This window comes from Nilaparvata lugens, chromosome 1 (genome assembly GCF_014356525.2).
Source record: "Nilaparvata lugens isolate BPH chromosome 1, ASM1435652v1, whole genome shotgun sequence".
Taxonomy (NCBI): Eukaryota; Metazoa; Arthropoda; class Insecta; order Hemiptera; family Delphacidae; genus Nilaparvata; species Nilaparvata lugens.
Window position 1 is genome coordinate 69,987,682 of NC_052504.1, and position 124,663 is coordinate 70,112,344.

Below are 124,663 nucleotides of genomic sequence, written 5' to 3' on the forward strand. Positions count from 1 at the left end.
GGTTTTAAAACTAGTAGTTCTGTGAACAGTAGACCTCACGCAGTAGTCTCATCCACAAGTAGGCCTACCTGATTGAAACTAGTATAGGCTTATAGGCTAGACCTTATGGAAATACAGCAATAGATTGGCTTCTCCACACATCTGTATAATCACTTGTCAGCTAATTTATGATGAATAATTTTATATTCTGATTTTTACTTTCCTTGCCCTATTACCATAGGTAAGAAAAGTATTGCTTTCCAAAAAAAATTAAGGTACCCCAATTTATAAATTTCTATACATTTCAAGGTCCCCTGAATCCAAAAAAGTGGTTTTTGGTTATTGGTCTGTATGTGTGTGTGTGTGTGTGTGTGTGTGTGTGTGTGTGTGTGTGTGTGTGTGTGTGTGTGTGTGTGTGTGTGTGTGTGTGTGTGTGTGTGTGTGTGTGTGTGTGTGTGTGTGTGTGTGTGTGTGTGTGTGTGTGTGAGTGTATGTGCGTCTGTGTACACGATATCTCATCTCCCAATTAACGGAACGACTTATTAGTAGACTTCAGATGCGCGGGAACACTGGCGTCAGGTAATTAATTTTCGTAACGGCAAGGAAAGTTGTGTGAGTGCGCCACACCAGATTTTTACTCTAATATTGGCGTATAAAGGAGGCTCCTTTTTCCTTTTATATTATCCTTGAAATGCAAAATTTCCAAAAACCTTGTATATACGTCGACGCGCAATTAAAAAAGGAACATACCTGTCAAATTCCATGAAAATCTAGTACCGCGTTTTGCCGTAAATGCGCAACATACGAGTATAAACATTTAAACATTAAGAGAAAAGCCAAACCGTCGACTTGAATCTTAAGGGCACGCCACACCAAGCTCGCTACCGCGGCGGTAGCGAAGTTTTAAAAATCGCTAGCCATGTATTCAGGTTGATTGCGCCACACCGAGCTCGCTACCGCGGCGGTAGTACGGCGCACTACCACCTACGACCGCCTGCTAGGCGATTCAACAAAAGTTCGCTGAGAGGTAGTACGGCGGACAAAGCGAGCTCAGTGTGGCGCGCTCAACCTGAATACATGGCAGGCGATTCGAAGAGGTAGCGCATGCGCACCTCTCCTCCTTGCAACACAACGCAACTAGTACGTCTCACCCCCCACTACTAGACTCACTACTCGGAGACTACCGCTAGCGGACGTTTTTCGGTGTGGCGTGCTCAGCCGAGAAAACTACCACCAGCGGTACTACCTCGGCGGTACTGGCGAGCTTGGTGTGGCGAGTCCTTTAGACCTCATTTCGCTCGGTCAATGAAGCTAAATATCCGCCCAAATTTGATACAGAAGTTCACTTAGGGTATTTTGTCTTGAGAGGACATCAAAGATAAGCATGCTTTAACTTGAGCGTTTTTCCATCGTTCATATTTGAGTTTTCTCAGCTTTATCAAGAGCAAATGGACAGAAAATGTTCAAGTTTGATTCAGATTTTTAGCTTTGAAAAATTCAGATTTTTTTAGAAGGGCTTTTAATTTTCGCCAAAACTCCCAAAATCTGCGTTTTTCTCAGTTTTATGAGTAGTGATTGACAGAAAAGTTTGAAATTTGTTAAAATGGTTTAACTAAAGTGTACAAATGTTTTTGAAAAAAAAATGTATTGAAAGTGCTTGGGAATGACGTCAAGTATACTTGCTATATCGGCCTTTTGTCCGTTTACCAGCTTTTTCGAGAACAAATGAACAGATGCTAAACTTATGGTGTTTCTTTTGTGGGTTCCTTTTTTAAAGTTTTCCAATACATTTTCCCAGTACATTATTTGTTTCAAAGAACTAGACTGAAATACAATAATTCTCACATCTTTACTTACTTTACTTTATCCGTTTTCCCAGCAGTCCTGAGGCTGCAGGCTGCATGATTTGTAAGGATTATCTCCTGTGTATGTAAGTGTGTTTATCTACATATTCATTTATGTATGGCCGGTCTGTCAAATATACTCTGAGCTGTTATAAAAATACTCTCTTTCTTGAGTATAATCTTTATCACTTTACGTGGGAAATGGTAATCATGATCAAAATGAACAATCTTTTTTCAAGCTACATTGAGTTAAAATCAACGTTCTTGAAAACATGGATAGCAAACGTTCATATTCGGCACATAGGCTCAGCTAGGGTCTAAAAAGTTTTTATAGACAGATCTTTAATCGTTCGTCAGCGATTCAATCAAAATCGGCGTTTTCTGTGTGGTCAACGATTAGTCTTAGCGATTTAATCAGGATGATTGAATCGAGCCGAAATTCCTCTTTTTGTCGGGATAAAGCAATCTCGAATGAAGATTGCAGGCGAGCGAAGCGACTTTGCTGTTCTTCTCTCTGGGTGATTCAGCTGGGGGCCCAGGGGGCAGAGCTCCCTGGCTAGATGGATAAGGCGAGCAAAGCGAGCCTGCCGGCTAATTGAATAATAATAAAGTTTGCTTCGTTAATTAACTCACACATATTATATATAGGCTATATTGTATGCTTTGAGACATTCAACAGTATCCTCATCTTAATCGCGTGTATATGGCTTAAATTTGTTAACCATTTTTTTAATTTATTTTCTTTTTCTTTCATTATTTTTTTTAAGGCAAAAATAAAGAATGCATTGGGTTAGGTACTGGTACGGCATGAAATAAGCATGCCTTTTAATTATGTTTAAATGAACCCCTATAATTTTTGACCATATTATTCGTAAATTATAATTTTGTAGCTGGAGACTGCTCCATTATAATTGAAAAATTGAACCTCGGCCAGTCCATATATTTTTCTTGGGCTACTCCGTGCTTGGGATGTACATGCTGTTAGTTGTCGGTTCCGAATACCAAAAATCTCGGATAACCTGAACTTGATAAGATGCGAACTGAAAAGTCAGGAAACTCTGAATTTTCACAGGTGGAGTCCCGAGTCTCATTGCTTCATTAGCTAAGAGAGGGAGTCATCCATAAGTGCAATATCTCAAGAGTGCGAGTATTTCAACTTTTCCTAATTTATGTTTATTTCATAAAATTATCAACACATTTCAGATACAATAGACTATCCTACCCTCCCTAACCTCTGACCTGTGCGGGAGGTTCTGACCCCCCAATCACCCTCCCGTTCGACTACCTCCACCCAGAAAAATCTTGAAGTGTTTTTTTTTTATTATTAAAAGCAGCATTTGAGTGGTTCAAAAGTGGATCCGCACCTGATTGAAATTGAATAATAAATGCCGTGATATTTTATCCCTTACTTTCAAGTGTTTTCACATCGAATACATTCACTCAAATACGCGTGAATTCGTATGAACCCTCAATTTTACACAATATTGAACGTAGATATCTATTACACTGAAAACCCAAGTCTCAATTTATTTTTCCAGACGTAGAAAAGATTACTTATTAGTAATATAGTTCAGGTCGGATTGTTGAATATTAAACACTTATTCTTAGCTTGTGAGTAAAGTATCTGAAGACGGTGCAGTATTCAAAAATCGATCCAAAATTATTAATCAAGATCAAAAATGACAATCCCCTGGTCTCTGACTGTGGAAAAGACTGAATAAGTAACAAGTAAGTAAGAAATCCCGAAGCTTCTCCAGAATATTCGGCTCGTTATTCCAATCAAAGCGACCTTCCGTACTGCTGTATATTTTTCGACCGCCTCAGACAGTGTTAAGCCGTCGCTGTAATTTATTCGTGTGTTATTAGCTTATTACTTATGAGCTTGGGAGCATCCATCTATTGTAGTTAGTTACACCAGTCCTCCGTTAGATCTCGGGCTGTCAGTATTGTTGGTTGTCCGATGACAGTCTATACTAGTCTCGTGTTGGTTGGTGGATGTGTTGTGAGTGCGACTGTCTTCACCATGCTAAACATTATGGCTTATCAGTGCTTCACTTCAGCGCCCGTGCTTCATATAGTTACAACGTGATTCTTTTTCTTATCCGAAATCGACGTAAATTAGATTCTAGCTTAGCTTTGAATCGTGGAAATGTATCAAGTGATATAAATAATGCTTGATTGTCCAAATTGGAAAACGCTTGCTAGGCGTAACTGTTGTTTAATTGATGAGGCTAATCTTTTTGAACTTTCAATTAAATTAACTTTATATGCAATTAAATACTAAGAAAGATAACGTACTTAATCATGGTTGAATATTCCTCTATCAATCATAAGCGCCCGTGCTTCAAAAAGTTACATCGTTATTCTTTTTCTTATCCGAAATCGACGTAAATTAGATTTTCGCTCAGCTTTGAAATGTATCAAGTGATATAAATAGTGCTTGGTTGTCTAATTTGGAAAACGCTTTCTAGGCATGACTGTTGTTTAATTGATGAGGGTAATCTTTTTGAACGTTTAAATTAAATTAACTTCATTCATATGCAATTGAATTCGAGTAGAGATAACGTTCTCATTCATGGTTGAATATTCCTTTATCAATCCTATACTTATATTTTGCTGCTAATTTAAAACAATCTAAGCCCGAAATGTCTAGAATCGATAGGGGACGAGAATTAATAGAAAACAATAAGAAAAGTTGTATTACTAATGAAGAATTCTCATATCAAACAAATTTAGAATCAGTTTTAATTTTTGACGAAACCTAATTTAGAAAAAACCAAACCAATGTCATACATGAATATTTGAAGAACCAAATTATGTAATAATCTCCAAACATCTAGAAGCAACTTATCAAATTCAAGCTAGAACGTTTGAGTAATAAAAATAAATCATAGAACTATCCAGATTTATTATGAAATAATGTCGAAATAATGCTCAGAGTTTTCTTTCAAGGGAAACAAATAAGTTAATGGCGTAATATTATACTGTAGGATTGATCTTTAAGGGTAACAATAATAGGAATTATTTTTGTGTTTTCAAATATCTTATATTTCCTATCATAAATTCACATCAATTGAGCATTCAAACTTGACAATGCTGGCTCTTTTTAAATTATATGCCTTCTTCAGATGGGATTGAAATAAATCGTGGTTTTATTCAACCGCTATTTAAAGTGCAACCTCAGTTCCGGTAATAGGTTTGGTTACAGTGGAGCTAATAGTAGACTGTCAACCAACTAACTGAAATTACTGTTAGTCCAGGTATGAAAGACTCAAAAAGTTGTAAAAATAAAAATTCTGAAGGATGTTTGTAACTCGGAATAAGAGCATCATACAAATATATTAACAAAAACTTACCGCAACTATCCATTCATTAGTTGGTAAGAAATTTAAAAACTTTGCGAAAGTTTGAATTGTTTATAATTTCAAATATTCAATATTTTAAACAACTTCCATAGTACATAAAAAAATGTATTATCTCCATTGTAACAAGTAGGCCTAATATAATTTCATCTTATTGATGGAAAGAAGCGCAAGTCAACTAATTTATCAACATTGCATCATCAAGGTTGATAACGGTGATTATAAACGAATACACGTGGAACTTGAAGTTCCCAAGTCATCTTGTTTACAGCTCATATTCGCACTACCAAATTCATTGTCAAATAATCATAATCAATCATCGTAAACGAACTTGATTGTTTGTTATATGTCCGGTTAGTTCAAATATCCTTCTCATACAGAAATTATGCCTTGAACAATTTGGATTATTCACTTCCTGATCTTATTGGTATTCATGGCAAGTCTTCGGCGAGTTTGAAAGGATGTTACATCAGCTATTGGGTGCTTGCATCCTTTCTAATGCGCATTTAGTTCCCATCAATGTAAATCGCCAAAAAAATTGCTATTGAAAATGTCAAGAATATTTTGACAAGCTGAAGGGCCAAAACATACGAGACGTTTTTTCAGACGAGTTGGCACGGCACGATAGGACAGAGAGCTCTCTGATTGGCTGATTCTCGTTACGCCAACCCAATCATCAGCCAATCGGAGAGCTTCTTGTTCTGTCGTGCCGTGCCGACAGGTCTCATTTAACGTCCCGTGTGTTTCGGCCCTAACTCGTTATTTCAGAGTGTTCACTGGTTGGAAAACCGGGAATTATAAGTGAATTTCGTTTGTGCGGGAAATGTTCGGAAATTTTGTGAGATGCGGGATCTTTTGCCACTCAATAATAAAATGACTTGACTTTTTTTATTTGTTGTCGTGGTGAAGTTTGAACAATAATGTTCACTCTACCACGTAAATAATATTAATTTGTACAAAATCAAGTACTTTATTATGTAAATGATATTGGAAGAGCAGACGAACCCATTAATAATCATCTTAGAAATTTTTATTAATATCATTTCCAAATAAGTTCAGTAGCTATTATCAGAATCAGATGAAGTTGCAAATTCAGTTATAACTTTCAAAATGTATCAAGGACTTGACTAGTACACGGTACTCTGTTCATGAAAAAATCATATTCAAGATTATTAAATCGATTGTTTAAAATATTAATAAAAATTCAATTCATATAAAGCTTTCAATATTTTATAAAAAAAATAATTCAATGAGATAACTGTGAACAAATCATGATCTCTAATGTTAGTTCACCTAATAACAATAGCTGACTTGTATTGGACTTATCCGTGATGCAAGCATTTTTCATCAAACTTATGTTTAAACCTCTTCAATTATGTATTATGATCTTCAATCGATACCTAGATAATTCTAAAGTCATTAATATTTTTAGATATTAGCTGCTTATTTCTTGATACTCCTGTGCGCGTACGGAAATTTATTTTGCGCACAGTACATTTGTGACAATTATATTTTTCTATATAGCCTAATATTTTTTATTCTGAATTCTCCAAAATAATATTTTTTTAAAATATATTATCCTAGTTGCAGAATATCAGAATGCAGATTCGTTTGGCATATTTCCAGACATTTGTTTATAAAGAGTGGTCATATTCATCAGGTCATAAATGCTTCCTCTTCCTCCTAATAAAATTCATTTCTCAAGAACAGTAGGTACAGTAAACTATTTCAATGAGGGTCATTTCTTTATGTGGAAAGGATTCAACGGCAAAGCTCAGCCGAAATTATAATTTTCGTCAAAAGAACTCGACAAATAATGATGAGCTGTATAAATTGAATTCTGATGATGTTCTTGAATCACTTTAAAGATAGTTAGCCTGTCTGAAGGAATTGCCGTAATGTCCTTGGACACCTAGTAAGCATGTGATAGAAATTAGTCCAGGACAGTATTAAGGCTTACTTGTTCTTCGAAATTATTCTTGTGTCCAGAATTATCTTTTAACATATTTCTACTGTGATATTTATCTTATGAGATAACTCCATAAATAATCCTCAAAATGCATTATATAAAGAGTTGAAAATCAAATGAAATATTTGGAATTTCAGTTGTTGTTTGGAACCAAATTATTATAATTTGTAAGATAATACTGGCAATTGTATACCCCACTCCAAAAATACTTAGACGTTTAATTAATCAAACGATCTTTGTTAGAAATATTTTTAATATATTAGTATCGTTCAGAAACCCACATGAGTTCTGTTATCTAAGTAAGTGGAATATTGATGGAAGGGATGATGTTTAATGATGTACAAATCTATTTTTTTGTTGGCTCTGACCATCTAGGAAGTGATTTTAGAATTACATAAGGAAGGCATTGCTTGTTTCATTATTATGATGTTAAATGATCTTTTTTAGAACTCTCAAAACCTCTTTAATCTCATGAATATTTCTCAAAAATAACTTGTTGTTCTTTGTTTCAAGGTGAAAAATGGAATTGCATTCGAAGATGTATTGGAAACGTGATAATTTCAGTTATCTCTATTTGGTTTAGAAAGTGAGTCACAGTGTGGTGTTGCTTGTATTGATTAACATGGTAGACCATGAAATCGTTTTTTTGATTCACACATGAATCATTCAATTCAATATTAAACATTATTTGGGATTTCAAAATGATGAGCTTTTGTGTGTTTTATGGCAGGAAAGTAGTTTTATGTGATAATGAAGAAAATTTCCGATCATTCTGACTGTCCTATTTTATCTCTCATTTTGATAAAGTAATTATATTTTTGTTTCACTTCATTTGACTCTGTAGGTTCTGACCTCCTTCATAAAACGACTCCACCTTTTGAATGGGTTTTGCTAATAGAAAAAACATTTGTGATTAAAAATTTATTACAAAAAGTTTAGTGTCGAGTAGGAGAAATTTATATAAGCTTTTATTTTATGCTTTTTTAATTTTTCCGGCCCTAATATTAGTGAGTATTATACGTTGATTGGTTAACTGCCGTACTCAGTAAGTCTACCCGTTTCACTTATCTTCATCCCTTATGTTTCACATCTCCATCGATCCCATCAATATAATATGGCGTGACCTCAAAGACTGAACCACATATCATCTTGAACACTTTCTTCAAAATATTGTTGCTATTAGGGGTCGACTCTAGATTGTATCGTGCTGCTTATTTCTATTGGCTCTATTCTCAATCATTGTTTCAATAATTCCATTCACTAATAAGTATGTATTTTGTCTGCATAAAAGTATTTTTGTCGATAGAAACTCAAATTCCATTTCACTCTACAATCTCCACCAAATACACGAACAGGAATCTGTTCTAGGTCTGGAACACATTGTTCGTAATCTTTCTAATGATGATGTATTATCATGATATGCAGTGAATTGATGAAAATAATTTTTAAATCGGTTGATTCTTATGGAAGTGTTATGTTTAAGAGTGTATAATGCAATAAAAAAATCATTTTTTCAGATGTAAGAAATGCACCTTTAGTCTTATTGCGACTCTTCAGTAAACATTCAGACAGAAATGATGGATACTTTTTTCGTTTAATTGAGTTAACACATAACATAAAAATTAACTCTTATCATTGATTTATAGCTGTCTTCTCAGTAATGATTTAAATTGAGATAATTTTATTTTATGCTTTTTTAATTTTTCCGGCCCTAATATTAGTGAGTATTATACGTTGATTGGTTAACTGCCGTACTCAGTAAGTCTACCCGTTTCACTTATCTTCATCCCTTATGTTTCACATCTCCATCGATCCCATCAATATAATATGGCGTGACCTCAAAGACTGAACCACATATCATCTTGAACACTTTCTTCAAAATATATTGTTGCTATTAGGGGTCGACTCTAGATTGTATCGTGCTGCTTATTTCTATTGGCTCTATTCTCAATCATTGTTTCAATAATTCCATTCACTAATAAGTATGTATTTTGTCTGCATAAAATTATTTTTGTCGATAGAAACTCAAATTCCATTTCACTCTACAATCTCCACCAAATACACGAACAGGAATCTGTGCTAGGTCTGGAACACATTGTTCGTAATCTTTCTAATGATGGTGTATTATCATGATATGCAGTGAATTGATAATGATGGAAATAATTTTTAAATCGGTTGATTCTTATGGAAGTGTTATGTTTAAGAGTGTATAATGCAATAAAAAAATCATTTTTTCAGATGTAAGAAATGCACCTTTAGTCTTATTGCGACTCTTCAGTAAACATTCAGACAGAAATGATGGATACTTTTTTCGTTTAATTGAGTTAACACATAACATAAAAATTAACTCTTATCATTGATTTATAGCTGTCTTCTCAGTAATGATTTAAATTGAGATAATTTCAATTTCTGCGTTATAATTGCGCGATACTTTTCAAGGTGATAATTCATTTAATTGAATCCTTTACTCTTATCTTCATAAGTAATCGCTAAGAATTCAAATGCGTCAATTTCAGATCAAAGTTCAGTAATGAAATAGGCCTATTATTCAATCTGTGCTTGAACTGTTCCAATCCAATTGGCAAAGATACAAAGATTTTGTACTTATTGTTTATTAATATTGTTTAATGTATGTATTTATAAAAACACCCAGTCGTCAAAGATCATAATATTATACAATAAAGCTAGAAATCCATATATTCCCTTACATAGATATATTTTTATCTTCAAGCTGAAACGTTAGGCCGTGTCCACACTGAACAAATGTTTGACAAACATGCTTGTTGAAACTTGGGCAAATTTTATTACTTTTGACAAACAATGTTTGCCCGTGGGCAAGTGTGGACGCGTTACCAATCATTATTTGTAAGTAGGGAGAACAAGTTTTATGTTTTACAGCTGCCAGAACGGAAAATGTTTGAAAAACAGTAATATTTTGTTTGACAAACAATGATTGTGCAAACTTTTTGAAATGTTTGTCCCTGAGCTCCTCAACAAACATGTTTGCCGAACATGCATGTCAAACATTTGTTCAGTGTGGACACGGCTTTAGCTAAAATGTCGAATACATAATGCATTAATTGTATCACGGAGGAAATAAATCACTATGATCGGCTCTTAGTTGTCGAATAACTGCCTTGATTACGTTCAATAAAACTCGCTAGGATTTTATAATATTGATTATTCCCTAAAATGTATGAGTTCATTAAACTTTGACGATAACATTTCTATCCCATAATTATCAATATTTATGAAATATTACTCAGTTTTCCACTGTCAACCACTCCGTTAATGTTCTTGTCTCCTGAATAATTGCTGTGATACACATTGATTTTCTCATTAGTCCGGATGAAAATGTAAGATAGCTGTTCAAATGCACATATAACAATTGAAAAATCTAGTAAATTTAATATGATTTTTCACAATGAAAAATTTTTAGGATAATTGTCCAACTCAAATCTAAATGAGAGAAATTTTATGTAGAAAATATTATGTGAGCTCGTAAATGAGACAAATCAAATCATCTACAATTCAGTTAAATGTGCTCTCTATCTCTCATTAGAGCTTATGATATGCAGCATCTTTTTTGTCTACAATCAAGATGTTTGAAGTAGACTCTATTTCTCGTTGAATTCCTTGACAGTAAACTGTAACTGCTAATCTATAAAATTAGACATTATATTTTGCATTCGTGTAAGCGTGGATAGGTACCGAATTTGCAATGCTAGTGTACAAATCTGTAGTTTACAATGAGTAAAATGAGTAATGTCGGAGAGTTTACAATGTCAGTAAAAATCTTTCTAATCCTCGGATTTCAATTTGATTAAATATTAATAATCGATTGAAATTATAAGAAATCTTTTCGGGTGATTATTTAACATTCCTATCCTTTTGAGTTGGTAAGGGCTAATTCAATATTTATCAATTTTCAAGAAATACCTGGTGCGGCAGCAAAACTTCCTTTTCAAGTGAACGCCATTCAGTCAGCTGATGTCATAGTAGAGCAAATTTGGTCTCGTTAGAGAGGTCAGACCAGAAAGTTTTCTTCTCGACATGTTCAGTCGTCATCATGTATTGGAACAATGAGAAGGGTGCATTTGCCGTTGAGACTTATTTTTCGATCGGATGTTCTGTGATCACAACCCAGCGCACATTTCGAAATCGCTTTAGTTTAGCCTCTGTGGCTACTGTCCCGGACCTAAAATCGATTGTTACGTGGGTCACTACGTTCAGACAAACTACAAGTGCGACAAGACAAAGAAATGAAGTTCCTCGGGCCATTAGGTCACCTGAGAACATTGCGACAGTAGAGTTTCAATGTTGCGCTCACCACAGGGTTCTGCGCGCAAACATGCGTCTGCTCTTGAACTTTCCGATTGTTCTGTCAGACGAATTCTTTATGATGATCTCCATTTCCATCCATACAAGATGGCAATAATTGTGTTGTAAACGTGACTTCAATTGGTGGAACACTTTCCAGGACGCCTCATCTCAATGAGGAGCGATTTGGAGTGGCCAGTCCGATCTCCCTTTTTGTGAATCCTTGTGATTTTTTTCTATGGGGGTTATTGAAATTCCTTGTTTATGTGAATCCTCGAAGGACCCTACAAGATTTGAAGACCAGGGAAGAAATTGCTAACATAACGCCTGCAATGCTGTCAGGAGTCATGACAAACGCCACAAATCGGTTTACTCAGTGTATGGAGAATGGGGGCTTCACCTACCTGATTTGATATTCAAAACTAATTGAAACAAAACTTTGTATATGTGTCTACATTACAAATAATGAATACATACTTTATGATTCATACAAAGAGTTTTATTTACTTGAAAAAAGGAAGTTTCTATGATAGCTGATTACACTCTGTATAAGTTGTTTCTGTATGATAGCTGATTTCAATGCAGTATAATTGAGAATATTATATCATGGATCAAATCTGACGATATAGACGATCTGTTCGAGTTTCGATCACTAATTTGCTCTTTGCTCTACTTCCAAAAGGGATCAGTCCATTGAAAGGAAAGCTCTCTATGTGGGCATGCTGACAGCAGCTGATGATCCGTGATACAAGAGTTCAAAGTTTATCCGTCAACTCTGAGAAATTTACTGACCTTGAATTGATTTGTAATTACAAAATTGAATGGCGCGGCCACTTCATTGTGATGATGGATGGTTCATTGTAGTACTTGTGCCACCCTTTAAAAAGTATGTTGATCATTTTGCATGGTATCTTGGAATCACGTGTCGGGGTTATCGCAACGCAAGGTCTATGTCACACTCAGATTGATGCAATGACCGAATACTTTCAGTAGTCCACTTTCAGTGGTTCGGACACCAGTGCTCGTCTGCTCTGTCTAACTTCTCATTTTTTTACAGTCTTTCTAAAATAGTTCAATCGTGTGAGTTGGTGTGAGTTAGTGTGGATTCTTATCACTGATTGTTATCATCATCATCATCATTATCATCTACCTGCTAGGGTGTAAAAATAAGAGGAAGATCATTGAACTCCTTATAAGCTCAAATAGGGAATATCACTCTCAACCTTCACTAATATCGTAGAGAAAAGATGGCATATGAAGATATTTAATGGTATAGGTTGTTTACGTTCCAAATTTCAACCCAATTTTTTGTCAACTTGAGCCGACTACTGTCTGTTACTAAGAGAGGCTACTGGCGTAACAAATGAGTACATGTAAAAGAACTACTAGGATTAACGGCTTGAGTTGAATTTTGTAACATAAACGCCCTATACCATGTTATATCTTCTTATGCTATTATGCTCTCTATGTCAATACTTAGAGAAGATATGACCTTATACAATATCATATTGAGTGATTTATCATTCAAATCATGCTTCAATTATGTCGTTAAAAATATATTTTAAGGATTTTAGGGACTATAGGTTTACAATAAATAGTTGATGCTTCAAAAAAACTTCAATAAATATTCATCTTTATAAAGTTATATCAATAGACCTTTTTTAAAATCTCTAGTCTAAATTTGAAACATTTTTTGCTTAGAATCTCGTGTGTATAGATCGTGAGATGGATTAAATTATAGATTTTTATAACATACGATGTTACATTCATGTTCTGAGTAGGCTATCAATACTTTTCTCATTTAAATTCAGAATAAATCTTTACCATCATAGTTTTGAAGAAGACAGCTTCGTAAGTGAAGTTCAACGTTTTTCATGCTTCTTTTTTACTGCTCATTATTTTCATTCAAGCATATTCAACCTGTTATTTTTCTTGATCAAGTCATCTAGTATTCAAAAACGTTGACGTTTGTGAATTTTCAGTTTATCACTATAATAGTTGTTGGGTTTTGTCAGAATTTCAAGTACGACTGTGTGAATAACGATTGAGCAGTTTCCTATAAATTGGTCATTTGACTATTTATGTCACAGAATACTACCACGTTTTGCAAAATTGATTTCTAGACTGTATGTTTGGAACTGAATAAACAACAATAAATATTTTTTCAAATAGAATGTTCCTCTATTGATACTGGAGATATTGCGTTTGAAAAATATTTTTGCCATTAAATTTGTGCTTTTGCCAAAATTTACAAAAATTGTGGTAGAGTAAATACTTCAAAATGAATAGCTTGATCATAGTTTATGACACAATCTGGGGTTTTCCAATTCACTTCATTTCTCAAGTCAGCTATTGTTTTTCCTTAAAAATGTAAAAATTGATGGTTTTTGTCAACACTCCAGTTGAAAATTTCTATTATGTGCAAATAAAACATTCTCATGAACATTCTCAATCTCGAATCTGCTACCAAGTAACCAATATCAATCATTGAATTACTACAACAATATTTATTTGTACAGTTGTACATAAGTAAACAGTTTTCTATTCTACAAACTAGTAATTGAAGTTTCAATAAAATTTAATATTTGAAAAAATTGCACTTAATTTGAAATCAAATCTCTAAAAGTTCGTACTTGACTAGGTGGGGGATTGTTTTCAATCTACCATTTATTAACAAGTTATTTTAGCTTGATCTAGAATAGTAAACAATTATCTTCCAAGACCTGATGTTCAGCTTCCTATTAAAGAATCAATTCTTTAATTTATCAGGAGGTTACCTAGAGGATGCGAATCAAGCCCTTTTATAGTTTGTTTAGTTCATGAATATAGGCCTTATCATGTCCTGTACATAAATACTTTCCCTTATTAAATAATGTGAAAAATCTGTCAAATGCTTCGTAAGACGTATTGCATATTAAGATAGTCAAGCTTTGAAGTGGAAACCAATTATTCATGTTTTGTATTCTTTATTCATTACTTATTTGAAATCTACACTCAATTAACTCAACTATTCTTCAACAGAAAAGAAATGCAGATCGGAAAACATATCCATTTAAACATAGTTTTCAATTGCTTTTGATGCTTATCAATCCAAAATTTAAGAAACTATCTATACGAACCTAAGTGACAGTTAAGTGCGTGCTTCAATTAAATAATGACTGGATTCTTAGAACTAGCTGTTTTTGGTGGTCTTTTATGCTGGATTTTCAGTGAAAGGTAAGCTCGGCCATAGATCCTGTTCTTGTAATGCAAATTAATGTATTATTATTTTTTACTGTAGTATTAGACGAATGCTTCCCAGATAGGAATTAGTTGATGTCACTAGAACTGTAGCTCCAGAGCGGTAATCCTTTGCTTTCACTTTAAAACTATTAATTTGTCCCAATACCAGTAACCTGTGATATGCTCATCTTATGTAATTATGTGGTTTTTGAAATTAATACTGGTACAAAAATTAAATATATTTTTACTCTCGTCATTTCCGATGATTGAAATTCCTAAACCATATGAATTATATTACCTTGAATAGTAATAACTTGTGATTGTTCATGTTGATTGCTCATCCCATTCTGCATTCCTGTTGGTTTATTCTATTCTAAACCCGTGAAGCTTGTAGGTGTATTCCTATTCATGTGTATTCATAGACCAAAATGTTATTTATTTCGATTTGTCTACGTACCAGGGGGATGAAATATTGTGTCCGGATGATAAGATAAGCAGAAGTTCATCACTCCAAAGATATTCCTTTCAGTTCAAGTTAACTGTCTACAAAGTTTCACCATAGATTAACGATAATGCATTAGATATTGTATGGTTTTGCTCAAGTTATAATTTTATATAGTTACAATTTTATATTATATTTTATATATATCTCTCAGATGAAAAATTTTATGAAATAGAACTATCGAATTCAAGGTTAAAACATTGAATTTCAACCTTGTATAATCAATCAAGTATTATAAACAAGTTTTTATACTCAAAAATTATGTAAGAGGTCTTGGAGGTGGAAAATTAATCTATTTTTGTCTTATCAGTTGTTATTAGCTGTTATAAAATATTATTTGTAAGCTTACTTTCAGCGTATCGTATATTGCTTGTTGATGCTCAAAGTAGAAGTTCAATGTCACAATTATTGGCACTGATAAAATCGCTCTACAAATTTCTATTTTGATTGCATCTTTCAACTAAGTGAAAACTTATTTTGCTATTAGTTAATCATCAATTATATTATAGTCATTTAGTAATTCTGTTCTTGTGGTTCTTGCCTTGCCATTTCTTTCTTCCATTAAGTTTTTTTTTAAATGTCATTTTGCCAGTTTTTGCCTTGCCATTTTTTCCCCATTCAGTTTTTTTTAAATGCTTACAGTAGTATAAAATCCTTGCCTGCTAGTTATAGTGGGGGTAAGTGAAGGTAAAGTTTGCAAAACTTTTTTTTCATAAAGGATGGCAGAACGCATCTATGAGCGACGGAAGCTAAGCCAGCCCACCTTGTGTGGGACTGTCCAGACATGTGGGGTTGTACATTTACATTGTCGTGCGTCAGTCAGTGAGTCTGTCAATCTGCAAATTAATAAATGCTTCAAATTGTAGAATGAAATTTTATCCGCAGAAATAAGCTTTGAACTTCTATTTATTATTAAAAATTGTAGGAATCTATCCAGAAATATATTTACAATTCAATCTAGATTTTCGAGATGTAAGAATGATATCTATCATTGGACTGAAGATTCAAATACTGGAATAGAAACAATTTTGAACCAAATGAAAGACGTCAAAGTTGAAAATCATTGAAAAATTAATATGCCTAGTTTATTTTTTCAATACTTTCTTCTTCATAGTCGATTATTTCTTGAGCTAGTAATATTGAGTATGTGTCAGTAATATTCTTTTCCCAGGGGTGAACATTTTCATTTTAATCAATTTCAATTTTATTAAAAAAAAATTTTTTTTTCAATGACACAAGGTATTACATATAGTCCAGTCAATATAGACATAAAAAAGGGGGTGTGCTTGCAATTTATATTGTAGTTCTGATTTCCTAATATATTATTTGGGTACATAAGAGAAGTCCAGAACCAATTTCTTCATGCAAAATTTCCTTGTGCTAGATACAGGGTGGCCCAAAAACCTTGTATTTTCGGCTCATTTTCCAGTTTTCAGCTATTTCTGCCAAATCTCGTAATCGGAAAGGAAAATTCGCTCTTGCCTTTTTTTAGATTATAAAATTATGAATAAAATGATATTATTCGTAACTCTCTATCTCCAATGAGTACTAAGTTATGATGTTTCAAAAATGAGTGAAATTTGAAGAAAAAAATCAATTTTGATGAATTTTACACATCATTCTCCTCGGCTCGTCAAGGCGGTCCAAAATCATGCATCATAAGTCAAATTTGGTTGAAAAATGGAAAATTTATTGTTGAGTGTACTTGAGCCTATTCCAATACACAAAAATGGCCAATTTCTATATTCAAAGCTGTATGTCTTGTGAAATACTTCTGATAAAATTTCCATATCTAGTGAGGATGTGAAAATTGTCCCCCTCTACCCACTCCAATAAATAATACTTTCGATTCCAATACAATTCGAGAGTTACGAAGATTTCAAAAATGGCGATTTCAATTTTCACATTTTTTTCATGATTTTACTGTTGATCAAGAGTTTCTAAAACGAGTCTGATACATCATATAAACTCACGATTGATCCCAAATTGATTCATCCTCTACGAGCTCAATTGCCTAAAATCCATCTTGAATCACTTTTCCCTATCATAGAACAGCCAAAACCGTTAATTTGAGAAAAATATTTACAATTTCCGGATTTTTTTTCAACAATCAAATCTCAGTTCACGAACATATTTTTTCATTAATCGTTTACAGCAGATGAAAGAGAAAACTATTGTACATTTAAAGATCTAGTAATGATTTTTACAATAAGTGGTTACCGATATACATAGCTTTGAATGTAGAACTTGGCCATTTTTTGTGTATTGGAATATGGGTTCAAGTACACTCAACAATAAATTTTCAATTTTTCGACCGAATTTGACTTATGATGCATGATTTTGGACCGCCTTAACGAGCCGAGAAGAATGATGTGTAGTACGATGAAATCTGAGCATTGTGTCAAAAGTTATAAGGCTTTGAAATTTTGATCCTTGAGGTGTCCTTAAGCGCGCCTCTCCACTAGGAAATACTGAAATGAAGTCCATCTAACGGTTGATTCTTGTAGAACATAATCTCATGAACTCATGTCATTGTGTGAAATATCAATGTGAGGGCAATGTAGTTGGTGATGATGGTTGAAGCTGAAAATTAGGTGTTTTTCACAATGCAAGGAGCATTGTTGTCAGGTGTACCTGGAAATCTATATGAGATAGAGCGCTCTACCTGATTTCAGATTGTAGAGCACAAAAATACGCCCAGAGGGATTTTGAATTATACATCTAAATGGTAAAAATCGGAAGATATTGTTGATCAAAAACTAAAATTCATCAAAATGGATTTTTTTCTTCAAATTTCACTCATTTTTGAAAAATCATAACTCAGTATTCATTAGAGATAGAGAGTTCCGAATATTCTCATTTTATTCATAATTTTATAATCTAAATAAAAGGCAAGAGCAAATTTTCCTGTCCAATTACGAGATTTGACAGAAATAGCTGAAAACTGGAAAATGAGCCGAAAATTCATGGTTTTTGGGCCACTCTGTATCTAGCACAAGGAAATTTTGCATGAAGAAATTGATTCTGGACTTCTCTTGTATAAGAAGAATGTATGTAGTGACTGGACTAATAATCAATAACAATAATAATATACGTGGTCTTTTGTTGTCACGACTCTAAAAAGTTTTATTCTAGAATTTGATGATTTAGCCATTTATATATTTTCCAACATCCTGTTTTGCCGTGCTCTATTTTTCAAAACAATTTCATGTCCGAAGTTGTTTTTCTCAACTTATTCACATTCGCCTGCGCTATTTTGAAATGTGTTTGGTTTTGCCGGCACACGTCATGACTAGCTAAGTGCGCGCTGTTATGAAACGTTTGTGCATGCGTGTAGCGTGAGTTTACAAGTTATTTGAAATGTAAGTCGCGTGCCTTCGCGGGCCGAAATCATGGAAGGGGGAACCCGGGACGCGGCTCCGATCTTGACCGAACGACTTTGACACACATCCGTGTAGCAGTTCTGTTCTGTAGCAAGTATAGTGTTGTTCAGTTATTGGTTTGTGTCAGGTGTTGTTCTTGTGGACTGTGGACACTGACCGGATATCATAGTTCCTGGTAAAGATTACATTTTCGTTCTGCCTCATTCGATGGTTGGTTACTTTTGTGTCATTTGATGGTTTGTTCCTCATTCAGGCTATTTTTGTTTTGTTAGCTTCTTTAGTTAGTGACTTTTAATCTATATAGTTCCCAAATTGAAGAATCTTCACTAAATTAAAGTCTTCCTTATTATTGTTTTATTACTAACTTATCTTTTAGTATTGAAAGACCTTGTTTTCCGTTTTCTCTAAGAACTAATTCTCGTTTTTTGCTGTTTATACTGAATTTATTTGCGTTGCACATCTTATCATTGTTAAAAAATGGTCTTATTTGTGAAGTTTTCAATAAAATTCTGCTAGCTGTACACTACTTTACATAGTGGTTGTGTTTAAACTACTGTATATGAAAACCTACTGAAAAACGTTAGCGAGAGATAGAGCGAATGCTGTAGAATATTATCTATTCTCTATTATTAATTTTTCATAAATTGTTGATTGCTCTCAGTAATAAATATGACGAGACTATTATTGTATATTTGTTGGTATTTAAGATGTAATATAAATTTACATTTCCAATAAAAGTTCTTACTTTCTAGTAATCATTGTATATTTTGAAAATTTATTTCTTCAAGTACTATTTTCTGTCAAAGAAACTATTTAATAAATTCAATAAATTCTAAATTTGCGAGTGTTGGAGCACTGTGAATGACAGGAACGCTGTAAACAAAACAAGAGCACGTGTTGACTACTGCACCTGCACCTGCACTGCACTCCGCGCTCATTATGAGAAAACTAATCTGACTTGACGGCTCCCCGGTTCTACCAGTTCTTCATAATGTTGCTTCTGCTGTAGGCTCTGTAGCCTCGATGTAATAAGTTACTGAGGACACCGTGTAAACGTGTATAGGGATTTGACCCAATTAGCAAGAGGCCAACCTCCTTTTCATCAACTGCTTCTATTAGGATTCATCTCCAAACTTGCCAAATCAATAACTCCAACTAGGAGTTGGACAATTGGTTCGATTGGAACTTAGCTTCAACAATAATTATCCCTGATATAATCTATTGATTGTTTTATATTTCAATCAATATATTGATTGTTTTATTAAGAATCGAATTCATTTTCTCACAGTATAAACAAATTTAGATCGACATATTTGTTCCAGAAAAACTATTAAACGAGTTGTAGGTTTTTTATAAAATTAAAATGTTTGTTATGAATATTTTTGAATTATTAAATTTACTATGTCCACTCTTGTCGGTTACGACTAGCCAATTATTCACGCTTTACATTCTTCTACTCATGGCTAGTTCTAGTGTAGTATTATCTCTTTGTTCCTTTGTTACTACACATTCCTTTTGTGTTGAAAGTGGTCGTGAATCTTGCATTATTGATTTCTCTATTATCCAACTAAAATGCAAAATGCCAAAGTCTACTTCAACTATTATCTTTATTCCAAATACTGAATTTACATTATTCTAGAAAGAGCATTATGTAATGCATCTGAGATATATTTTTAGAGTTTTAAAAGCAGTTTAACTTGGGTCTAGTTGTTGTGAATAGTCAACATTGAAAATCGATAGTTAACTTTGATTAGTAGAAGGTAGAGCTTGAATATTAGTAAGTGTTAGAATGGCATCATATAAATGGGTCGCCGCCAACCTGTCTCTCCAACAACTAGTCTCCTCGCTATTTTGATTACAGGCGTCAGTAAATCCCCTGGCAAAATATACCATTGCCGTCAACTTGTCTCCCCGACAGTAAATCCCCTACTAGAACGAAGGAGCCTTGTTGTCGGCGACAACTAAGCTCCTCACACGCACACAACATCTAGTCTCCCCGACAGTAAATCCCCTGCTGTATAGGCCTATGAGGGGTCTGATCTTACCCGACAACTAGTCTCCCCGACAGCTAATACCCTATTGAACATTGAAACCAGCTTGAAGCGGGCGGGGAAGTAGTACAATCACAGATACTGTTGTACACATTCTATGAATTCGATAATTAGAAGAAAAGCTTGTTGGAGTTGTCACTTCTATCACTGCACACATTAAATTAAAAAATAAACTATTTCTCTTTCCGGATTCAACTGACTTGGAAATCTTCCTTATTGAATTGGCAAGCAGTTTCAGAATGAGTTTGTATGTCTTGCAAGTGATTCCTGAATGTATGCATAGAATATAATATAAAATCATCAAGCAAAACTCTGATCTACTGTTTAGTCTTCAACTTATTGCATTCAAAACTTCAGATTGAAACTTCATACTCTTATATTCTTGTTTTTCCAAGTACCATAATGTGAATTGTAGGAATAATTCTACATTGATTTGTCACTGTTCTCTTTTGAATAACTGATTTGTCACTGTTCTCTTTCGAATAACTATTCATTACTTTGTAACTATATTCTTTTGATTAATTATGATTGATCAAAGATGATCTTGATTTTCTTCTAATCTGAAATTTTAAGGGTTGTGTGGCAGCGAGTCCTAAGGCCCGCCGCAAAGTATACCCACGCTAATCCACAAAAAGCAACGCACGGCGTGGGATGTTTTGTAAACCATTGCTATAGAATTATTCGTAATCAATCAGCTGACATGTGGAATCATATGATTATGGGCATACAAGGGAAATCCACTAAGTCCATAAAAGTAAATTTTTCAGGAAATCAATTTCTAATTTTTCACATCAACAATAATTTCCTTATAGTGATTTTTCACAAAATAGTTTCGTGCGAGGAGCTTGGTTGTCGGGTTCGGTGACAACAAACAAGCTCCTTACACGCTAGCGTCAACTAGTCTCCCCGACAGTAAATCCCTACTGGTTCAGAGGGGACTAGTTGTCGAGACCGTAGACGACAACTAAGCTCCTCGGTCGCTGACGACAACTAGTCTCCCCGTCAGTATAGCTCCTCTCTCAGGAGCTCAGTTGACGCCGTCAGTAAATCCCTCGAATGTGGTTTTAAAAGGAGCTTTACTGTCGGGGAGACTAGTTGGCGCGTTCCCATATAAATAATAGCAGATATCGTGATGTAAAATTGTAGGTACCTATTTATGGTGAATTGAGACAGATTAAGTCAAAACAGATCAACAATTTTTACTAACTTTGTGTCAAATTTTTACATGTAATCTTTTAATTTTTTTTCCATTTTCCATTGTGAAGTCGACGTGTTAATTATAGCTGATATTTACGTAATAATAAGGATACAAAATATTAACATGTAAATGCTCACCTGCCAATCATTGTGATCCATCTTCAATATCCTGAAGCTCTTGAGTAGTTTTTTATTATTTTTTTCATTTTTTGGCAACTTATCTTCTCACATTTATTAATTCATTGTACCAGTATTCAAATATTGTACATCTTTATCTGTATTTTCCATGCTCATCATTTTCTAATCATCTCATCATTAATGGATCTCTTGTACTACGAATCCTTGTAAGGTTAAGCTATCAATTGTTAGATGAGCTTGCAAAAATATTTGTTTTCTTATGATGCCCACATACATCCCTGACTTTGTTGATGGAATCCAAATCACTATTCCAGACTAATTTATAATATTCATGGATTGTAATTATTTTTTGGATCAATAGCTTTTGTGGAAATTACATTTTGTAATCCTATTCCTCTGCCGTCCTTGTTTTATTTCCAAATTATTTGTAATGGGAACAATATTGTACATTTTCTCAATAATCATTCGTACTGCAGACTTCATTAAAACATTTCAATACTTTTCAATGAAGCTCCCAGTTTTACAATTAGAAAATATTGTATACTAGCAGCTTACCCGTGCTATGCACCGTGGAAAATTTTGTGTTGTAAAATTCAATCTTCTCATTCTAGAAAACATCAAAAAATAGAAAAATTATCCATTATTTTGTTAAAATTACGTGGATAATCTAATCTTCATCAAGACTCAAAATTTTCCAGGAACAAAAATTGTTTAACAAAAAGTTTGATTGTTCTTGAACCACCAACCTTTCGTTCATGAGTCATGCGTGCTACCAATTACGTACGGAATCACTTGGAAAAATCTCTCTTTGGTTAGGATTTTATTGATTTATAAACTTTGAATAACAAATTAGATAAATTTGTTCTAATTATTTACTTGAAATTCATAAGAATGAAAATCGGCCTATAATCATCCTTTTCATTGGCAAGTTATTCAGTTCATTCGTGATAATGAGTCAATCGTGTATTTCCTATCCCGTACGTTTTAGGACAATTCCTCTCTCTATTTATAAGATGTTGATTGTAGAATTAGGATTTGCCACGAGGTAGAAAAAAACGATAAACTTCAATGTCCTTAGTCGGCCTACCTTCTTTCTCAGCATTCAACGCAATGATATCGCGCCATGTTATTAGACTATTGTCATTACTGTCTTTGAGATATCATGCTGCCAATTACTTCAACGTTTTTAATAGTTTGATTACATGTTTATCAAATTGAATTTGAACAGCTAGTTGAATGACGGGGATCCTTAAATTGAATAAACCATGTGACCGCACGGTAAATTGCTTGATGGATATTATTGTTGAGAACTCTCAGAGCTCAATAATAGTACAGTAGGTGACAATTTACAGCAGATCAATAAGAAATAGATTTACGTCCCCCGTCTTTTCATGGCATTACTGGAAGTACCTTACCGTATTTGGAAAGATTAAACATAAACTGGATTGTAGGCTATATACTTTTCAATTTTATAAATAAATAATCATTTATAATAAATTAACAGTTTTTCAGTGATATAAACTGTATTGAATTGTCTTTTTTCTTTAGGGCTACTCATAATATAAATAGAATATAAATCTCAGTACCCTTTTAAATTATTTTATCACAACATGTTTCGGACATTAATGTCAAGTCAATTTGAAAAAAATACTTGAAGATGGTTTATCGCTGAGTAGTTAAAAATATTATTTTGGACTTGATTACGAATATTAAATAACATTATTGTTCCTTTCCATCGTTTAATGGAACGCTTTTCTCAATGGTTCGAAGTTTTAAAAGTGGATAATAATAATATTAAAACGAGTACCGCTTGGCCTTGGAAATTCATACTACTGTATTAAGATGGTTGATAGTTGTTTTAAATGTACAGGAGTTATTCATTATGTTCATTGATCAAGATTGATTTCAATAAAAGTAATGAAAATATTATCAGCACAGTTTAAAATCTGTCGTTAATCGCCTAAGGTTGGCCACTAAAGACAGGACATGCATGATGAACATGTGTGTGTGTGTGCATGATAAACATGTGTGTGCACACATGTTCATCTTGTATGTCCTGTCGTTAGTAGCCAGCCTAACAGGCGGCATTAGCTTCTATAGATGTCGTTTTGACAGGAAATTAAGTCACAGTACATTTGCTTCTCATACATTTGAGAGAATTTAACTATCGAATCTAGAATTTTTTGAAGATAAGCAATTACAGCGACGGACTAATTTAGATGTTGTTGTCCCCCGTCTATAATCTATCCATCCGTTCATCCTGGAAACACGAATACCAAGAGCGCATTTTAACAGCTACTTATGCTCCTTATCCAAGAGGAATTACGACGACGAAAGGCAACCGGTTTCTAACGCTAGAATCGTTTTAAGATTACGTGTACATGCTGGTGAAATTCGGTTTCACTTTCAAAAACCAGGCGATTTGCTGGGTTCCACTGGAACGACAGTTTTTGCGCTCAGTTGTGCGTACCTACTCTACTAGTCCGTCTTTTGCTCACTCTTTTAATTCTCCATAAGTTTATCAGAGCTATTCCCTAATAATGTGTTTTAAATTGAAGTTGAAGTTATAAGTGATCCGGGTCATATTTACAAAAATTGTCACAAGCAGTGATTCGGCTTTCTTTGACGAGTAGTTTTGTGTTGTGTAACTGTTCGATTGTTAATTTCGTTTCCGATCCAGAAATACTGTCAACGTTTCTGTGAACATTTTCACTAACCATTGTGTTTATGTAGATTGATCGGAGTATTATGTCGCTTCGATTAAAATTTTTGAAAGTGTTCAATCGTTGACAAAAATGATGGACTGATTGAATTTCCTGTGATCATTCTCACTTCGGAACGTTTTTGCTGTTCTATGTATTGTGATTCCAAGATTGCTAAATCTAGATTGTAAGTTATTATGATTAAATAAATAATTATTATTCAGTGTTTATTTTCTCTACAAAGCTTCCAGCATAAAAGGATTTTCTGTTTGATTCACTATTTTGAATTCATTAAAAACTGGTGTAACAATTTCCAGCTTCAATGCTTGATCAATTATTCCTTCAATTACATTTCTACCGTATCATCTAAACTAATACATTTCAAAAAAAAATAATACGAACTTATGCAATAATAAATAATACAAACAACAAAAACACTACCTAATTCAAAAATGAAAAATACAAAGATTTCAAATACTTATGAAAAAAGTAAAAATAAAACAAATTGGGAATTCAAAATTTATAAAAATTAAAGAATATAATAACAAATAATGAACAAGAATTTTATTAATAGAATAAATAATATTTATAACGGAACGACGTCCCAAACCATATGCACATCCACACTGATACACCAACTATTTATTTGATCAGACCATGCTTACACAAGATTTAATTATCATATAACGCTTTCCGGAATATAGCGCGAGAAAACCAGAAGACATCTTCATTTCATCTTCATTACATCATACTTAAATTCTAAATCTCTCTTCTTCCCAACTCCTTTTCCTAGACCTACTAAATCTTAAACTATATCAATTTATAAAATAAATAATCTTACTTATAACACTTTGTATCTGACTCCTATTAGCGGACAAAGTCCAGTAACATACTGTACTTTTTGTGAGTAGTATCTTGTTCACTTGTAACTTGTCGTGTTATACTTTTGTTAATATTTTGTATGAATTTCGAGTGAATAAATTTGAATTTGAATTTGAATCTAGGCGCCCAGACAAGCTGTTATAAGTTCTTTGCATCCTATTCAATAGTGCATAAAAATTGCATTCAATGAGGCATGCAATTTATAGTCTACACAGCTGCTGATTTTTTACCAAGTTACATTGAGATATTGAATTGCATGCGTTTTATAATCCACTCGACAGCTGATTTACTAATAGTTCTGTGAACAGTGGACCTCACGCAGTATTCTCATCCACAAGTACCTGATTGAAACTATAGACCTTATGGAAATACAGCAATAGACTGGCTTCTCCACACATCTGTGTAATCACTTGTCAGCTGATTTATGATGAATAGTCTGATTTTCACTCTAATATTGGCGTATGAAGGAGGCACCTTTTTCCTTTTATATTATCCTTGAAATGCAAAATTTCCAAAAACCTTGTATATACGTCGACGCGCAATTAAAAAAGGAACATACCTGTCAAATTTCATGAAAATCTATTACCGCGTTTCGCCGTAAATGCGCAACTTATAAACTTATAAACATTAAGAGAAATGCCAAACCGTCGACTTGAATCTTAGACCTCACTTCGCTCGGTCAATTAATGAATTTGTTTTAATATTAGTTGCTTTAGATCTTCTAGAGTTGACATTTAGATAGATTTTGATACCAGTACGGTGCATTTTCTAAATTATTAGTTTTATAAATTGAGATGTGAACTATTTTGTTCGTTTCTTGAAACTTACTCAATGTGATATTTTTTGTCTTTGCACACAGTTTGTTAATCAGTTTTGGAGATGAGCTGAGAAGAATGAATAGTCAAGAGTCAAGAAGCGTTACACAAGAGGTGAAATACTTATCAGCTATTTTATGAGCTGCTTAATTCTCAAACAAAGCATAAGTAATAGGCTACTGAAGATGAGAAATGAGATGACAAAACGTTTTTTTAGAGATTCGTCGAAATATTCTCATTTCTTCCGGAATGGTCTTGTTTTGAAATGTGTATAGTACTCTAACCAGCTTCTCACAATCAATGAGTCATTCAATAAAGAATTTTATCATAACTTGATAACTTCATAAGTGTACAGGTGATGGCCATCATCTTGTAAGCTCTTCATCTTTATACAGTCATTCGTCCAAGGAATAAATTCTATTATACTGTATCGTTATATTATTTCCAATTCAAATTAATACAAATTTTTCCGTGGTCAGTATAATAAACAGTTGTAGATCACATCACTGATTCATCAACGTTTTTTATGTTCAATCATATTTTCACCGTTGTACCCCAAAGTATTTTTTATGATATCCTAAAACTGTCTCTAAATATTACCACTCTTCAACAAACGTTTTATCCTACTCATCAGAGATATCAATCATATTCGTCTGCATTGATTCGCGTTGTAGATGTTGTACGTAGATTATTTTTGTCATCTATTTGTTATCAGAACAGTTTTATTGGCTAAGTTGGCAAGCGGTCAAGTTTGACTAGTGGCGGCGTAACAAGTCAATCGGCTACCGTGCCGCCGCCGTATATCGTGAACGGTGTCACGCCACCACATTCGGCAATGGTCGAATCAATTGTTACTTAGTTTCTGCTTCTCTTATTGAATGTGTAGCGCGCGACCAAAGGCCTCATTCTCGGCTGTGCATTCTGCGAGTCGTCTATTGCCAATTTCTGCCTGTATAAATGCCAATTTCCGCTGCCTTCTTAGTTGCTGCTGTGCTTTGTACTTGCACAACAAACCTCACGCGATACTTCTTCTGTGTGACGTAACCACTCGAGGCTAGATCAGATGTGATTGAGGTGCTTTCATTTTCATCCCTTATTTGTGAGGACACTTGTTGCAGTCTCAAGAGTATTATTTGTAACTATTCTATTGAAGCAAGTACTTATGGCATAAAGTCTTCTATTGAAGCAAGTAGGCCTACTTATGGCATAAAGCAATTCATCATCATCGAGTAAGTGTTTCAAAACCAACAATCATCGACTGCCCATTTTTCTAGTGCAGATAATACTGAAAACATAGGCTCTGAAATCTGAAAGGAAGTGTAATAGAATAGATAGTGCATGTGTTAAGAGGAGTGCAGAATAATTCACAGGTCATCATTATTTATGATAGTATTTTATTGTCTTTGACAAACACTTATAATGAAAAAACAAGTTTTCCATTCCACTCATGTATGCGGAGATATTTTTTTCTATGGCTTCTAGTTGTAAACTTACTGAATTTGAGGAACTCGTCATTTCAAAATAAGTATCAATTGCAACTATATTCGTATGGTAATAGTCGTTTCTTGTTCACTGATGTTTTTTTCTCTATTCGAGGCTATAGAGTGAGAATGAACGAATTTCTATTGCAGCTTTGGAAATTGTCAAGTACCTGTCTGTATTGCTTTGATGAATTCTTGTTTGAGTTATATAAAACAATAAACTCTTACTTATAGAGAAATGACCAAATGACAATTCCAAGACACTCTATTCAAACAAAAGTAAATTAAATTTTAACTGCTCTGGATTATTGAATCGGTGTGTTGTATCCCTAGTAAACAATACATTCTTCCTTGTACAAACATGTCTGATTTGGCAATTTCAATTCTTTTTATCAGAAATTGACATCTCAATCTAATATAGGCTTAGATTGTGTAAAAGGCGGAATACATTTTGTAATGTGCTGCAGCTTTAGAAAACAGTAACTTTCTTCTTGTAGAAGAAGGCTACTTTCACACGATAGGAGACGTGCAACTTGAACACTGAACAGTGTTCACGTTTTTTTGTCGAAGTACATTGAGTCAAATCGTGTCTTTCACATGGTGACTCCTATCCAGGAACCTCGTTTTGTCACGTCTTTTCCCCTCGAGGCAAGCAGAGGCAAGATCTAACAACTACGCCGCCGTTTGCTCAAAGTATGACTCATCACTTTTTTCTCAAAGTCCAACTTCCTTGAAAATATAGATAGAAGATTTCTGATTTCGGATTTGGATTCAGCGACCCCAAATTCTTTAAAGCGTAAGTCCCGTTTTCGAAAATATCCGAAAACAAGGAAGTTATGGCTGTTTTTAATAAAGCTTTCTATTATCATATAATTATACGGTAAAAACGAACAGGTACTGTAGGCTACTATACAGTACGTAAGTACTGTAGCTATTATAATACAACTTACACTGTATTCGTGTAGGAAATTTGGTAGGTTATTTATCTTGATTTCTGAAAATACCCCAAAATATGGGAGTAAGATAACTTTGAAAAACCAAAGTTTTCCTGCCGATTGAAGAAACATTAAAAATTAGTCTAAGACATATTATGTCTTAGAATAAAAACTTGTAACAAATATCAGATCACTATTCAAGCTATCAAGCTTTTCATAAATTTATTTGTCTCCTCATAGCAGAAGGTTTGCGCCCAACGTTTTCACTTGAACATTTCTATGATTAAATTGTGATAGAGAACATTATCGTATTGATCTTCTAAATCCAGTTACATGTACATCGATTTTCGTAAAATTGATTTTTTTACCGTTCCTATGAATTCTAAGAATTCTATGAATTGTTTATACAGGTTCATCACAGGCCAGGCTGGTCTGAGCTATTCATGACTTTTTTTCAGTATGCATTATCAACTCAGCAGTTCTAATACACAGACATCACTACTTGGAATGCCATGACATTTTCTATTCTTTCAATTCCTATTATTACTATAGATAGATTCAGATCAGCACAATGTTTATACTGTATGTTCATAATAGATTTTTCTGATTGTAAAAAGAAATAGTCAATAATTGCTGGGAATTAAAAGTGATATTCAACGATTTGAACCTGATAAATTGGATTGTTGAATGACAATTGAAATTCAGTGAATTTTACTGTACAACATTCCTTTTCCTCCTATTTTATTGGGTGATGAGTGGAGATGATTTATGATTTCATATTTGGATTCATCTTTTCATAGTTCAATATTTTCTTGGAAAACTAGAACTTTTAAAAATTAAAAATGTTTATGTGTAAACTTCTCAGGTGTTCAAAAACTTCTTAAAACCTTTGCCTGTCCCTTTGTGAGGCAGGAGTATTATTATCTTAGTACGTACTATATAATCTTTTTTTTTTAAGATTACGTCCTAAAGACTCCAGTCATGGAGTATAAGACAAGTCATGTTATTACATAATAATTCTAACACTAAGTAGTTCAACCTAGTTTAGGTTTGAAAGGAATTCTTGTACACTATAAAAAGCTCTATCAACTAAATATTTTTTCATTTGTTTTTTGAAAATCTTCAAATCATCATTACTTTTCAAGATTTGAGGTAGCTTGTTATAAAATTTCCTACCAATATAATCTGGTTTTTGTTCAAATAACCTACTATTGTGACCCATTATATGATAATCTGCTCTGTTTCGCGTATTATACTCATGAACATCTGAATTCTGGATCACACCACTCGTTTTCACATGCATTACAACTTCATATACATACAAAGATGGCACAGTTAATAGACCAAGCTTTTTAAATAAAGGCCTACAAGAGTCTAACCTATTCACTTTCTCTATACATCTGAGTGCCTTCTTTTGAATCTTAAACACTCTGTCCATATTTTGTTGAGATGAATTACCCCATACTAAAATAGCATACCTAATATGAGATAGTATAAGTCCATGGTAAGCAGTTAACAGTAGTTTTTTATCATTCAGCCTAGCAAGCTGCCGCAGGACAAATACCCCAGATGATATCTTATTACATATCCTCTCAATGTAAGGATGCCATGTTAATTTCCTGTCCAATAAAATTCCCAAGAATGCTACTTTCTCTTCTTGGTCTAATTCATTTTCCTCTACAAACACATTTATTTCTCTATCCTCTACTGAATTATATTTACTTTTGAATTGTAGGAATTGACATTTCTTACTATTTATTGTTAATTGCCTTTGCTTCAAGAATTGGACAATTGACTGTACTCCAGTAAAAGCATTTATTTCTAGACTATCTAATAAATAATTGTTAAAGATAAGCGATGTGTCATCAGCAAACAACAGAGCTCTGTGATTTTTAACTCTTTTGGTAATTGGTTCACATACAACAGAAACAGTAAGGGACCCAGAATTGAGCCTTGAGGTACTCCAGCCTGGACCTCCAGTTTTTGAGATTTAATTTTTACTATTTCATTCCCATCCACCTTGGTAAGCTCAACACACTGGTTTCTACCTATGAGATATGATTCAAACCATTTTAGTTCTATACCATTCACACCTACAGTTTTTAGTATTTCCAATAATATTCTATGGTTCACACAATCAAAAGCTTTGGATAAATCAAGAAATATTGCGGCTGCCTTCTCACCTGAATCTATTATATCTATTAGTCTTTCAACAAGGGATACTATTGCAGTCTTAGTAGATTTCCCTTTCTGGAACCCATGCTGTTCATCACATATGAAATTAATTTCTTCCAGGTGCATCAATAACCTATTTAAAACTACTCTTTCAAAAATTTTACTTATTACATTTAGAATACTAATGGGTCTATAATTTTCAACTCTTTCAGAATCACCGCTCTTGAAAATTGGCAAAATTTTTCCTTGTTTCAGATCATCAGGGAAAATACCCTGCTCTAGTGAAGTATTAAGGAGATGCAATAAAGGGTCCAGTAATTCATTTTCACATTCTTTTAAAATTTTGCTTGAGACCCCATCCAATCCTACTGTTTTTTTGTTATTCAAATTTTTTATTATTCTTGACAACTCATCTCTTGATAATGGATGAAATTTAAATACCTTTTCAATTGGCTCAGCATTTAATGTAGTTGTATTATAAGTATTAGTGTTCAGTGACTTTTGGAGATTATATGCAACCTGTTGATAATATTATTGAAAAAGTTACAAATGTCTATACTATCATCCATATAATTTCCATGTTCATCGATTATCCTAGGGACATTAGTAACTGTATCTTTTTGAGCTGCTCTCCTATTTCTATTAATTACCTCCCAAACAGCAGAGTTAAAATTGGTACTAGTTGTTAATATTTCAGCTGTTTTCTTACACTTAGCTTTCCTCACTTCTTTTGCATAGTTTTTCTTTAGACATTTGTATTTGACCTCACTCGGAACATCCCTCACTAATTTAAATTCCTCATAAGCTTCCCTAACAATATTTCTTTGAGTAAGAATATCTTCAGTTATCCATTCATCTACTTTGTTAATTTACTTTTTACTTTGACTTTTTTTATCGGACAGCATACACTAATGTGAAATCTTAGAGTATCAATGAATTGCTTATATTGTAATTTAGGTTACAACTGTTATAAACACTACTCCAATTTTCTTGAAGCAGTTCCTGCTTCAAACAATTTATATTTCCTAGCTCATATTGCTGAATTTCTTTCACAAAAGTTTTTTTTCTGCTTGGATTCTGGCCCTGCAACTTAACATCTAAAATTTGATAGTTATGATCTGATAGATCTGAGCTACCTAACCTGACATTACAACCTTCTATATTGTGAGGATATTATCAATAATTGTCTGTGAAGTTCGAGTTACTCTTGTATATTCGTGGACCTTAATTTCTAAATTATTCATATTAATAATATCTCTAATATCCTCTGTCATTTTATCCTGCCTGGCAAAATCGGTATTGAAATCTCCTACTACTATAACATTTGTGAAACGAGCGGTTGTAATTTCCAAAAGTGTATGGAGCAGCTCACAAAATTTTTGCCAGTCTCCATTTGGTGACCTATAGATACCTAACACTGCTACCTCAAATCGATCATCAATTTTTAACCTTAGTCCCGTCACCTCTAAATCCATCTCAACAGAAAATCTCTTAACAAAATCCAGTTCATAAGTTTGGGTATGTTTAGCATTGCTAGTGAATATACATACACCACCACTTCTATGAGCTATTCTACAAAATTCTGATCTCAGTGAATAGCCTGGAATCCTAACTTGATTTATTTCCTTTATTTTTAAGCCATGCTCTGTGAAAATAACAATGTCAGGATCCTCCTGTTTAAGAAATACTTCTAATCTGTCAATTTTGTTGCGAAGATACTGAATATTTTGATGATAAATACTAAAAACTTACCATCTTGTGCTACTCTATCTCTAGCATTTGTAGCTATTTCCCTTTCCCTGTTTTGAGCCAATTTACTAAAAAATCGTTATTTGTTTTTTTGACTGTTTTTAACCAGAGGATTGCAAACGGCTTTCAATCAGCTCTGCCAATCTATTACAAAAGATTACTTTGCCAGATCGATTTAGATGCAACCCATGATTAGTGAAGTTATGTCTTTTCAGCCTTTCATTTAGAAAACAAATCCCCAGTTGTTTAGAATTCTTATTTTTTAGGCTGTTGATTGTATTATGGATTGATTTGTTTGTCGAATTGATTGCTTCATTTAATTCTGGCCTATCAAACCTATTAGGAATAGTACTTATTATTAAGTTTGTTTTTTTGCTGAGTGGCACAATTTCCTTGATTTTTTCTGTTACTTGAGGAAGATGATTCAAGTTAGGTTCATTTATATTATTTGAGCCACCCAGTACAATTAGATAGTCATTTTCATCAAAGTCTTTAGTTTGTTCCCTAGCTGACTCTACAACTGCATTAATTGATGCACTTGGCTTGAAAAAACATTGGACATCAAATTTATTTTTTAATCTTTTATCAAGGAGATCACTGCAATCACGTCCATGACTGGACGTCAGTAGCAGAACTCTCCCTTTCCTATCTTTATTTCCCTCAGCTATATTTTGGTTGCTGTCTTCAAAACCTCACTGTACGTTTTATTTCGACCATTTTCAGAGCATTTCCCATCATTTAGGTTAGATTCTATTTTTTTGCATTTGGACGGAGGTTCTATCATACATTTAGTATTATCAAATTTAGATTTTAGTTTCTTTATTTCCTCCGACATTAGACTACATTGATTTTTTAGATTTAGTATTTCTTTTTTATGGTCTTCATCTTGTAATTTTATAATCAGTTCCAAAGATTTAATTTCTTCTACCATCCCTAACCTTTCTTCCTCAGACGTTTTTAGAGTTACTTCTAATTGGTTTTTAAATTAGTGTGGCTACTTTGTAGTTGAGCAACTTTTTCGGCTAAAGTAGTTTGAAGAACTGGGGTTTTTGGTTTTGGCGTTTTTGAATTTTGGTTTTGGGAACGCGTGAGTACTCCCGCTATGTTTACATTTCTATTATTAACCTTTGGTGTTCTACTTGAGCTCATTTTCCTATCTAAGAAATTATATTACTTGCAATAATAATAATTGATTTGTAAAAGGCGGAATACATTTTGTAATGTGTTGCAGCTTTAGAAAACAGTAACTTTCTTCTTGTAGAAGAAATGTTAGACTTGGCAACCCGAGTGTTTTTATTCGAAATATGAATCTGTTTGGACTGCTGTGAATGATGATGATGATGACTGTTTTGACTAACTCATGTTCTTTTGGCAACATAGAATTGTTTTTGTGTTCTGATGTAGCAAATTGTTGTGTGTGTGTTGCAGCCTTAGAGCAATGTTGGACGTGATGTCGACGCGGGTGCAGGAGATGTGGGGTGGAGGGGTGGGCGGAGGAGCAGGGGGGCTGCGGTCAGCAGTGCAGGTGCAGCGCAACCGCAGACGCGAGCAGCAGGCTAGGACCAAGGAGCTGACCAAGCAGTCGCTTGACCGGCAACTGTTCAACATCAAGGAGGCAGAGTGGCCGTCGCTGGTCGACAAAGGCCGCCCCTTCACTGGTCTCAGCTGCTCCTCTTGCACGCCCAGTAGTCGGGTGAGCTGTCAATTGAATAAAAGCTAGCAATTGCTAGTTCCAAGTGATTTTCAAGCAAATGCTAGGATTCGAGTCTGCTGTATAGCTAGTACCAATGACTAGTTGCTACTCACTAGATTCTAGGTTCCATTCAATCGACCCATTTGTTTGTAAGATTAGGGCCCGTTTGCACAAAAGCCGGTTTAATTTTAACAGTGATTAATTTCACAAGAACCAATCAGAGAAGGCCTTTTTGATAAGACGGCTTCTCTGATTGGTTCTCTTGGAATTAATCACGATTAAAAATTGAACCGGATTTTGTGCAACCGGCACTCAGGAAATCTTTTTTGTATAGCTAGAACCAATGACTAGTTGCTACTCACTAGATTCTAGGTTCTATTCAACCAACCCATTGTTCTTAAGATTCAGGAAAATCCACTCTAATCGTACATTAATTTGATAGGCTAAAGCCCAGCTTTCCATTCAATTTCGTCTCTGCTTCATATGAAAAGAATACCATTGGTTTTTATGGGAATGTTCAGACGTTCTCTTTCTGCCAATGTGTTAGCAGTTTTATAATAACCAGAGGGACAGTTTTTTTTTACCTAGCAGAGAGGAAATTCATTTGAAACCAGTGATTGAATGGAAACTAGTGGATCAAGTGGGAAGCTTAATGGCTTTGTATAATCGTAAAGGTGCTTACAGCTTTGAGCGCAACGAGCACGCGCATTTCACTTTTCATCAGCCGAAGCTGAGCTTATCATGTCTGTACCTTAGGCACTGTTTCTATACAAATACATATTAAACAGAGTGAGTCATATGTATGGGAACCCTTCAATAAGTTGGAGACTGTTGTAGATGTAATACTGTAACTTTCAGTATAAGTTATTGGTCGAATATCCTACCTTTCGACGCACAACTGAATTTCAGCCCCTCATACGGGGGTGACTTAGGGGTTTTAACTCGAATATTTTAAATGAAAACACCCATTTGCGGTTCATTATTTTAAAGACCTTTTTAAAACAAGAAATATGACATCAATAAAAATGTTCTATTTTCAATTGAAGTAAATAAATTATTGAGTTTTTATTGGTAGGAAAGGTTGGCAAAACGGTTTCTAATTGCACAGATCGAATGAGAACCATGCTATTGATTCTCTTAGGCGGGGTTAGACACAACGAACGAATGCTTGTTCTGAACAAAGATCAATAAAATTCTAAATAATGCCCGTTTGAAAGCTCTAAAGCCATGATAATTAACATTGGACTCATATACTTTTTGGGACATAATTCATTATGCTTCTCATGTCGGGTTGTTTTTATGTGTTTTATGCTCCAAAATTCGTGCTCTAACTCTATGGCTCATTTGGTCTAACCCAGCCTTAGATGTCCCCTCTTGAGGTAATATCTTCTAAATTGTAATAATAAGCTTCAAAATCGTCAATTTTTGATGGTTCGGAAGCCTCCTTGGTCCATTTTAATATATCATCAACTGTCAAAGATTCAGTTTCAGTAGAATCTTATGATGAAGCTCCATTTCTTAAAAGAAAATAGCATTGATAGAAGAGCTTCCACAATAATCAAATTTTGATCAATCCGGTGAATTAGCAACGTATGAATAATTTTTAAGTACGGTCGTAATACTTGTTCTAAAAGTGTTCTTGAATTTCCATACGGAACAGTCTATGTTGTGTATGGGTAAGTGGTTGGGTGAAATAAAACCACCGTCTACGTTCTATTTCTAAAACGTAATGCTGAATAAATTTAGCCAATGACGATAGCTCAACTGCTCATACACATAAATTATATCCTAAACTCTCGAGATATTTTATGAATAATTCCCTTCAGTTCTTGTTTCATCTCCATGAAAAATATTATTTATATTCTTCCGCTTTTTCTAAGTTAATCGTTAATACTTTTCAATATTTCAAGAAGGTTCTAAATTCCAATGATTACGTGAATAAAAATTTGCTCTCTGGTGATATTGATTATCAGCGACTTTGCTGTGGAGGAGTTATTACATAATTCCCTTGAGCTTCCATCTGTATTATATCTTGTTTTTGCAAAATTATTTTACAATAATTGAAGATTATGAACTTCATTTGATTCTCCGGTAATCTCAAATATTCTCAACTGTGTTCTTACTACAGTGTTAACAGTGGCGTATCCAGGGGGGGATATGGGGATGTATCTCCCCCGAAATGGAACCTGATTTTTTTTTTTGTGGCTGGCTCAGCCACAAAAATTAGCATTTAATACCATATTTTAGTTATATTGCACTATGTAAGTCGAGAAATATATCAGGGATGAGAGAATAGCACTGCAATAACAATGACAATAATAATGAGCTATTTTCTTATAGACAGTGACAAGTGGTCTACTGCATAGGGACTAGATAGCAGGAGATAGAGAAACTAAAGATAGCACTTCATAGTTAGATCACTTTTTACCATCTATTATAATAAAGAAATTCAATATAGCTTATATTGTTCTAGTTGATTATAGTTAATTCAGTTTCATGCATATCCTTGAACAAAGCACCAGCAGCTTCTTCTAGAGAGTACCCACGAAAATTCCACAGTTATGATGACCGGGCTTAGTTTCTACCGTGGACAGGAGGGACACATCCCTCTAATATTAAAAAAGTCCCCCCCCCCAAAAAAAAACCAATGTAAGTTGGAATACAAAAGTAAAAATCAATAAAATTTGAAAAAATTGTTAATCAAGTTAAAACTAGGTAAACCTATAAAGTTGGTTGAGATAGTGCTTTATTGGAGTCAAAATTTAAGCATTCTAGCTTGTTATCAAAATAATAATGAGTAGGCCTTATACAAAATCGCTATTTCTTTTAAACAATTGAATTACAAATAAAATTCTACTCCATTCCATTCTATTTGTTATTTAATCAAAAACCAATAGGTCTATGACATTTTCAAGGGAAAATCAAAATAATAAGTGGCCTACTGATCACCAAAAAAAAAAACTTGAATGGAATGTTTGTTTTCAAGTGGAAATTGAGTAAAATCGCACCAAATTGAAGTTATATTTTCAAAATTTTTCGGGGGAGGGCCTCCGTACCCCTTTGGTGGGGGGTATTCCATGTCCCCCACACCCCCCGATGTCTCCCTCAAAGTTTAAGTGCTTTCCACTCCAATGTTATGATCCCCCCGAAATTTTTTTTCTGGCTACGCTACTGGGTGTTAATAATTTTTGAGTAATTTAAAATTCTTTGAATATGACTTGACACGTGAGATTAGTTATTCTTTACATTGTTAGACTGTTAAAACAACACACTATTTATGCTAAGAACTCATAACTCTGTGTTTCTAAACTGAATACACTTTTATTCCTTTGTATCGAATGTTCATGTAAGCCAATTATCACACATCTCCCCAACCATGCCTGAATGCACGTGTAAATTCAATTCATTGGCACACATCTTAGTTCACTAAAAATCGACTTTTTATAAAGTATCAATCATTGTCTTTGTCACAATTATCATATTCAGTTTCTTAGTGAAGGATCTCAGTTGAAATAGAAAGAAATGTAATTACAGTAACCTTTTTAGTAATTGTAAACTGAATATTGAATTATTATAGTTATAATTTCTTATATAAAAATTTCTAATTGAATGTTTCTTGTGTTTTAAGTTTCACTTCACTCTCACTTCCTTGTATTGATGAACAACAATGAACTAGAGCAAATAGTTGCAATTCTGCCATGACAATCTCATGTAGTTTCCATTAAATGCTGAAGATCTAGGTTCTGATTCCATGCCTTAAGATGCCTAAATTCCACATCTTCAACCTCAATGTCCAATCCTACCAAGAAGGACTTGTTAAACTAGAGATTGATCTGTGCTTATGCAAACTTATAGGATTTAGAGTTTCCATTTTTATCGATAATTTTATATTTTTGGATGTGATTTGTATAAATTTCACTCCAATTGTAATACTATCCATTATGTCCAAGCCAGATGACAAATGTCAGACTTCGGTAGTCAAAATCTTCAGAAAAAAATTGTACTGCGATCAAGTAAATTTTATTCCATTATCGTCAATCCCCACAAATGTTAGACTTTTGTAGTCAAAATCCTCATGGATAAAATTGTCTCACCGTCCAAACATACACCGTCCTGTATCAAATCCCCCAGTATTTTCAAAAATATTCGAGTATGTAGTATTGAGGCGATTGAGAAAGTACATATTCAATTGCTGAATTTATGGCTCATTGTGAGCAAGTAAGATTGATTAGATAAATTCTGAAACTAAGACTGAAATTGTTTAGAATGATTGACGAATCTACATAACCATTTTAAAGGCGGTCAATAGATGATTTAATAATAATAAAACTCATTGTCCACGCACAAGTATCCGTCGTATGTTAGTATTATTCGCAACGAACAATGTAAATTGGCGTGTTCTACCTTCACTAACGACGTGCGCATTTCAAGTGCCACCAACATTTCGTAGTAAACGAACGTAGTCTGTACAAGGTCGTCTCGTCTAGCTTTGTTTTCGGCGCTTTAAATCTTCAGTTTGTTAGCAATGGCAAGGCAAGCGCGTTGATCAGCTGGTTTCCGTTTTTTCGGAGAGGCTATTACGATGTGCAGAGCAGTGCCAAGAAATGGTGGGGATGCGTCAGGAGTGTATTAGCAATTGTGGTGACCCATGGATTCTCGTAGATCCAGTCGTACCCTGTACTGTCGCTCCTGGTGTGACGATGGCCCAATTTGCGCATACAAATACAGCAATCTACCCGTCAATAACTATGGAATCGCTATTAAGGTAGGCTGCAAATCGCGTGATGCGAATAGCTGTCTCTTTTCTAGAATCATTGAACGAAGTTCCGAAATGTACTATACTACTAAATTCGACTTTGCACTCTATTCGTGTGTGTTCTATTTCGTACCGGGTCTATTTCGGTTACATGGAGTCTAAATTAGAAGTTTTTACTGCGTCCCTCCTGTCTTGAACCATGTGCTTCTCTTTCTAATTTATTCCACAATTTGACCTTGAAATTCATTTGAATTGTAGATATAGAATGATTGTTGACTTTCAACTGATGTAGTTTAAAACCATGTGCGTCGATCCAGTTCATCGTTAATTTATTATTTAGAATGCGTGTTATTTGTTGATTTCGGTCACTTCCAGAAAATCTTGCAGTGTGATAAATGTCCTGAGAGGTGAATCTCTCGACAGCTGCCCCAGAGGAGTTCTATCCAAAGTATTCCCACAACTGACTCAGGCATTCACTTTTAAAAAGTTCCCATTCCCATATATTTATGACACAGTGAGTATTTCAGTTTGAAATTTCAACTTATTGGATAACTTCTATTCCAGAATGATGTAGTATGCTGAAATGTAGAAGATAATTTTTAACTAATCTAGTAATTGACAATGTTCCATAAAGGCTATTATGTTGTTCGTTATGAAAGATCGGCATTTGTGACAAAGTTTGAAGCTTTTTCAAAGTATATCATAAAAGAAGAAACTTGACAGTCAAGAACAAAAAAAATAAGAATCGTCAACAAAGAATGAAAACAAATTAACGTGAAATCTATTAAGGATAACATGCAAGAGACCACTATTTTCATCGTAATTTATAATTTATTGCCAATGAGTCATGTGAAAGCTTCTTTAGTAACGTAATATCTATAACTTAATAACGTAATGAAAATTCTCCAATAACATATATTACAATGTAGTTGTTTTGTGACTGATGCGGTGAGATTTCTCAATAAATCAAATAAAGAGTAATGTCTCAAAAGTGGTTGTCTTACTTGTCTAACAGTGGTTGGCATTATTTTATTAGTCTTATTAATAATGATGTTTCTCTCTTCATATCCAATTTTATCACCATAAGCGTTAGTGAAGAATTTAGTAGGTACTAAAATATAAAACTAATATTTAAGAAACTATAATATATAGTATTTCCTCCTTTTGTCGCCAGGTATTGAAAGATGAGCGCTTAGTAGAGGTTGTGAAAACATCAGCTGAACAGCTTGTAGAAGATGGAGATGCTACTCCAGAACAAAAGACTAAATTCTATAAGCGCCAACAAGAAAGAGCGGTTCGCTTACTATCGAATCTTCGATCAACATTCTCAGATATCATTCTCAGGTATTTTTAAATAGTTATTTGTGCAACTAGTGCGCAAAGTGACAGTTTGCTGCACCGAAAGAAACGTTTACGCACGAGCCGTAGGCGAGGGCGGAATGGTTTCTTGAGTGCAGCAGAGGAACTTTGCGCACGTATTTCACATTAAATTTTTCCTACAGTTACCATTGAATATGAGAAGTGGTTGATTATGGGTAAAATGATGGCTGAAATCCATCAAATTTTTGTCTGTATAATTTTGTTATTAATAACAACTATAATTTATTTTAAACTTGATAATCCAATTTAAAATTAATAATCGATCATTTATTCAAATTAAAAATTAAATTAGTCCAATTAATTTGAAAATTTGAATAATTTTGAGTAAATCTTAATTTCTAAATAATTTTTCAACCAATCAATTTATGAATAAAAAATTATTTGAAATAATGAATAATTAATAATATTCAAAATGTATAATTTAATAAGTTCTCATTTTTATTTTTTGAAAATCAGAAAAAATATAGGTAGAACAAATTTGCATTCAAAATACACGCCAACAATGTCAACAGCTGATTGGGATGGCTGCAAGATAATATGCAAAGTATTAAGAGTACCGTACGCAAAGTAATACTTTGCGCACTAGAGCGGAAAAGTGATTCTTTGCGTTCTGTAATCAGTGCAGGAATGGTCAATTTTCAAGATAACTGTAGGAAAAAATAATTAAACGAGCGTTAGTGAGTTCTCACTTTTGACTTACTGAAGGCCAAAGTCGTTGTCCGTCTGTTTGTATGTTCTACAATAACTCTAGAAAGAATTGATCAATCAGCATCAAATTTTGAACACGCATTATTCGAACCTTTTTTCAGGTCAGTTCGTTAGACAACAAAATTGACTCACTCCTTTGTCCTTTTTCAGGAAAAATGTATAAAAAACACATTGAAAGTACATTAGAAAAAAAATGTTGTGATTTATCATTTAGTCAGCTGAAGAATTCATTGCATGCAATTACAGCAGTTTTTCCATTCATTCATGCCATCAGCTGAGGCTATTTGGAAGCTATCACACGCGCTGACACATGACTTAAGCTGATTAATATACAACATATTATTTAAAAACTTTCACATCAATATACTGATACGGGTTAAGATTGTGCGGTTTTCGTCATTCATTTTCTCTTGGAAATCTGTATTGAAATCATATATCATGAATATGGATTCATATGAGGGACAAAGATGTTGAAGCGACAGAGTAATTTTTCATTTCAAGTAGGAACCCCAATGAAACCTACTGTCAATATTATTCTTGTAGAATAAATATTTAGCTGTCTTCATAATGTTCACGAACTCTGTATAATTGAAAGTTGCGGGTTTCAAAGATTATAATACAACAGCTCTTGAGCGAGTACTCCAACCCAGGGGGTCACTAGTTATTCCCTTGTCATCCATTCTTGTTTATATTAGTTAGTGATTCATTAATATAAAACATTGACAATTTCGTAAAATCATTTGAATTTCATGTAGGATTAACCAAAAAAGGTTGTTAATAAGTATTATTATTTTTAATGAAAAAACAAAGATGTTGTTAACCACTACAATTTTTTTTGAAAATTTTTGATTTTGCTTGACCAATTAACTCTCTTATAATATAAAAATCATATAATAATGATCGAGAGGGAACAACAGGGATAGCTCAAAACTGTTCTCCTTCCAAATTTTGATAAATAGTTGAGTGTTCCAGAAAATAGGTTCCACTTTGAAGAACTCAAGTCCAATTTTCAGTTCAAAAATTAATATTAAACTAGTAATTTTGAATTGAGTAGAATTAGACACTGAATTAGAATGAAATATTACACAAATATGACAGAATTGATAGAAACTATTGAAAACATTTATTTTTTAATATAATGAGGTCAATTTATAATTATCCATTGGTGAAGGTTCGACTTGGTCTATTTGATATTATATACTGTAGAAATACTCACTCCTTAGAGCTAAACGTTTATATCTGACATATTATTGTGTGAACGATGTTTTGCTCCTGGTCAATGGCTAATGTTACAAATTTACTGCCAACTGAATATGCTGAACTACCTTACTCTTGATTGTTAAGACAAATATTTTCTTTATTTTCAAAAAAATCATACAATACCTTACCTTTCCTTTGGGATGCTTGTTTAAAGCCTTTCTCCAGCAATTCAAATGTTCGAATTTTGTTTCAGGTTAGCATCATGGGTGATGACGAAAGTGTTTTCGAAAACTTTTTCGGGCGTTGTCGTTCATCCAGCGCATTTGGAGATGCTGAAGAAGGCAAGTGGCTCAGGCCTGCCGCTGATATTTGTGCCTCTGCATCGCAGCCACCTTGATTACATCGTCATCACCTACATCCTCTGCAACAACAACATTCGATCTCCGTTGGTCGCAGCTGGCGAAAACCTCAGGATACCTGTCTTCGGGTTTGTATTTTCAATCTTGAGCTTACGAAAACTTGAATTTAGAAAATTTTCAAAATTATAACAGTTAACTGTTACTCACTTGTTCAATGTACTTGTAAAATAACACACTTTTTCATGTATTTTACACGACATTCAGTCAATTATTATTATAAATATAATAAATAACAAAATAATTGTCTCTGTATGTCGTGTGAAATACACAAAAAAGTGTGTTAATACATCGCAGCACGGAATGGATCGAGAAACCACCATATTCAAAAGAACATTTGAAAATTTGATATCACATTAATAATTCTTGAAGATGTATCAAAACTTGAGAAGAACTTCGGTCCAGTCCAGTCACGCATCATGGAGATATTTAAAATTTCTATCTAATTAATATTATTTCAACTGTATATTTCTAAAAAGTTGTTCAATATGTCTTCCGTTCAAATTAAAATTTATTGAATACCATTTTATTGTACCTAATCCACGTGTAATTGAACGACATATGGTTCAGATGCGCATCTTTGAATAATGTTCATTTTGGATTTGATGTAACCCAACACAACACTATCCATAGGATTTAAGTCAGGTACTCGTTGGGCTGATTCCACTTGTCATATTCAAGTATTGGTGTGGGTGTTATCGAGTGGATTTGATGCTGGCTATATAATTAAGAGACCCGGGTTCGAATCCTGGCCCGGGCAAGATATCTTTCTCGGGCCACTCCTGTGTTTCGGATGGCCACGTTAAAGCTGTCGGTCCCGGCTGCCTAAAAAAGTGCGTTAGGTCATGTCAGAGGCCCTCAAATTGATGAGGTGTGACCTGAAAACTCTGATATCAGACCAGAGTCAGCCTGGTTACTCGATATTATTATAATTACTTGTCATATTTCAATAATATTGTGTTTCGGCTTGAACGGTAGACACCTTCATCAAATATTCTAAAATGTATTGTTTTCACAATCATCAATCATAATGGCAACATTTTGAATAATATTTCAGGTGGCTTTTGCGTGGACTTGGTGCCTTTTTCATCAAGCGAAGAATCGACCCAGTCCAAGGCCGCAAAGACATTCTCTACAGAGCCGTTCTGCACACTTACATGACCGAAAGTCTGCGAGCAGGACATAACTTTGAATTCTTCATCGAAGGAGGACGCACAAGATCCGGAAAACCATGCATGCCCAAAGGTATGCACATTATAGAACATAGTTTAAATTACATATCACTACTTGTACTGATTACTGCCCATATCATATTTCTGGACTTGCCACAATTAATACAATTGTATTTGGTTTCATTTTGGTGTATTGTAATTAAATTTTTATTAAACTGCAATACTACTGTAAGAAACTGTAGATACAACACTTAGGCCCGCCGCAAAGTAGACCCACGCTAATCCTCGAAAAGCAACCAACCCCGTGGTATGTTTTGTAAACGATTGCTAGGCTCCTCCAGACATCTGTGTAATGATAATAATACATGCAATGAATAATCCACTTGTCAGCTGATTGATTATGAATAACTCTATAGCAATGGTTTACAAGACATCCCACGGCGTGGGTTGCTTTTCGTGGATTAGCGTGGGTCTACTTTGCGGCGGGCTTTAAGCTTTACTCCTCGTATTGTGAAACGCTTCACCTTATTATAGTTTAGAACACAAATGGAAATGGATTCAAATTCAGTTAAATTATTCTTAACTATACCTTCATTTGGATAAATAATGAAATCAGAAATATTGATACATTATTACATTGTTATATATTGCAATTATGCAATCATATATAGTCCTGGATATGTTTTATAATGTACTACTTCAAACTAGAGAGTATCAATGCGAGTTCAAAGTGGTGCGTGCTCATATATTTCAATGAAACTAGCGTGATAAAAAAGAAAACTAACAAAATAAAAATAGAAACAATACAAAAAAAACATGTACAAATGCGTATGATACAAACATCAAATATTTATAAATGTAATAGCCTACAACAAACCGAAACTTACCGTATTGTAAAAACTTATTCAAATCAGACTATTTTAGAGCCTTGAATTCCCATATTATAGTCCACAATCGTATAACACTCACACATAAACTTGGAAGAAAAGCTGTCGCACATTATAAGTAATTTTCAACATGTTTCTCAAAATCTGAATATGCTGAGATATTTTCTATCTATATTATCAATTCTGAGTATGTTGAGATATTCACAAACTCAAGCCTTCTTAGACCGGAAATCCGTGCATTGACTACCTTTTTTATAATGGCTCATTCTAATACGCTTTTGATTAATGATTTCTAATAACTCTATATTGATGTTTTGTTTTTTTAGGAGGACTACTCAGTGTTTTCGTTGACGCCTATTTGGATGGCACAATAGAAGATGCCCTGTTGATCCCAGTTAGCATAAATTACGATAAACTAGTCGACGGAAACTTCGTCAGAGAACAGCTAGGAACTCCAAAGCAAATGGAAACGTTCGGAAATGCCATCTCAGCTATATGGCGAGCTCTAACATCACACTATGGAATAATGAGAGTAGATTTCAATCAACCATTTTCATTGAGAGTGAGTGGTCAATTCAATAAATTTCATCAGATTCATCTATAGATCTCAGTTCGAGAAAGTATTCAGTTTTGAATTATATTACAGTGGTTCTTGACTTTTTTCAAGTTCTCAGTGATTCAGTAAGTGTAATATTAGTTTCTACTTCAGTGCTTTATCCTTCTATATTAAAAAAATCTAGTTTCTTCCTTTTCTTTAATTGGAATCAAATTTTAATTGAGAATGTTACTTCTTTTGGAAATTTACTTTTTATGAAATGTGGGAGTAGAACATTTTTTTTGGTAGCCCTGTGGCTCTCGCCAAGTCATATCTATATTATAATAAAAAATAGGTGAAATGCAGTGAACTCGTAAGACAGTTACCAATTTATGATCTGAAAGTTAGATTGGATTTTTACTTGTGCAAGTTACGTCAACATACACCTCTGATTTAAGTCAAAGAGAGCATACTTGTCTACACCTTCTGGCACCTATTCCAGCATCCGTTCAATGCAGCAAGGTCAACACACCTTTAGCATATTTACTTTCAAAACTGGACTATTTTATTCATTTATTTATTCATTAACAGAGCCACAAAATAATTATGAAATTCAATCATAGTTTTAATAAGTTTTGAATATAAGGTTGATGCCCAGAAGACCTTCAGGCTTGTGCGTGGGTAATGAGACAGATGATGATGATGATGAGAGATGAGTGGACCACTGGGAAGTGGTTGTAATCATGAAACATATTTAGAAGAGTCGGCTTTTTAAGTGATCACCCTTACAACGGGAGTAGCAGGCGCATGCATCTCAATTTATCTACAGAGCCAATCGCTTCCCAATTGAAGAAACTGTTACAAAGATTATTATCATTATATTGAAAATGGACTCTACAGCATTCCATTAAAGTGCATTTTGAATACAGCATTAGAAACACCACATAATTATTTCAATTAGGAAAAATAATGCTTTTTATAATATTTTTTCTGTAAATCTAGAAACGAAATTTTTCTGTTGGGTAATAATCAAGGCTATCTGGGAGGTTTTAAAATCGTACTATATATTATGATAATCGATCTGAATGTCTTTTCGTAATTATTTCAATGAAACGTTATGATTTTCTGATTCTAGGAACTAGTGAAATCCTTCCAAACTCGTCTCTCTGCTGAATTCAGCAAACAAAACGGTAATCAGAAGAAAGTGTTGCATTCAGTGCCGTCCAGTGCTTCGCTGTATGGCACTGATGTCGTAGCTGAAGAGCAGAGACAACTAGTCGATTGTATCGCTAGACACATCGTTTACGGTAAGTTGTTCACAATTCTTCTTGAGTGCGCCTGGCTGCAATGTTGCAAACTTTGTATTTTTATAAGATAAGATAAGATAAGATAAGATAAGATATTTTTTATTGCCAATAAACATATACAGTGCAGTAATAGGCAAAAGTCACAATACAAACAGTACAATAAAAATAACATAATCATATCACTGGCGGAAATCACAATACAAACAAAAGATTACCAAGTGACAATACAACCAAAAACTAAATCAACCGAATACAATCAAACAATAAAACAAAACACAAAACTAACAAAACACTCAACACTGTACCACAAGTGTAACATTATCACAATATGCTTATTTTATGAAAAATTCTTATACAACTCTACTCTGCTAGACATTAATAACAATATCACCTTCAAGAAACTCTTGCACTGTATAGAAGGACTTAGATGTAACCCACTTGCTAACGACCATCCTGAAACGACCAACTGGAAGCGCTCTAATTTCTAGCGGCAGCCTGTTGAATAGTTTTATTTGCTGGAAATAATGGCTTTTGTATGTTTTCCTCAGTCGAACGTGAGGCACTGTTAAATTCTCCCTATTCCTAGTATTGAAATTGTGGTTATTTGACTGGGTATCAAAACTGGAAATTTTTTGTCTCACCTGTAACAGATTTTGATAAATGAAAAGTGCCGGTAGGGTCATAATATTCAGCTGTCTAAAAGCTTCTCTGCATGAATCCCTAACACCAAGGTTGCTTATGATTCTTATCGCTTTTTTCTGCCACAAAAATGCCCTGATGCTATGGGTTGAGTTTCCCCAAAGGTAAACACCATATGATAGAATAGAATGGAACAATCCAAAATAAGTGGTTTTTAAAACTTGATGGCTAACGCAGAATTTTAATTTACGGAGCAAAAATGTAACTCTAGCCAGTCTCTTACATAGTTCAGTGATATGCACATGCCAATCAAGCTTTGAATCCAAGTTCAAACCCAATAGCTTAACAGAGGTGACACCAACATCTGCTAATACATTATTATTGAGTGAGAAGAATATTTCTTCTGTCTTGCTCTCATTAATGCACAAGTCGTTTGAGGTGAACCATTGCTTTGCATCAACGTAGGATTGGTTCAGCATATTCCGTACAACCCTCCTACTTACATTAGAATTAATCAGAGTGGTATCGTCAGCATGATGTCACTTGTTTTAAATGTTAACAAACTCAGTTCACGTTTGAATTTGTATTTCATATGATATAATTCATCCAGTTCCGTGATAATCCTTCTATCTGATGAAAATTAATTTTTTACAATCAAAAATGTTATAATTTCTCCAGCATTATTTAGTTCATTTGTCTATTTTTAATCACCTATTAAATTAGGTTTTTTGAAGGTGAGAATATTGATACTAATGGGCACACATAATAATAGCACGACTGCAAAACAAAATATTGAAACCAAAGACCTTAAAGCTGCGATTAGACCAAAGTTATTAACAAAAATGTTAATAACTCAATCCTTATAGATTATATTAGATTGAACATAACTTATCATACACATGATGAAGATGTGTTTGTCAACTTCCGTTCAATCTAATAGAATCTATAAGGATTAAGTTATTAACATTTTGTTAATAACTTTGGTCTAATCGCAGCTTAAAGGTCTTTGGTTTCAATATTTTGTTTTGCGGTCATGGTATTATTATGCGTGCCCATTAGTATCAATATTCTCACATTCGAAACTAATTTAATAGGTGATTAAAAATAAACAAATGAACTAAATAAAGCTGGAGAAATTATAATATTTTTGATTGTAAAAAATTAATTTTCATCAGACAGAAAGATAACTTATCATACACATGATGAAGATGTGTGTTTGTCAACTTCCGTTCAATCTAATAGAATCTATAAGGATTAAGTTATTAACATTTTGTTAATAACTTTGGTGTAAACCCAGATTAAAGATGCATACCTTTTTAAGGTATTTGATTGAAACTATAGACCTTAAACAAATACAGTAATAGACTGGCTTCTCCACACATCTGTGTAATCACTTGTCAGCTGATTTATGATGAATAATTCTATAGTCTGATTTTTTCTCTAATATTGGCGTATGAAGGAGGCTCCTTTTTCCTTTCATATTATCCTTCAGATACAAAATTTCCAAAAACCTTGTATATACGTCGACGCGCAATTTAAAAAGGAACATACCTGTCAAATTTAATGAAAATTTATTACCGCGTTTCGCCGTAAATGCGCAACTTATAAACATTTAAACATTAAGAGAAATGCCAAACCGTCGACTTGAATCTTAGACCTCACTTCGCTCGGTCAATTATAAAATAAGCAGAAATGGGGGTTTATGATGGGTATTTTGGGGTTTTTATTATATCCATTCATTTCTCTCATCAATAAATCGCTGTATTCCTTTTCATCAATACGAAACTTATTATTTAAATCTACCAAAGATGTGCTGGTGAAATTAAAATAATTTTGAAAATGCAGCTCAATATTGGAAGATTTCAGTTTTTATAATATTCGAAAATTCAACTGAAAATCGGCTGAAAGATTTCTCTTCTTCTTATTCTTCTCAGCCTTTTCCAACTCAGGTGGGGTCGACGTTTCGGGTCAGTCGCTTCCAGAAATCTCTGTCGTGAGCTTCGTTTGGTGTTAATCCATTCTCTGCAAGATCTTGAGCGTTACAATTTTCCCATTTCTTCCTAGGTCTTCCCCTCTTCTTAGGGCCTTTGATATCTAAGTGGTCGTCGACATTTTTTCCCACATAATCTTCCACCCTTCTCTCCACATGTTCGTACCACTGCAGTCTTTTTTCTTGTATTTTCTTTGATATTTCTGTAACCTTCATTATGTTTCTTATCATTTCATTTCGGATTCTATCCCTTCTAGTTACGCCGCATCTCCAACTCAGCATTTCCATTCTGTGTTCATGGGCCTTTTTAACTGTCCAGGTCTCCGCTCCGTATGTCAACGCGGGCCGCACGACTGGATGATTTATAGTCCATAAGTTTCTAATTTTTCATCAGATTCTTTCAGTGGAATACTAACAAGAAATATGATATTGCCTACCCAAAATCAATTATCCTATTATAAATCAATCAATCTATACACTGGAAGAGTGGGACCTCGATATAGTACATTCCCCGTTATAGTAGTTTTTCTGCAACCCTTGAAACGTCCATATATAGCTTTCAACCTTGATATAGTACACCCCGATTTAGTAAATATCTGGTAATAGTATTTTTTGAGCGGTTCCTTGAGATGTACTATATAAAGGTTCTACTGTACCGTATTTTCAATTCCAAGAAATTGCAAAAAGTCATTTTTATAAAACAATTCTAAATTTCTTGTCGAACTTGATATATACTCTACTTGCAACATTTTCATCAACTTTTTATCCTTCATTAAACGGGTACAACAATTGAAACAGTCTCAACTATCTTATTGTTAATTTCGTGTGAAAACTTATTTTATTGAATTGAACTTTCTTATTTCTAGATTGATATACTTGGACCTGGGCTTGTCAAACGTGAAAGAGATGGTGGCAAAATCTCAGTCTATCCAGTAACAATGCTTCCTAATGTTATTGAACTATCCTATTACAGTAACTCAGTGCTTCCACACTTTTCATTGGATTCAATTGTTGGTAAGTGCTTTCTATCTATCCTGCATTGTGAATTAATTACTAGAAACTTGTCTTGAATACTTTATATGTGGTTAATTGTAGAAGATAATATAATAGTTCAACGATGCACAATAATGATTTTTTTAGTCTGTTAGCAAATTCACCAATATTGTTGATATAGTTATTGTTTATCAATCTGACTGATGTACTAAAGATACAAAATATATTGATTATAAAACATTGTCTGGAAAATGTGTGTAATTGACATTCATAAATGGATTATCGCTTTTCGTTGACAAAAGAAAGAAAAAGCTGGAATGTTTAGTCGATTTTGGTCGTCCGTTTTACCTATTGTCTTTCTATTACATTGTTCTTACTTTCTACTTGTACTCCAAACACACACATACACTGATTCAGTTGTAATGCAATAGAGTGAGTAGGAATGCAATATCACCAAAAATCTACAATCTGTAAATGGGCTGTGTGCAAGAGGGTGTACGCGTCTGTATCTAGATCAACTATAATGTAATTAAACAGTAATCCTCACCTAGTTGCTGCTCGATAGTATACCTGCCGCAAATGGTAAGCTGAGGAATTAGGAGTAGTGCCCTATAAGGAGAGAGTGACTGCCTGGCTGAGCTGAACGACAGGGCGGCCGCTAAATCGTCCTATATGAAACATGTATACATGCCTCGGGTTGTTGAGCTCATCTCGTTCAAGTCTATCCTGCCAGTACTGAACCTGTCGCCAAATTTATGAGGAACTCACTGATCATCTAACACAGGATTAGGTTTTCCAAATGACTAAATTAATTCAAATCTAATATGTGGACGTGAAAAAACCCAATCTGAATTTTAGGTCCTGGTTTTCTGTTATTACTTAGTCTATTATTTATATTTTTCACTATAATTATCATTATTACTATTTTTTTTGTTAATGCTTTATCTTTTAATTTTTTCTCATTCATTGGCTGAATTAAAAAATGTATATATTATTTATTATATTTGTTCTGGGAGTAATGAAGTTAGATTATTACTTATGTTATGTAATATATCATTTCATGAAATAAATTTCTTGTAAGTCTGCTAGATTTAAGTGCTGTTTCCCCGCGCACGGATCCATAGTCCAAGCAGGGAAATATTTTCCATTGATTGTATTTTGTTTGTTTTGTAAAGTATTTTTACTTTGGAAATTAATGATTGAATTGATTTCCTAACTACGTCAACGAATTACACCATGAACTTCATGTTCAACAACTTTTCTTTTCAATTTTGGATTTATGTAAATGTAAGCAATGCTTTCTTTTCAATATTCTCAATTATAGTTTGATAATTGCGTTGTTTCAGCTACAACAATCAAATCGTTTGTTGCAAAGGGCCAAAGAAGTATTCCACAGGATTCGCTACTAGAAAATTCTCTTCTTCTATGTAATATTCTACAATACGAGTTCATATTCACTAAAACTTGCCAGAATCTGGAAAATGCACTCCTCGATACAATAAATCATTTTCAAGAGAAAGAGATTCTAATTGTAGAACAGGTGAGTGCCAATTTCAGGGAAATGCTTACTTTTATTAAATACTAGCAGGTAGCCCGTGCTCCACAAGGGGCTAATTGAAAACTTGACAAACTGAACACTTAACCTACTGAAATCTTGAAGAATTTAAAATATACCTAAAACAATCCTTGGTAAATTAAGAATCTCCGTGCAAATTTTCAAGTTAATCAGTTGAGTAATTCAGATGTGATGATGCATCATTCGTGAATTTCCTATCCCGTACGTGTATAAGCCAATTCTTCCCTCTTATAGATTAGGTTATTCCATATCATATATAAACATGGCTAGCATGGATATGAATTGGTGGTTTGAAGCCTTGTCTCAATTTTTTATCATCATTTCCAAATTTATTAGTATTTTATTGCATGCAAAGTATCATTTTCATGTGGTAAATTATACAATGTATTCTTAAACTTTGAAGTGATTGCAAAGAACTGTGGACTATGGACGTCTTCACTCTATTTTGTTTAGAATGTCAACCAAAACAATAGTTCTGTATTTTATTGTTTAATGCAGCAAATAAGAAAGTCTTACTTTAACTGTTCACAACCGCTGCAATTCAGTCCATTCAGACATAATGCAACAATCATGCCAGCCTTTTAGCTGGCCATTAGTGTGAAAATTGTTCCTGTTGACTTCAATCTGCAATTCCAGATGTAGATTAATAGAGACTAAAAATATTTTTAATTGGTTATTTGGTTAGGATTCTCTTAAAAAAAGTTGAGTCTTCTCATTGGTGATTCAAAACTCTTTCGAAATAATTATTTTCTTTTCAATAATCGTGATAGATGATTCGTTCTTTATCACCCAAAAATTTTCAATGATCCAATAATCTGTATTTTTTTTAAGGAAAATCTAACTGAAGATCAAACGTGGAGTAAGCGAATAGCTGCTCGTTTTGAGTATGATGACGACGACACAGATGAAGGTGAAAGGCCCCAATTTAGGCAACCTCCCTATCAGGTTGGTCATCTATTTATATTTTACCATTCACATGCATTCCAACTACCAAAATATAGATTGGTTCAGAAAATGTATACAATCTTTGACAGTGAATATGTTGGTATGGCTGTTTCAGACCGCCGTAGCCGTACGTAGCTTGAGCTAGGTCTTTTGAAAGACGTTTGTATGCATCTACCAATGTAAATCGATCTGTCCATTTCAAACGGGCGTAGCATCGCGTCGCGTCTCTGTCGCTCTATACAACTAGAAAATCTCATTCTATTTTCTGAGGTGGTTTTGGGAATATTTTTCAACTGTAACAAATTGTAATATCAGTTGTGCAAATTTATAATTTGCCGATTTTATTTCAAATAGTGGAATTTTACCGAGTGTTCAAGTTGAATTATATTCATTGTAATTTTCTCGTTGAATGCTGAATAAATTTCTCCACTATCGAGCAAAAATTAAGTAGTTTACATACACTCAATTTGATTAGCTAAACCAAATTTTGAGTCAAATTCTGCTCGTTCATAATAAGCGTAAAAATTATTTTTTAAAAATTATCCATCGAAATTCAGTATAATCGTAATCGATGCTTCGAGAATATTATACACACTCCAAAATCTCATAGATTATTCGTTTTTATATCTTTACAGTTGAGTTTAAAAAAATATATAATGTGTTATTTCCAATTCAAGTTGAATAACCTGATTTAAGTGTTGGCCTGATGTCCTGATGCATCAGTACAATCCGTCTTATAAATTTCACTTGAGTTCACTAGGTTTAGGAACCGTAAATGGTTTCTCAAAAATATTTTAATAAGTGAGTGGTCGTAACAAACTTTCAAAATCCAAACTCCAATGCTATAAATCAGATCAATTATTAATCAATACTCGAATTACTCTGAAAGTTTGGAACTTATCATGTCGAATTTAATTTCAGATTAATGAGAGCAGTGAAACGTATCATTTCTACAGCCAACTTCTTAGGCCTTTCATTGATGTGTACATAATAAGCGCTACAAATTTGCACAGATTTGTGTCCCAAGTCATTCCAGAGAGAGATCATATAAAAGACGTCATCAGTGATATCAACACACAACTCCAAACTGGAAGTATTGAGTGCGGTAAGTACAATAAATTTATGTCTGTACTGTCATTAATATCATCATTAAAAATAGTCGATTTTATTTTTATGCCCTTGTCTAAAAATAACGTTGAATAAATACTTAATTTGAATTCAAAATATTCTCACCTCTCTATATTCTTCAAAGGGTTTTATGACTACCTAACTTTCCTGGTTGTTTTATGACAACCAATGGCGCTAAATAAAACGCTCAATTTTTCATCATTTTCTAAAACATCGCCATGTCTAATATGTTATCTCATTGTAAGTGTATAACCATAGAGAAAGTATAGCTATCTTTACTCTGTAGTTTAACTTACTAGTGCATAATATTGTGTAGTGAAATGGTCATTTTCCAGGAAACAGCCCCGACAAAATTTTTTTCGTCGGTTTTATAAGTATTTTTGGGCGCTGAATTCGAAGAATTAGAATTCGAATTAGAAGACTAGAGAAAGAAAAAAGAAACTAAAGGAAGAAGACTAGAGAAAGAAACTAAAGACAGAAAGAAGACTAGAGAGAAAAAAAGAAAGGAGAGTAGAGAAAGAAAGAAGACTAGAGAAAAAAACTAGAGAAAGAAACTAAAGAAATGAGACTAGAGGAGGAAAAAAGGGAGCCTAGAGAAAGAAACTAAAGAGAGAAAGAAGACTAGAGAATGATAGAATGAAAGACTAGAGAAAGAAAGAATACCAGAAAAAAAGAAAGAAGAATACTAGACTAGAGAAAGAAGAAGACTACAAAAAGAAAGAAGAAAGATTAGAGGGAGCTAAAAATGAAAAGAAGAATTCTAGACTAGAGAAAGAAAAAATACAAGAGTTGAAGAATGAAGAATGTTGGAGAAATGGAGGAGAATAGTAGAAGCTAGAAAATGAAAGAATAAGAAGAATTCTAGAGTAGAGATAGATAAAAAGGAATTAAATAGAACAGAATACATTGTTAACAGAAAATATCCTAAATACAGTATTGCATGATATAGGGTGATTCATTACAGTACAATGAACAATTTGAATCAATGATCGCACTAAACTTATAATATATTTGATTTCAAATATCGTACCTTGTGCTTCAAACAAGTACATTGTAGTCTGCAATTGTAAAGTAATTGCAAGTAATGTTTGCGAAACTACTATTATGTAGAAATTCTTCTATTATTTCTGAGTTAATTAACATAATCAGAATTTCCTGTAATCATCACCTTCACTATTCCTCAATTTATAAATGAGGAACTTCTGTATGAATTTGGTAATGTATAAATTGACAGCGCATGCGTGGAACTGGAAATAGTAAACATACAGTTTAATAATTTATGCCTCAACATTATTCAATTAATAAAAGTAGACAAAATAAGGACACTTCATTCTCTATCATTTCCAAACCAACAGTAATGCATTTCAAACTGATTCACAATGAAGGAAAAATAATTGAAAAACAACCAGAACCAATAATCATTCATTTATTATTCTCTACAACAAGGCCTTTCAGCATCAAGGATGAAGGAGGAATTCACAGTAAAAATGCTACAATATTTACTTTAGTTACTGTATTATTAGAATATAAATAATTGTAACACTTTTACTGTATTGGAATTAATTTGAAATGCATTACTGCTGTCTAAGAGTAAAGAGAGAGTAACCTCTCTGTTGGTAGCGGGTAACCCATGATCCAAAAGGGTGTAATTAAAAACTTGACCTGCTGAAATCTTGGAGAATTTAAATCGGCCTATAACAATGATGAAACCATCCTTGGTAAATTAAGAATTAATATGCAAAATTTCAAGTAGATCATTCCAATAGTTCAGACATAATGATGCGTCGCCGTACGTGTATAAGCCAATTCTTTCCTTTATAACATATTTATAGATCACTAATCATTCAAACTATTCCACTGGTATTATGACAACCAATGGCGCTAAATAAAACACTCAATTTTTCATCATTTTCGAATAACAGTAATGTGTTTCAAACATATTAGTCCAGTCAAATGGTCGTTTTTCAGGAAACAGCCCCGAAAGAATTTTTCTCGACGGTTCTATGTGTATTTTGGGGTGCTGAATTCGAATCCGAAATTTGCTGACACGCCAGAGGGCGGCTTAACCCCACAAAATCTCGGACTTTTTTTCGAATTTCCCATTCAATCTGGAAAACCTTGAGTTTCTCAAGAAAAATCATTTTCGACAAAATTAAAGAAAATAGAATTTCCGATAAATTGAGTGGTCGCGCAGGACTCTACCGTTTTTGATTCCTGAGCTACGAATTTTCAAAAATAAGGTATTCTTAAGGGTTTCTCAAAATTATGCAAACTCACCACTTTCACCCTATACAACTTGGATATTCCACTAGTAATGATGGTAAACCACACATCACGTGAAAGATCAATTAATTCTGAACAGGATTACTTAAGAATTTTCAAATTTAATAGAGGGTGATGGGGGGACACCCTAAAATAGAAAACAATTCATAAAAAATACAAATTTTTCATTATAATACCTTTTCAAGGCCTTCCTAACAAAAGAAACTATATTTCGGCTGAAATCATCAGAAGAGGGCTATTTTCTATGAGAATCACCCGTTAGATACACTTAATTCCATTATTTCCGGGTGGGAGGGCACCCATAAGGATACGTCAAGGATCAAAACTTTAAACACTTATAACTTTTGACAGAATGGTCAGATCTCCTTGTTCTACAGCTCATTCTTCTCAGCTCGTCAAGGCAGTTCAAAATTTGATGAGAAAATAAAAAAATCCTCTTTTAGTGTATTTTAGTCCATATTTAATACACAGAAAAATGCCCAATTTCTATATTCAAAACTGTGTATCTCGGTGAAATAAGTAAACTCTTCATTTGTAGAGCTTTAATCAAATAAAATTGAACATGACTTTCTACTAGTAACGGATCAACAACATTTGATATTTATGAATGAATCAATGACAACGAAAACATATGGTTTATCATATCATTCTACCCGGCTAGATTTTCGTGTTATCTTAGGGGCAAGATGACGGAGCGACACAGTGGACTCTTGTCCATCAGGGCGACGAATGTGAGCATACTCTGGGTTTGCCTCAATCAATTCAACTTCTTCTACTGATGAATCTTGCTTTGAATTTCGGTTCATTTTCTTCAGCCAAACTGGTCCTGGGCTCATTAGCCAAGATGGTAGTGACTGTCCATTTGTTGAGGATCTCATGTGTAGGAACATTCGTTCATGAGGGGTGCAATTTGTTGTAGTACACAAAAGAGATCGAATAGAGTGAAGTGCATCAGGCAACACTTCCTCCCATCGATTTGAATCAAGTCCTCGTGATCTTAGAGCTAGTGTTATTGCTTTCCATATAATTCCATTATATCGCTCTACTTGACCATTCCCTCTCGGATTGTAAGGCGTTGATCTACTAGTTGCTATCCCTTTTGAGCCAAGAAAGCTCTTCAACTCAGTTGACATGAAGGATGTTCCTCTGTCTGTGTGAATATAGCTTGGAAGGCCAAACATTGATATTAATGAGACCAGGCAATTTATGACTGTTCTCGCAGTCATGTCTGGACAAGGAAATACAAAAGGGAATCTTGAGTACTCATCAACCATCACCAGTAGGTATTTATTTCTTGTTTTTGATTGTACGGGTCCTTTGAAGTCCATATTAATTCGTTCAAAAGGTTTTGTTGCCTTTATGAGATTTCCTTTTGTCTTCATATACTGTGGTTTTATTTCAGAGCAAATTGCACAATTGGAGCAAATTTTCCTTACATCATCTACAGTATAGGGGAGATTTTTCATTCTGAGCCAGTGGTAGAAACGAGTTACACCAGGGTGACAAAGTTCATCATGGTATTTTGCCAAAGCTGAGTTCAATGTTGAACAACCAGCTGTAATACATATACGAGAGAGTGCATCAGCTGGTGCATTTTCTTTTCCAGGTCTGTAGACTATGTTGAATTTGTATTCAGATAATTCTAGGCGCCACCTTTGTATCTTTTCATTTTTTATTTTTCTATTGTGTTGAGTGCCAAACATGAATGTGACTGATTTTTGGTCAGTGATCAAAGTGAATTGTTTTCGTAGTAAATAGTGTCTCCATTTTCTTATAGACTCCACAATGGCATAGGCTTCTTTCTCAACAGCTGAATGCCTGGTTTCACTTTGGGACAAAGTTCGTGAGAAAAAGGCTACTGGTCGAGAATTTTGTGTTAATGTTGCACCAATTGCAAAATCTGATGCATCTGTCTCAATTATGAATGGTACATTTTCATCAACAAAGAGCAGTACCGCGGAAGCAATTTCATTTTTCAACAATTCCAAAGTTTCCATCTGATCTTGAGATAGAGGGAATTTCTGTATGTGGACAAGGGGGTGAATCTTTTGAGAAAAGTTTTTAATCCATCGGGAGTAATGAGCCAGTAATCCCATGAGTCGTTTCATTTCTTTAGCATTTCTTGGGGGTGGAAAGTTCATGAGTGGTGCAAGGCGTTCTGGGTCAGGTTTAATTTCTCCATGTTTTATCTCATACCCAAGGAACTTCAATGATTTTTTTGAAAATTTACATTTTTCTTCATTTATAGTCAAGCCATACAATTCAATTACTTGTTGAAATTTCTTAAGATTTCTGTCATGTTCTTCTTGATCTGAACCGCAAATGACAACATCATCCAAATAGGCAAAGCAGTCGTTCAAATTCTCTCTTTCTATAAGTCCGTTTATTGTACGTTGGAAGGCAGCTACTCCATTGGTTACTCCGAATGGTATTCGTTTGAACTGATAAAGTTTTCGGCCTACTTCAAAGGCAGTGTAATGTCGTTCATTCTCAAGAATCGGTATTTGATGGTAAGCTGACTTGAAATCTACAGTACTAAAAAAGTTGTACTTGGCAATTGTGTTTACAAGATCTTCGATCAATGGGAGAGGGTATGCGTCTAAATTTGTGAATTTATTAATAGTCTGTGAATAGTCTATGACCATTCGTTTCTTCTGTCCATTGGTTACAATGAAAGGCTGGGCACGCCAACTGGACTGGCTTTCCTCAATTATTCCTTCTGTAAGGAGGCGATTGACCTCATTCTTCATGAATTCATAGTCATCTTGTGGGTGTCTTCTGGATCGGGTAGTTATTGGGTGGCAATCGGGAGTCAAGTCATTGAAAAGGGAACATGGTTTTATCATGGCCTCCACCAAGAGGCAATCTTTCAAGGGTGGTGTGGTTGTAGAATTATTATCTATTACAAGAGGCTGTTTATTACCATTGAATGCTAAACTTATTGTAGAGTGATTCATCAAAAAATCGTGACCAAGTATCACATTGCAACAGCATTCTTTTAATACCAAGAGTTTAATATTGTTGTATTCATTTCCTTTGTACACAATATTGCTATAAACACATGCTTTTGTAGCGGTGTTATGTTGAACAGATGCAAATCTTATAAAACAAGAATCTGATGCAGTTTTAAATTTATTTGTTTTTGCAAATTTTTCATCAATAAAACTGGCAACACTTCCGGTATCAATAAGAGCTGGTGTATTTATTCCATTCACCGAAACAATAATTGTAGCTTTAGAAAGATTACTGGCTATACCAGCTGCAGTAATAGTTGACGTAGTTAGTTTTTCTTTGAGCGTTTTACTTTTACACACATGGGAAAAGTGTCCAATTCGGGAACATTTATGACAAGTCTTTCCTATTGCAGGACATTCTTGAGAATTTGAGTGTTTTTATATCCGCAACGTTGGCATTGAACGGATTTCTCTACAATTGCCTGTCGATTTTGGGTTACAGCATTAACATCTGAGAAAGATTCACTCAAGCTTATGTTTTTATTTTCTTCAACAGAGTTTGTATAACAAGTACTTTTAAAGGAGTCGGCATATGTTTTTGCGGATTCAAGAACACGTGCTTGGGAAACGGTTTCTTGTAGACTCAAATCTCCTTGTTGAAAAAGTTTCTCTTTAATTTCAATAGAACATAACCCTGAAACAAGAGCATCTCTAATATGCTCGTTTTTGTTTTCTTCGGCTGACACTCTAGTGAAGTTACATGATAAGCTTAATCTTTTTAGTTCAGAATAGTAGTGATCAATGGACTCACCTATTTGTTGTTTTGCATTAGCAAGGCAGTATCGTGCATAAATTTCGTTCTTCGGTTTAACGAACATATCTTCCAACATGGATATAGTTTCTTCATATGAAGTATAGCTTTCCACAATTTCGTATAAAGCAGGTGATAAGAAGTTTACCAATATTTTCATTTTGTCTTTGGTTGTCGTTCCTTCTAAGAAATTTTCGAACGTCTTTTTCCAATGTTTCCACTCTCTCTCTGCCGTAGGCGAATCTGGGTCGATAGATAATTCCTTTGGCTTGAGAAACTTGTCAATATGTGATTCCATCTTATCTTCTTCGTAGTTACGGTTTTCAATCGTTTTTGTCTTTTCTTTGTCGGCATTTTATTTGATTAAATTGAAATAAGTAAACTCTTCATTTGTAGAGCTTTAATCAAATAAAATTGAACATGACTTTCTACTAGTAACGGATCAACAACATTTGATATTTATGAATGAATCAATGACAACGAAAACATATGGTTTATCATATCATTCTACCCGGCTAGATTTTCGTGTTATCTTAGGGGCAAGATGACGGAGCGACACAGTGGACTCTTGTCCATCAGGGCGACGAATGTGAGCATACTCTGGGTTTGCCTCAATCAATTCAACTTCTTCTACTGATGAATCTTGCTTTGAATTTCGGTTCATTTTCTTCAGCCAAACTGGTCCTGGGCTCATTAGCCAAGATGGTAGTGACTGTCCATTTGTTGAGGATCTCATGTGTAGGAACATTCGTTCATGAGGGGTGCAATTTGTTGTAGTACACAAAAGAGATCGAATAGAGTGAAGTGCATCAGGCAACACTTCCTCCCATCGATTTGAATCAAGTCCTCGTGATCTTAGAGCTAGTGTTATTGCTTTCCATATAATTCCATTATATCGCTCTACTTGACCATTCCCTCTCGGATTGTAAGGCGTTGATCTACTAGTTGCTATCCCTTTTGAGCCAAGAAAGCTCTTCAACTCAGTTGACATGAAGGATGTTCCTCTGTCTGTGTGAATATAGCTTGGAAGGCCAAACATTGATATTAATGAGACCAGGCAATTTATGACTGTTCTCGCAGTCATGTCTGGACAAGGAAATACAAAAGGGAATCTTGAGTACTCATCAACCATCACCAGTAGGTATTTATTTCTTGTTTTTGATTGTACGGGTCCTTTGAAGTCCATATTAATTCGTTCAAAAGGTTTTGTTGCCTTTATGAGATTTCCTTTTGTCTTCATATACTGTGGTTTTATTTCAGAGCAAATTGCACAATTGGAGCAAATTTTCCTTACATCATCTACAGTATAGGGGAGATTTTTCATTCTGAGCCAGTGGTAGAAACGAGTTACACCAGGGTGACAAAGTTCATCATGGTATTTTGCCAAAGCTGAGTTCAATGTTGAACAACCAGCTGTAATACATATACGAGAGAGTGCATCAGCTGGTGCATTTTCTTTTCCAGGTCTGTAGACTATGTTGAATTTGTATTCAGATAATTCTAGGCGCCACCTTTGTATCTTTTCATTTTTTATTTTTCTATTGTGTTGAGTGCCAAACATGAATGTGACTGATTTTTGGTCAGTGATCAAAGTGAATTGTTTTCGTAGTAAATAGTGTCTCCATTTTCTTATAGACTCCACAATGGCATAGGCTTCTTTCTCAACAGCTGAATGCCTGGTTTCACTTTGGGACAAAGTTCGTGAGAAAAAGGCTACTGGTCGAGAATTTTGTGTTAATGTTGCACCAATTGCAAAATCTGATGCATCTGTCTCAATTATGAATGGTACATTTTCATCAACAAAGAGCAGTACCGCGGAAGCAATTTCATTTTTCAACAATTCCAAAGTTTCCATCTGATCTTGAGATAGAGGGAATTTCTGTATGTGGACAAGGGGGTGAATCTTTTGAGAAAAGTTTTTAATCCATCGGGAGTAATGAGCCAGTAATCCCATGAGTCGTTTCATTTCTTTAGCATTTCTTGGGGGTGGAAAGTTCATGAGTGGTGCAAGGCGTTCTGGGTCAGGTTTAATTTCTCCATGTTTATCTCATACCCAAGGAACTTCAATGATTTTTTTGAAAATTTGCATTTTTCTTCATTTATAGTCAAGCCATACAATTCAATTACTTGTTGAGATCTTAAGATTTCTGTCATGTTCTTCTTGATCTGAACCGCAAATGACAACATCATCCAAATAGGCAAAGCAGTCGTTCAAATTCTCTCTTTCTATAAGTCCGTTTATTGTACGTTGGAAGGCAGCTACTCCATTGGTTACTCCGAATGGTATTCGTTTGAACTGATAAAGTTTTCGGCCTACTTCAAAGGCAGTGTAATGTCGTTCATTCTCAAGAATCGGTATTTGATGGTAAGCTGACTTGAAATCTACAGTACTAAAAAAGTTGTACTTGGCAATTGTGTTTACAAGATCTTCGATCAATGGGAGAGGGTATGCGTCTAAATTTGTGAATTTATTAATAGTCTGTGAATAGTCTATGACCATTCGTTTCTTCTGTCCATTGGTTACAATGAAAGGCTGGGCACGCCAACTGGACTGGCTTTCCTCAATTATTCCTTCTGTAAGGAGGCGATTGACCTCATTCTTCATGAATTCATAGTCATCTTGTGGGTGTCTTCTGGATCGGGTAGTTATTGGGTGGCAATCGGGAGTCAAGTCATTGAAAAGGGAACATGGTTTTATCATGGCCTCCACCAAGAGGCAATCTTTCAAGGGTGGTGTGGTTGTAGAATTATTATCTATTACAAGAGGCTGTTTATTACCATTGAATGCTAAACTTATTGTAGAGTGATTCATCAAAAAATCGTGACCAAGTATCACATTGCAACAGCATTCTTTTAATACCAAGAGTTTAATATTGTTGTATTCATTTCCTTTGTACACAATATTGCTATAAACACATGCTTTTGTAGCGGTGTTATGTTGAACAGATGCAAATCTTATAAAACAAGAATCTGATGCAGTTTTAAATTTATTTGTTTTTGCAAATTTTTCATCAATAAAACTGGCAACACTTCCGGTATCAATAAGAGCTGGTGTATTTATTCCATTCACCGAAACAATAATTGTAGCTTTAGAAAGATTACTGGCTATACCAGCTGCAGTAATAGTTGACGTAGTTAGTTTTTCTTTGAGCGTTTTACTTTTACACACATGGGAAAAGTGTCCAATTCGGGAACATTTATGACAAGTCTTTCCTATTGCAGGACATTCTTGAGAATTTGAGTGTTTTTTATATCCGCAACGTTGGCATTGAACGGATTTCTCTACAATTGCCTGTCGATTTTGGGTTACAGCATTAACATCTGAGAAAGATTCACTCAAGCTTATGTTTTTATTTTCTTCAACAGAGTTTGTATAACAAGTACTTTTAAAGGAGTCGGCATATGTTTTTGCGGATTCAAGAACACGTGCTTGGGAAACGGTTTCTTGTAGACTCAAATCTCCTTGTTGAAAAAGTTTCTCTTTAATTTCAATAGAACATAACCCTGAAACAAGAGCATCTCTAATATGCTCGTTTTTGTTTTCTTCGGCTGACACTCTAGTGAAGTTACATGATAAGCTTAATCTTTTTAGTTCAGAATAGTAGTGATCAATGGACTCACCTATTTGTTGTTTTGCATTAGCAAGGCAGTATCGTGCATAAATTTCGTTCTTCGGTTTAACGAACATATCTTCCAACATGGATATAGTTTCTTCATATGAAGTATAGCTTTCCACAATTTCGTATAAAGCAGGTGATAAGAAGTTTACCAATATTTTCATTTTGTCTTTGGTTGTCGTTCCTTCTAAGAAATTTTCGAACGTCTTTTTCCAATGTTTCCACTCTCTCTCTCTGCCGTAGGCGAATCTGGGTCGATAGATAATTCCTTTGGCTTGAGAAACTTGTCAATATGTGATTCCATCTTATCTTCTTCGTAGTTACGGTTTTCAATCGTTTTTGTCTTTTTCTTTGTCGGCATTTTATTTGATTAAATTGAAATAAGTAAACTCTTCATTTGTAGAGCTTTAATCAAATAAAATTGAACATGACTTTCTACTAGTAACGGATCAACAACATTTGATATTTATGAATGAATCAATGACAACGAAAACATATGGTTTATCATATCACTCGGTAACCCGAAATGATAAAAAATGGTACTTGGTCTTTATTTGGAGAACAGAACGTCCTCATAATCATGAAGTAAGAACTACGAATCATGAAGTAAGAAGTAAGGATAATCATGAAGTAAGATACTTTTGTTTCAAAAAATCAAGAAATTCGCGATATTTTCCTCATTTTCACAGTCTCGACAGTTTTTCGATAATAAACAGTCGTGCAAGATGTATTTGAGGCAACGTAGCTTATAGAGCATGTAATTCTCTTTCATTTGAGACCAATCGCCAGTTTCTATCATTTATCTTACTCGTTTTAGAGACTCTTGAATAACAGTGAAATCGCAGAAAAAATGAGAAAATGAAAATAATTTTTTTCAATCGGTTGTAACTTATGAACGGTATTAGAATCAGAAAAACGATTCATGGTAGCGAAAAGAGGAGAAAATTCTCTACAACCTTGACTAATTTTTCGATTTTTTATCTGAAGTATTCCACAAGATAGGCCACTTTGAATATGTGAGACTGTGAAAATGATTAACGTATCACAATTACGCATATTTAAAGTTGCGTATCTTGTGAAATACTTCAGATAAAAAATCGAAAAAAGTAGTCAAGGTTGTAGAGAATTTTCTCCTCTTTTCGCTACCATGAATCGTTTTTCTGATTCTAATACCGTTCATAAGTTACAACCGATTGAAAAAAATTATTATTTTCATTTTCTCATTAAAAAATACCCCATTTTTGAAAATTCGTAGCTCCGGAACCAAAAACGGTAGAGTCCTGCGCGACCACTCAATTTATTGGAAATTCTATTTTCTTTAATTTTGTCGAAAATTATTTTTCTGTAGAAACTCAAGGTTTTCGAGATTGAATGAGAAATTCGAAAAAAATGTCCGAAATTTTGGGGGGCTTTGGGGGTGAAGCCGCCCTCTGGCGTGTCAGCAAATTTCGGATTCGAATTCAGCGCCCCAAAATACATATAGAACCGTCGAGAAAAATTCTTTCGGGGCTGTTTCCTGAAAAACGACCATTTGACTGGACTATATTCATAATGAAGGAATATGAACTTATTTGAACTAGATGTTCTGTACAGCTTTAAATGTTATTATTTTCAAAAAAAAAAAAAACACTAAAAAAACTACGCCATGTCCAATATGTTATCACATTGTAAGTGTATAACCATAGAGAAAGTATAGCTATCTTTACTCTGTAGTTTAACTTACTAAAGTGCATAATATTGTGTAGTCAAATGGTCATTTTCCAGGAAACAGCCCCGACACAATTTTTTTCGTCAGTTTTGTAAGTATTTTTGGGCGCTGAATTCGAATCTGAAAATTGCTGACATGCCAGAGAGCGGCTTCACCCCTAAAAACCCCAAAACCCCCAAATTTTGGGGCTTTTTTCAATTATTCCATTTTATTTCGAAAACCTTGGGTTTTTCAAGAAAAAGCATTCTCTACAAAATAAAATACAATAAAAATTTCAATAAATTGGGTGATCATGCAGGATTTCTCGTTTAGGAGCTACAGATTTCCAAAAAATCGTTATATTTTTCAAGGCTTTTAAAAAAATTCTGGCACTTCCACTCTATACAACTTGAAGTATGACTGAATGATGAAGAATGAAAGTACAATTAATTCTGAACAAGATTATACAGAAATTTTGAAATTAAGTATTTAGGTGAGGGGAATACTAGCAAAAATAGAAAACCATATCCTACAGTTAAAATACATTTTTCTCATTGTAATAACTTTTAAAAAAGAGTGAATAAATTTCAAAAAAATATTCAAAGTGAATAACTTTCACTTTGATTTGATTGTCTTCCTAACCAATCAAATCAATAGTTTTGTTCATATTGTTATACAAGTGTTATTTTGTAGAGAATGCTTTATCTTGAAAGAAAAATTGAAAAAAAAACAAAATTTGGAGTTTTTTAGGAGGGCTGCGTGATTCGCCCTCTGTCGTGTCAGCAAATTTTAGATTCAAATTCAGCGCCTCAAAATACATATAAAACTGACAAGAAAAATTGTATCGGGGCTGTTTCCTGAAAAATTACCATTTGACTGGACTAGTAGGCCTACAACTTGTGTTGATAATAGTGCATAATTAATTAACTAAATTTTCAAGATATACTCAAACTTACAAGTTACAATATCAATAGTGTATATCACTATATATGTCACTACATATAACTGATATATCACTATATATGTGTTCCTGGAAGCATCTGTTCCGTATAGTATTATCATGTAGGGTGGTAGTACTAAACCTTTATTTTGACGATATTGTAGAATTCAAATATCAATTTCATCATAACATAAATTGATTTTATAGGAGGAGATTGTGTGGTATTTCTCCATGATCACCCTATACTACTATAATACCATTCCGATTTCCCAAGAAATTTACAGTTATGCTATTGTTTTGCAGGAGAAAGTGTATCTGTCGACACTATTCGCAACTCTCTCAAGTTGTTTGAGAAATGGAATGTGCTGGAGTGCCATACTCAAGATAAGACCAAGGTATATTATCTCAACAAGCTCTATGACAACGAACAAAGTCTTGAAAAAATCACCAATCGTCTTTTGCAATTCTCTGCTATTAGAGAAAACTGCACTTGACATTCGATTCGAGGATAACACGTCATTGCGGTGTTCATCAACTCCAAGTCAGCTGCTGATGAATTAGACTGTATCTCTGCTACCTAGCAGGAATTGAGAACACCTCGTTGTGCTACTCCATTTTGGGTACTCAGAAATATTTTAATAAATTTCAAGCTACGAAACATGTTTTAGCTCGATTGAAGAAATATAACAAAATTGATGACGAAATTTTAATAAAATTATAAAATGTTGAAGCTCAACGGAGAATACTCCAAGTTTTCATCAAGGTCTTTCAGAATATTATTTTTTCATTGGAAAAGAGAAGCCAATTTTCTGTGACATGTAAATAATATGCTGAAGCTGCAAGTTTCTTATTTATACTAGTGAATTAAAAGTTGTGAATTTATATATAGTGTATAAAATAGTTTACTATGCAGCTGAATCACTATTGTTACCAAATAGCATGGAAGAATTTTACAAATCGCTCATTATAATGTGATTTATTCAAGCCATAAACATTATCATATCAATGAACTCGATAATAATGAAGTTTTTTCGTTCATATTTTTGTAAGAGACCGAGGTATTTTTTTCTCAATCTTAATGTGGCACTGGATGATAAATAGCTATTACATACCGGTGCATATTTCTTATCTATTCTATGTAAGGTTTTTGTTAAGTGTAATGTATTGAATCTCATCACATTTTCTATGAAAATGATTGCTAGTCGTACTGAACAAAAGTAAACATTTAAACTAACTCGATGAGTCAACAAAAATAAGCAATATCAATATTGAATTCTATCAGGAATCAAAAATAAAAATGAGGAATTACTCTTCGGATACCTGGTGGAAACAATTTTTAAGATAGTTGATGAAATTACTGGTAACATGAACAATTTATGAGATGTGTTGGAATGGTTAAAGAGCTAGAAATTTACTTACTGAATTTATTCATTCATTTATTGGATAGAGCAAACAATACAATAGTCTAAAAAGCAAAAACAGGCTATTGCCCAAAACTTTTTCTATTTCTTAATTTTGTCTCAAATTTAGTCTGAGTTCTTCGGATACCTCCGGATACCTTCGGAATTGTTCTCCGGTGGAGACAATTTTGAAGATTATTGATGAAATTATTGGTAACAAGCAAAATCGATGACATCAGTTGGAATGGATCAATACCTTGAAATTTACTTACTGAATAAATAACATTTTGTCTGAGTTTGCTAGCTAGATAGTTAAACACTAGTTAATTGGCCAATATTATTGTGCTGTGAAATTAACGAACATCGCACAGATTGAGCTCAATTCTGTGACTGACATTTTTCTGTTAATTAATAGAATGCATGATATTTCATCATTTCAATTGAAGGTAAAAATAAAAATATCGCACATCTTATAATTGGTTCTGAAATTAATTATCATTCATCACATTTACTAACTTATCAAGATGTTAGCTAGGCCTATTGTATTAGATGTCATATTATGATTCTGTTATTTTTTATGGTACCGCAGCGTTCATTTGATTTACCAATTGTAAATAATTTTATTTTTAGCATATAAGTGATTGGTTTATAATTGGCTCTCATAATTGAACTCTTGTGCGTCTGCATGTGGGTTTTTCTCATCAATAGGTAGGTAAATGTAATTTTGTCCTTTATGACAAATAATGATCAAATGAAAAGGCCAAACTCTAGATGTTCTACTTTCTAATAAATTCTTGTATGTTCAAAAGATTTATAATTTTGATTCTACTATATAACTTATTATTTATGATTGTTGTATATTTTTATTGTTCGAAAGATAAAATTTTGTTATTAGTATATTGTATAGTGTTAATCAATAACCTTTGTCAACACGAAAAGTATACCTACTAAGGCCCGTATGCAGATGCTCGGTTTAAATTGCTTGGTAAACCCGTCCTGTCCTCAAACCACAGGTTAATTTTGGTGCTGGTAAACGCAAAACCCAAAAAATGAGCAAAAGTTAGGTAATTATGTGATTACTCTCCTCAGGGTGTGAAGACTGGAATTGAACTGTATTAGATATGTAAAGATGGGCTGCTTGACTGATATATGACCTTTCCATTCATGTAAAACTTGTTTATAAATAGCACATTTGCATTATCACGTGCACGTAACAAATAAAAACTAAACTCAACTTTCTCCAACGGGAGATTTCAAAACATAGTCTATAATAGCACATATATGTGCGGAACGTAACGCAGCTCAGCCCGGGGAAAGGGTGGCTAGGGTAGTGGGTGGGGGAGGAGTAGAGCTCACCCAGCCATCTTCTCTAGAAGGAGTGGGGAGGAGAGGTGGAAGCACAATAACCAAACAATCACTCAGGATTCTCGCTCAACAGGCAAAATCCACCTTTGCGTTTAGCCCATAAATGGTTTAAATTCGAGTTTAATCACTACCACCTAAATTTACATGTAAATCTAGGTGGTACCTAGTGGTTTAAACCGTGCATATGTATGCTGATTCCATATTTAGCCAGTAAACCCCGTTTAAATAACTGGCTGAAAAGTGGATGCTCAAATTCGGGCGTTTAAACGGGATGAGCAGTGAGCCATTAGTGAGCTTAACCAAGGCCACTCTTGATGAACAGGCCTTGCGCTTCCCCCACCGCTTTGGGTGACACGCCACAAGAGTAGGCGGACCGCATGCCGAGGATTCCCGTATTTCCTTTTATTCCCCTACTGAAGTAGCTGAGTTGAAACCTAAATTAAACAATTGAAACAACTATTGTACTATTGAAAAAATTTCAGTACAGTAGGCTATTATTATGAATTTGATTTCTCACAACACTACCTACTCTGTAACTTGACACGTTTATACAAAGTGTAGGCTACTCTGTAGTCTGTATTGATGTATATTTAGTTCAGTAATTTTTCAAAACGTGGATAACAGTAAAAGCGGTAGGCCTACTTGAAGTGGAACTACAATTATTACAAACATTTATCATGCTATAAATTACATGTCTGTTCAGTTGGCCATCTAGAGGCGCACTAAGAACGGATTTGAAAAAAATTTCAAAGATACGCCCAAAATCTGCAATTTCTTGGTTTTTTCACAAACTAATTGGCAAAAAATGTTCAAACTTGGTACACAAGTTCAGCTAAGGTGTAGAAATGTTTTAGAAGATAAGTTTCGCCTTAAGTTCGGAGGACCAAGATCAACGGTTTTTGCTGCGTTTTCTAGGCCTTCTCAAGAACTAATTGACAAATCATGTTCAATTTCCGTACAGAAGTTCAACAAGGGTCTAGAAATCTCAAGAGAGGACGACTCAGAACTACGCCAAGAATAAGTCCAAGATAGGTGATTTTAATGCGTTTCCTCACATTTTGCATGAACTTATTGAGAGGAAATGTTTAAATTTGGTACACAGGCTCAGCTGAGGTGTAAAAATGTTGTATTTGGAGGCTCTTGGAATAACGCTCAAGTTTTGCAGCTTTTGATTGTTTTCTACGCCTTCTCACAAGAACTAATAGACAAATCATTTTCAGTTTTGGTACAGAAGTTCAGCAAGGGTCTAGAAATTTTGTCTTGAGAGGACTTCAGAATTACGACAAAAATGGGCGGTTTTCCTTGCGTTCCCTAGCGTTTTCTCACATTTTTATAGGGCATGATTAACTTGTTCACTGAACATAATCACGGAAGCAGTACCCACATGAAGTAAATGCTTGAAACTAAATAAGTCGATTGTATTTTAGTTTCATAAGGGTTTTAGTTTTAAGGGTTTCATAAGCTCAATAGCTCCCTTTAGCTTTTAGTTATCACTAAAACTAGTGATAACTCCTATAATGAACACTTTAAATAGGCCTATTTACTTTTTAGCCTTTTTCATGTTACTACAAACTAAGAGGAATACAGGTTCATTGCTGCCGAAAAATGATAGATGTAGAATAGGAATAGACTCAGTTTGTCTTTCACTGTTCCACTTTGGTGGCATCCGTAAAAACTGACCATTTTTTTGTGTGTGGCGGCTTTCAGTGCAGGCGGAACTCCGGCGATCTGACATTTTGAGGTTTATTTCAATGTGTACGTTCAGTGTACAGTAAACTGTTCCAGTTCCAATCATAAATTGTTCCATCACGTAACTAGTGCAAAATGTTCCCATGGAACGCTATTTCAAAATCGTTGATTCAAGCTTTTGGCACGCAAATATGAAGTTGATTTACACTAAAATGTGTCGTTTACTAGCTGTATGAATGAAGAAAGGCTGTTTTAAAAATTTACAGTCTAGAAAAGTGTGCATTTCTTTCATTCCATCACTCTCAAATTTTCTATAGAGAAAAATTCATTTTATGAATGATTATTAATCATCATATTGTTGGTTATGTATTCTATGGCTATGCTATTGTAAACGAACTATCAGCGCATGTGCAGAGAAGCAAGCAGACTAAAATAATCGACCAATGAGAGCTCAGATAGTTGGAACTGTAACAGGCCAGACAATTTACCACGCTTCAACTGTGGGGCAGGAATTTGGAACTGGTTTCTGGTACAGAATCTGTCAAAACTCTTCCCATGGAATGTGGAGCTTTTTACCTGGTAAATTGTGAATCGGCCAATTTACCACATTCCATGTGTACACAGAACAGGCCCATTGTGTACTTTCTGTGTACAGTAAATTGCTCCAGTTCCAATCGTGAATTGTTCCATCACGTGACTATAGTGAGGTTCACGTTATAATAACAGTGGATAAAGATAGGAGAATAGCAATGCTGATTCTCTGCATTGATTCATTATATTTTTACACAGTTAAAAACATAATATTGACATCGTTGTGGACCTAGAAAAGGATAGTACCACTGGCTTTGTTGAATGATAAACAAGGATAGCAAAACCAAAGTTTATCAAATACTGTCATTATAAAGTGGACCCCACTATGGTGCAAAATGTTCCCATTGAATGCCATTTTAAAATCGTTGGTTCAAGCTTTTGCCACGCACTTATAATTTACACCAAAATGTGTCATTTACTAGCTGCGTGAATGAAGAAATGCTGTTTTACAAACTTACTGTCTAGAAAAGTGTGCTTTTCCTTTATTCCATTACTCTAAAATTTTCTATAGAGAAAAATTCATTTAATGAATGGTTATCAAACATCATATTGTTGGTTAAGTATTCTATGACTATGCTATTGTAAACAAACTATCAATGCATGCACCGAGAAGCAAGCAGACTACAATAATCGACCAATGAGAGCTCAGATAGTTGGAACTGTACCAGGCAAGACAATTTACCACGCTTTGACTGTGGGGCAGGAATTTGGAACTGGAACTGGTTTCTGGTACAGAATCTGTCAAAAATCTTCCCATGGAATGCGGAACTTTCTACCTGGTAAATTGTGAATCGGCCAATTTACCACATTCCACTCCCACTCTTCACTGGGCCCGTTCTGTGTGTTCTGTGTACCGTACATGGAATGTGGTCAACATTTTGAACAGTGGATAGTCACTTTGGAATTCAGTTGCTCAATCCTTTTCGGCTTGATACTATCATTTTTAATTTGAGTTGATCAGAAATATGCATTGTATATAATTTTTATATTTCAGTTTGACTAATCTCTTATTACTGTACAGTCTCGCTTTCATTCATAAACATGATAATCCTGAATAAGTTGATTACCTTAAGGATGTAGTATATCTGACATCGAACAATGTACAATACAACCAATTTTTATTGAATAAATATTATGTTAATCATAGGAATTTCTGCCTGTGATTGAGAAATAGTCATTTTGAGAGCCTTGAAATTCGTAACTAGAAAAAGTTGCTTTATTAGTAGAAATTTTGTTACTTGTAATATTTATTATGGGTACTGTACATTCATTTTTGTGATTAAAGAGATTAACTTCTTTATTCTGAATTACAATAAGGATAAATAGGGAAATAGTGAGATGAGGATAACCCTATAGTCAAATTTACATAGCATCAATTTGAATGCTCTGATTATAATGATTGTAAACGGATCGAACTGCAATTCTGGCTTGGTATTGCCTCTTCATGCTTAGTGAGATAAGAAAGCTTCAGAATGATTATTGTTCTCACTGTATGAGATAATATTGGTAACATTTGTTAATATTTAATCCAAATGAACAACAAATTAATCTACTTCCAGCTTCAGAATTTTCAACTTATTAGGAGTACAGTGTTATCATATAGTACCACAGGTAGGCCTACCCTTGTTCACATGATCTGATGATATTCATTCCATTATAAAGTGTTCAAATTATAAAGAGTAATCAAACAAGAAAAAACACTAAAAAGCTATGAAATTATTTTGAATCTTTATTTTTCACAAAATAAGGATAAGATGAAGGAGTCGGACACATAATATATCATCAAACATCATTGAAAAATATCAATATCTGAAACTAGAGTTATCAAATTGTGATACATCTGACTAGTATTGAGTAGGCACACTTCAAATTAATATAATGGATTCTGTGAGCAGACAACAAAATCCTAATTTTTATCATCAGTGTGGTTAAATAAAAAAAAATTATGAAATTTTTTAGAGTATTGAAAAGTGAAAATCTAAATTGAGCGCATGTCAAAACGATAGAAAAAATTAATTGTATCGAGCATCATAGTGTAGATGAGATGCAATGTAGAAAGCAGTACTATTCTGTTTACTATGGTGAAGGGAGTCTGAATGAATGAATATTGTAGTTCATAATGTAATGAACTGAATGCCATACAATCAATGACAGGTAATCAATGGTTACAGTGATATTTGATTTCCTGTGATTGCCTGCATTTTTCAAATTTGAGGGGGGCTAGGGGGGAGAGCTCCAAGGAGTTTTCTTGGGACTTTTGGGAGAATGACCCTCTGGGAGGGTTCTATCGATGGTGAGAGATTCAGCTTTTATTTAATTTTTGGATCGAAAAAACCTTTATTGACTGGGCTATACGGTAAGCCTAGTTGAAGAGAAAGTTAAAATGCCACATAAATTTTTACCTGACATTTTCAATTATTTTTTTCAATATAAATTTAATCTCACAGCATATGCTAGAAGTTTACAGTCTGCTATTTCACATTAAAAATGTTTATTTGAAAATGTATACAGTCTGATTCCGATCACAGATGAAAATGGTTTGAAACAAACAAACATTTGCTTTGAAATGCATTTTGCACCATGGTGAGGTCCACGTTATAATGACAGTATTTGATCAACTTTGGTTTTGCTATCCTTGTCTATCATTTGACAAAGCCGGTGGTACTATCCTTTTCTAGGTCCACAACGATGTCAATTATGTTTTTGACAGTGTAGAAATATAATTAATTAATTCAGAGAATCGGCATTGCTATTCTTCTATCTTTATTCACTGCCATTATAACGTGGACCTACTTATAATGAATATAGTCACGTGATGGAACAATTTACGATTGGAACTGGAACAATTTACTGAACATAGAATGTTAACAATGACACCTCAGATACACAATTCATTGAAGTATGTGACTAGCAAAGATACAAAGACTTCTTAAGAACTGCTCCTTTCTACTGGAATGATCCACAAAGTAGGAGGAATATATTGATTCTAATATTGAATTTAATGATATATCATCATTGGATAATAATATCTTCATCAAATAGAATGAAGATTGGCTCCAGTTACAGTGCTCGGTAACCATCATCACAAAGAACGTTACATTCAAAGAACTGACTGAATGGAACGGGAAAAACCCGTTGCTAACGCATGCGTGATACGGTGCTGGCTGAGACAGAGAGTGGTTTGTTTTTAATGCTCGTATTGCTGTACCTACATTGACTGTTGCTGGCCGTTACTCTGTTTCTGAGACAAAGAGAAGCTGCTGTCAAACATCTTTCCATGACACTATGTCTCGTCTGTTGTACTCTGTGTTGGATTGGATCTTTTCATGATTATGTCTTGTCTGTTGTACTCTGTGTTGGAACTTCTGTGAAGTACAGACTATCTTGCTTCTACCCTTTTCCAATCTGGATAACTACATACACGTCACATAGTCCAAGTCAAACTTTGCAACTATACAACACTACAACAGCAGAATAAGCAGTGACAGTGAGAGTGTGAATGAGTGAAGGTATTTTCTATTTTATAGAGCAGAGGAACTATAGATAGAATACTTATTATTGAAGTATTGAATATTTGCATTAATATTGCAGTAATCAGTAAAACGAGGAGAATAAAATAAAGCATATTATTAGATATTAGGCCTACATAGGCTAGGTGATTTGGAAGAGATAACTGGACGAATTCTAAAAACTGTTTGTAAAGTTTTATTACTCGGTAAGTATTTACCAGCTCTTTATAACTTTATTTTTTACCATTTTCATTCATTTAAACTTACTGCTAATATGGATAACTTTAAGAACTTCATCCAAGTTTTTGTAGAGGTTTCATTCTGAAGACTACCATTGTTGCATTGTAACTTAGAGAAGATTGATGTAGGCTATGAGCAGTAGCCCAGTTATCCTAAATAAAATTATTTATTAGTATTTAGGTATGGTAATTCTGTAGTTATTATTAGGATGAATTTTAGTTTGCAGTAGTGAGCCTACAATTTTTCTGAAAACAGCGCTTACATCTATATTGGTTGTTGAGCTCAGGTATGATTCCTAGGAGGTTCAGGTAGTTTCCGAACCACCAAAAAGTCCTTGGCTGTGCAACAGGCTAGAAAAACTTTTTACTGGTGATATTTTTCTACGTTTTTTGATTTGTATATTGCTATTAAGTACGGTGTCAAAATAGAAGAGTTGTCTCATTGTGAAGGATACCAATCATTTTTCTCTGGTTAAAGATATCAAACTAGATGATAGACTAATCAGACTAGAATCTGACGATTCCCCGGTCCACAGACTGCGGAGAAGACTGGACAAGTAACAAGTAAGTTAAGTAAGTAAAGATGGTGCTAAAGAAACTTCTTCTTCAGCGACCAGTTCGATAGCAATTTTGTGTGATAATTTATGCTTGTATTGTTTCAATTTGCTATCTATACATCATTATTCCATTCATGCATAAAAAAATCTCAAAGCTGTGTCAATAACATAAAAACACTAAACTTCAAAAGGTGAAGCTCTCTTCTTCTTCAATAATTAGATGATTACCTTATGATGATATCATCATACGTTTAAATAGAATTGCCAAGGCTGTAATGTCTTATCCTGCAATTTATTATGATAGGCCTACCATTAGAATCTGTAAAGTATACAATCAAGTTCAATATGAACTTACCTACATTTAACTCATAGTGGAACAAAAGTAGAATTGGGTATCATTGCATAGTCCTAATTTAAAGAAACATACAGATAAGCTTCGACTAATATTTTTACAGCATCAAAATCAAAGAATAGAACTGAACCACACAAAAATGATTATTTCCTCTTTTGCTGGACATCTTTAACATAAGTTTATCTTTAACCTAGACTTTTCCCAACCAGTTTGACTTTTCAAGTATTCGATGTTCTCACAATTAGACAAATATATATTTTGAGTGTATTAAAATTTATTATTAAGCATAAAACTGATTTCCCTTTTACAAATAACTCTGCTAAAAGACTATACAAGTGTAAGTGTAGTAAGTCCTACAGCAAATAAATATTTAATTTTCAATACCATCAGAAGACAACATATATACATGAGCAGTGAAATTATTAATACAATCCCCGAACAGTATATTGAATGTGCGAAAATAACTAAATACTGAAACAGGATATTAACACCTGGATCAAATGCAATAAATTACTTCTTCTATCTATGAGATGTTTCACGAAGAGTACTCTTCTGACTTGTGTGCTTGCTTACGCTGCAATCCTTTGTAATTCATCTATAGTTTGTGTAAAATAAGTTGAGACTTGGCCCTCCATCCGGAGAAATTACAGGGTTTCCAAATAATAAAAAATTACAACTTTCTCGAATTTCCAATTCAACGTCAGAATTGGATGTAGAATATCATCCCCGATATCCTAGTAGTACTAAAAAAGCTTCAGGGTTGAAGGATTAAAAGGAAATTTAACTTTTATGATGAAATTGGAAACATCGCGAAGATTTGTTTTTCTTTTGAATATCATTTCTCTCAGAATCATCGGGAGTCGTAATGCGTAATAATTTTATACCAAATTAACGGGGAAAATGTGTCCTTTCTATTGGTGTCTGGATCATTTTTATCCGACCTATTGATATTTTTCAATTAATCATTATGTTAGTCAATGTCCAGACATTTCGAACAGAAAACATGATATTTTTGACATGCTGGAAACTTTCTTGTTTCATGAGATAAGTAGATGGTGAAAGCGAGAAAGTTTCACAGAAATTATTTTTCCAATTGTCAAACGTAAACGCTCTAAAGAGCGTATTTTGGCCTCTTAGGAGTTTCAAAGTCAAGGATAGCGGCTGAATGGTGAGCCACCATATGCTATCAATAACTGGGATCAATAAAAACAAAATACAGAACGATTGAAAAATTCAGCAACTGCAAGCCACATGATTATAAATAGTGAAAATGACAACCTCGCCTCGAATAATCCAAGCAGTGTTTCATTACAGCCTTTCTAGAGGCAATCAGCTGCTTCCGTTTGAAATAATTCAGTCAAATATCTTGTAAATTGCCAGCCTTCAGCATACAATTTGGTACGCAATGCATACCATGCAGACGGTCTCCTAACTTTAAAATATTCCTTGGAGACCAAAATACGATCTTTATCGACTACTTTTGACAGTTGGAAGAATAATTTCAAATATTTCTGAGAAGCTTTCTCGCTTTCACCAACTACTTATCTTTTGAAACAAAAAAGTTTCCAGCATGTCGAAAATTTCATGTTTTCTGCTCGAAATGTCTTGACGTTTACTAACGTAATCATTAATTAAAAAATAACCATAGGTCGGATAGAAATGATCCAGACACCAATAGAAAGGACACATTCTCCCCGTTAATTTGATATAAAATTATTACGCATTACGATGCCCCATGATTCTGAGAGAAGTGATATTCAAAAGAAAAACAAATCTTCGCAACGTTTCCAAATTTATCATAAAAGTTAAATTTCCTTTTAATCCTTCAACCCTGAAGCTTTTTAGTACTACTAGGATATCGGGGATGATATTCTACATCCAATTCTGACGTTGAATTGAAAATTTGAGAAAGTTGCAATTTTTTACGATTTGGTAACTCTGTCATTTATTCGGATGGAGGGCCAAGTCTCAACTTATTTTACACAAACTATAGTCCTTCAAATCTTTTTCAACACCTGGTCCTATCGCTTTTTCCATCCTTTCTCTTATTATTCTTCCCCCATCCCATCCTTGCATTTCTACAGTCTATTTACTTTTCCTGATACCTTTTTCACCTTCTCAAGGATTGAAGGTTTTCCTAGTAGATGGATATCCATAGTCGGAAAATCCTTCAATCTTCCACCTTTTTTTTGCATCACTTTATTTTTATTTTGTTTTAATGTGTAATGTTGTTGTCGTTTGCATGTATTTTTTTTGTTAATCTCTGTATCAAACTTGTATGTGTGTGTAAAAAATAAATTGAAATTGAAGTATGAGTACCGTATATCCACACAGTGGTTCGATTTGAACATGACAGCTGTCATAGACCTTATGGTAGAAGGGATATTGGCAGACCTCTAAAAAGAAGGTAGGATAGTTATATCCTTTGAAACCAGAACAGGTGTGTACGTCCAATCCTGGAAAGAAGAAGAGAACTTCACCTTTTGAAGTTTAGTGTTTTTATGTTATTGACGCAGCTTTGAGGTTTTGGTTATGCAAGAATGGAATAATGATGTATAGATAGCAAATTGAAACAATACAAGCATAAATTATCACATAAAATATCTATCGAACTGGTCGACAAAGAAGAAGTTTCTTTAGCAGCAATCTAGTTTGACATCATTAACCTTTAACCAGAGAAAAATGATCGGTAACCTTTAACCACAGACAAATAATACAATAAAACTGTATATTTTCTCTAATCTCTCGAAGAGAGAAAAATACCGAACTAGATTTAAAGAACTTTTATTATGCATGGATATTATTTTTAAAAAGCAGTCTATCTCTACACTTAGGCTGATCGGAAAAATAACTTCATGAAATAACTTTTCTATTTTGATAACTTGATAGTATACAAATCGAAAAACTTTGAAAAATATCACCAGTAAAAAGTTTCTCTAGCCTGTTGCACAGCCAAGAGCTTTTTGGTGGTTCGGAAACTACCTGAACGTGCATGAACCTCCTAGGAATCATCCCTGAACTCAACAACCTGAGGTTGTTGAAAATGAGGATAATATCGCAAATTTCTTGATTTTTTGAAACAAACATATCTAACTTCACGATTATATTTTTACAAAATAATTAATTTACCTCACATTAAAGAGGAGATTCTGTTCTTCAAATCAAGACCAAGTACCATTTTTTATCATTCCGGGTTACCGAGATACACAGTTTTGAATATAGAAATTGACCATTTTTCTGTGTATTTAAATAGGGGCTAAAATACACTAAAATGCTATTTTTTTATTTTCCATCAAATTTCAATTATGATACATGATCTTGAACCGCTGTACCGAAATATTCTTAGTACGAAATAGTCTTAGTACGTTACGTCACAGGGCAACGTACGCACGCGTATACACATGCAGTGATATTCTTAGTCACTATGACGTCACCAGAATATTCTTAGGAACTATGACGTCGCACAGAATGCCGAGTATCCATAACCAACAGTAAGATAACCTAAAAGGGAACGTTTATTGCTCGAAGATCCTCTTTTACCCAGAATGGTAGTGCATAACGGAATGGTCCCTTGCAGCCATTTGAAAATATAATGACAACAGGGTCCATCTTGCTATTCGCTACCTATGAAGTATATTAATGTAAGCAAATAAAAGCTCCAAATCAATTCCCCTAATAAAACCAAAGGCATTGCTCAATACATCATATCAAGTGATTATTATGTTTTAACAGTGTTATGAGAGTTATGACATTATATTGAGAGTTATAACACAGTTAAAACTTAATTATCAATCTAATTGAAGAGAAGCTTCAAAATCAGATGAATTTGAAAAGCTAGACCTTGTTGCACAGAAGCCGATTAAATTTAAACCGTGATTAACTTTACAAGAACCAATCAGAGAAAGCCTCTTATAAAAGAAGGCTTCTCTGATAGGTTCTCGTGAAATTAATTATGTTTAAAATGAAAAAATTAAATGAAATTTATAGATTCCTTTTCACAAAAGCATAGCAAATTACTGTTTAAAAATAGGAACTAAGTTGATCACTCTAACCAGTATTCGTGGTAAACTTACAGAAAAAATAAAATAATCATCATTACTAAAAAAATTACATAAATTGCTATAACTTGATTTTAAATTATACAAAATAAAATCCATTGATTTTTGAGTCCAGAATTAATTAAAAATCTCTTGCACTCTGTGACGTCTGCAAACCAATGTGAACAAAAATATACAACCAATACAATTTATCTGGAATATTAAAAAAATGTAGGCTATCATTATTATTTTTATATGAATGTTTTAAAAACCATTACTACTCAACTTTATATCTCTCACATGTGGTATTCACGATTCTAATTATCGAAAAGAGAAAAAATGTATATGTATATAATGCTGAATCTATATATTATTATGTATCTGCTTCTTTATAAACATATTTATACTCATGTCAGTGTTGCATCAAGAAAAAACTAATTCTTGGAAAGGCACCAGCCAAGCTATTAAAAGTTTTAAAAAATCTGGTGTGGCGCACTCACACAACTTTCCTTGCCGTTATGAAAATTGATCAACTAACGCTAGTGTTTACGCGCATCTCAAGTCTACTATTCCAAGATCTGAGCCAGCTGGTGACAGGACAATAACGCTGGAGACACACGAAGTCTGCTATTTCTTTATAGTGAATGTTTTTAAAGAATCAACAGTTTGCAATTGAATAATAACATATTCTCGAATTCCGAGCTTATTTTCAATTTTAGGTGAAAATGTTACTGAACATTAATTGTGCAGTTCTTCATGCTCAATCTTTCCGCTAGAAATGTTTTGTTTAGAATGTATCTGAAGCCTGATAATTGGGAATCTGAAATCGAACTTTGCATAGATGGGGTGGAGCTCCTGAAATTCTTACAGATATGGGACTTATGGCAGTTGATAGAGCTTATCAATGAATATATTAGGTATTAATTTGATCAAAATCGTTTGAGTCGTTTTTGAGAAAATCGCGAAAAACCCTGTTTTTGACAACATTTTCGCCATTTTAGCCGCCATCTTGTATTGCATTTGATCGAAATTGTTCGTGTCGGATCATTATAGTGTAAGGAATTTAAGTTCCAAGTTTCAAGCTACTCCGTTAATTGGGAGATGAAATATCTAATAACATATTTTTAAAATGGCAGATGAAAAATTTCAGAATTATAAGCTGATTAAAAAAATATTCAATCAACTCAATTAGTTAGCCATTAGCCCACACTGTAATCATTATCTTTCTCTCCCTTGATTCTTGATGTATGAATTAAATATAGAATATACGAATTATTGAGAGTTTATGCATGCAAAACTATGAATAATAGAGGTCGAAGATAAGCCAGGGCTTGATTTTACTATTAATCATCAAGGCCAGTTTGAAGTTGGAAGAGCATTTTCCAGAAGTACATCGAAAATTGACTGTTCTGGATGTAGAATCAATAGTTCTACAGTTCCTGATGAGTTATGACATTAGTTCCATGAAAATATTCAGAATAACAGAATTCAAAAAAATAATGCTCTTCCAAGCTTCACAAGATAAGTGTATTTTGGTCAGATGAACACAAAAATATGCTTATAGATCATCGATTATGAAAGTTCCATGAAGAGGAGGTCATCATAGATTCAGAACCAGTAAGTTCTAATGGAAAAAATTGAATACGGAAGTATTTATGGCTTGATTAAACTCGTCAATCGAGTTAATTCACGTTTTCACCAAAAGAATACTGAATTTGAATATTTGAGAGATGAGAACCCCAGTTCTAGGCAGGGGGAATCACCCTGATTACATAACTGTTGAGTTCCAATCGATAGATTCCACAAAAAGTTATTCATAGCCATTTTTGAAACTCGGAAATCGAGATAATTAACATTTTTTAACATAGATTTAACAGGAAAGATCTATTTCAACTTTGCGAATGAATATTATTATAAGAGGAAGTAATATGATTGTAATTCTCTACTCCATCCTTATTATTAGCAAATCATATATGGACGATATTGTATTATGATCTTGAAATATTCACTCAACTTCTTCGAAAAGGAAAGAAGTTCCTTGTATCCATGTGTGTATTGCTGTTTGGCTTTGAAAGCTGCATTCTTGTTCGAATTACATAAATGAGTCGAAAGTGACCTGCTAAGAGGGAAATGGGTCGCCAAAAACATAGGGTGATGTTATCGGAGGTTCAAACGTATTCCATAACAAAACCTTTTCTAGCTGAAACTCTTTTTGGAAGGAACATGAGCTTTTCTCACAAGGGCTTATTGTCTGTCCAGTCTACAATCTGGAAGGTTTTGAAGGAAAGTGTCAAATATTCATAACAATAAGAATATCTACAACAATAGCTGACCCTCACACTATAGTATAGTTTCTTCGGATTCTGAGAGTAGACAGATGGGACTATTGTTTCCCTAGCCAATTTGCAAACATTTTCTTCAACTGTTCCATTGAGAGGGTAGTATTTATTTGTAAGAAGAGGCAACATCAAAGTCGCAGTGATATCAATACATTGAATACTAGAATGGTCTTTTGTAATGAACCAGTGGAGGTATTTATAAACCAATTTACCTCACACCAGATATCAATCTGTAACCGGTTGAGGTGTTCTATAAACCTCTTCACCTCACACCGGATATCAAATTATGTCGCCGAGAATTTCTTGATACCATGACTTAGTTAATCTTCATGGCACAACGTGGAATATTAATTACAAAGAACTAAAATAAAGTTTAGGTCTTCAAGAACTAAGAACTAACTAAAGTTCTTACTTCTTATCCTTACTTCTTTCTTATCTTACTTCTTAGACATGAGGTTCAAAAGACACTCTTGCTTAGAAAGACACTCAGGTTTAGACCTGATACACAAAAAACAACTGCAATAATACCCACTCAATTTCACACTATCACAATTAATTGGCTTCTTATTATATAGAATTCATTTATTAGATTGGCTTCTTAACACTAATTCTATTTCCTATTCAAAGAGCAAAGCGAAGTTCTAGTTTATGGTAGTTTTAAATAATATTTGTGAATGTCATTCTCGTGGATGTCGATTCCAGAGAGCTATAGTGTATTATCTTGAGTCTTCGACCATGTATAAATGGCCCAATACATCCTATACATTGTCGAAATTTAAATCACCACACTTATGATTGCCATCTGTCATGGATCAGTAGCCTCTCCACCATAATTTTGTGTATTGCTAAGTATATTAAAGTATTATCGAGTATTATCAAGTGTAGGCTATTAAAGTTTTATAAAGTGCTCTAAATAATAAGATACTGAAGTATTGAAGTAATGATTTTCGCAATACATCAATATCATTATCAAACTTGCTTTACTCGGTTAACCCCTTACCCCCAACAACAATTAATTCAGAAAAAAAATTAGCTTCTACACACACTCCCCCCATCTTCGTCAGTCATACTACATCACTAGCTTTTTTTGGGACCCCCACACAAGAATTTTATTGATTTAGAGATAACCCAAGAATTTCAAGAACACATAGATGGGGGAGGGGTGTTAGTAACCCAACGAAATTTCAATTGGAGTGAAACCTAAGTATCTCATAGGCCCTATCCAAAACGATTTCAAGTACAAGCTTGGTCAAAAGTATAAACTTCAGTGAATCATCTTGAATGGAAATCGGTATTCAAAAGTCTGTATTCAATACTCTGTATATTGAAAGTCTTAAAAATTTTCTGTATCTTTAAAAGTCTTACTCTCTCATTTAAAAATTGAAGAAAACTTGAAAAGACAAAGATATCAAAATATTGATATTTTAATCTATTGCAGCAGTCATCATAATATGATTATGAATATGAATTTTAATATTATGGGTAAGCTCTAATTATTAATGATAATATTAAAAATCTCTCATATAATTATATTTTAATTAATTATTAACTGAAGAGTTATTGGAGAATTTGGAATAACAAAAGAAATGCAATTGCGAATATTTAATTGCAGAATCATCATGGAACTTCGTGGAGCATATCCTTGGATTATTGTCATAATAATAGATTGCAACATGTGTTTCATTCTATATCATTGAAAGTCTTCTTCCTCTTGATTTTGAGTAAACATTCCAAATCAATAGAATATCATTCAGAGGGACATTGAAAATACTGATGATGATGTAATCTAAGTCGAAATTATGTTCTATCATGTTAGTCTATAATATCTATAGTATCTATTCGCATTCCACATATTGGTTGGTATTTATAATAGCCAAACAACTCAATGTGAAGCATTGAAGCTATTGAAAGGAACAAATTAATAGATTGAAATTATTGTTATGATAACACGGGTGAACGCACCCTCCCCCCACTGAATTAATAAACTCTCCCCCCCATGTAATATGCATCCCCTGGGCACCCTTGAAAATAATAATCATCCATTGTAAAAGAATGGTGTGAATTCAAATACAGTCGCTTCACATTGATTTGAAAGGTTAGTGTGAGGAATTAAAAAATAAGTTGGTTGAGACCCTCAACATGACCCTTAATTTGAAATGAAATATGAAACTAATAATTGCTAATGTGATCAATAAACTAATTAATCAATCTCCAAATAGAAATGTTATATTGTTTAAATTTCACCAGATGATATCAAGTAGAAAAATTGAACTCAACTTCCTATGCATTACTGTATCAACTCGAAATAAGTTGATATTTTCCTTAAAAAAAATTATTTAGCCTTAAAAATCGATTTGATGAATGGTAAGGTGGGGAGAAATGCCATAGTAATCTATTAATTCATCAAATGAATATTGATTGTTTATAGTTCACTTCTAATAGATAATTCCCCTAGAGTAGAAACATAAGAGCTTTTTGAGTACAGCTTTTTTGTGTTACTACAGTAATGATCTGATGTTGAGCCAAGCTATTGCTAGGGAAGAAATCTTGCTGTAGGAATCCATAGGGAAATTATAGTTTAGAGTTTCTATTGTTGGTAACACTGATCACGCGGACTCGCGTGCGTGAGCATTAACTTGTTACTGTGATGGTGTAGAACTGTACAGCGCATGCGCAATGACGTCATTGATGACGTCATTATACTAAGAATATTTTGACCAGTGCGCATGACTACTATATCTATTTCGGCCTTCTGCGCAGAAGGACTCGCCTGCGTGAGCATTAAGTTGTTCCTGTGATGGTGTAGAACTGTACAGCGCATGCGCAATGACGTCATTGATGATGGCATTATACTAAGAATATTTCGACCAGTGCGCAGGCTGCGCAGAAGGCCGAAATAGAAATAGTAGTCATGCGCACTGGTCGAAATATTCTTAGTATAATGCCATCATCAATGATGTCATTGCGCATGCACTGTACAGTTCTACACCATCACAGGAACAACTTAATGCTCACGCACGCGAGTCCGCGTGATCAGTGTTACCAACAATAGAAACTCTAAACTATAATTTCCCTATGGATTCCTAAAGCAAGATTTCTTCCCTAGCAATAGCTTGGCACAACATCAGATCATTACTGTAGTAACTCAGAAAAGCTGTTTTGTGGGAAAACAGCTCTTATGTTTCTACTCTAGGGGAATTATCTATTAGAAGTTAACTATAAACAATCAATATTCATTTGATGAATTAATAGATTACTATGGCATTTCTTCCCACCTTACCATTCATCAAATCGATTTTTAAGGCTAAATATTTTTTTTTAAGGAAAATATCAACTTATTTTGAGTTGATACAGTAATGCATAGGAAGTTGAGTTCAATTTTTCGACTTGATATCATCTGGTGAAATTTAAACAATATAACATTTCTATTTGGAGATTGATTAATTAGTTTATTGATCACATTAGCAATTATTAGTTTTATATTTCATTTAAAATTAAGAGTCAAGTTGAGGGTCTCAACCAACTTATTTTTTCTGTATTAATGTCTATTAAATAATGTGGATGTGACAAAACAAAACTGTGTTTTTCAATCATGGAAAAATTCCACAATATCAATTCTCATTCAACAATTTTTTTTTAAATGGGTCATTCTCACCATTTATTTGATATAACATTCTTACGCTTTACGACACCACATAATTAATTCCGAGAGAAGTGATATTCAAAAGAAAAACAATTCCTCTTTAACTTAAAACTTTTCCTGTTTCTATTTTTATTAAAAAAGTCAAATTTTCTTTTATCCCATCAACCCTGAAACTTTTTTAGCATTACTGAAATATAGGGGATGATATCCTACATCCTATTTTGACATTGAATTAAAAATCTGAGAAAGTTGCAACTTTGGACGATTTGACAACTTGGTAATTTCTCCGGATTGAGGGCCAAATCTCAACTTATTTCACACAGACTACGGGCCTCAGGATTGAAAGGAAAAATAATGGACAATAACGATTATTTGAATTGTCTCTGCTTCGATGAAAAGGAAATACCAATATTATAAGGCTCTACGAAAAAATAACATTTATTATAAATGAACAAATTTTTATTAAACTTTCTTACAACTGCAAACAATAGTCTACTTCTAGGATTGGACTGTTCATTTATTTGTCTATGGTATTACTTTGAATAAAATTATTCCATATACATTTCGTTATTAACATGTATGTATGAAATTAAGGTCAATCGCATTTCCCACATCTTATTAAAGATAATTATCTCTATTTGCTTGCTAGCCATTCTCTCGTTGAAGAAGCATATAAGACCCATGTTTACTGAAACGTTTTTTATGTTGCTAGGAGCAAACCCATTCACGAAGTATTTTGTTATTCTTTACAATGTATACATTGGAGATCGTGTTCTCATTTTGTCGGTTTCCAATAACATTGATGAGATGGTCTTGTCAAGTCTTGTTAATCGATTTAATCTATGAGGATTAAATCCAAGACACCTGATGCTTCGAAACTGTAAATAAAATTTATATAGACTTCTTATAAAAAATATTAAAGAAACTTGTCTAAATTAAGGTATAAACGACAAAAGTATTTTTTCCACATTTTTCATAGTTAAACCGCATTAGAACATGGAACAACAGATTAACATGAAATTTGACAGGAATGTTCTGTTCCTTTTTGAATTATGCGTCAATTATATGTAAGGTTTTTAGAAATGTTGCATTTGAAGGAAATAGAACATAAGAGGGACTATAACTTCAAATTTGATTCATTTAATCCATTTAAAAGTTGAATTACATGATATTTCTATCTTAAATCTGATTATTCATATATGACAGACGTGATAAAAGAGCCAAAATGTTATGAATGTTAGAAATTCCAATTAATACATGTTTTATAAATTGGCGTGTCATCAACTGCTTTATATGTTAACACATCATTATATTTCGAATCCCTTTATATTGTCAGCAATTAGCAGAATTAATATTATTCGTGAGTAATTTTGTCAGTTTGATGTGACGGTTACGAATACAATCATAGATTTTTATTGAAAAGTCCAAATTAATCAATTCTCCCCATCAAACCAATTACTTATGGGGATTGAGGAATTGATAGAAGAAAGGCTCCACTGATATTACTGTAATTTCTACAATAGAAATATACATCAACAACTAAGAACGGTATTATGCGTTCTTGTAGCAACATCCCTATACTTCCCGTGTTGAAATGTGACCTGTTTTAATAATAAAAATCGAGATATTTCCTCCGCGGGCGCTTCTGACGTTTTTTAAATCACCTTCACCTACGTGCTCATAGCAAATAGTATTATTATTAATCAATCAGCTGTCAATTGGATTATTAATTGCATGCAATGATACATTCAATCTATTGATAACTCAGTGTAACTTATAGTCTTCGTATTTTTATACTATCAGAATTTTCTCTACGTTTCTCTGCTTTGAAGCTGGGCTGTTGAGTTGCCACTATTGGAGGAGGCTGTAGTTTATAACTGCGCGAGGTTTAGTACTCCCAAAAGTACAATAATAATTATATTACTAGTATTATTGAACGAGCGTTGGCGAGTTCTCACATAAGTGCTTGAAAAAAATTGTTATGATATATCATTTAGTCAGCTGAAGAATTCATTGCATGCAATTACTACAGTTTCTCTATTCATTCATAACATCAGCTGAGGCTATTTGGAATCTCACACGCGCTAATTATTTCAGCCATGGCCAATCTGTAGTGTACTATAGTTAGGTCCACATTATAATGGCAGTGGATGAAGATAAAAGAATAGCGATGCCGATTCTCCTCATTAATTAATTATTTTTCAAATTCAATTTTTTTTTTCAATTTTTTTTTTTCAATTTTTTTTTTTCAAATTCAAATTTAAATTCAAATTTATTCACACTCATAAATACATATACAGAAACCAAATAGAGTCTAGCTTGACAAATACAACAATAATCCATCTAAAATTTAATAATAGATTGTAAGTAATAGTATATAATATAATAATATATAATATAATATTAATGTGAACAATAACTGCTCACAAAGTGCTTCATGAAGCACTTGTCCGTGAGCAGGAGTTAAACTTTAAAGGATACAGAAGTAACTACAGTAAAAAGACCATACCACACTGAAATTCATATTCAATAATGGATTAGATATTAGCACCATGTGTTTCTCAGCTTACTACTTTGAATAAGTCTTCTACTTCTAATGGTGAATGAAGCCATAGCCAACTCTTCGTTTGTTTTAGGAATTCCTTGAGATTCTGTAGCTTTCTAATCTCATCTGGGAGAATATTGAAGAATTTAGGTCCAAGGAATAAAAAGCATCTCTGGAAGGTAGTGCTGTTTGGTTTGGGGAGTCTGATTAGCATCCTTGTAGTTTGCCTAGTTATCTGCTGATTTTGTTCAAGATTCCCCATTCGATTCCTATCCCCACTCATTTTATAAAACAAAGATAAAACTTTCAGTACATACATGTATCTGAAAGGTAGAATTCCAAAAAACCTGAATATTGGGAAAGTATGCGTTCGTCTATTAGCTCCAAACATTATTCTAACAATTGATTTTTGTAGGACTATAAGATTTTTAAAATGAGACATGAAGGTATTTTATATTTCTAAACTGTCGAAAACATGATTGGCATCGTTGTGGACCTAGAAAAGGATAGTACCAAACAGGGGTGCCCAGCCCCCCCAAGGCCAATGGCGCATGCCCCCCCCAATTCAAGTGTAATGCCCCCCTCCCCAATCCATGTGTAATGACCCCCCCCCCAAAGTACCCCAACTCCCAACTCTTTAGTTTTTAACATTAGTCAGTGTATGACAATAAAATTCACATCTTAAGGTGCTTACAGATATACGCGCCGCGAACATGAGCAATTCACTTTTAATCAGCTGATGCCAAGCTTTTTATATCTGTATTTTACCGTTTCTGTAAAAATACAGATATAATCAGCTGATTAAAAGTGAATTGCTCATGTTCGCAGCGCGTATATCTGTACGCACCTCTACATTCTAATCTTCCAAAGGACATTATTTACCTTTGGTCTTGTGAGGAATTCTTTCTGTTTTCATAATATTGTAAAAATATATACCATCGTTTCTTATCTCTTTAAAATAGAAATAAAGTATCTTTTTGATATTATTTTTGAGACTAGCAGTGCACCCGTTCTTGTTCAGGAGGACTAGAAAGAACTTCATTACATCAGGAAAAACTACATGACACATATTTTAATAGGATATTAAAAGATAAGTAAGGGAGGCTTTGCTTTTTAAATGTTAAGGTTACTTATAAAAAGTTGAATAATAATATCATTGATAATTCTTTATTGCAAAAGAATATTGCATAGCAATCTTGGTAAACATTCATACAAATTTGGAACGATTTTATTCATACAATATATAATGTCGGCAAGTTTAGGTAGGCTATTCTAAATCCTATACTATTAAACGAGCAATTTCTGTTTAGATGTTTTGATGTTTAAATTTTTAGATGCTTATATGTTTGTATTTCACCGGATCTCAAAAACGGCTCTAACGATTCTCACGAAATTCAGAACATAGTAGGTTTATAATATGAAAATTCGATTACACTAGGTCTCATCCCTGGGGAAACTCGCTGAAGGACATTAAAAGAATTTATTCATCCTTGGAAAAACAGCTGATAATTTCGGCGTCTGTTGATGATGGAAGTGAGTGAGCGAGTGCATGTGTGTGGGACTGAGACAAAATTATGACTCAGCTGTTGAACTTTTGTACATAATTCAATCAGGTACTTAGTGACAGTTGTACAAAAGCCGGTTAAATTTTAATCCTGATTAATTCCAGTAGAACCAATCGGATAAGCTATCTTTTTGAGATTGTCTTCTGTGATTTGGTTCACGTGACATGAATCAGGATTAAAATTTAACATGCTTTTGTGAGAAATTTTTGCATTCCTCTGCGAATTAATCTCAATCCACTGTGATTAGATAGAACCTTTCTGTATGAACTATGAATATTTATAATTTCTTCTTTTGTAATAATTTTTATATACTTTCGTAGGTACTCTAGAGCGGAGCTCGGGCCCCGATATTTATCATGAATTGGAATAGGTTGTCACTGATGTTGTGTTGTTGGTAGTATTTACTTTTTAATATTACAGGAGTAAATAACACAAGTCGAACAAAATGTATCTTTAAATGGTTTGGTTTTTGGAATAAAGATATCATCTGAACAAGTACATTTTGTAAATTCTATCTATTAATACCAAATATCGGGGCACCGAGCTTTGCTCGTTATTTATTCATTGATAAACAGATTTATTTCATTGATAATCATTTCTTTAAAATGATTGGGGAAGTACTAACAGACACAGCCCAAAATTATTACTTACCCGAATTTTGATTTATTCACTACGAAAAATATATTTCGTCTGTGATTTATTCACAGACGAAATCATCATCTGTTTTTCCAAGGATGAATTATCCTCTTCATGTCTTTCAGAGAGTTTTCTCAGGGATGAGACCTAGTGCAATCGAATTTTGATATCATAAACCTACTATATTCCGAATTTCGTGAAAATCGTTAGAGCCGTTTCCGAGATCCGTTGAACATAAATAACCAGATAGCCAGATAACCAGATATAGAAATAGAAAAATATAAACAGATATACATAAATTGCTCGCTATTATAATAGGATAACAACTTATAGTCCAGTCAAATGGTCGTTTTTCAGGAAACAGCCCCGAAATAATTTTTTTCGATGGTTCTATATATATTTTGGGGCGCTGAATTCTAATCTGAAATTTGCTGACACACCAGAAGGCGACTTCACCCCAAAATTTTCGATTTTTTCAAGTTCTCCATTTAATCTCGAGAAACTTGAATTTTTCGAGAAAAAGCATTCTCTATATAATATTAAAGATAATAAATTTCCAATGAATTGAGTGGTCGTGCAGGACTACTTTTTGGATTTTATATCTCAAGTGTTCCACAAGATACGCAACTTTGAATGTTCGAGAAATTTGTGATATTTTCCCCATTCTCACAGTCTCGCATATGCAACGTTGCGTATCTTGTGGAACACTTCAGATGCAAAATCCAAAAAGTGGTCGAGGTTGTGATGAATTTTCTCCTCTTTTCACTCCCATGAAATATACTTCTGTTTTCAATACCGTTCAAAAGTTACAGCCAATTGAATGATGATCTTTATTTTCTCATTCTTCTTGCGATTTTACTGTTAATTAAGAGTCTCTAAAATGAGTACAATGCATGATAGAAACTTGCGATTGGTCTTAAATGAGAGAAAATTTCATGCTCTATAAGCTGAGTCACCCTAAATTGATCTTGCATTACAGTTTATATCGAAAAACTGTCGAGACTGTGAAAATGAGAAAAATATCGCATATTTCTTGCAACAGCAAGGAAACTCAAACACAGGACCATTAAACATTAAAATGAAGCAAAGGAAATCAGAATAATAGTGGATGATGAAGTTATAATTTATTTTTGTCAAAGATTCACCTTCAAACCCATAGGCTTAAAATTACTAAAATTCCTGCATACAAAATATTATCAATTGTGCTTATGCTTTATATTGAGTTACACTTAGCAAAATATAACATTGTAAAGGTGGGAAAAATTAACTAGCCTACATTAGGATATCTCTATTCAATACCTTGATTTTTTAATCATAATTCAAAATGTTGACATAAAATATACAAAAAATCATGCCCCCCCAAAAATTTTGATGGCGCAAATTGCGCCATGCCCCCCCCTTGTGGGCACCCCTGGTTCCAAAGGATAGAAAAGATAGTGACAAGGATAGCAAAACCAAAGTTGATCAAATACTGTCATTATAACATGGACCTCACTATAGATATATTACACCATATTATAATAATTATAACAATTATCGGGGCACCGAGATTCGCTTTTGAGTACAAAAACATAGAAGCATAGTTTATATATTTATTTATTGATGCACAGAATACAATTATTAAAAGTTATTGGAGAAGGACCAACAGGCACAGCCCAAAACTGTATGTTTCCCGAATTTCGATTTATACTCTACAGTACGAAAAGGACGTTATGTTTCATACACTTTTAAATTTAAGTCCAATTTTCAGTTCAAACATTTGAAAACAGAAAAATTCGAATGTAGATTGTTTACAAACCGAATTGAATATCAAAATAACACTCACTAATCACTTACAACTGTAAAATAATTTTGAACTTTATTTGTTCATGTTTGCTACAATATTTGTTTTGAATACATACTTGAATGAAATCATATCGTTAGTCATGTCTACAAATCAGATATTATGTTGATCATTAATAATTTCGTGCCACATAATATTTCTTGTGAAATCAGCGGATCAAATGCAATATAGTTCAACAGCTCAACACTGATTGAGCTGTCTCACTCTCGCACACGCACTCGCATTATCCATTATCGACAGACGACGAAATTGTCAGCTGTTTTTTAAGGATGAAATATCTTTTTAATATCCTTCAGTGAGTTTTTCCAGTGATGAGACCTAGTGCAATAGAATTTTTATTTTATAAACCTACTATGTTCCAAATTTCGTGAGAATCGTTAGAGCTGTTTTCAAGATCAGGTGACATACAGACATAATCCTATTATATTAAGCGAGCAATTTCTGTATTTTTATATCTGGTTATTTATATTTATTTATAACTGGATATTTATGTTCAACGGATCTCGAAAACGGCTCTAACGATTTTTACGAAATTTGAAACATAGTAGGTTTATGATATAGAAATTCGATTGCACTAGGTCTCATCCTTGGGGAAACTCGCTGAATGACATTGAAAGGATAGTTCATCCTTGGCTGAAGCAGCTGTGGATAGTAAAAAAGTGAGTGAGCGAATGAGTATGTAAAAAATCAAAATATCACATCACCGAAATTCATAAGATCACATATAGCCAGCTGTGAAATATAAACACGATTATTTTAGAGAATTGTGTTCTGTTTATCAATAAATAAAAATAACGAGTGAACCTCGGTGCCCCGATATTATGTATAAACACATAAACATAAAAACATATTTATACAGAAATTGCTCATTTAATAGTATAGGAAGTAAGAAATAGTATACTAGATATATTATACTATATTGTACATATAAATAGAATATTGTACAATTATAGAAGTATAGATAGATGGTCATATTCCAGGTGGTTAATGTGCAACATAATCTACAACTTTCACACAAACAATATTATACAGATTAATATATCAATGTGCAGTTTTCGCCATTTATTTTCGTCTTAATTTGAGTATTTGAAAGTGATCATCTACAAGCAGTTCGAAATGAAAAGAAACAATGAAGAGTATTCATTTTCTCTTGGAACCCTGTATCGGAATCATGTATGCATGATCACCTTCTCATTAAAAAAGTGAATTCGAATTTACATGAGGGTCAAAGATGTTGAAGCGACAGAGTAATTTTTGAAAGGTAATTTTTCATCCCAAATAGGATCCCCAATTAAACCTTTTATGTTCTCATAATTTTCATCAACTGTTTAATAAAAATTTGCGTGTTTTGAAGATTACAATCCTAGAGTTCTTGAGCGAGTTCTCCAACCCAAGGGATGAATGATATCATGATATCATAGTGTGTATAGAATAACTTGAAACTTGGCTCTACATTCAATGGAATAACATCAATGCTGAATTGCTACTTTTTCAAATCTTCAATATTGAACCACTTGGTCCAGTCACTATATACATTGGTGTTTACAAATTTCATTGTAGTTCTGATTTTTTAATATATTATTTGGATACATAAGAGAAGTCTAGAACTATTTTTTTCATGCAAAATTTTCTTGTGCTAGATACAGAGCGGCCCAAAAACCTCGTATTTCGGTTCATTTTCCACTTTCCAGCTATTTCCGCAAAATACTGTAATCGGACAGAAAAAATTGCTTTCGCCTCTTCTCGGATTATAAAATTCTGAATAAAATGAGATTATCCGGAACTCTCCATCTCCAATGAGTACTAAGTTATGATTTTTCAAAAATGAGTGAAATTTTAAGAAATAATTATTTTATATATTTAGTATTTTAGTATTTGATCAACAATATATCCCGACTGTTACAATCTAGATGTGAAATTCAAAATCCCTCTGGGCGTAATTCTGTGCTCTACAATCTGAGACTAGGTATTTCACGTAGATTTCCAGGTACACCTAACAACAATGCTCCTTGTATTGTGAAAAACACCCGATTTTTTAGCTTCAGCCATCATCATCATCATCATCTATGTTGTTCCCACAGTGACATTTTGCACAATGATAATATAAGTTCATGAGATTATGTTCTATTAGAATGACCCGTTAGATGCACTTCATTTCAGTATCTCCTAGTGGAGAGGCGCGCGTAAGGACACTTCAAGGATCAAAATTTCAAAACTAAAATCCTTCTAAATTGATTTTTTTTTTAATTTCACACATTTTCTAAAAATCATAACTCAATACTCATTGAAGATAGAGAGCTCCAAATAATCTCATTTTATGATCCAAAGAGAGGCGAAAGGAAATTTCTCTGTCCGATTACAGTATTTGGCGTGAATGGCTGAAAACTGGAAAATGAACCGAAAATACGAGGTTTTTGGGCCACTCTGTATCTGGCACAAGGAATTTTGCATGAAAAAAGTGGTCCTGGACATCTCTCAGGTATCCAAATAATATAATATTATTAAATAGCAGAACTACCATATATACATTGCAAGCACGCCCCCTTTTTCATGTGTACGTGGAATATAATCCTCGATATGGTATTCCAGTAGTGCTGATCATGTTCCAGATTTGAATGGTTGAAAGGAAATTTATTTTTCCACATCAATAACATCATGGGAAAATGTTTTTTTCTGAACATTACATCTCTCATTCTTATGGTATGTTGTGATAAGTGAGATTTTCATTGGATTGAATAGCATTTTAGGATTGAATGAGTAAATGTTGCAACATTTATATCGAAAAGCAATTTTGACAGGCTAGAAATGTTTCTGTTTGATAATATAAGTTCGTGGTAAAAGCGAAAAAGAAGAAAATCTATTTCTATCTCTCAATGCTTAATTATAGATCATGATACAACATTTTTATATTTACACTTATAAATCATTAATAAGCTATCAATTATTAATTCTTTTTTCATTTAAAACCAGATTCAGGTGTCCATCAACAAAATGGAGAGTACAAATTCTGCGAAGCATCTGCATCTGGCTGCTGCATACACATATCTCCAGAAAAACAAAATTTCGAAGTTATTAACTCCAAGACAGCGATCCAACTTCATATACCAATGCAAACCGTATTTCCTCAAGAATGATGAGATGTACTATAAAAAGCGAATCAAAGATGATGATGGTGTCTATAGATCAGTACATGTCAGAGTTATTTTGAACAAAGACGAACAGCAGGAGGTGATAAAGACTGTACATGAAGGTTTTGATAGTAGTGTACAGGCTAAAGCACTATCATCTCATCGCGGTATGAATACTACGATTGAGCTGATAGCTAAGCGATATTACTGACCCAGTTTTTGCAATGACATCAGAGTGTATATTGGAGAATGTGAAGCATGTAGGAATGTGAATCCTCAACGTCTGAAGATTGTTCCAGAGCTCCCCAACCTATACCCGTACCAAAGAAGGTGATGAGTCAAATTGGCATTGATTTGGTTCAAATGCCAGAGTCTGATGGCATGGAATATATGGTGGTTGCCATAGACTACTTTTCAAAATGGACCGAGGCGAAGGCTCTTGGGAGTAAAGTAGCGAAGGAGACAGCAAAGTTTGTGTATGAAAACATAATCTGTCGACATGGATGCCCAGATGTGCAAATAAAAGATCAGGAAGGGAATTTGTGAACAAAACATTCGAAGAAATGGAGAGATTGACTGGAGTAAATTTGAGGATGACCTCAGCATACCATCCACAGGCAAATGGGATGGTGGAGCGACAGAATCGATCAATAAAAAACTTTATGCTCAAGGTCCTTCAAAAAAATATTGAGAAATGGCCAGAGGTGTTGGATGGCGTTCTATTTGCTCTGAGAACCTCTAAACACTCGAGCACAGGCTTCTCACCATTCTATCTGCTGTACAACAGGAAGCCAACTTTGCCAATAGACATAATGATGAGCGAGGCAGAAGAACATGATAATGAGTTTGAAGATGAAGATGGTGTACTGGACTTGAACGATTTTACAAAACACTTGGATTTTGCACTGGCTGTGAAGGGTGCTGCCGAGAGCAAATCAATGGCAAATATTAAGCGATCACAAGATGTGCAGAAAAAATCATATGATAGGCGTCATCGCACAGGCACAAGTGACATACAAGTCAACACAAAAGTCATGGTGAGAAATTTGAAGAGGGATGACAAGAAAGGTCTATGGAAGGAAATGCCTTGGGATGGTCCTTACACTGTGGATAAAATTAACAAATCCACTTGTGTTCTCAGAACAGAGAAAGGACAAGTGTTGAAACGCAAACAAAATGTGCAAAATTTGAAAAAATGCTCTCAAAGAATTACTTTCAAGAAGGAAAATGATGATGTAGCATTTGTCAAGGAAATCCGTGGAGAAAGATTTTTCCACCCAGTTGACAGGCTGTGACAGGGGAAAAAATGTGCTGAACTGAGTCTAGAGTTTGTTGGTCCCTTCACTTGCATTTGCTATAGCAAGGAAGTGAAACTCACAGAACCATTAGGCATCAGAAAGATATGTGGGGATGGTAATTGCTGGTTTCGCGCAATTGCTTACAATGTAACTGGTTCAGAGGAAGAGCATAAAAAATTCCGTGATCTACTATTTGATTTCATGTCCTCCAATTCGATGAAAGATATTATTAAACGATCCTTCCCAAGTGTTGATTTAGTCAAAATGAGAAATGATGGTGAATGGACCACTGAAGCCGAAATATTCTCGACAGCTGCATTCTTGGAGACCGACATTTACATCTACCATCCACAGAGTGGTGGGTATGAATGGCTGAAACATTCCAAAAATTTTATATCGAATTGTGATTTGGAATGTGATGATAAGTTGTCAAGAGCGCTTTATATAGTCAATAAAAGCGGACAACATTTTGAAGTTGCGTATTCGGTTGTAACTCACTGAATATGCACTACAACTACCCCAAAGTCAACATCACCGATCCTGAAATCTAACAGGATGGAGGAAAAGATGTACCATCAACGACAACCTGGCAATATTGTGGAATGAAGCTGGCACCAAATGGGGTGAGTTCAAACCAATAAAATAACCCCACTATTTATTATTATTTAGCTAGAACATTATTTCATTACTTGAATTATCTATTTAATTGAATAGTATTTCTAAATATAAATTTTAATTGCATCAAACCAATAATCACATAATAATGTTGTCCATTGTATACAAGTTACCGTAATCAACTCAACCCTTATCAAACATACCGAGCTAAGCTACTTCACAAAATAAGACTCTAATTAATTATTGCCTGAGTGACGTGTGCGGACTCTTAACAACAACCTATGAGGTTACCAAGGTGTTCAGCCCACATACTTTAAAAACGTCTTCAAATAAAAAATCACATAATTGATATTGCTTCCAAATTTATTATTATTTTTTCATTGAAGATATCCAGGCTAGTATTTTACCTATTTCGAGTGGTACAATCGAAAATTTTTCTGTATTTATTTTTTACTCATGATTGGGATGACTTGGAATCGGAATGACTTATTTAGAGCTAATTTGGATGAAGGAATAAGTTTATCAAAAGTCTGATAGAAGAATAAATTTTACTTTTTATAATATAAATAATTGGGCACTCAGAAAGATGAGGACCATGAATCAATTAATCTTCTATTGGTTTTCTTAAACAGGCTATTCATGAAACTTCTCATTACAATTATTATAAAATAAACTTTCGGAATGTTCATGTTTCTCTTTTCTCTTCGCGTTCAAGGTGGTGTTATGGATGATACCTACATCAGACAATGCATGAAGAAAAGAGAATGAAGCAGTAACACCTGAATAAAATATTCGCTCATCAAATACCTACATCATGTATATAATACGATTACAGTATTATTTATATTTACAGAAAAAAATTATAATTTATTACAGATTATTCTACAAAAAATGCAATAAATGGGAAGATTTGAGGGAAGACGAAGAGGAAGAGAATGAGGGAGAGATACAAGAAGGAGTCTGACTTTAAATATCTTAATTTCAAATATCGCTCATACAAAACTCCAATAAACACAATGGAGGTAATAACAACAAATCACATATTTCATTCTTCATATGCATGAATATATAACTAGCAAAATAAAATAATCATAAAAAAACATTTTTTAAAGATTCTTTTATCGGGAATTCAATTCAAATTCAAATATTCTCTAACATTACATTTTTTTATATCTGTTACACATTGTTTTATAGGACTATCGACAAATTGAAAGAAAAGCAGAAGGAATTGAAAAATGAAGAAGAAAAAACGGACCAAATGTGAGAAATAGAAAATATCATAAATAGAATCTCGGCAAATCAAAAATTCAATCAACACCCTCAAAGGTAATATGAAAAAATATATTCTACTCTTAACTCAATAATATTATACCAGTATTCTTGAAATAACTAATTTTTCTTGTTGCAGATTTTATTATGAATGCTGTGAAAACGTTAAAAAATGAGTATTATGAAGAAAAAACGGGCCAAACGTGAGAAATAGAAAATATCATGAATAGAATTATTGCAAATTATTAAAAACACCCTCAAAGGTAATATGAAAAAAAATATATTCCACTCTTATCTCAGTAATATTATACCAGTATTCTTGAAATAACTAATTTTTCTTGTTGCAGATTTTGTTATGAATGCTGTGAAAACGTTAAAAACGAGTATAACAAAGAAAATGGAGAAAAGACATCTATGAAAAATCTCCACTTATTTGAGTCTTAAATCAACACCTCTAAGGTAACTTGAAGTAATCAAATATCCTTTTTCTAACGGTTATAACCCTTATATGAGATATCAATCTTTTATTAATAATGAAAGTCAAATATATTGGGAAATAATCATTTTTTTATCTGTTTCAGATTGTGTTCTAGGATCAAGATGGTATCAGGACTAAGAAAGGCTTAGAAAGTTGAAGATACATGTATATATGATGAAGTTTAGGTCAAGGACATCTGGATAAATTTTTGCCAATTGAATAATACTCAAGTCAACACCCTGAGGAGGTAGTCTGATGAAAATATGAACATTTTTTTCAACTATATGATTCCAACTTATATTTTTAATCTTATTTTTACTAATATTTCTACTAAATAAACTTCTAATTGTTCGATTGATGAATTTTTTATTTTTTCAGTACCCTATCAACATCAACAGACTGAATCAAACATGTGTAGATAGTGCATGGAATGAACATAGCAGAAATGAGCTACAGTGAGTCGGGTGGCGCCGATGTCATTGAGCAGTTAATACAGAGCTAGCTGGGGCACTCTTACTACTTAGCCTTAGCATGTTCTCCATATGTTCAAATCTATTATTAAATTTCAGCTGCATTTTACAATAGTATGTAATCAAGAATAACTAGTTTAAAATGATTTTCATGTAATAATGATGAATATAAAAAACAACAGTATCACAAGGTTATTCTGTTTCATCTGAATTTTTATCTGCATGTGTATTTATCCTTCCAGCATAATAGGATACAAATACTATAGTTAACCGCACAAAAATAGTCTGATGGAAATTGGAATGGCTGAGTACCTTCTCACCCCCGAACCCATAGACGTTTACAAGTCAAAATATGTATCAGAAAAATATTTATCAATTTGACAACTTCTTCAATAATAAACATAATTTGCACTCATCTTTTCCATCAGACTATTCTCGTGCGGTTGACTATAGTGACCTATGGCATTAAATAAAAATTGTCTGAGAATACTAATAATAATTTATTGATTCTTCTCCACTTTCACAACAATTGAAAAAACACAAAAAATTTCTATACATGATAAAAATATAAAAAAGGTCAAATGGCACACAAGACTTTCGTCTGATCGTGAGCCTAAGGAAAATAAAAACAAGAAATTACAAAAAAGGTGAAAAACAACTACGGTAAGCAAATGAAGAAGAACAAGAGGTTTGAAAAACTAAAGAAACTATAGTAAGGTTAAGAAAAACACTAAGGGCCGTTTGCATACGGTAGTCAAAGCTTAAAGGAAATTGAATCAGTTGGTGGCTTAAACTCAAAATGAAACACATTATAACAAACACGACTTGATACGGATTTAATCCACTTGAAAATGAAATTCAGTTTGAACTGTGACTGTTCAAACGGCACTAAGTGTCAGTTGCACAAAAGCCGGTTAAATTTTAAACGTGATTAATTTTACGAGAATCAATCAGAGAAGCCTTCTTTTCTAATAGGCCTTCTCTGATTGGTTCTCTTGAAGTTAATCACGGTCAAAGTTTAATCGGCTTCTGTGCAACCGGGCCTAACTTTCCAAATTCATCTGATTTTGAAGCTTCTCTTCAATTAGATAGATAATAAAGTTATAACTGTGTTACAACTCTGAAAATAATGTCATAACTCTCATAACACTGTTAAAACATAGTAATCAGAGGATATGTATTGAACAATACCTTTGGTTTTATTACGGAAATCGATATTGAGCTTTTATTTGCATGAATCAATATACTTCATAGGTAGCGAATAGCAAGATGGACCCTGTTGTCATTATATTTTCAAATGGCTGCAAGGGACCATTCCGTTATGCACTACAATTCTGGGTACAAGTGGATCTTCGAGCAATAGCCGTTCCCTTTTAGGTTATCTTACTGTTGGTTATGGATACTCGGCATTCTGTGCGACGTCATAGTTCCTAAGAATATCACTGCATGTGTATGCGCGTGCGTACGTTGCCCTGTGACGTAACGTACTAAGACTATTTCGTACTAAGAATATTTCGATACAGCGGTTCAAGATCATGTATCATAATTGAAATTTGATGGAAAATAAAAAAATCGACTTTAAGGCCCTTGTTATACGGACAGAAAAAACGCGACAGATGAAACGCCGACGCTGAACTAACAATTCAGTGCTGTTATACGAGCAGCAATAACGCTGCGTCGTCGACGCCAGGGAGCTGTTATATGAGCAGCAAACACGCCGCGGCAGGCTCCGAGGGAGCCAATAGGGAGAAGTGTACGCCCGGAGGAGTATGGTGGGGGGGAAGTACGGATCTGCCGCGTAAAAGCTGCCCATATAACAGTACGTGTGTCATTTCTATCGCGTTTTTTCTGCCAATTTTACCGGTCCGGTCGCGTTGTCGACGCTGACGCCGGGTTTACAGGGTCCGACGCGACAGATAAAACGTTCGTATAACTTGCACACAGTGACGTCCATTGCTCGGTAGGCTTGGCGTCTACGTGGCGAAAAATCTGTCGCGTTTTTTCTGTCCGTATAACATGGGCCTTAGTGTATTTTAGCCCCTATTTAAATACACAGAAAAATGGTCAATTTCTATATTCAAAACTGTGTATCTCGGTAACCCGGAATGATAAAAAATGGTACTTGGTCTTGATTTGAAGAACAGAATCTCCTCTTTAATGTGAGGTAAATTAATTATTTTGTAAAAATATAATCGTGAAGTTAGATATGTTTGTTTCAAAAAATCAAGAAATTTGCAATATTATCCTCATTTTCAACAACCTCAGGTTGTTGAGTTCAGGGATGATTCCTAGGAGGTTCATGCACGTTCAGGCAGGGGTGCCCAGCCCCCCCAAGGCCAATGGCGCATGCCCCCCCCAATTCAAGTGTAATGCCCCCCTCCCCAATCCATGTGTAATGACCCCCCCCCAAAGTACCCCAACTCCCAACTCTTTAGTTTTTAACATTAGTCAGTGTATGACAATAAAATTCACATCTTAAGGTGCTTACAGATATACGCGCCGCGAACATGAGCAATTCACTTTTAATCAGCTGATGCCAAGCTTTTTATATCTGTATTTTACCGTTTCTGTAAAAATACATTTCTGTTTTCATAATATTGTAAAAATATATACCATCGTTTCTTATCTCTTTAAAATAGAAATAAAGTATTTTTTTGATATTATTTTTGAGACTAGCAGTGCACCCGTTCTTGTTCGGGAGGACTAGAAAGAACTTCATTACATCAGGAAAAACTACATGACACATATTTTAATAGGATATTAAAAGATAAGTAAGGGAGGCTTTGCTTTTTAAATGTTAAGGTTACTTATAAAAAGTTGAATAATAATATCATTGATAATTCTTTATTGCAAAAGAATATTGCATAGCAATCTTGGTAAACATTCATACAAATTTGGAACGATTTTATTCATACAATATATAATGTCGGCAAGTTTAGGTATTCTAAATCCTATACTATTAAACGAGCAATTTCTGTTTAGATGTTTTGATGTTTAAATTTTTAGATGTTTATATGTTTGTATTTCACCGGATCTCGAAAACGGCTCTAACGATTCTCACGAAATTCAGAACATAGTAGGTTTATAATATGAAAATTCGATTACACTAGGTCTCATCCCTGGGGAAACTCGCTGAAGGACATTAAAAGAATTTATTCATCCTTGGAAAAACAGCTGATAATTTCGGCGTCTGTTGATGATGGAAGTGAGTGAGCGAGTGCATGTGTGTGGGACTGAGACAAAATTATGACTCAGCTGTTGAACTTTTGTACATAATTCAATCAGGTACTTAGTGACAGTTGTACAAAAGCCGGTTAAATTTTAATCCTGATTAATTCCAGTAGAACCAATCAGATAAGCTATCTTTTTGAGATGGTCTTCTGTGATTTGGTTCACGTGACATGAATCAGGATTAAAATTTAACATGCTTTTGTGAGAGAAATTTTTGCATTCCTCTGCGAATTAATCTCAATCCACTGTGATTAGATAGAACCTTTCTGTATGAACTATGAATATTTATTATAATTTCTTCTTTCGTAATAATTTTTATATGCTTTTGTAGGTACTCTAGAGCGGAGCTCGGTGCCCCGATATTTATCATGAATTGGAATAGGTTGTCACTGATGTTGTGTTGTTGGTAGTATTTACTTTTTAACATTACAGGAGTAAATAACACAAGTCGAACAAAATGTATCTTTAAATGGTTTGGTTTTTGGAATAAAGATATCATCTGAACAAGTACATTTTGTAAATTCTATCTATTAATACCAAATATCGGGGCACCGAGCTTTGCTCGTTATTTATTCATTGATAAACAGATTTATTTCATTGATAATCATTTCTTTAAAATGATTGGGGAAGTACTAACAGGCACAGCCCAAAACTGTTACTTACCCGAATTTTGATTTATTCACTACGAAAAATATATTTCGTCTGTGATTTATTCACAGACGAAATCATCATCTGTTTTTCCAAGGATGAATTATCCTTTTCATGTCCTTCAGGGAGTTTTCTCAGGGATGAGACCTAGTGCAATCGAATTTTGATATCATAAACCTACTATATTCCGAATTTCGTGAAAATCGTTAGAGCCGTTTCCGAGATCCGTTGAACATAAATAACCAGATAGCCAGATAACCAGATATAGAAATAGAAAAATATAAACAGATATACATAAATTGCTCGCTATTATAATAGGATAACAACTTATAGTCCAGTCAAATGGTCGTTTTTCAGGAAACAGCCCCGAAATAATTTTTTTCGATGGTTCTATATATATTTTGGGGCGCTGAATTCTAATCTGAAATTTGCTGACACACCAGAAGGCGACTTCACCCCAAAATTTTGGATTTTTTTAAGTTTTCCATTTAATCTCGAGAACCTTGAATTTTTCGAGAAAAAGCATTCTCTATATAATATTAAAGATAATAAATTTCCAATGAATTGAGTGGTCGCGCAGGACTACTTTTTGGATTTTATATCTGAAGTGTTCCACAAGATACGCAACTTTGAATGTGCGAGAAATTTGTGATATTTTCCCCATTCTCACAGTCTCGCATATGCAACGTTGCGTATCTTGTGGAACACTTCAGATGCAAAATCCAAAAAGTGGTCGAGGTTGTGATGAATTTTCTCCTCTTTTCACTCCCATGAAATATACTTCTGTTTTCAATACCGTTCAAAAGTTACAGCCAATTGAATGATGATCTTTATTTTCTCATTTTTCTTGCGATTTTACTGTTATTAAAGAGTCTCTAAAATGAGTACAATGCATGATAGAAACTTGCGATTGGTCTTAAATGAGAGAAAATTTCATGCTCTATAAGCTGAGTTGCCCTAAATTGATCTTGCATTACTGTTTATATCGAAAAACTGTCGAGACTGTGAAAATGAGAAAAATATCGCATATTTCTTGCAACAGCAAGGAAACTCAAACACAGGACCATTAAAAATTAAAATGAAGCAAAGGAAATCAGAATAATAGTGGATGATGAAGTTATAATTTATTTTTGTCAAAGATTTACCTTCAAACTCATAGGCTTAAAATTACTAAAATTCCTGCATACAAAATATTATCAATTGTGCTTATGCTTTATATTGAGTTACACTTAGCAAAATATAACATTGTAAAGGTGGGAAAAATTAACTACATTAGGATATCTCTATTTAATACCTTGATTTTTTAATCATAATTCAAAATATTTAAATTTTAAAATATTTTCACATTGTTTAAAGTATATCGCTACCTTCTTTGTCCCAATGATGGACATGGATATCAACACCAATGTTAATCAAATACTGCCAAGTACTGCCATTATAATGTGGACCTCACTATAGATCAGATATACCGTGATGACTTTAAGAACAGCCATGCACTACAGAAGGCGGTGGAATAATAAACATGGCAACTACTTCGACCTATCATATCCAATGTCTTCAAAACGTATTTATTGTATTTAAAAAGTTATAATTTTTTTCAGATCTAATTCTTGGCTTGATCATCCTGTAATTTTGAAACATGGCACATTCTAGGCACTCAGTGAGTATGATATGTAATTGAGAATTCATGATAATTTTAATGAAAATTATAATTTTAGCTCAAATGAAATAATAAAGGCCTATGTTATAAGATTTCAGATGAGTTCTTATAACTCAAAACTTATTAGATGAGTTCTAATAATATCTGATCTATTATATTAGTTATTCAGATGTTATTAGAACTTAGTGGACAGTGCCTTTGAGAGTTTTTTTCTAGAAGGCAGAATGAGACAGACACTAAGGAATTTGAATCTGAAACAATTTGATTGGAATAAGGAACTTATTCAGATTTTTTCTGATCTTTAGGCCATGAAGGTAATCTTCTCACTAAAATTATCAACAATAAGAAGTTTAAATTGTTGTTACCAATATTGCAAGTGAAGACTATACCGCTACTGCAGGTCATTTCGCGAACTATTTTGGAATAAGGAATTTCGTGGTTGTAGTTGACAAAACTCCCACCTGGAGTGCTGAAGGCAGCTATTTGAATGTTCCTATTTCGGAGCTAAGAAACATACTCGACTGTAAAGAAAACATAAGATCTCTTTACAGTACAGTATGCTGTAAAGAAATCACACGTTCGCTTGTTCTGCAAACAGCTGTTTACCGGCTTGATTTCATGCATGGAATACAGCTGAAATTGAGTAAGTATAACAAAAAGTATTTTTTGTCATAGAAAAAGAAAAATGTGATTTTCATTACAGCATACTATACTGTAAAGAGATCATAATATACTCTCTTTACAGTCGAGTATGTTTCCTAGTTCCGAAATAGGAACATTCAAACAGCTGCCTTCAGTGCCCCAGGTGAGAGTTTTGTCAACTACAACCACAAAATTCCTTATTCCAAAATAGTTCGCATAATGACCTGCAGGTAGCGGTATAGTCTTCACTTGGTAACAACAATTTGAACTGTGATTATTGTTAAGAACTTTGGTGAGATGATTACCTTCATTAGCGCATGATCAGAAAACATCTGAATACGTTTCTTATCCCAATCAAATTGATCCAGATTCAAATTCCTTTCTAACAGTGTCTTAGTGTGTGCCTCATTCAGCCTTCTAGAAAATAGCTCTTGGAGACTCTGTCTACTGAGTCCTAATAGCATCTGAGTAATTAATATACTAGCTCAAATAATTAAAGAACTCATCTAAGGAGTTTCAAATTGTAAGAACTCATCTGAAATCTTATAATTTAGGCCTTTATTATTATTTGAGCTTGAAGGGTCTGTCTGTTATGAACTAGGCGCCACAGGCTAGGTAATGTTTATAGAATGCAGTAGCTCGAGCAGCAGCAGCAGGTAATGGTTTCTGTTTCTCAGCAATATTATTCTTTCTCAGATAAGTATGACAAAAAATATTGTACATAACTTGATAGACTTTTTGAACAAGAAATAGATCCCACAAATATATCTCACACACACAGCTTGTTTCATTCAATTAATTTCAAAGATAGAGAATGCTATATTATTATTATATTTAAAAGCCCGATATCATTTTACAACTGTAATACAGGATTGGTGAAAAGTATGGAAACATCTGAATATTTATTTTACAAGGGAAATTTGATGATAGGTCTGATTGGGGATCCTATTTGAATAAAAAAACTTTTTTTCACATCAAAATTTTGGTCCGTCATTTTAGAACCTATATTTTTAATCCAACTTCATTTTTTCAAATGGGAAGGTGGTCATGAATGATACATGATTACAATACTGCATTTCAAGAGAAAATGAATGGCGAACACCGCTCATCGATTTCTCAAACCGTTTTACAATCATTTATAAGAACTAGACAAAGCTACAAAAAATTATGATTATTTTTCAAATTCTGATAATTTTTTTAGTAAATTTAATTACATATCGATTGGTATCAGATTTTTCAAGATTGGACCAATATTAACTGAGATATGGCAGCTTTAGTGATAGGTGACCGCTGGGGGTTAGTTGCAGATGCAGTGCATGCCAAGGCATGTGGCTAAAGTCTGCCACAACAATGCAACAGTCTCCGTCTGCTTTGCATGTCATTTGTAAGCTATTTTAAATTATACAAAACAATAATTCATGTTACACTCTTGGTCTTGGCATAAGTTTAGAATAACTGTAATTTATTTACAAATTTACAATTTGTAAATTTAAAAAATTAGGTACCTAAAGAATAATTGTTAACAATAGCCTATATTTTTTATTTACATCAATACAGAAACTTCAATACTTTCTGAAAGAAAAATACAAAAGAAAATGAGTACAATTAACAGAGGTTGGAAAACATAGCCAAACTTCAAATAATTAGCTCGAAATGCTGTCCACCTGCTCGGATACATGCCCTGAAACGGTTTTCCATTGACTGGAAAATGTTCGCATTTTCCTCTTGAATGACGGCCCTAGCCTCCACAATTCTACCCACCAACTCAATTTCATTTTCCAATATAGTAGAGTAAACAAGTTCTTAGAGTAAACAAGGACTTATGAAAGTCCCCAAAAGTGAAAGTCCAGAGGCGTCAAGTCTGGAGATCAAGTGAAATAAATAATTACAGTTATTCTAAACTTATGCCAAGACCATGAGGATTATGTTATGCAACATTAATTATATTGTTTGGCATAACCTAAAATAGCTTTTTCAAAATAGCGGCAGACTTTAGCCGCATACCTTGGCAAGCACTTCGACTAACCCACAGCGGTCACCTATCACTAGAGCTGCCATATCTTAGTTGATAATGGTTTTTTTTCAATCTCCAAAATTCAGGTACCAATCTATAGGTAATTAAATTTACTAAAAAAAAGTTATTCTTGTAATTTTTTTTGTAAAACCAACGTCATCCGAGTTATTTAAGAAACAAAATTTTAAATGGCCGCCATTTTGTTTTATAAATTTGAAAAATTATCATAATTTTTTGATAGCTTTGTGTAGTTGTTTTAAATGATTGTGCAAAGTTTCAATATTGTATGTTCAACCATTATTTAGAAAAAAATAAGTGAAAAAAGCAAAATGGCCGCTGTGTGAGTAACTGAAGACTTCCGGACAATTTTAATATGATATTTAGATATGTTTCTCACCCAGGAACAATGCCCTAAAGTATTGGTAGGGAATTCGTAAACACTCTGTATATGCTGATGCCATTGAAATGAATCTGCTATTTTTTATTTTGGTGGAATTTCAATGAACAAGTAAAAGATATACAGTGTTAATAAATGAATATATTAGGAGGTAATCCATGCTTTGTACTGGGGAAAATTTTGTGTTGTAAAATGCAATCTTATGTCCAAGAAGCATAAAGAAATATAATAATTATTTATTATTTTGTCATAATTACATGGATAAGTCCGGTTGCCGACGAACCACTATCGCATGTGGGACCGACATACCACAGAACAATACGACTAACGCAGAGAGTCTTTCACACTACATTTGAGAAAACGCTCCTTAGAGCGATTTTGGTATAGAAGCTAGGGGAAGCGTAGTGCTCAAACCAGTGTTATCACAATTGCAAGGAAAATAATCGCTACCACAGCGCTCAACGCCATGTGGAAGTATCAGTGCCACTGACATGCCTGCCAATGTATTCCATATGCGCTGCGTTTGTGGTACCATTGAAGGAAAATAGTAGCTCCCACATCCCTATATTTGGTAGAGAGTTAGTGGGAAGGATACTTCGAATATTCTTTCCGAAGAATGGACATTGATATGTCCAAAGCTCCGCCAATTTATGTAGATGCATAACAATTTTATCTATAGTTAATACAAATTGCTTTTTTTTCATACCATATACAGCTCAATAATTATTTTCTTAATTTATATTTTTTAAATTCATCTATAATTTTGCTGTATTGTAAGCTATTGTATATAACTGTATAAGCCAGTATATATTGTAATCTACATAAATAAAGTAATCAATCAATCAATCCCACTTGCGATAGTGGTTCGTCTGCAACCAGCCTAATCCTCATCTTATATGAAAACTCTCAGCAAAAAAAAAAAGAGTTTCAAAAGATGAGTTGTCAAAAATGATGAGCAATTTATCAAAAATAATAAACAGTAGGATTGGATGGGTCTCAAGTGAAAGTTTAAAAGATTATAAAAATGTATTAATGAAATGTATTAATGTATTATTATTTTTTGTGCTTTTTGATTGTTGTAATTGGTGTGTACCGTTGGAAAATAAATAAATAAATAAATAAACCCATTAATCGATCTCAATAATAATTCATTAGAACAGGATATTTCCCCTGATGGTCTGAAAGAAGGGATGATTTTACCAATTTTCAAGAATGGTGATTCTGAAAGACTTGAAGTTTATAGGCTTATTAGAATTTCAAGTTTGATAAGTAGAATTTTTGAAAGATTAGTTCTAAATAGTTGTACCTGGAAGAAATTAATTTTATGTGATGAAAAGCGTGGGTTCCAAAGGAAAATCAACAAAAACTGTAATAGTATCCCTTGTTGAAAAACTAATAGATATTATATAGATTCAGGTGATTAGGTTGCTGCAATATTCCTTGATTTACCCAAAGCTATTGATTGTGTGAACCATAAAGCATTATTAGAAATTCTAAAAACAGTAGGTATAACCATAGAGAAACAATAGCATTATTAGAAATTCTTCTTCTATATGCCGGCTCCGCGACGGAGATTGGCGATCATCAATGCAATTTGGATTCTATTGACTGCAGCTCGGAACAGAGATGTTGAGTCAATGTTGAACCACTCTCTCAGGTTCTTTAACCAGGATGTTTTCCTTCTTCCAGGCCGGCGTCTTCCTTCAATCTTGCCCTCCATTATCAACTGCAGGAATCTGTACTTCTCATTGCGCATCACATGTCCAAAATACTGAAGCTTCTGACTCTTAATACAGTAAAGAGCCTCCACTGTAGTCCCAATTCGTTCCAATACCTCAGAATTCCTCACCCTTTCTGTCCATGAAATACGAAGAATGCGCCGATACAACCACAGTTCAAACGCCTGCAGCTTTGCCTCCAATGCTTTCGTTAATGTCCATCCCTCATGCCCATACAACAACACTGGAATGATGTAGCACTTCAACAAACGAATTCTAGTCTTGAGAGCAAGGTTCCGATTGCATAATACCCCTCTCATTCTGAAAAATGCTGCCCTTGCCTGCTCAATCCTACTCCTTACTTCCTGGTCGAAACTCCATTTCTCATTGACACAACATCCAAGATATTTGAAGCTTTGTACACGTTCCACCAACTTACCAGCAATTCTCACTGTTGCCTCAACACGTTCTCTGCTAACAACCATGAACTTTGTTTTGCGTACATTCATACACAATCCATACTTATTGCTGGTTGTATTCACATGGTTCAACAGCAGTTGGAGATCATCCGCACTTCCAGCCAACAACACTGTGTCATCCGCATACCTGAGATTATTCACAACTTCACCGTTGACAACCAGTCCACATGTGCATCCATCAAGAGCCTCAGAGAGGATAGCTTCTGAATATAAATTGAATAATGTTGGTGACAACACACAGCCCTGTCTTACCCCTCTACGAACTTCTACTTCTTTTGACAACTCCTTATCCCATTGGACATTTGCTGTCTGGTTCCAGTAGAGATTGGCAATAATTCTGACATCCCGATTGTCCAACCCCATCTGCTTTAAGATCTCCAGCATTTTGGTGTGCTGTACTCGGTCAAAAGCCTTCTCATAATCAATGAAGCATAAATATACATCCTTGTTCATATCTTGGCATCTTTGAACCAGGACTTGCATTGCAAACAAGGCATCCCTCGTGCCTAATCCCCCTCTGAAACCAAATTGAGTGTCAGCCATTACTTCTTCACATTTACGAAAAATCCGCCCATGTATGATTTTCAGGAATAGCTTGAGTATATGACTCATCAAACTGATTGTCCGATATTCCTCACATCGCCTTGCATTTGGCTTCTTTGGGATTGGAATAAAGGTTGACTTGAGCCAGTCCTCTGGAATCTTCCCGGTCTGGTAGATTTTATTGAATAACAAGACAAGATTATCAATCTCTTTGCCACTCAGGGTCTTCAGTAATTCAGCATGCACTTTGTCAGGTCCTGGAGCTTTACCGGCCTTCATATTGTGGACAACCCTGATTACCTCCTCTCGAAGTATAGCAGGTCCTGTGTCTGCCTCATTGACTCCATGATTTATGACCCTGTCATCCTCAAATAGCCTTTGCACATAGTCTTCCCATGTCTTCAACTGTTCAGTAGTAGTGGCAATTATGTTCTGTGTCTCATCCATCAAAAATCCCCTGCTCTGTTTTAGCCTTCTTCCAGTCAGTTTATTGATCCTCTTGTACATATTATGCAAATCTTGTTTGCTCTGAAGCTCCTCAATCTCACTGCACTTTTCAATCATCCACTGATCCATAGCCTCTCTGATCTTGTTGCGAATTATTCTCTGCAAGTTGGTGTATTGCACATGATCCCGTCCTTTGCATATTCGTCTCTGGTCTATAAGGTTCAAAATGTCACTTGTCATCCATTGTTTATGAGCTTGCTCCTTCTCAGCCCGCAAATGTTTCTTTGCAACATCAACCATCACATTCTTGACCTCTCTCCAATGCACTTCTACTTCAGTGTGCTCATCTATTGCCCTCAAGCCCCCCACCAAGTCTTGATGAACCAATTCACTAAGAGCAACCTGTTTAAGTTTTGTCACATCAATTCTTGGATTTATTGAGCGCTTTGGGATTGAACGTAATCTAATTCTTAGCTTTCCTATCACAGGAATATGGTCTGACTCAATATCTGCTCCTGGATAAGTTTTTACAGACATAATACTATTTCGAAACCTTCTGTTCACCATAATATAGTCAATCTGATTACGGACCAATATGTCATCATTGTCCTGTGGCGACTTCCAGGTGTATAACCTGCGATGTGGTAGCTTGTACATGGTGTTCATGACTACCAAACCCTTTTCCTGACAAAATTGTATCAATCTGTCCCCTCGTTCATTCCGCAATCCCAACCCAAAGGCTCCCACTACACCATCCACCTTCCCCTCACCAACCTTGGCATTGAAGTCTCCCATCACAATATTGACTTGATGAGGCTTTGTGAGTCGTAAAACTGTGTTAATTTCTGCATAGAAATCCTCAATCACCCCATCATCAGCATCTGCTGTGGGTGCATACACTTGAATAATATTTAGGTAAACTGGCTTAGCCTGAATCTGAAGCAGCATGACTCTATCAGAAAGGGGGACGAAACTTCCAACGCATCCACTCACTCTCTTAGAAACCATCACTGCAACTCCATTTCGATGATTCACCTCCGTATTTCCTGAATGATACACTGTATAACCTCCACTGGTACTTATTCCACTTCCAGACCATCGCATTTCACTTATGCCAAGAATGTCCATACCCAACCTGTCCATCTCGCGGGTTGTATTTTCAAGCTTGCCCGCCTTAAACATGCTTCGAACGTTCCATGTACCCATGTTAATGGCTCCTCCTCTCATATCTTTGTTCGCAACTGTTCCCCCCGGAGATCCGAATGGGGAACTTGAAACTCCGGAATATTTAATATTGAACCCAGACATGATGATTTTACTAGGGAAAATAATGCAGTGGTTTCCCGTTGCCTTCTGCATTCTTATGCCGTTGATCAGTATGATTCTTCCGCCTTTAAGAGCAATTTCTCCCTCTATGGACAAAAAAGTGCCCAGATTTCTTCAGTCTCCTCCACCCGAAGCTGTTGGACTGCAAGAAATGGATTGCTTATACCGACAATCAATTCGGTTGTAGCTGCTCAATCTGAGACAGACGCTACCTGTGCTAGTTTTGGTCCGCCCCGGGCATTCTATTTCCCCGGTACTCACCATATCTGGTGAGCGTTCCCCTATCCGCCACCTGGGGAGGCGCCTGGTAGGAGACTAGCAACTCCCCCAGAGCATTATTAAAAGCATTATTAGAAATTCTAAAAACAGTAGGTATAACCATAGAGAAACAATAGCATTATTAGAAATTCTAAAAACAGTAGGTATAACCATAGAGAAACGATAGCGTACATAGAGAAACGATAGCGTAAGGTGTTTTACGCTATCGTTTCTCTATGGTATAACCTACTCATCATATCCTATAGGTAGAAACCAGTGTGTTGAACTTACTATGTCGAATGGGAATGAAAGGTCTAGGCTGGCCTACCTCAAGGTTCTATTTCAGGTCCCTTACTTTTTCTGTTGAACCAATTACCAAAAGAGTTAGAATAGAGCTTTGCTGTTTGCTGATGACACTTCGATTATCCTTTAGCAATTCTTTATTAGATGGTTTGGAAATAAATGCTTCTACTGGAGTCAATTATACAATTCTTGAGTAAGAGACAATTAACAATAAATAGTAAAAAATGTCAATTTCTGCAATTAAAATGCAAAAATCTGGTGTGGTGCACTCACACAACTTAATTCCTTGCCGTTATGAAAATTGATCAACTGACGCTGGTGTTTCCGCGCATCTCAAGTCAACTTTTCTAAGATCTGAGCCAGCTGGTGACAGGACAGTAGCGCTGCAGACACACGAAGTCTGCTGTCTCTTCATAGTGAATGATTTAATAGAATCAACAGTGGTCAACAGTTTGCAATTGAATGATCTTATTTTCTCTAATTTCGAGCTTATTTTCAATTTTAGGTGAAAATGCTACTGAACATTAATTGTAGAGATTTTTATGCTCAATCTTCTCCACTTGAAATTTGTTGTTTAAATTGTATCTGAAGTCTGATAATTGGGAATCTAAAACCAAACTTTACATAGATGGTGCAGTGCTCCTGAATTTTTTACAGATATGAGACTTGTGGCAGTTGATAGAGCTTATCAATGACTTGTATGGGTATGAATTTGATCAAAATCGTTGAAGCCGTTTTCGAGAAAATCGCGAAAAACCCTATTTTTGACACACACACACACACACACACACACACACACACACACACACACACACATACAGACCAATACCCAAATACCACTTTTTTGGACTCAGGGGACCTTGAAACGTATAGAAATTTAGAAATTGGGGTACCTTAATTTTTTCGGAAAGCAATACTTTCCTTACCTATGGTAATAGGGCAAGGAAAGTAAAAATATAATTCAATAGAGGATAGAGCAATTAACGTGTTTATAGAGGAAAATCAGTTGAACCAAGAAGAGATAGTAGCGTTCTTGGGAGTTGTTTTTGACAGGAAATTAACATGGCATCATTACATTGAGAAGATTTATGTAATAACATTTTTCTGGGATATTTGTATTACGGCAGATTGATGAAGATTCTGAATTCACCAAGGATGATTATAGGCTCATTTTCATTTTCAGTAATCAATTGAATTTAATTTAATAATCAAAGCAAATTTATTCAATTTGTGATTCAGTTGCTGCCCAACACATGACTCATGAATAAAAGGTTGTGTGTTCAAGACCAATCTAACTTTTTTCTTGTTGAGAACCTTCAAGTCTGATGAAGATCAACCATTTAATTTTGTCAAAATAATAAATCATTATTATATTTTTTCAATGTTTCCTGGACATAAGGAGACTGTGTTTCACTACACAAAAACTACACAAAATTTTTCCAAGTGCAAAGCATGGGTTACCTGATAGTTAATTAATGAATAGATAGGATGTCATTTTTTTTCTTTTGAAAAATAAATTTCTATATTCTATCTAATGTTATCAGAAATATTTGCGTTGTTTCAGAGTCAATCTTGCATGAAAATTGAGTCAAAAGTGCATGAGGAATGGAGGATATCAGCTGGTCGATTCCATCAGAATATGTATGAACTTTTCAGTTCGGGACCAGCTTTCAATGGCTATCATATTGTTGAGAAAGAAAATCTTGCAGAAAAGATAAGAATTGCAATATTGGGATGTGACAACAGTGGGGAATTGACAGAAAAATGTAGAACATTGATTGCCAAGTTGAAGGAGAAGATTGTGAAATTATCGCCAGAAATTTATCGCAAAAATGGGAAGGCAGTAGTGGCTATTGTGTATGTGAACGTGCTCCTCAATGATGACAACTGTTATCATCAATCTCATGTTTTGTTTCGTGTGCCGAAATTTGTGAAGAAAGAGGAGGAATGGGAAGAGAAAGAGAAAGAGGAATGTGCAAAATTTACAGGAGATACTGTTGAGATTGAATATAGTTCAGGTGGGAAACGGGTATTTTGTTTGAAAGATGTTGAGACAGCTTGTTTTGTGGACACAAACCTGCGTGTGTATGACAGTTGTGATGCTTACAAGAAGAACAACCTGTTGCCAAAGGGTAGAATGTGTCTGCCTCAGAATGGTGTCTACAAGTTGGGTGAGGATGGAAATGTGTTAATCGAGATTCTGGACACGCCGTGCAGCAACGAGGGACTCCTCGAGCTGATGGATGCAAGCACCTCAGTTCTGGGCCAGGTGGGAAGTGTCATCTGTGTGTCAACCTTATTCAGCCCGGTAGGTGTGGTGGCCTGGGGAGGATTGAGCATGATGACTGGCAGCTGCCTCTACTCATGTGGCAGGAGTGTTAGCAAACTGATCGATCGAACCTGTCATGATCAAGAGCTGTCATTGGAGGACAAGGAGGCCAGGCATCTGTGGATTGACAGCGTCATCTCAGGCGCCGTTGTTGTGGCTGGTTGCAAGGTACTTGTAAGTGGGTTCACAGCGTTGCGCGCCAATAGCTTCAATCTCTCCTCAAGGGAAGTGGCTGCCGTGTGGCTTAGAAACTCCACGCTGATTGTTACCTGCAGTGGGTCAGGTGTGCTTCAAACCATCCTCACTCGCGTCTTCGACAGAATTCTGCTCAACGACTGGTCGGATGTCAAGAGCTTTAAAAATGTGTTGGCCTTATTTTTCAACATCTTCTCACCTCTGGAAACCATCAAACATTTTCTAAAAAACATCTTGACCATCTCAAAGTCTTTCTTCACTATTGCTTCCTCAGTCAAGAATTACTTGAAATTTAAATTAGATAGCTTATCACAACATGTTTGTTCAAGTCTGGAAGATCTAATGAATATTGCTAAGATTACTGGAAAGTTCCTGTTCACAGTGTCTGTCGGTCTTTTAGATAAACGATACAAAGACATACATGACAATTTCAAAGATCTTCTGTCTGGGAAAATTACTGTTGTAACATTCACATTGAAAATGTTAGAAAACGTTGAAACTATCTGGTCGTGGTTTTCAGAATCGTTTGAAAATGCAAAACACGAGTATCGTCGGTTATGTGATGAGAAAATCGCCAGCAACATTGTCAAACAAGCTGATCTAGACAACGCTGAGAATCTAAGGAAAATGTTTTTCGAGTTTGATAATGCTATCAAAAACTGCGAAGTTGACAGTGAGGATAAAAGTCACATGAGGAGTCTGATCAAGCTTGCCAACGATTTCAAGTTGAAGCTAGATGCTGATTGCTCTTGTAATGAGTTTTTGTGCAGTGTTAGAGTGGTTTGCGCCTTTGTTGTGAGAGAGTACCAGCAGGAGAAGAGCAACTATGACGCAGATATTGCTTTCGAAAGGAAAATGCAGGTTAGTGATTTTGAGGAAGATAAGTTCAATGAGCGGTGGGGTTTGGAGAAAAATGTCACCCCTGGAACACATTTTTTTAAAAAGGCCATTGAGCAAACTGAGAGTAAATTCTCAGAAATGTTTGATATTTACAGGAGAATGGCCAAACAGAATGCTTACAAAGCTATTCCCAGTTTACAGAACGGTAACTTCAAGCAGTATCTGATCATGAAACCATCGGAAGTGACTGTAGGAACAAATGAAGAGTGGCTGAATCTCTTCAAAAATCTGACTGGGATTGCAGCTGACAAAAATGTTGAAATGGTCCGCGAGTTGAAAGATGATGGAGAAGTTATCTTGATAACCCCGAAAATTGACAGTTTGGGCTTTGTTCTGGCATCTTTCTGCATCAAGGAAAAAACTCCTCAAGTGAAAGGCATTCTACACGTATGTACTTCAGTCAGCGAACAGAGATAGTTCAACCTGATTGATTATATGTATTATATTCAATGAAGTTTATTTTGTGAAAACGCCAATTATCCGAATATTTGATTAACCGAATGGGGTCCAATCCCAATTAATTTGGATAATTAGAGTTCTAAGGTACTGTACCAGAATATTCCATCTTAATCACAATAACTTATTATTAGTATGGCGACTATCAAATTTTATCAAAAAAGTTTAATCTCCATCCAATCCTACAACTTTTCAGGAATACTAGAATATTGGAAATAAAATTCTTCTTAAACAAATTACTACTGTTAAATTAGAGAATGTTAAATTCACTGTCACAATTCGATAACGTCTCATTTAGGCAACGCTGATATTTTGTTGAGTGGAGCATCAAGTCTAGATTTTTAATGTATTTAAATTTAAACTGGTGCAATAAGAATATTAATCTTATTCGAAAATTCGATTACCTATCAATTGACAATTTTTATACAATTTGTAGAGCACATCTAGCTGGTATCTCAAGGTTACCGTAATAGATAAGTAGGTGCAATTATAGTTCATGTATCATTTCCATTCATATCCAGCCACGCACAAGTCTGGAGCTAATGAGGACATCACCCTAAAAAAAACCATTACATCAAGTACTACTTAAGGGACCATTGTTTGATGCAAGCTAGATAGAATACTGAAAAATATTCTACTGTAAAGTATTCTTTATATTATAGCCTAATGCATAGTTGTCTATCTGCCTTAGTTTGATGTTGAATCACATGTGCAGTAATCTACTATTCTATACGAAAAAAGGAATTAAATTCCACTACAAGAAAAACGTTTCAGCTAAGCTACAATTTTTGTGCAAAACAATAAACAAATTAAATTATCGAATTTTATAATACACTAATGAAATTAGCTATTTTTCAAAAAGGATTTAATATTATGAACCTGTAGTGAGATTCACGTTTTAAAGTCAGCACCCGTTTAACATTGGTTTGCTGTCCTTGTCTCTCATTAGACAAAGCAGATAGCTCTATCCTTTTCCAACTCTGCACCGTTGCTATATCGTGTGTGTATACTATGAAGAAATTTTATGAACTACCAAAATATTCATTCTCAATTACGTAAGTTTATTATTAAATAATGAAAAGATAATACTGTATTTAATAACTGGATTATCTTTAAAAGATAATAACTGGGATGATTTGGATAATATAATATATCTCAGAAACATGAACTCGACAACTATGCCGTTCTATTATTTCCATGGTCTTTATAAAGGTGAATCTTACTATAGGCTATATAATTCACGTTGAAATTGTTTATTCATAGGCCTAAAATACAAAACATGAGAATGCCCTGTGATGTCAAAGCAGTTGATTGGTTTTATCGTCTTTTAAGTTATATGCATGAATTAATAGAACGTTTCTCTATTACTTCTTGTATGTATGGCAATCTGCCTCTCATAACTAGTGAATATTAAATATTGCTTTTCAATTTATAGCTTTTACCGTCTCTTATGTTATATGCATGGATTAATAGAACGTTTCTCTATTACTTCTTGTATGTATGGCAATCTGCCTTCCATAACTAATGAATATTAAATATAGCTTTTCAATTTTTTCAAACATAAGTAGTATATAATTATAATAATATTGACATAATCATTTATGATCAATCTATTCATCTCACTTGAAAATTATCAAATTTATCATATTTTATCACTTTCCACCCGTTTACTCCAATGTTTCTCTTATTTCATTACAATGGAAATAATTTCTTTTAAATTATATTATAAATGAAATAAGGTGTCTTCAAAAGTAGGAAATGTACTAGCAGGAACTCCTATATACGGTACATATACCTTTCGCTGTATATAAGAGGTCCTGGTACCATTAATAGTGAGGTCCAATGGCAGTGAACGATATGTGAACAGCGTTGCCGATTCTCTGCCTTGCCACTGCCTTCTATATCGGTTAGCTTAAAGGTACTACCATAATATTAAGTGTTCTTTCCTGTTTAAAATAATCAATTATGTTTTATTTATCAAGAAAATTTATTTTTCAATGATTAAATAATACATTTCCTTAATTGAGATTGAATATTTTGTTATTATATTTCTACATTGTTGAAAAACGGTCTGGCAACGTTTCGGAGCTAGAAAAGGTTAGCGCTATCTGCTTTGTAGAATGATAGACAGGGATAGCAACACCAATGTTAATTAAATAAATACTGTCACTTTAGTAAGTTAATTCTGTGAAAACTATCAAGTAGCCTGTAGCGCTGTAGAAATGAATATGAATGAAATAGTTTATAATTTAATATTGTCAATGATCCTTTTCATGGATCATCGTATATTTGTTTTGTAAAACGTTCCCAACTTCCCATGTTTCCATTGATCCATTCTCAGTTTGAAGATCTTGCTTCTTTGTTTTTCTATGATTTGCTTTTAACAACTTTGATCGATAGAACATAGCTATATAATCGATGCATAGCTAGCTAATGCTACAGTAACTATATAAACTGTTCTATAGCCTGTTCTATAAACTGTTCTATAGTTACTGTATCTAATACTTGATAATAAGTACCATGCATTTGTCTATAATATACATATAGTACAATACTAATATGAGTATTTATAGTGGCAGAAATTGTAGTATTTTATAGTATATTTTATATTTTAGTATAAAGTACTATTTTTTAATTCAATAAAAAAATATTCATATTGATACAAAATAGATTTTCATTTCAATAGGGTGGAACAATTCTAACTCAATCTTATGAAAGTATTAAAAATTCAATTTATTGATAAAATCGTTTTCCCAAAAGACTCACTTTTTGTAACAAGTTTTATAAAAATAAAAATATGAATACTTGAGTTTTATATTATAATATACTCTGCAAACAACAATTTGTATCAATGCTTTTCTATTGCATTAAAAGGAAATGTATTCTTGGGGATAATTTTAATGTTTTATTCTAATTGAACCTTAATGACTACTGAACTTATCGCTTGACCTTAGATTTAATTTGATCTTAATTATTTGGTAAAAGTATGTAACTTTTATGAGATTCTCTCTTAAGCGGTGTCCACACTGATCGGTAAACACGTGTTCGGCAAACACGTTTTAGTCCGGGCGCAAATGTCTGAATGAGGCATGAGTCCGTGGTCATTTTTGGGTAAAAGCCGTGGAAGAAGTCTCAATTTCTTCGTTAGGTCTAGCATAATGAGGATCGTGATGATGATAGGTCGAAATCACAGGCAAACACCTCGGAAACAATATGGCCGCCAAAATTTTCAGGGTTTTGCTATATCGCTTGTATTTCAATAACCGTTCAAGATGTTTTACTGTTTTTTTAGACGAACATATTTTAAAAATCTTCCTCTTCAATTTTTGTTTAATAAAATATTCCTCTAAAACGCATATTTTTTTAGTTATAACCTTCAAAAGCCCAAAAAAATGTTTTCTAAATTTTTTCAAATTTCTTTCCATTACATTTTTATATCGCTTGCTATTCAGTTATTGTGAGAGATATTCTAAACATCATTACAAAGAAATTGATACCATTCCCAAGTCTGTACCTTCAAGGAGTCATGAGTGACACGGTTTTCTAATTGTTGGGATTAGCATTTGGTGGGAAAAGTGTGTTTTCCGCTGCAAACAGTACTTTTCTTTCTTTTTCCGATGACGCTCTAGCCGTGGAATATGGACTTACAGCCTCCAACCAGATGTTTTTTAAAGCTTTGGGAATATTCTAAAACATTGTACCAATAACACTAGTGTATGTCTAATGCGAATGCATATACAGAGTGGAAAATGAAATATTGTCCCCGAAAAATGTATGTTTCAGTTTTTGAAGTTGAATAAATCATGAAAAGAGTGGTCGAAATGAGACGATTCTCTCGAACATCATAGTTTGGTTAATTCTAAACACTTTGGTGATAGAACCAATTCGATATCTCTCACAATAACTGAATAGCAAGCGATATAAAAATTTGTCAGTAATGACCACAATTTGGAATTTTATAGCTCTAGATTGTTACCTCATGCCTATGGAAAAACGCACCAGAAATCATGCAGGGTTTTCTTTGGAGGGCGCTGTAGAACTCTTTTTTTGACGTACAGCACATGACGATATATCGTTATAGATTTGAAAAAACGCTCTAAATTTCATAGATTTAAAATTTCTCTGTATCTCTTACACCAAAAAAGTTATAATGGAATGAAATTTGAAAAAAATAGAAAAAAACGTGTTTTTTTGTTTTTTCAGGTTATAACTAAAAAATATGCGTTTTAGAGGAAAATTTTATAAAACAAAAATTGTAGAGGAAGGTTTTTAAAAAAAATTGTCCAGAAAAACGGTAGAATATCTTGAACGGTTATTGAAATACAAGCGATATAGCAAAACCCTAAACATTTTGGCGGCCATCTTGTTTCCAAGGTGTTTTCCTGTGATTTCAACTTATCATCATCACGATCCTTATTATGCTAGACCTAATGAAGAAATTGAGACATCTTCCACGGCTGTTACCCAAAAATGACCACGGAATGACATTTGCGCCTGGACTATTTGTTGAGGGGCTCAGGGACAAAAATTTTAAAAAGTTAGGACAATCGTTGTTTGTCTAACAAAAAAATACTGTTGTTTTCAAACATTTTCAGTGTTTGGTGATCACTGGCCACGGGCAAACAATGTTTGTCAAATTTAATAAAATCTGCCCAAATAGTCCAGGCAACGAATGCTCAAAAAAATGTATAGAGGGTAAAGTTTGGAACACAACTTTTGTCCCCGCAGCTCTTTTGAGGATAGTAAGGGGGTGGGGTGGTTTGAAAATGCCATAATTTGGTTTTTTGCACATATCTCGAACAATTGTTTTTCGGAAATTTTATCGAATACAAAATTAAAGCTTGCAAATTAGCCTACAAGTTTCATCTGTAACATTTTTCCATATCTCTTTTAGTTTGCCAGGTATGAGCTCTCGAAAGTGTCACATTTTAAGAAAAACCCTTCCGGCTCCGATTTTTTCATCTTTTTCGCCTTATAACTTTTCAACGATGGATTGAAAAAATCCGTACAATCATAGAGCATCATAATCTCTTCAATTTCATGTAATATTTTATCATTTTACGCATCTCCCCACGATTTGTTACAGCCGTTATAGTGTTGAGTGTTAAATCTACAGTTTAACAACAATAGATCAGTTGGCAGTTAAATTTGGAGAGAAAGTTGGAACACAATATTTGACTTTGCAACTTGGTTTGTTCTAGTTAGAAGGTCAACATATCAAAAGTCCTCATCCCTACCCTTGCGCTTAAAAGATAAGGGTGGTTTAAAAGTTTCGTTTTTCCATTTCTGGCTTACACGCATGTATCTTTCAGCGATATGACTAACTAAACAAAAATGAAGCTAGATAAATTTTCTACAAATTTTGTTCAGTGGAGTTCTGTGATATCTCTTTTAGTTTTCAAGATATTCACTTTAAAAGTGTAAAATCTTTGAAAATACAGTTTTTCTTCCATTTTTTCCACTTTCAGGGCTTATTACTCAACAAACTACTGGACGTTGGGTTGTAGAGGATTCAATTATCTTTAATTTGATGTATTATTACACCATTCTATGTTTTCCATCTATTGTTATAGCAGCTTTAGTGTTGGGTGTGAAATTCTCAATACAGCAACAATAGATCATTTGACAATGTAATTTGGACACAATATCTGGAACACAATTTTTGACTCTGCAGCTTAATTGAGACTAGTTAGAAGCTGAATATATTGAAAATGCTCATCCCTTACCTACCCTTGTACTAAAGGTGGAATTCCGGCAAGTTGACACTTGTTGCTGTATTGACAATTTCACACTCAACACTAAAGCTGCTATAACAATGAGGGAAAACATAGAATGGTGTAATAATACATTAAATTAGAGAGAATTTAATCCTCTACTCTCAAATCCTGAACATATCAAAAGTCCACATCCCTACCCCTTATTGTGCTTGAGGGATGAGGGTGGTTTAAAAGTTGCGTTTTTTCATTTGTGGCTTACATGCATGTATCTTGGAAATCGGAGCCGGTAGGGTTTTTCTTCAAAATGTGTCACTTCTGAGAGCTCATACCTAGAAAACTATGAGAGATATGGGAAAATGTTACAGATGAAAATTGTAGCTAATTTGTAAGCTTTAATTTTATATTTGACAAAAATTATTCCCGAAAGCTGCATATTGTTCGAAGTATTTTTGTGAGTTGAATTGATTTCTATGACTAATTGACCGAGCGGAGTGAGGTCTAAGATTCAAGTTGACGGTTTGGCATTTCTCTTAATGTTTAAATGTTGCGCATTTACGGCGAAACGTGGTAATAGATTTTCATGAAATTTGACAGGTATGTTCCTTTTTAAATTGTGCCTTGACGTATATACAAGGTTTTTGGAAATTTTGCATTTCAAGGATAATATAAAAGGAAGAAGGAGCTTCCTTTACACGCCAATATTAGAGTAAAAATCAGACTATAGAATATTCATCACAAATCGGCTATCTAGTGGACTATAATACTAACTGTTCAAAAACATTGAACATCTTGAAAATTTATCTTTCCATCAACGTTAGTAGACAGTTTTGTCTACTAACTTTGTCTTTCCATAAGCTGAGGCCATGATTCCAGTTTAGAGTTTGGAGTTATTGATAGGATACATTTTTCTTTTTTAATCTGATGATTAAAATTACAACAAATATTATTTTAGAAAAAATTAATTTCTAAATCATGAAAAGTGAGAAATGAAGTTTGTAGGAAATCAGCATTATGGTATTTTATTTTGTTAATTTCAACACACTGATATTTTTCCAACACAGAATGTTCTCTGATGGATTGATTGGATTGGCATATTGACGGCAGCCAGACCTGATAACAGTGCTCACACTCACATTCTGGGATGACACGTCATATGGTACGATAGGACAGAAAGCTCTATGTTTATTTAGAATTTTTTCTAGACATCTTAAATTGATAAATTATTTATTAATTTTTGAGAAAACATAACATGTTAATGTAACTTATTGAGCGCGAGGTCTACTGTTCACAGAACTACTAGTTATTATAATTATTATTGACCGAGCAAAGTGAGGTCTAAGATTCAAGTCGACGGTTTGGCATTTCTCTTAATGTTTAAATGTTTATTTATGTTGCACATTTATGGTGGAACGTGGTAATAGATTTTCATGAAATTTGACAGGTATGTTCCTTTTTAAATTGCGCGTTGACGTACAAGTCGTATAATTGATTTAAAATGCATTTTTGAAA

At 34.0% G+C, this 124,663-nt stretch overlaps 3 protein-coding genes across 7 annotated transcripts; all 3 read left to right on the forward strand.

The window, feature by feature from the left end:
* The first annotated feature begins 3,741 nt into the window (after positions 1 to 3,741).
* On the forward strand, positions 3,742 to 34,441 carry LOC111052812. Of its 4 annotated transcripts, none has more exons than XM_039441632.1 (3): positions 3,742 to 4,320; positions 14,496 to 14,690; positions 34,135 to 34,441. In XM_039441632.1, the coding sequence occupies exons 2-3, from the start codon at positions 14,629 to 14,631 to the stop codon at positions 34,424 to 34,426; spliced, it is 354 nt and encodes a 117-aa protein (XP_039297566.1). In that variant the 5' UTR covers positions 3,742 to 4,320; positions 14,496 to 14,628; the 3' UTR covers positions 34,427 to 34,441. The 4 variants fall into 4 exon arrangements, with proteins under 4 accessions (XP_039297566.1, XP_039297559.1, XP_039297549.1 ...); XM_039441625.1 differs by having other exon boundaries at positions 3,759 to 3,908; XM_039441615.1 differs by lacking the exon at positions 3,742 to 4,320 and adding an exon at positions 12,408 to 12,564.
* Positions 34,442 to 39,003: 4,562 nt separating this feature from the next.
* LOC111052809 (glycerol-3-phosphate acyltransferase 1, mitochondrial) lies at positions 39,004 to 68,620 on the forward strand. The gene is made up of 12 exons (XM_039438101.1): positions 39,004 to 39,164; positions 39,531 to 39,669; positions 40,330 to 40,499; positions 42,697 to 42,930; positions 43,917 to 44,104; positions 45,245 to 45,480; positions 46,589 to 46,825; positions 50,256 to 50,403; positions 51,729 to 51,922; positions 52,790 to 52,903; positions 53,825 to 54,008; positions 66,627 to 68,620. The coding sequence occupies exons 1-12, from the start codon at positions 39,004 to 39,006 to the stop codon at positions 66,815 to 66,817; spliced, it is 2,196 nt and encodes a 731-aa protein (XP_039294035.1). The 3' UTR covers positions 66,818 to 68,620.
* A 6,137-nt stretch (positions 68,621 to 74,757) lies between these two features.
* On the forward strand, positions 74,758 to 120,332 carry LOC111052641. Of its 2 annotated transcripts, XM_039441640.1 has the most exons (3): positions 74,758 to 75,083; positions 105,372 to 105,430; positions 115,122 to 120,332. In XM_039441640.1, the coding sequence occupies exons 2-3, from the start codon at positions 105,410 to 105,412 to the stop codon at positions 117,396 to 117,398; spliced, it is 2,298 nt and encodes a 765-aa protein (XP_039297574.1). In that variant the 5' UTR covers positions 74,758 to 75,083; positions 105,372 to 105,409; the 3' UTR covers positions 117,399 to 120,332. The 2 variants fall into 2 exon arrangements, with proteins under 2 accessions (XP_039297574.1, XP_039297584.1); XM_039441650.1 differs by lacking the exon at positions 105,372 to 105,430.
* Positions 120,333 to 124,663: the final 4,331 nt, after the last annotated feature.

What these genes read in the sequence shown, in the direction of transcription:
- LOC111052812 (XM_039441632.1), top strand. Translation starts at nt 14,629, where the DNA reads ATGACTGGATTCTTAGAACTAGCTGTTTTTGGTGGTCTTTTATGCTGG. An exon ending in TGCTGGATTTTCAGTGAAAG is followed by an intron (nt 14,691 to 34,134) that starts GTAAGCTCGGCC and finishes TGTGTGTTGCAG; the next exon opens with CCTTAGAGCAATGTTGGACG.
- LOC111052641 (XM_039441640.1), top strand. Translation starts at nt 105,410, where the DNA reads ATGGCACATTCTAGGCACTCA. An exon ending in TGGCACATTCTAGGCACTCA is followed by an intron (nt 105,431 to 115,121) that starts GTGAGTATGATA and finishes GCGTTGTTTCAG; the next exon opens with AGTCAATCTTGCATGAAAAT.
- LOC111052809 (XM_039438101.1), top strand. Translation starts at nt 39,004, where the DNA reads ATGGTGGGGATGCGTCAGGAGTGTATTAGCAATTGTGGTGACCCATGG. An exon ending in GCAAACTTTGTATTTTTATA is followed by an intron (nt 46,826 to 50,255) that starts AGATAAGATAAG and finishes TCTTATTTCTAG; the next exon opens with ATTGATATACTTGGACCTGG. An exon ending in AACTGGAAGTATTGAGTGCG is followed by an intron (nt 54,009 to 66,626) that starts GTAAGTACAATA and finishes ATTGTTTTGCAG; the next exon opens with GAGAAAGTGTATCTGTCGAC.